Here is a 143,611-nt window from a genome sequence, read left to right on the forward strand (position 1 = left end):
GGACAGTGCCCTGATGCTCCCCGGGTGGCCGTCGCACGGCTCTGGGCAGCTGGGGGACAGGGAGGATGCGCGTGTGGTGCAGACATGGCTTCAGTCTCCTGGTGGCAAAACTGCACAATCAGGAAGGAGCCACAGGAGCCCGTTACACTGACGGGTGTGAGTGCACATGGGGGACTGTGAGGGCTGCTCTTTCACGCACAAATCCGTACAACTCTGACCCTTTAAAGTAGGTAACTATGTATGTATTTTTGACAAAGATTAAAAAAGCTTTAAAAACAAAGACTTGAATCTGAAAGGCAAAACATTAATGTTAATGAAAACATTAGAAGTAAATGTAGGAGAGTATCTTCAAGAACTTAATGTCTTAAGGCACATAAAAAGTTCAAACCATAAAGAAAAGATTGATAAAATGTAAAATTTTTATCAAAGGATTTGTAGCCAAAATATATAAAGAACTCCAGTGAGTCCATTTTTAAAAATAAAGGCACAATCTACAGGAAGATGGGCTAAAAAACAAAACAAAACCTGAGCAGGCATAGCCTGGCTGGTGTGGCTCAGTGGTTAGAGTGACAGCTTGCTCACCAAAGGGTCGCAGGTTTGATTCTCAGTCAAAGGCATGTACCTGGGTTGCAGGCTCGATCCCCTGCCCAGTTGGGGTGCCTGCGGGAGGCAACCCATCCATTCTCTCTCTCACATCGATGTTTCTCTCCCTCTCTCTCTCCCCCCCCACCCCTTCCACTCTCTAAAAATCAACAGAAAAAATATCATCCGGTGAGGGGGGAAAAAATGAGCAGGCAATTTCACAGAACAAACAACAACTGGCCTGTGAATATATGGTAAATTGCTCAACTTTATTAATTAGGGGAATGCACATTATTAGCAGAATAAAAATACTTTCTTACACTCACTGGATTGGCACAAAAATTTAAGTCTGACATGAAGCATTGCCAAGGGTGTGGATCAAGTGAATGTCATTCCCTCCACCGCCGGCGATGCTGAGCGCGCTCTGGGGAAAGGGGACACATGTTGCCAGCCCGGGAAGGCTCAAGCCCCACCTTCACGACAGCGAAGAACTGGACATGTCCTTTGACAAGAGGATGCATAACTGAAAAGTGGCACATTTGCACCCTGGAATTCCAGGCAGGAAAGAAAAGAAACAGCCATGCACACCAACCTCCGCGAATCTTAGAAACAATGTTGAGTAGAAAATGCAAATCATAGAATAAAACTATGACACCATTATAAAGTTCAAAAGCGAAGGTCAGCATATTTCTTAGGGACATGTAAGGACATGCGGTTTAAGATGATAGGCTGATAGAAAGATAGGTGGTTTTTAAAAAACTCAGAACAGTGGTTACCTCTTGAGGATGATGGAGTTGAGGAAGAGACGCAGATATCAAAAACGGCGCCTTTCTAGCCTTCAGTTTGGTTCATGGGCATTTTATTATGCATTACAATTTATGTAAGGTTGTTTCATATGTATCAATATTTCTAATCTTATGGTGAAGATTAAAAAATAGTAATAATAAAAGTGAGCGATCGGAAAGAAAATAAAGGTCATGAGGTCATGCTGCATAGAAGAGCAGTTGGAGAAAAGGGTTGGTTTGTGTGACCTGCGCACCCTTCTGTCTGTCCTGCGCACCCTTCTGTCTGTCTCTCACCAGGCAGTTAAACTTACCAACATTATCAAGGCACCAACTGTCTCTTGGTGCTTCCAAGGAGAAACCACCCCCATGTCTTCAATGGTTGGAGGAAAGGGAACCCCCATGTTGCACCCAACAGACAACAGACCTCCTCCTCTTTCCCACCCGCCTTTCTCTCAGAACAGCCCATGGCGAGGGCCCCGCTGGCGTTGGCCTTCCTACCAAGCACAGGTCCCTTGAACCCCAGGCTTCTGGGAGTGTCAGGGGTCCATCCCAGCACCCCCACTGGCTGCTCTGGCTTCGTGTTTCCTAGACCCACAAGCCATGGGGGTTTCACTTTTCCCCACGGATGCTTCTCTACGTCATTGGGCTGTTGCTTCAAGCAACCGATGTCTCTGTCCCTGGTTCACACTCCACTGAGTTCAGGTTCCCCCAAGGGGGAGATGTGGGCTGGAGAGAGTAACCCTCAGGTCCTGCTCTTCCTGATGGTCCTGTAAGCCTAGCTTTAGGTGGTTTGGCCCACGTGGCAGCTGCCCTGTTCAGTTTCCTCTAATGCTCAAAGTAGATGTCTTACCATTTTGTCCAGTTAGCTACTCATTTAAAAACCTGTCTGCCACCTGGTCACAAGTCTGTACTTCCTTCAGTTGTTCCTAAAATAAACGTCTTATAACACGACTCATATTTAGAAAAATCTAAATTCAGTTATCCCCAGTGTACAAATCTGAACATTTTCACATTGATTTTTTTCCAGAAGGTAACTGTGAGGTTTACAAAAAAACCTGTAATACATGCCAAAAAGCTATTCATGATCACTGCCCCCCAACTATGGCATGATGACTCCTAATTACAAATTAACTATGTCCCTATTTCAACTTAAATTTTTTTGCCTGGATGGTTTAAAAAACAAATTAACTCCTATCAAAAGGTGGATACAACTCCCCCGGCACAGCTCAGTGGTTGAGCATCGACCTATGATCCAGGAGATCATGGATCAGGGCACATGTCCGAGTTGTGGGCTCCATCCCCAGCAGGGGGCAGTGCAGGACGCAGCCAACCAATGACTCTCATTGATGTTTCTCTCTCTCCCTCTCCCTTTCTCTCTCTGAAATCAATAAAGACATATTTTTTTAAAAAAATTAAGGTGGAAACAACTCGAATGTCCATCAGCAGATGAATGAAGAAACAAAATGTGGTATATACATACAACAGAATACCACTGACCCCTCAAAGGTTAATGAAATTCTGACACATGCCACAACATGATGAACCTCCAGAACATTATGCTAAATGAAATAAGCCAGACACAAGAGGACAAACAGTGAAAGGCTGAGGTTCCTGGAGTAGGCAAATTGTTAGAGACAGAAAGTGGGATGGTGGTTTCCAGGGACTGGGAAGGCTGAGGAATGGAGAGCTATTGCTTAATGGGTACAGAGTTTTTGTTGCAGGTGTTGAAAAGTTCTGGATATAGATAGTGGTGAAAAACAACACAGTGAATGTAGTTAATGCTACTAAACTATACATTTAAAAATTGTTAAAATGGTAAATTTCATGTATATTGTATCACAATAAAAAGATACAAGGAGAAAGAAAAGATGAGGCATTAGGGCAGGCGGGTAGGCTGAGTGGCACAGGCTGGCAGCCCTGCCTGGATGAACCCACTGCTCACGTGGGCACCCATCTGTGTGCCAGGCAGAGGCGAAAAAAAAGTCTAGTTTAACCTTAATGTCCATGATTTTTACCAAGTTCAGAATAAAACATTGGCCTTCAAATTGAACAAATTATTTATTAGCTAAAGAGAGGGGAAGGGAATTTTGGAATCTGCATTCTAGGTTTTCTTCCAGCTGGGTTCAGCCACTGACCTCTAAAATGCTCACGGCCCATGCCCTCTCTCTTTACTGTCTAGAAAACTCAGTCTCCCACACCTGCCCTAAAGGGGCCCTGCGCAAACCACAGGTCTGTACTTTGCCTTCCCTGGATCCCCCACCTCACAGCCCCAGCTCAGAAGAAACTCTATACCCAGCACACACACACACACACACACACACAGAGAGAGAGAGAGAGAGAGAGCAACACCCTCCCTCTGCCAAAGGTCCTGGCCCACAGGTGCCGACTATGACTCTCAGCTTCCTCGGGCTCGGGGCTCTTGCTCCACAGCAGAGAGACGCTGGCGCCCTCAGGGCGGCTCCTGGGGGGGGGGGGCTTGGGGCTAAACAGGGCACCTCGCTCCCCACTTTGCTGGGAAAGGGCAGGCTTGGCCCAGCAGCACCTCTCCCAATAAAGACCTCTCAACACCTTTGCTCTCTTTAGCTTTTTGTCTGCTCTTTGGGGTTTTAGAACCATCTAAACTCTTCCATTTTTTGAAGTTGAATTTTGCATAAATTATTTGAAAATGTACAATTTGGTGGCATTTAGTGCATTCACCATGTAAAACTGTCTGCTCTGAAATGATCATTCCAACACAATAATCCTTGTAACTCAGCTGAAGCGTGGAGCAGCTGAAGAAAGGATGGGCAGAGGAGAGGTTGAAGGAGAATGTTCCCGACGGGGAACAGCATGTGCGAAAGCCTCAAGCAGAAAGAGGGCATTCGTCTACTTAAAGAACTAGAGCAACTCAGTGTGGCTGGGCAGTGTGTGCAGGGGACTGGAGCAGGTGATGGGCACTCTCATTCCTGATTTTGTTTTTCAGGAGCAGAGCCCTGGCCCCTCTGGGGAGCCTGCACCAATAGGGGGGTAGGTGCCCTTTTGATGTCCTGCCATGTTGCCAGTAATTCCCTCAGCCCCCCACTTATGCCCATGTATCTCCCCTTGCCCCTCAGTCTCTCAGTTGGCTCCTGCCTGGAAGCCCCTGGAGGACAGGGACCATGTCTCTGGGTTCAGTAAAGACATTTAATTGTTACTTTAAAAACCTTTCAAAGCATCGGATTCACCGTGGACCGACTCCCTGGTCTCCAGCACCAGTGGTGCCCATGTGGGACCTCCTCCTGTGGGGCCACCTGACTGGGCCCAGGAAAGCTGATGGGGGCAGGTCCTGCCTCTTCCTGCCCCTCAGGGAGGAAGGGCCCCAGACCCCACCTCTACATATCAAAGCTGGAGCACCACCAGGGGGCACAGAAGTTTGATTTAAAAGCTAGAGTGTGGGCACCGATTCACAGGTGGTTGGGAAGGTCGAGTTTTCCATGAAGCGTGAGGGGAATGTTCAAGGCGCAGGCCTGAAGGGGGAAGATGGGCTGGCAGAGGGGACTGTGGGAGACCTCAGAGGCCAGGCAGGAAAATACTGAAATGGAGGGACAAAGCTGAGGACCATGGTCCTGGGCAACAAAATGTGTGGGCAGCTGAGCTGGTGATGAGCCGGCTGGGAAGGGTGCACGTGGCCCCACCTCACTAGATGAAGGTGTGAGGCCTGAGGGAGGTACCCATGAAAACCTGGAGTCTCTGAGCATTTGGGGACAGAGGCAGGCTCCCAGGTGTGGCAGATCTGGGAGACGTGCCAATCCCATTGTCTCTTCCAGGACACGAATTTCCCAACCTCCCTTCAGGCATGTTGGGCCACGTGACTGGGTCCCAGCCAGTGGCATGTGGGTGGCAGGACTTCTAGGTCTGGCCTGCAAGTCAGCATCCCACTGTCTGACGCTGGTGCCTTCTTCCCCTTCAGCTGAGCGACTGGGGCCAGAGCAGACTGAGGGCCTCCCTGGGCCCAACCCTTCTCACCTGCATTCACCCCACACTTCTCTCCAAGTCCCTTTCTCCTGAAACTCTGCAGCACTGAAGAGGCAGGTCCCTTTCTTCCCGCTGAGCCTGGGATGTTAGCAGATGTGAGACCTGCAGACACTTGAAAATGCATTTCCTTGTTTCTGCTTTACTTTGCTTCATGTGCAATTACCTTGAACCATGCCTGAGCAAGCCTGCTGGAACCTAAGAGAGCCCAGTCACCCTGTCACTTCAGCCAACCCCGGGACCTGTGAACAAGGCCGAGACCAAACGAGCTGTCTGGCCGAGCCCAACCTACATTGCTGACCCACAGGCTTGAGCTAAATAATATGCATTATTCTTTGTGATTGATTTTATGCAACAGTTTTTTGTCACTAGATGAATGCAATAGTGGCAACTGAAACAGACTAAGTGGAGCAGAACCACCACCATCCCCATGGGGTTTGGATGTTGACAAACAGAAGCTTTTACTGGGTTGTCACAGTGAGACTCGGGGTTAGCTTGTTACTGCTGCAGAGCCTGCCCTGACCTGATGAATCCACAAGGAAACAGATCACAGGTCCCCTCTCTGCCCTGGTGCCTGGGAGACTTGAGCAGAGGGGAACTGGTAGGTTAATTCAAATGCAGGAACAGCGATGAGCATCCAGCTTTTGGAATAGAAGTGCTCGCCCGTCTTCTGGAAGCCCATATTCTGGTACAGGGCCAGGGCGGAGTGCTGCAGGCTGCTGGTGCTGAGGACAACTTCACTGTAGCCCTGGTCTCGCGCAAACTGGAGGACGGTCCTGACCAGGGCTTTTGCTATCCCCTGGCCCCGGTGCTCCGAGGACACACTTAAGTGAAGCAGCTCCAGCTGCAGCTTCCTCAGGGTGGGCTCCTTGACGGGCAGAGCTCCCACTGTGCCCACCACCCACCCCTCACACTCAGCCACCCAGAAGCAGGAGCCACTGTCACTGAAGTAGGATTTGGTGATGTCACGCATGTCTGTGCGCAAAGAGTTGGCCACATACTCGGTCCAGGGGTATTTGGCAAGGAACCTCAGGGCAGCCAGGAGGGCGAGGCCGGCCATGAGGGCCAGAAGCCAGGATCCAGAGACCAGAAACAGGGCAAGGGGCCCCCCAAGCAAGAGCACAAGTGTTCGTGGCAGCTTCAGGATGTGGCGGAAGGTGGTGGAGACATGCTCGACTGCGCCCTTGTAGAACAAGCCCAGGACCCATTGCCGGTGGATCTCCTGGTACTTGCAGATGTGATAAGGAGCCATTTAAGGCTTGTGAGTCTGAGTGTCGATGTCCACCAGAGAGAGCCAGGTGTCCCTGCACCCCTTCCTGGCAGTCCTGGGGAAGAGAGAGGAAGCCATGTGAGAACCCCCATGTCTCCCACCTCCCAGGAGCCAGAGAGCCCTCCCCAAGGGCTTGTCTTTCTGCTGCTGCCTGAGGAAGTGGGCCACGGCCACTGCGACAAGGTGCAGGGTCAGAATGACCTGCAATTGATCCTGGCTCCATTCCTTTCTAGCCGTATGACCTTGGGCATGTCAGTTCACCTGTCTGAGCTTATTTCTTCATCTGTACAACAGGGTAAAATCAAAACATGCCTTCTGAGATTGTTCTGAGAATCTGATAAAACAACACACACAAAGCTCTGGTATATACAGTAACCCCCCTCCACCCTCTTCCCCCTTTTCCAGGCTCTTCTCTCAGCTCCTCGGTACATTGACGACACCGTGCAGCAGCCAGAGCATGTGTCCCCTACGCTTGGTCCCTCTGCAGGGTCGGCACTTTGCAGGAAGCCTGTGTTCCCAAGCACAGGTTTCAGCGAAGGCTCCTTCCCCCTTGGTTGCAAATGTTTAGGCTGCTGAGGTGGCATGAGAGCCAAACACCAAAGCTGGCCCTGCCCTGAGAGCCAGAGGAGGGTCCGGGCTCCAGGCCTCCCTCAGAGCGCTGTCCTTCCACCCGCGTGCTCTCACCTGCGACCACAAAAGCCTCGAATGTCCAGGGTGGCCTCAGCCTGTCCTCCTCCCTCAGCATCTGACTGGCGTCCAGGAAGACTGTGCAGGGCCTGCTCTACCTCTGGGGACCAGGCCCCGGAGGCCACCTCATTGGCTGGTTCCTGGATTTTTGTTAATCATCAACCTCAGTATCAAGGAGCTGGGTCATGTCAGGGCAGGGAGCCTGTTCTCCACTCACTTTTGTCATCACAGGTAATTAGCCCAGAGCTGGGGGAAGCAGGGTCTAGAAAATCTTAGGGGTCCTCCCACTTGGGGTCTGTCTACACCCCCTCCTCCCATGAGGGCTCAGGCCCAGAGCATCTGCCTCCTGGCACCTGCTTGCTCTCTAAATTTCACCCTCGGCCCTTCCACACAGAGCCTGGCCACACAGCCCTTACCCTCTGCCCTGTCATCGAGGCCAGAGTCCCAGTCCCCTGCTGGGCACACAGGGGCCTTCACAACTGGTCTTCTCCCTGCCTCGACTTTACCTGGTCTGAGAAGAATTGATCATTTGCAGTTCTCTGCACTTACTTACCTTGTTCCACCTACGTTCTTTCCTCCCTCCCTCCCTCCCTCCCTCCCTCCCTCCCTCCCTCCCTCCCTCCCTCCCTCCCTCCCTCCCTCCCTCCTTTCCTTCCTTCCTTCCTTCCTTCCTTCCTTCCTTCCTTCCTTCCTTCCTTCCTTCCTTCCTTCCTTCCTTCCTTCCTTCCTCTCATTCACAATACTATTATGTAAGATGCACCTACTGTACCCAGGCATCCTTGTCAGCCTGAGCTATGCTGACACACAGCTGACGGGCACCATCTCCAGAGAGCAGCCTGTATGTGCTCTGGTCATTGATCAGATCCTGCACGTGGCGGCTGTTAAATATTTTGCACTGAGATATACCAGTAACTAAAACAGGCAAAACCAAAACAGGTAAATTCCCTCTCTGTGGAATCATATGCTGTCTGCTGGGGGGCGAGATGGAATACTTCCCTTCCAAAAACTTAGCTGGGGCCTCCCCCCACAGAGCCTCACCTATAGACCAGGGCAGTTTCTGGCTTGATGTTTCCGTGTTTCCTGAGGCCAGCATCAACCTTTGCTCGGGATGTTACCTGATGAGTATGTGGGCCGTGCCCCGTGTGGGCACCTGGGATGAAGCAGAGAGCCCGGCCATGGAGTCTTTCACTGCAGAAGCTCCTCAGGAGCTCTCGGCTTTGGGGAGCCACCCGCCTCCTCTCCGGCCACGAGGAGGGCTGGACGGGAGACCTGCCAGCTGCTCTGAGGGAGTTTATCGGGGCCTCCCGGGGGGACCCTGGGGCAAAGCCCTGAAGGAGAGGTAGGCCTGAGCAAGGCGAGTAAAGGGGAGCTTTTCAGGCGGAGGTGCCAGAGGCGGAAGACCCTGAGCGGGACAAAGGCAAGGCTTTCAGGGAAGGTGGCCAATGCGGCTCCCGCGGGAAGGAGCACGAGGGCGGCAGGAGCCTGGCCCTGCAGAGCCTGTCCTCCAGGTTCAGGGCTTGGACGCCATTCGAAGAGCCCCCGGAGGCCATTTACATGCTTTCAGCTCAGGGGTAACACAGCCAGGGCTGTGCGGGTGTGTGTGTGTGTGTGTGTGTGTGTGTGTGTGTGTGTGTGTGTGTGTGTGTGTGACTCTGGCTATGAGTGGAGAATGGATTGGAAGAGGCAGGTATAAAAAAGTGATATAAACGGAGCCACTTTCAAATGGAGCTGGAGCTGCCGTCCCAAAGGACGTGCCTTGCACGTCTTATGCCTCAGGCCTTTGGAAGGTTAAAACAGGGCAAAATAACCTTTGCACTGAGTCTAAAGCAACTTTGTGTCCCAAAGAACTGTTTGCAAAGATAACAATAAAACAGATGTTATGATTACTGGACTGATGTCGACCAAACTGAAAATTTTAAATGTACAGAATTAGTGTCATCATGTTAGTTTATCTGCACCCATAGAAACGCCTTCCTTCTATTGATGTAATTGTTCCCCTTGCCTTTCTCATAAATACCTCTTGCCTTTGCCTCGTAATTGGAACACTGTTAGGGTTTCTGTTTGAATCAGTGGTTCCCAAATAACTATTCCTTTTGTTTTCAGTCCTCACCAGCGGATATGACTATTGATTTTAGAGGGAAAGGAAGGGAGTGAGAGAGAGAAGGCGAAACACTGATGTGAGAGAGGAACATGGATTGGTTGCCTCTCATCAGTAGCATGACTGGGAATCAAACCTGCAACCTTGTTGGTGTACTGAACAATGCTCCAACCTACTGAGCCACCCTGCTGGGGCCATTCTTCTTTTTTAATCTCAAATAAATGCTTGTTGCCACTCACTTTGGATTTTTATTTTTAGGTTAACACATTTGGTTTCAGAATTAGGGTCACCCTCATGGACTCTCACCTGCTGGAACCACTTCCATGGACTGCTGCCTCCCTGACTATGAAGCCCTCTTAGGTTTAGGCCTCCCTCCTTTATTGGTTGAGGTCCAGTGCCTTGATTTGAGATCAGGAGGAGTTTCCCCGAAGGGAGAGTTTCTTCTCTCAAGGGGGAGGAGGGTGTCGATTGCCCCAGGGACAATTGTCCTGGTGCCAGCACGTGTTGGGATCCCACAAGAGCTTGCTACTGTATGTGAAAGAATCTCCATCCCCCCTCAGGAGGGGCATTTCACACTTGTGAGAATTACCATGGGGGTGAGCAGCTTACAGGGGTTTCCCTGATGGGCATGCTCTTTTGTTTCCTTTTCATCTTTGTCTATTATGTTGTTTGTCCTAAACAATTTCATAAAGAGAGAAATTCAAACCTTTCTGTGACAATGGAAAGCATTCTTTGATCGATAAGCAGAAGCTTCTAAGAGACAAAATATTTTCTTATTTAATCACCTACCTTTTTGACTGCAGCATTTAAAGCATTTATATTTAAAGTGATTATTGACAGATATGTATTTATTGCCATTTTATTCTTTTAACTATGTTCCTCTGTGTTTTCCTTCCTCCCCCTCCTCCTCCTTACAGAAGACCCTTTAACATTTCTTGTAAGACTGGTTTGGTAGGAACAGACTCCTTTAGCTTTTTCCTGTCTGTGAAGCTCTTTATTTCTCCTTCAGTTTTAAATGACAGCCTTGCTGGGTTGTAGGTCCTTGCTTTTCATCACTTTTAATATTTTGTGCCAGTCCCTTCTGGCCTGAAATGTTTCTGTTGAGAAATCAGCTGACACTTTTATGGGAGCTCCCTTGTAGGTAACTAACTGTCTTTCTCTTGCACCTTTTAAGATTCTCTCTTTGTCTTCAACCTTTTGTATTTTAATTATGATGTGTCTTGGTGTGGGCCTCTTGGGGTTCATCTTTTTTGGACTCTCAGCACTTTTTGGACTTGTATGTCGTTTTCCTTCACTAGGTTAGGGAAGTTTTCACTCATTATTTCTTCAAATAGGTTCTCAATCCCTTCCCCTCTCTCTCTCCTCCTTCTTTTAATTCCCTTACATAAATTATATTAGACAATAAAGTTGCTCTTGATTGTATCCTAGCTAAGTAAGGTGGGGTTTACTCTGTTGATAATACCTCTTGTCGTACTTGGATAAAACACCTCTGATAAAAATTAAGATGAAACTAGATAAAATCTGGACACAAACCAAATGCAGTGTCCCCTAATATCTCCTAGTTCTTTAATACGTTCACCTGGCTATTGTCAGGCATTGTCTCTTGGTGGGTCAGATCTATTCTTCAAGTTTAACTGAACAGTTTGTTTGCTATTATAGACAATTTTGTTATTATAAAACTTTATTAGTTTTGCATATCTCCATGTTATAAAAACACCACTCTGATAATGGTTGCTCTATGTTCTGAGATAATCACAAAGGCCTCTGAGACTTCATATGAAAAACCTCGGGAAACTGCAATGTTTGCCCTTAAAGAAACATGGCAGGAACGCCTTCCTCTGTTCTGGCTTTCTTGTTGCTCAAATGTGGCCTAAAGCTTAAGAAAAAATACAACCTCTTTTCCTCTTACGTGGGGCATGACATACCAGGAATGAGCCTTCCTGGTGGCGAGGGACCGACCAGAGCATGACAGACCCAAAATGAGCCATCCTGACAATGGAAGACCAATGACACTTTTAATAACTGATCAGTGTTGCTTTTGTATGGTTGATCGGCAATGCTTTCAAGGGAAGATCTTGATCAAAAGGGGGAAAATGTAAAAAAATAATATAAATGGAGCCACTTTATTTTTTATTGATTTTAGAGAGAAGGAGGAGTGGGGGGAGAGAGAGAGAGAGAGATCAACATGTTGTTCACTTACTTATGCATTCATTGGTTGATTCTTGTGTGTGCCCTGACCGTGGATCGAACTTACAACCCTGGTCTATCAGGATGATGCTCTAACCAGCTGAGCTACCAGGCCAGGGCCTAAATGGAGCCGCTTTAAAACAGAGTTGCAGCTGCCACCCCAGAGGAACTGCCTTGCATGTCTCATGCCTCAGCTCTTTGGAATGTTAAAACAGGAGAAACTAGCTTTTCACTGGATCTAAGGCAACATTGGGTCCTGAAGAATTGTTTGCAAAGATAACAAGAAAGCAGGTATTATGGCTGCTGGACTGACGCTACCTCACTGAAAACTAAAAACATTGTTCAGATTTAGCATCGCTGTTAGTTTATCTGCACCCACAGAAACGTCTTCCTTCTATGATGTAATTGCTCCCCTTCCCTTTCTCATAAACAGCCCTTGCCTTTGTCTCCTAACTGGAACACTATTTGGGCTTCTGCTGAATGGGCTCTTCCAGAATAACCATTCTCTTCTGATATCAAATAAATGTTTGTTGCCTTTCACTTTGGACTTTTCTTTTTAGGTTAACACAAGAATGGAGGGAGATATCCCCCAACATCACGCCCACCCTGTACCCAACCCCCGAGCCTAGTGCCGTGGTTCAGGCGAAAAGGGGCCCCCAGGTACAGATAGGCAGGTTGTTCGCTGTGCAAGAGCACCTGGGCAAGGAGGGCAGGTGGAACCTAAGTGGAGCCTTACTCCACTTACCACGCCATGAGCTCTGGCACGGAGCTGAGTCTGGTCAAAGAAAACGCACCCTTTTCTTATTTGCTCAAAGGCATCGCTGCCCAACTAACTGTTCATCCAGTGGGCTGTGTTTGCATGAAGGGGATGCCTAGTTCACATATTTTATATTCACAAAGGAGCTGTCTGGGCTAGCAGACACCTTGCGAGAGAAAGTGGTGTGTTGGACAGGAGTGGGGTGACGGAGATGGTGAGGCCTGGCTTCCTGGGGGTGCGCTTTGGGCGAAGAAATGGCAGGAGTTAGTAACAATCCGAATGGGAATGAGGGCGAGGGCGGGATCCGGGATGACAGCCAGGGCTTTAGCAAGAGCTTCTAGGAGGACACTGGAAAAAGTCCAGACTGGAGAGAAAGGTCGTGGCTGCCCCTAAAGGTGCCATCACAGCCTTCCTATTCGGAAACCACAGCTGGCAGCTGGAAGCCAGCCCGCGGATGGAGACTGCCAAGGCTGCGGGGCTTGGCACCAGAAAAGGCACAGGGTAGAGTTTCATTAACGTGAAGTCTGGGTCTTGAGTCCATGGGCATTTGTCACATTGTTTTCTGTACACTTTTAATATTTTATTTAAACATTTCAGTGTTGAGCAAAATTTGAACTGGAAATCAAAAGAGAACAAAGTACGGTGGAGTATTCCTCGTGAGTCTAATATTAACCCCAGTGGTCAGCTGAAGGGACAAAGGTCTGTGCTGTCCCTGCCCCCCACCTTTGAAGCCTGCGCCCTCACCAGGCTTCTGCGGCCTCCTGCAAACCCTGCGGCCTCGGTTGACATTCAGGCTTTTTCCACCGTTCCTCCCAGCCACCAACATTCACGATCAGGATGTATCGACACGAAAATATCGTCCAAGTACAGTGCCAACAATAAAAGGTTATATAACAGCATGTCTTCATTCATTTTTTGGACTAATTTAACTGAAAAAGAATATATACACACGCGCGAGCAGAGAGAAGGCCTGAGTGGTGACCGCAAATGCTGGCAGCAGTTACCGCCAGAGAGGACTTGGGGTGACTGATTCTCTGCGAGGGGGTGAGGTCTGGAAGCCTCAGCGCGCTCCAGGCTCCCGGCTCCGCGGTCAGACATTGAAACTGAGGCTTGGGTGTCTGCCTGGCTCGGCCTCAGCTGCCTCTAGAGCCTGGAGGGACCCAGTTAATACGTGGACTCCTAAGGGCAAGACAGGTGTGTTATTTTATTCTATTATTGTATTTCTTTAATTAACCATCTTAATTATGTACAATTCACTGGCATTTAGTACATTCACGATGTGCAACCGCCACCTCTATCTAGTTCCAAAGCATTTTCACCGCCCCGGAGGGAAACCTCTTGCCCAATGAACAGTTACTCCCAGTCTCCCTCCTCCCCAGCACCGGGCAGCCGCCCATCTGCTTTGTGTCTAAGGACTGACCTGTTCTGGATGTTTCACACGAATGGAATCGTGCACTGTGTGAATTTTACGTTCAGCTTCTTTCTCTTTGCGTTTTCAAGGTTCGCCCATGTTGTACCACGTGTCAGTGCTTCACTGCCTTTTATGGAAGATAGTATTCGGTTGTACGGAGAGACAGCTTTTGTTTATCCCCTCACCCCCTGATGGACATTTGGGGTGCTTTCACCTTTTGGCTCTTGTGGATACTGCTGCGATGAACATTTCCATGTGCAAGCAGCTGTGTGAACACCTGCTTTCAATTCTTTTGGTAATACCTAGGAGTGGAATTGGAGGGTCATAGGGTAACTATGTTTGACATTTTGAGGAACTGCCAAACTGTTGTCCAAAATAGCTGCACTGCTTTAATTTTCCACCAAGGACTCTTGTTTTAGTTTATTGTCTGCCTCAGTACCACTGCCTGGGACGCACAGGGCAGAGAGAGCTGGCATTCCCTGGGAGGTTAGATGCCCGGCACTGTGAGAAAGAGATGTTTCTATTTTATTTTATTTTTTTATTTTGAGAGGAGAGAAACAGAGAAAGACATCAATGCCTCCTGCACATGACTTGACCAGGGATTGACCCTGCAACCTAGGTATGTGCCCTAACTGGGGATCAAACCCGCAACCTTTTGGTGCATGGGACAATCTCCAACCAACTGAGCCACCGCCCAGGGCCTATGCTATGCTATTTGATATTCACAACAGCTTAAGAGCTCAGGTTGGTATTAATGTCCCCATTTTACAAATGGGAAACTGAGGCCCGGAAAGCTGAGACAACCTACCCAAGGGCCCACCCCATCTGGCAGGGTGGGAACTCAGGCCTGGGCAGCTCTGCCTCCAAGGCCCGCTTGTGTCTTTCTCAGCACCACACGCTCACCCCACAGGCAGGTGTGTCCGACAAGCGTTTGATGAGTTAGTGGAAAACACTGTGAGGAAAACCAGCTCTGCCTGGTGTAAGATTCATCCCTGGAGCCCCATCAAGCCCATCCTAACACCAGTAAGTAGTCAGGCCACACTTGGCCTAATTCTGATACGTGACTAAGGCTCTGGCCTTTCCTCGGGATCCAGTGTGGGGCCGTCTTCTCCACAAAGGCTTCTGACCACTCCCAACCAGATGGATCTGGTATCCACTCCCTTCTCGAAGCCTTTGCACTTCTCATCAAGGACTTCTTCGCTATCAAATTGTTGCTTCTTCTTTTTTTCTCAAATTGTTATTTCTTAATAAATAACTGTTAACTTACTACAATTAATTCTACTCACCATTAACAGGGACAAGTACCTTGATAAACTGTTTTATTTATCTACTGTCCATAGGCACTTGATTAAAGTAGGTAATTATATATATGTATTTTTTATTATTTTGAGATTTATTCATCTCACACATATCAATAGTGTGTTCACTCCTTTTTGTCGCCTGGTAGAATTCCAGTCTCCTGCTCCCCTGCCCTTCCAGACCCGAGCAGAAGTCAAGGGGAAGGGAGACTCTTGCCATTACATAAAACCTCACCCATCAAATTAAACAAAATATCAGCTAAAGAAAGGTGAAGGGAAGTTTGGAATCTGCATTCTAGGTTTTCTTCCAGCTGGGTTCAGCCACTGACCTCTAAAATGCTCACGGCCCATGCCCTCTCTCTTTACTGTCTAGAAAACTCAGTCTCCCACACCTGCCCTAAAGGGGCCCTGCGCAAACCACAGGTCTGTACGTTGCCTTCCCTGGATCCCCCACCTCACAGCCCCAGCTCAGAAGAAACTCTACACCCAGCACACACACACACACACACACACACACACACACACACGCACGCACGCACGCACACACACAGAGCTACACCCTCCCTCTGCCAAAGGTCACGGCCCATAGGCGCCGACTATGACTCTCAGCTTCCTCGGGCTCGGGGCTCTTGCTCCACAGCAGAGAGAGACGAGGGCACCCTCAGGGAGGCTCCTATCGGGGGGGCTTGGGGCTAAACCTCGCTCCCCACTTTGCTGGGTAAGGGCAGGCTCGACGCAGCAGCCCCTCCCCCGATAAAGACCTCTCAACACCTCTGCTCTCTCCAAACTTTTCTGCCCTCCTCATGAATTAAGGAGCCACCTAATATTCTTTTTTTCCTGGTTTTTAAAAACTAGCATAAAATTATTTTAAAATGTCCAGTGGAGTTTAGTACATTCACTATGTTGTACGGCGACCTATATTACGTCTTAAAACATGCTAATCACCCCGAAAGGAAGCCTGCACTCACTAAGTCATCGTTCCCTATTCCCCTCCGCCCTTGGCAACACTTGCCAACCCCCTACACGGTCTTGATAATCTCCTTGGAAATTTCCACGCTTTGGTCTCCGATCCCACAGTAAAATGTCTTACCTGTCACATCTGGTACCTCCATCGGAAGCTACAGTTGAATCCCTGTTACCCTGAGGCCACTATCTTGACCCAACCATCCTCCAGTTCACAAACACGGGTGCCTTCACCTCACAGCTTTGGACCCCTTACATGGATCCTTCAGGAAAAAACTGCTTACAAAGCTGTGGCGCAGCCTGGCCGGCCTGGCTCAGCGGTTGAGCATTGACCTGGGATCCAGGAGATTGAGGTTCGGTTCCCGGTCAGGGCACATGCCCGGGTTGCAGGTTCGATCCCCAGCAGGGGGCGCGCAGGAGGCAGCTGATCAATGACTCTCATCATTGATGTTTCTCTCTCTCTCTCTCCCTCTCCCTTCCTCTCTCTGTAATCAATAAAGATATATTAAAAAAAAAAAGCTGTGGCACAGCCCTAGCCAGTTTTGCTCAGTGGTTAGAGTGTCAGCCCGCAGATTGAAGGGTCCCAGGTTCAATCCCAGCCAAGGGCATGTACCTCTATTTGGGACTCCATTCCCAGCCCCAGTCAGAGCCCGTGCAGGTGACAACCAATCGATGTGTCTCTCTCACACTGATGTCTCTCTCTTAAATTGATGTTTCTCCCTCTCTCTCTCTCTCTCTCTCTCCCTTTCTCTCTCTCTTCCACACTCTCTGTAATGCAAAGGAAAAAATATCCTCAGGTAAGGATTAAAAAAAAAAAAGCCGTGGCACATATATACAATGGAATATTACTTGGCCATAAAAAAGAATGAAACCTTACTATTTGTGACAGCATGGACGGACCTAGAGGGTATTATGTTAAGTGAAATAAGTCAGACAGAGAAAGACAAATACCATATGATTTCACATATATGTGGAATCTAAAGAACAATATAAACAAACAAAATAGAAACAGACTCATAGATACAGAAAACAGGCTGATGGTTGTCACAGGGGGTGGGGGTTAGGGGATGGGTGAAAAAGGTGAAGGGATTAAGAAGTACAAATGGTAGTCACAAAATAGTCACAGGATGTAAGGTACAGCATACAGAACATAGTCAATAATATTGTAATAACTATGTATGGTGTCACATGGGTACTGGCAATATCAGGGGGATCACTTTGTAAAGTATGTGATTGTCTAACCACTATCTGGATACCTGAAACTAACACAAAACATTTTTTTTTTTTTTAAATATATCTTTATTGATTTCAGAGAGAGGAAAGGAGAGGGAGAGAGAGAGATAGAAACATCGGTGATGAGAGAGTCATTGATCGAGCCTGCAACCCGGGAATGTGCCCTGACCAGGAATCGAACCCCGATCGCCTGGATCCCAGGTCGATGCTCAACCGCTGAGCCACGTCCGGCCAGGCCAACACAAAACATTTTGAATGTAAACTGTAATAGGTCCGGCCAGGCGTGGCTCAGGGGTTGAGCATCGACTTAGGATCCAGGAGATCAAGGTTTGATTCCCGGTCAGGGCACATGCCCGGGTTGTGGGCTCGATCCCCAGTAGGGGGCTTGCAGGAGGCAGCCGGTCAATGACTCTCATCATTGATGTCTCTCTCTCCTCTCTCTCTCCCTTCCTCTCTCTGAAATCAATAAAGATATATTTAAAAAAAACTGTAATAGAAAAATAAAATTTTAAAAAAGACTCCAGTGGCAGTGTGGATTTGGTCTGGGGAAGATGGGCCAAGGAGTAACCAGCCTGGGTGGGCTGGCCTCTGTTCCTGCTGTTAGACCACATCAGCCCCATCACTGGGCCAACTAGGCAGTAGGAAGGTTGGACCAAAAGGAGACCCTGCCTTCCTCTGCCTAAGGTGGAGCGGAGGCCCATGGGAGGCTGGTGCCATGCTGCATTTAGAAGAAAACTGTCAGGGATTAATGGAAAGGTGCTAACATTACCTTGTGAGCACAATAACCTCCATATTTACACTGATTTTGAACAAGCTTCCAGGCAATATCCTGCTGCTGGTCTGGGGACTACCCTTTGATTAGCAGGCACTAAATAGCTGTATCTGCCAGAATAGAGGTAGATGAACTGCTTCCTCTCCGCTCGAAGGTTGCCTCCCCAACCCAATTACCCCTGTCACTCAGCTGAAAAGTGTAGGAATCGAACAGACATAGAGGATGGGCGGAGGAGAGGTTGAAGGAGAAGGTTCCGGACAGAGGGAACAGCATGTGCGAAGGCCTCAAGCACAAAGAGAGCTTTATTAATTTATTTATTAATTTATTAATTAATTAATTTATTTATTTTCCTCACCTGAGGATATATTTATTGATTTGAGAGAGGGAGAGAGAAACATCAGTATGAGAAATATTGATTATGGTTGCCTCATGTAAGTGCACTGACCAGGGATCAAATCCTCAACCGAAGCAGACAAACGCTCCAACCAACTGAGCCACCCAGTCAGGGCAAGAACTTCCATTTACTGAAAGAACTAGAGCAACTCAGTGTGGCTGGGCAGTGTGTGCAGGGGACTGGAGCAGGTGATGGGCACTCTCATTCCTGATTTTGTTTTTCAGGAGCAGAGCCCTGGCCCTCTGGGGAGCCTGCACCAATAGAGGGGTAGGTGCCCTTTGGATGTCCTGCCAGTAATTCCCTCAGCCTCCCACTTATGCCCATGTATCTCCCCTTGCCCCTCAGTCTCTCAGTTGGCTCCTGCCTGGAAGCCCCTGGAGGACAGGGACCATGTCTCTGGGTTCAGTAAAGACATTTAATTGTTACTTTAAAAACCTTTCAAAGCATCGGATTCACCGTGGACCGACTCCCTGGTCTCCAGCACCAGTGGTGCCCATGTGGGACCTCCTCCTGTGGGGCCACCTGACTGGGCCCAGAAAAGCTGATGGGGGCAGGTCCTGCCTCTTCCTGCCCCTCAGGGAGGAAGGGCCCCAGACCCCACCTCTACATATCAAAGCTGGAGCACCACCAGGGGGCACAGAAGTTTGATTTAAAAGCTAGAGTGTGGGCACCGATTCACAGGTGGTTGGGAAGGTCGAGTTTTCCATGAAGCGTGAGGGGAATGTTCAAGGCGCAGGCCTGAAGGGGGAAGATGGGCTGGCAGAGGGGACTGTGGGAGACCTCAGAGGCCAGGCAGGAAAATACTGAAATGGAGGGACAAAGCTGAGGGCCATGGTCCTGGGCAACAAAACGTGTGGGCAGCTGAGCTGGTGATGAGCCGGCTGGGAAGGGTGCACGTGGCCCCACCTCACTAGATGAAGGTGTGAGGCCTGAGGGAGGTACCCATGAAAACCTGGAGTCTCTGAGCATTTGGGGACAGAGGCAGGCTCCCAGGTGTGGCAGATCTGGGAGACGTGCCAATCCCATTGTCTCTTCCAGGACACGAATTTCCCAACCTCCCTTCAGGCATGTTGGGCCACGTGACTGGGTCCCAGCCAGTGGCATGTGGGTGGCAGGACTTCTAGGTCTGGCCTGCAAGTCAGCATCCCACTGTCTGACGCTGGTGCCTTCTTCCCCTTCAGCTGAGCGACTGGGGCCAGAGCAGACTGATGGCCTCCCTGGGCCCAACCCTTCTCACCTGCATTCACCCCACACTTCTCTCCAAGTCCCTTTCTCCTGAAACTCTGCAGCACTGAAGAGGCAGGTCCCTTTCTTCCCGCTGAGCCTGGGATGTTAGCAGATGTGAGACCTGCAGACACTTGAAAATGCATTTCCTTGTTTCTGCTTTACTTTGCTTCATGTGCAATTATCTTGAACCATGCCTGAGCAAGCCTGCTGGAACCTAAGAGAGCCCAGTCACCCTGTCACTTCAGCCAACCCCGGGACCTGTGAACAAGGCCGAGACCAAACGAGCTGTCTGGCCGAGCCCAACCTACATTGCTGACCCACAAGCTTGAGCTAAATAATATGCATTATTCTTTGTGATTGATTTTATGCAACAGTTTTTTGTCACTAGATGAATGCAATAGTGGCAACTGAAACAGACTAAGTGGAGCAGAACCACCACCATCCCCATGGGGTTTGGATGTTGACAAACAGAAGCTTTTACTGGGTTGTCACAGTGAGACTCGGGGTTAGCTTGTTACTGCTGCAGAGCCTGCCCTGACCTGATGAATCCACAAGGAAACAGATCACAGGTCCCCTCTCTGCCCTGGTGCCTGGGAGACTTGAGCAGAGGGCAACCTGTAGGTTAACTGAACTATATGAACAGCGATTAGCCTGTTAATCATGGAATTGAAGTATTGGCCGGTCTTCTGGAAGCCCATATTCTGGTACAGGGCCAGGGCGGAGTGCTGCAGGCTGCTGGTGCTGAGGACAACTTCACTGTAGCCCTGGTCTCGCGCAAACTGGAGGACGGTCCTGACCAGGGCTTTTGCTATCCCCTGGCCCCGGTGCTCCGAGGACACACTTAAGTGAAGCAGCTCCAGCTGCGGCTTCCTCAGGGTGGGCTCCTTGACGGGCAGAGCTCCCACTGTGCCCACCACCCACCCCTCACACTCAGCCACCCAGAAGCAGGAGCCACTGTCACTGAAGTAGGATTTGGTGATGTCACGCATGTCTGTGCGCAAACAGTTGGCCACATACTCGGTCCAGGGGTATTTGGCAAGGAACCTCAGGGCAGCCAGGAGGGCGAGGCCGGCCATGAGGGCCAGAAGCCAGGATCCAGAGACCAGAAACAGGGCAAGGGGCCCCCCAAGCAAGAGCACAAGTGTTTGTGGCAGCTTCAGGATGTGGCGGAAGGCGGTGGGGGCGTGCTCAATCATGCCCTGGGAGAACAAGCCCAGGACCCATTGCCGGTGGATCTCCTGGTATTTGCGGATGTGATAAGGAGCCATTTAAGGCTTGTGAGTCTTAGTCTCAAAGTCCACCAGAGAGAGCCAGCTGTCCCTGCACCCCTTCCTGGCAGTCCTGGGGAAGAGAGAGGAAGCCATGTGAGAACCCCCATGTCTCCCACCTCCCAGGAGCCAGAGAGCCCTCCCCAAGGGCTTGTCTTTCTGCTGCTGCCTGAGGAAGTGGGCCACGGCCACTGCGACAAGGTGCAGGGTCAGAATGACCTGCAATTGATCCTGGCTCCATTCCTTTCTAGCCGTATGACCTTGGGCATGTCAGTTCACCCGTCTGAGCTTATTTCTTCATCTGTACAACAGGGTAAAATCAAAACATGCCTTCTGAGATTGTTCTGAGAATCTGATAAAACAACACACACAAAGCTCTGGTATATACAGTAACCCCCCTCCACCCTCTTCCCCTTTTCCAGGCTCTTCTCTCAGCTCCTCGGTACATTGACGACACCGTGCAGCAGCCAGAGCATGTGTCCCCTACGCTTGGTCCCTCTGCAGGGTCGGCACTTTGCAGGAAGCCTGTGTTCCCAAGCACAGGTTTCAGCGAAGGCTCCTTCCCCCTTGGTTGCAAATGTTTAGGCTGCTGAGGTGGCATAAGAGCCAAACACCAAAGCTGGCCCTGCCCTGAGAGCCAGAGGAGGGTCCGGGCTCCAGGCCTCCCTCAGAGCGCTGTCCTTCCACCCGCGTGCTCTCACCTGCGACCACAAAAGCCTCGAATGTCCAGGGTGGCCTCAGCCTGTCCTCCTCCCTCAGCATCTGACTGGCGTCCAGGAAGACTGTGCAGGGCCTGCTCTACCTCTGGGGACCAGGCCCCGGAGGCCACCTCATTGGCTGGTTCCTGGGCTTTTGTTAATCATCAATCTCAGTATCAAGGAGCTGAGTCATGTCAGGGCAGGGAGCCTGATCTCAGTCACCTCTTGCCAGGGTCCAGCCCCAGGGGTCATGGGGTCCCCAAAGGTGTGGACAGCATCGGCGAAGAATGAACGACACAGAGACAGCGTTCAGAGCATGAGGACAATCAGCTTCTCTCTTTATTGCCTTGCTACAACTCTCTTTATACTACTTGATTTTATTGCTGGTTAAACAACGTAACATCATGGGTTGCTCTGGTTTCTGTCTTAACCCTTCACAGTTAATGTTTATACCTTCTATCTGGCCTTTGCTAAAGAATTTATCTCTGTTCAGCTATGTTGATTTTAGTCTCATCTATTATTTATATTTCTATACGCTAGTCTACAGGTTAATCTCTAGTTTGTTATTTCTATTCTAAAGTTACTAATTTATTGCTCTACCATATAGCTAAAAGGGAAATAACTACCGCCTGGCGCCTACTCGGAGTCCCTCCCTGACACTCCCCGAAGCAGCCCGTCAGATGCGGGAACTGCCTGCCTGATTTACACCCGCATTTTCGAAGTTGTCCATGCAAAGCCTTTTTCACCTTCTCATCTAACAGGCACCAAGCATCTAAAGGCTTCTTGGCCTTTCTAAGAAGCTCGGGATGTTTTGTCTGTTTGCCTTTGTAATTAACTATGCAGTGTCCGTCCTCGTTGTAATATCCCGTGTATGACAAGGGTTCAGGTGTAGGTGGAAATAATCTCCTTGTGGGGATTCCCAGAGTTTTCCATTACTATAAACATCCCCAGTAATACATTCCTTGTGGGAACTCACTGGTGGCCTCCCTGTAGATGGCCCTGCCCCTCCGAGTCAGCAGGGGCCCCAACGCAGGCCTCTTCCCTGGTGGGAAGGCCCCCGGGGCAGTGGGCCTAACAAGTCCTAACTCTTCTGCTGACAGTCTGAGTCTGAATTCCTTAAGCGACACATGATATTTTTGCAATGCTTGGGGCTTTTACTGAATCATTGTCTTTTCCAGTCCCATACGAGTCCCCTGCTAGGGAAAAGTTTCCAGCTAGGGCAATGCCCTTTTCTGGTGCAGTGACTCGGGTAAGGACACAGAGCGTTAGAAAGGGGAACAAGCATAGGAAGAGGGATATGCCATATACACCAAGTCCCATGGAGCACTGGCTGTGCAGATGTCTCCTCCTTGAAGGACTGTGTCAAGCAGCAAGGATGGAACGGCTTCCGGCCACCTCTGTGATGCCAGGAATTAGGGCATGAAGAGGGGGTTGGCAGGCTCTGGAACAACCTAAAAAGAAGGCACAGGGCTTATGAGAGTCCTTGTAGTTTTGAGTGTGTGTTGGGGGTAGTGGATGGGGGATTAAAGACCCTTCCCCTGAGGTGATTCAGCTCAAAATTGGGGAGATATGGAACAACAGTGATCACCTGGGCAACAGAACCCATTTCCCACCTCATTCCAGAGCCTGGGGGAGAAAGCCAGCTTTTTGCTTTAATATGCAATCCTTGACTTAGGACCCAAACTGATAGCGGCACTTATAATTTCCAAAGATTGAGCACCTGAATAAATCTGAAATATAATTATATTACTTATAAAATTATAGAACACATATACTTATGTGAGCAGGGGTTTAAGTTTCTTTTTTCCTTAAGTTTCTTTCTCCTAGGCCTTTGGGCCTATACACTCCCCTTGATCCCGGACAAAGCAGTTAAGGAGGTAATGCAGCTCTGAACAATGAGTTAAGATATCACCTTATCGAGACATCGCCAGATGACCAAGAACAAAAGTGACCCCTGCGAACTTCCAGGACGGCACGTAGCTGCATCCCATCCCCAGCCTCAGTTTGCCCCATTTCCCTATGTAACCCGATCTCTCAGGCCACTCCTTAAGACAGGTTCTGGATGCTCATATGCGCCCTGTCTTCTTGGTTGGCCGCCTTCTCAATAAACACCTTATATGATTCAACCCTGCCTCCCCTGAATTGGACACAGCCACAGGCAGCCCGAACCCCACTGGGGTTTCCTGGTAACAAAACCATGTGGTCTACCAAACTGCATCCCTTCCCTGTAGGCTCGAACTACAGGTGCTTTTGCTGGTGGAGCACTGGGCTCTGGAGCCACCAGTTTAGTGTAAAGGACACTGTTCCTGACTTGGCTGAAAAGGACTTTCTCTGAAAGTCTCGGGGAGCTTATGTTCACTTCTTTCCCAGGAAATAGTGTTGCTTTGTTTGTTTGTTTCTTCCTGTTAGAATGAGCTGAAAACACTGCAGTTACAGAAACCTGTAAAACCGCTCTTCATGACATGCAAACTAATGAGCATGAGATTTCTGCTTCACTAGTAGGCCAGCATCTCAAAATGTCAAAAATGCTTAAAAGTTAAGAGGCATTGCAGAGATCGCCACGCTTGTACTCAGCTACTGGGAGTGCAAAATGGCACCTTTCTGGTGTTAAAAGCCATTAAGGAACACATGTCTCTTCCCCAGTAATTCCACTTCAGGGAAGCTGTCCTAAAGAAAGAGAAACGTGCACCAACACTCGCAAAAGGGAGGCGAAAATTTGAAAGCAACACAAATGTGTAATAATGGAATCACGTGTGTATGTTACACATGGATAAAACGAACGTGTTTGTGAGGGCCTGGGAGAGGCGGTGCGATGAAGTCATTGGGAGCACAGCATCTGGGGTCTCGCAGATCTGCAATTTAACCCTGACCACAGGGTTAAATTGAGCTTTGGGGGAAGGGTCAACTCTCTTAGCTTCAGGGGACACATGAGTTTATAATGGAGGGGTCTGGGGTACCTCCTGAACCAAGGGATCAAACTTCGTATCACCGATGTGGGGGCTGACTGACATGTACCCTTTGATGACATGCAGCAGGAAGGTCACAAAATCAATCTATTATCCCCAAAAATATTTGAACTGACTCAATCATGAACAACAACTGACTGTGGAATTTTGAAAGACATCTAGAGTACTCTTAAAAAAACCTCACCCCCTTTATTTTTTTAACGAATTGTTCTAGATTAAAGGAGACTAAGAGCCAGGACAAACACAAAATAGGGTGAGTGCAACAAGGTCTGCAAGTACTTTCAAATAATATTTGCAATTGTTTTGTACACTTGACATTTTTTGAAGTAGACTTGAGAGACCAAGTCTGGTTCCTCGCTGGTAAAATCTCTCGGGATTGTAATGAGGACTTAACGAGGTAGCGCTTATGAAGTGCTTAGCACAGTGCAGGCAGGAAATGTGCTTCTGTCCCTTCCTTTTTATGATCGTGGGGAAAATCACTAGTTCGTTCCCTAAGTATTCCTACCTCTCCACTTTCTAACACATGGCACGATCACATTTCTCCACCCCTTTTGAAGTTGGCATGGCCACGACTGGCTTTGGACAGTGGAACATGAGATAAGTGGTATGTGGAAGCTTTGAGAGCCGCCTTGTAAGTCAGTGTTCCTTTTAGCGGCGGTGATCCACGGAGCACAAACGATGAAGCCTTCAGCAGGCTGGATTCCTAAGTCACTGCAAGTCTTCCTACTGACTCACACTGGCTGTGTTGAGTGAGCAAGAAACCTTTGCCAATGAGCTTCAGGGACCGGAATTGCAGCCTAATCTAATCCAGAACACCACAAACGACAGCCCTCAGTCACCCTGCCCATCTCTTATTTCTGTACATAAAGTTTTACTGGAAAACAGCCATGCTCATTGCTTATGTACTGTCTGTGGATGCTCCTGCACAACAGCAAGAGGTGAATAGATGCAACAGAGACCACAGGCCGTAAATATTTACTGTCTGGCCCTTCACAGAAAGGTCTGCTGACCCCTGACCTAGTCTACCTTGACTGACACAATCAAAATATAAAGTGAGAAAAAAAATCCCAAACCATTTATAAACCATGATTTTACACAAGCGGTAGGACCTTGGGCAAGTTACCATGATCTTTTAGTGGCCATGTGTAAAATGGGGGTAATAACAGCATCTATCCCATAAAGTGCTACGAGAATGAACTAAATTCTCATGTGTAAAACAGAACCAGGAGGTTTTGGAAGGGTGGTGCTGGAGTATCCAGGGTAAGGGCAGGGATAAGAGCTAGTGCATAATATATGCATAACCCATAGACACAGTCAATAAACGGGGTGAAGGCCTGGGGAGGGGGTGGGAGCGAAGTGGAGGGGGTCAACTAGGGGGGAAAATGGGACACCTGTAATACTCTCAACAATAAAGATTTTTTAAAAAAGCTAGTGCATGTAAAATCACTAAGGCAAAAACCTAGTACTCTGTAGACATCCAGGAAATGTTTGTAATTACTATTCCAATTATATAAAAAAATATATATTTGAATGGAAATAGGAGATTGGAAGAAAATAACAAATAATACTAACAGTGATTATCTTTTAAAATATTAACAGGCAGGATTAGAAGGTTCCCTCCCTTTGTTATACCATTGTGTTTTTCTATAATGAACATATATAAATTTTATAATCAAAAAAGGAAAACCAATTTTTTTTATAAATGTTGAAAATGTTTACTATTTCTATCATTTCACAAAACATCTTTTTTAAATGTATATATATATTTTAAATATACATTTTATTGATTTCAGAGAAAGGAAGGGAGAGGGAGAGAGAGAGAGAAATGTCAATGATGAGACAGAGTCATGGATCGGCTGCCTCCTGCACGCCCCCTTGCTGGAGACTGAGCCTGTAACCCGGGCATGTGCCCTGACTGGGAACTGAACCTCCATCTCCTGGATCGTAGGTCAATGCTCAACTGCTGAGCCATGCTGGCTGGGCTCACAAAACATCTTTTGTTGACATTCTACAAATGACAGCATCCAATAATGTCCCAATACTTTCTTCTTGTGAAGATAGTTTATATATCTATAAAAATAAAAGACAAATTATAACATACTAATATAACTCCGCACTACTAACTTTTATAATATAAATATGAGTAAGTAAAATCATTTATCATTCAATTATTGGGATAATGGTATGAAATTACAAAAACACGATTAAAATATGCAAAGTAGACAGCAATTCATCACTTATGTCAAAAGTGCCTTTTAAATTGCACTAAACATAGAAACCAAATTTGTACCAGTTTTAAAAGAATACATCTAGGTACTAGCTTCACACTAAATTTATTTATTTTATATTACAAATATACTATGTAAGCTTACCATTTAAAGTTATCTATTTTTTCTTAATTAGAGAATGCTTTTATCAACTAAGTTTCTAATTATATTTTACATAAACCTGCATCTTCCAATTCTTTGCATCTAGAATTATTTTTCAAGTAATTTTTAATTATATTAACCTTTCTTAAAAGTTCAAAACAATGCCCCGGCCAAGTGGCTCAGTTGGTTGGAGCGTTGTCCCATGCACCAAAAAGGTTGCGGGTACGATCCCTGGTTAGGGGTGCATTCAGGGGGCAACTGATCAATGTTTCTCACATTGATGTTTCTCTCTCTCTCCCCCCTTACTAAAAAAAAGAAAAAAATTAAAAAATAAATAAATCAATAAATATATCCTCGGGTGAGGACTAGAAAGAAAACAGGTTCAGAGACACAGCAGCACAGGTGAGCAACGGCAAACAGCCCTGGTACCACTCCTCACCTCTCGCATTCTACAAATGTGTACTTACGAACCTTTTTGACTTCTGTAATATGTGTTATTTCAGGAAGGTTTTTCAGAGAAACTTGATGACCTTCTACCTGAGATATTAGGTCTTTTTGATCTATTTGTTTTTCTCCATCTTCAATGTAAACAATTAGAATTGAAGTGTCATTTGCTGAAATACCGAATTTTTTCAAAGCCTCTGAAATCTGAGGGGGGGAAAAAGGAAAATAAAACTGGTTTCTAGATCTGAAGCATCTCCCCACCTGCTTTCTTCCCTGTTCAGGTCACTTTCATATTCTGAGGGTTCTCTCTGACTAGTTTTTATCTTCAGTAACCCCTTCCCTACCAGTTCTGCCTCTACCGTACTCTCTGCTCAAAGGTGCGCCTCATCCAGTGGAATCAAGCTCAGGCTTCTTGGCGAGGCACACAAACCACCCTTCTTCCGGCCGCAGTGACGCTCAGCCATGCATCCTGCCTCCAGCTAGGCTGGACCGTTTGGAAATCCTATCATTTCATACTTCTTTGCCTGTGTTCACACTTTGTTCTCTGCCTGGAGTGCCCACATCCTTCAAAGTGCTATCAAATGTCACTCCCCACTGCACCTCCTCCATACAGAATAAACTGTTCTTTGCTGTTCCCCCAGATGTGAATCATTATTCCCATTGTGTCATTTATCTTAGGGCATTTGAACTTCTGTCTTGTTCATCTGCCTTCCTCAGGAACATATTTGTTTCTTTTGTTCCTAGAACTGTCATTGGAATAGAGACAAACTCAACAGATGTTTATTGAATAGTTTCTTGATTTCAAATGATCTCAAAGAAACAATAATTATCTGGTAATTTTTCCCTCCAGGCACTGGGGAATTCTATTACCATACATTTTATAAATATCTCAAACATCTGCATTTTAAACCATACCACAGGTTTCCTAAATTTTCTTTTGATGGTATTAGTACTGGTTGTGTTATTAATAGTAGTAGTAATACTAAAACCTCATCAGCAAAATTTCAGTATTTTTTGTTATGTGCCACATGTGGCATGTCTTTAGCTCAATAACTTTGGCTAATATCAGTTTCTCAAACCACAAACTCTTCCTATGCACTGAGTGTGGGAATAAGCTTGTGTTAAGGGCTGTTCTAGGTACCTGCAGGCTTCTGGTATATGGAAAAGACATGGGTTCTATCCTCAAGGGGTTTACAGGGAGAATAAAAGATGTGTACAATGACACACAAACATCCACGCCTACTGTTTTATCACTTAGATTTAGATATCGCTTAGAGGGATCTTCCTGACCCTATATAGATAAAACTACTGTCACTTAATTTAGCAAAACTTTCATTTCCTTAGAAGTGAAGTGAGTTCAAAGCTTATTTTTCTAGTAAGAGGCAGTGCTAAACCTCAACTCTCTGTCCATACCTCTCTTCACTATTATTTTGGTTTGTTACTAACAACAGACTTACAGAAATCTAGCCTCTAACTCAACAGTGGGGAACACACACATGTTATCATGACAAGGTCAACAGAAGTAAAATAAGTAAAAGCTATATTAATTACATTGTTATTTGGGGACAGGTTGAAAATAATTTCAGTAGACAGAGTTCTTGTCTTCATTTTTCCCAGTCTGTAGAGGTGAACTGCTTTATTTGCTGCCACAAGTATCTGAAATGGATCGACGATCTACCAAAGAGAACAAAAAGAATTACACACAGAGTCTGGAGTACTCTGAAGATGCAGGTCCTATCCCATGGTAAGTCCAAGGTCAGGTTGTTTTACTTCATTACAGTTCTTACGGACTATATTTTCAAAATTGCTATCTCAAGGACCTGGGTGTTCAGAATATCATAGAATCTTAAAGCTGCAAAAAACTTAAATAGTAAAAAATTTAAAAACAACATTTGTCAAGGGCTAATATCATGGGAAAGGTCATATTCTAAACATTTTATACTTGTATTATTTTGTCTAATTCTTAAAACTGCCCTAAGAATCAGTATTCTTATTCACGGGCCAGAAAGGAGGAAATGAAGGCAGCAAATCTCTGGGTTTGAATGCCAGCTCTGTCACTTACCAAGGAGGGAACTCAGGCAAATTCCTTAGTGTTTTATCTGTTAGATGTAGGTAATCATAGTACTTACTTCATAGAGTAGCTGTGAAGTTAGTACATGGAAAGCACTTAGAACAATGCCAGGAACAGAGTAAACACTATATAAAGGTTGGCTACCATTTGTGCAAAGTCCTAATAACTGGCAGAGTTGGGATTAAGTCCTGGCAACAGGATTCCACAGTATGTGCTCGTCAGCACTATGCAATGCCTCCTTTGCAGAGATTTTTCTAGTTCAGATGAGAAATGGAGATCCAGAAATCTGCCATTAGGAAGCCAGAGCACACCTTTCCTATCTCATAGTACAGGGCCTGAAACTTCAGCTTTTACTCACTGTTAAATTCAAGGTTGTCCAAATCTGACTCCATTCCACACCTTGGACAAGAACTTTGAAGACAATTTTAGGCTAACCTATAACATCATGAAAAGTTAATGTATTCTTAAATGCCCCGTATATCTCACGCATTCTCATTTGTACTCACCACTGTAGGGTTTATTAATGAACCATCAATGGTACCTTCCATGGCCTTTTTTCTCAAGTCTCCAGCATTTTTTACATCTTTAAATAATAGAAGGGTCACCGTGCATTCGGGAAATAGGTCCAGCTGATGTGTTGACTGCATTTCATAGATAAGCAGGATTCTATTGCATAAAACCAAAAAGACCAAAAAACTTCTGTTTAAAGGTTAACATTATAATTCATAACAAACATCTTCGCTAACAAATAAATTAAAATAGCTTTAATAAGATAAAACTGTTAAACTAGAAAAATCCATCCCAAAAGCACATTTGGCATCCTCGTAAGATGTTATCTCCCTAACTCTGCTGAGCTTTTTGTAGCTTCCTTTACTTGAGAAAAGATCAAGGTTCCTGCCCAATCCCCTGGTTGTGGAAATGAGGCAAGCTCAGATGCATGGCTGAGGGGCAGCTTCCCCAACAGACAACTAGGAACAGAATATACGGAATTCTTTAGACCACAGGTTACTTATAGTATTAACAAAACTTCACTTCTGCTCAGTTTTTTAACTTTCTGATCTCACCATTTTATCTGTATTTCAGCAGAACCTAGACACACATAATAAGGAAGAAATAATTTTAGAAAAAAAGTATGACACAATTCAAAGAGAGTCATTTCACACATGGAATTTAATCATTTATTAAATAAATGTGCCCTCTGATTAAACAAAGGCATATGTTTCTTAGGCATAGTTTAACAAGGATAAAGGACAAAGTATATATAAAGACATAAAAAACACATAAGAGACAACTTGAATAACTAGAGAGACATAACTATAACCTTAGACGGAAAAACAAAGCATTGCAAAAATTTGATCTTTAAAACAATTTCAATCAAAGTGTTAATGAAATATTTGGGTGAGGCAATTTGATAGGTTCACTTCATCTTTCTATCTGGTAGGTTCCATTTCTAGAACTCTTTCTCAAGGAATAAATTAGAAATCTGAGAATTTATGTAATAAGGTGTCCCTCTCATTCGAACAGTAAAAAGTTGAAAACCTATTAGCTAGTAAGAGAGGACTGGTTGTGACTAAAAAATCATTAAAAACTGTAGCCTTGAAGAGTAGTTAAAGATGTGTGAAAATAACAATAAATAACATTAAATAAAAATATCTGATTGGAAAACAAAACATAAAATTTAGTATAAATCGAGGGGATTTTTAAAAGGTACACAGACACACAGGAACAAACAAAAAAATTTAAAGGAAAATACACCAAAAAGTTATCTCTGACTTGATGGAATTATATCTGACTTTTTCTGTTACAATCAGAAAAAAAAAATCTGTAAATAATGTTCTCACACATACCAGTTCAATGTTTATTGTCATGATAATGTTCAATGGAGAAAAAGTAGATACAGAAAGATATAACAAATATATTCCCAGTTATAAAAAAAGGTGCGGGCAGCAAACAAAAACATGAAGGAGGCACACTAAAATATGGCCATCTTGGTAGTCAGATCATAGGTAATTTTTTACTGTCCTGTATAAAAAATTTTTGTGTATGTCCTCAGTTTTCTACAGAGTACACAAAACATACTGAGTACTTATAATCATGGAGGAAAAAACCTTTTTTGTGGTTTTAGTTTTTAAACTAGGGAAAAGGAACCCCTAGCACACATCAAAATATTTTTGTTTTATATAATTCACTCACTTAGGCCAGAAACTTAGAATCATATCACTTAAATCTCATGTCTAATGCATAAAGTCTTGGCAATTTTACCTCTTTTTTAAAAATCCTCACCCAAGGATGTTTATTGAGTTTTAGACAAGAGGGGAAGGGAGAGAGGGAGAGGGAGAGGAGGGAGAGGGGGAGAGGGGGAGAGGGGGAGAGGGGGAGAGGGGGAGAGGGGGAGAGGGGGAGAGGGGGAGAGGGGGAGAGGGGGAGAGGGGGAGGGAGAGAGAGAGAGAGAGAGAGAGAGAGAGAGAGAGAGAGAGAGAGAGAGAGAGAGAGAAAGAGAAGCATGTGAGAGAAACATCCATAGGTTCTAGCCTCCTGCACGGGCCCAGACGGGGAGAACGAACCCCCAACCTGGGTATGTGCCCTGACAGGAGACGAACCCACCACCTTTTGGTGCACGGCAGTACCCTCCACTCAACTGAGTCACCCGACCAGGGCCAACTTTACCTCTTAAATATCACTTTGGCCAGTCCACTTCTCTCCCATACCCGCTGCCACCAACCTAGACCAACATTTCTCTTCTACAGCTATGGCCTCCTAGGGATGGTCGCCTCACAAATCCAACCTCTACCCGCAAAGTGATCCTTTCAAAATGTAAACCAAATCTTGTCCTTCCGCTGCTCTTGTGACAGGCCCCAACTTCAGGTCAAGGCGGTCCAGATTCTAAGACCTGGGCCCTTCCTCCCCCTCTGCTTCCCAGCGCTCCCCTCCCAGACCACGCAGCAGCCCCAACGGCCTTCGCAGCGTCAAGTCTCCCAGCTTTCTCCCCCCTCTGCCCTCTGGGCAGGGCGTGCCCCTGACTCAATTCCTCCCTCTCTTCACTCCCAGTTGCCAGTGCAGTTACCAGAGCGCCCAGGGCCCCGGGGCTGGGTCCCTACTGCGCGAGCTCCTCTCAGCCTCGTCACAGCTTCAGAGAAGCGGCAGCGTCAGCATCCTAGGGGGAACACTCCTTGGAGGCCGAGCCTATCACTTCCGTGCTGCACCCCCAGGGCCTGGCCTCGGGAGGAGTTTGATAAACCCGGGTGGAGGGAGCCCCAGGCGTCATCTCAAAAAGATCGGGTGTCAGAAGCCCGGCACGGACCCTCCCGCTCACCCGCCGCCAGCCCGCCCGCTTCCAGCTGCCCGGCCCGCTCCAACGCTCGGAGGATTCACGCCACCGCCGCCGTCCGTCCCAGAAGACCTTCCCCTCGAAACAAAGCCCTCAACTTCCGGAAGCGCGGCCTCAGCGGAACCCAGTTCCGCCCTCCTCGAGTCCGCAGCTTCTTTCCGATCCCCGCGGGAGAAAGGTTCCGGGCTTCACCTCTTCCTCCCGCAGATCCTTTTCCCTCAGCTTAAGGCTTGTCGCGGACGCGAAGGAGAGCCGAGGCTCCGTCGGTCGCTTCCGGTGAAGGGGCTGAAACGATCCGTGGGTCGGAAGCTGAGGTGTGGGTGCAAGTTTCAGCCTTGTCCCCTAACCCTTGTTGAGCCTTGGATGAGACGTCCTCACTTTCCTCCTGTTCAAAGGCATTGGCCAAGATGAGCTCTACATTTGTCTCCGCTGGTCGGAGATTCAGCAGTGCTTTTTGGGAGCAAGGGGGACTCAGTTTCCTTGCGGGACTCAGTTTCCTTCCTGGTCTCAATACGATCATTTAGGGAGGATCTCCTAAAGGGGACCACGCTGGGAGGTTTGCTTTGGGTAAGAAGAGATTGTGACTACATTAATGAAATCAACTTCATCTACCAGGCTCAGAAATTTGGTTTGTCATCCCTGAATGTATCAGCCTCCAAGAGAGGAGGTAAAAAACACACAACAAAAACAGGCTGTATTTTCCATGTTCTTTATGGTTGGGGCTCATCTTGTTCAATACTATCCTTTACACTGGAAGACAGGTAAACAACAAATATAGCTGTCCTATGGATATGTGCTATGGAGAGAAAATAGAGAAAAGGGGGGAATGCCTCTTTTAAATCAGATGTTTAAGAAGTATCTCACCAAAAGGGCCATTTGAACAGTGACTGGAGAGCAGCATTCCAGGCAACAAAGAGAATTCAAAGGCTCTAAGACATATAAGGCCTTAGCCTAGTTAAGGAATAGCAAAGATAACTGTGTGGCTTGAACACAATGGGAATATATTTAATTGGAAAAAGTATTGACAAAAGTCTAGTATGCAGATTATATAAAGAACTACAACTCAAAAATAAGAGACAACCTAATTAAGAATGGGTGACATTTGGACAGACACGTCACAAAAGATATATGAAAGGTCAATAAACACATGAAAAGATGCTCAAAATCATTAGCCATAAGGGAAATGCAAATTAAAAACAGAAGATACTACTATACCTATATGATGACTAAGACTTAAAAGACTGATAATATTAAGTGTACAACATGTGGAACTGGAACCCTCATATATTGCTGGTCTGAATATAACCACTTTAGAAAAGAGTTTGGCAGTTTCTTTAAAATTATATTTAATAAAAATTATAAAATACACTTACTGTACCCAGGAATTACATCCTGTTATTTTATCCAGAAGTGAAAATATGTATCCACACAAAGGTATACACATAAATGTTTATAACAAATTTACTCATGATAGCCAAAAATGAAAACCCAATGCCCAACAACACATGAATGGATAAACAAATTATGGTAAATTCATACAATGAAATGCTACTCAGTAATAGAAAAGAATGAACTATTGGTACTTGCAACAATACTTGCAACATAGGTCAATCTAAAACCATGCTCAGCAAAAAAAGAATCACAAGAATCTAAAATTATGTTACTGTATGTCCCATTTCTACAAAACTCTAGAAATTACAAATTTATTTTTAAAAAGTTGTCTCAGTTCATAGCAGCTTGTTTATAAGCACCAAAAGCTGAACACAACCCAAACATTCATGTGAATGGATAAACAAATTGTATATCCATACAATGGACTAACTTGGCAGTCAAAAGGATCAACTGTTGCTACATACAATAACATGGATGAATCTCAAAATAATTATGCTGAATGAAAAAAGCAGACATAAAAATAGAACATGCTGTATGGTTCTACTTATATAAAATGAATCTATAGTGACAGAAAGCAGATCAGTGGTTGCCTGGGTAAGGGGCCTGGAGTAGAAAAGAGGAATTACAAAGGGGCACAAGGGAACTTTGGGGTAATAGATATGTTCTATCTTAACTGTGGTAATGATCTCATGGATGTATACATGTCAAATATATCAAACTGTACACTTTTAAAATGTACAGTGTACTGTATGCCAATTATATTTCTAAAGCTGTTTTAAAAATCACAATGAGGCAACACAACATCTGTATTAGATTAGCTAAAATAAAAGAAAAAGACAGTGCTGTACTGGTGAGGATGTAACTGGAACTCTTACCTTATTGATGGTACCGCCATTTGGAAAAGTTTGGCAGTTTCTTATAGAATTAAACACACACTTATCCCATAGCAGCAATCCCATCCCAAGGAAAATAAACATATATGTTCGTAAAAAATCTGTACACAAATGTTTATAGCATCTTTGTTAAAAGTAAACTGGAAACAATCCAATCCTTCAACTGGTAGATGGATAAACAAACTGTGGTACATCCATACAATAGAATACTAACTCAGCATTAAAGGGTATGATCTAGTGATCCACTTGGCAACATGCATGAATCTCAAAAGCATTATAGTAAATGAAAGAAGTCACATTCAAAAGGCTACATATACTGCCTGATTCCACTTACATGACATCCTAGAAATGGCAAAACTACAGGGACAGAAAACAGATTGGTTGTTGCCAGGGTCTGGGCTTGGTGGGAGCAGTTGGTTACAAAGTGACTTGAGGGAATTTTTGGTGAAGGGGTGGGAGGGTGGTGATAAAACTGTTCTTGTCATTACAAAACTGAATGCATTTGTCAAAACTCATAGAACTGTACACTAAAAAAAGATGAAATTTACTGTTTTTCAAAAAGTCATCTCAGAGGTAAAGATGATCCTTTTACCTACAGCTGCAGAATAGAGATTATGCATCATAAAATTCAAAAACTGATCTGAAGAGTTAACTGAGAACTTTCCTAAGAATATCAACCTTGTTCTCTGCAATACGACGACTTGCACACATAAGCATAACTGTCCCAATCTGTTGAAGTGAATCTAACCATAGAAGTGTTATCTGAACAAAGAGGTCATGGAAGACACCCAGACTCCAAAAACTATTCCCATGTCATGTGAAAATAACCTGTACTTCTTGAAAAACTGTTACTGTGGATGTAACTGACATTTCTGAATTCCTAAAAGGTAAAAATATGTGTAGCATCTCAATGTCAAATCAGGAAAGAGCTATGGCTCAGAACTTTGACTCTGCCAGATTTATTAACAAAACCTCTGGAAAGCAGAGCCTGAAGCAAGTATTAAAGTGTTGGTGGTTTACTCAGGAGATGCAGGTGAGGAAAGCAGGAAAGGGAAGCAAGGAAAGATGCAAAGCATTTAGACACAATGGATCACCTCACTGGCAGACTTCACATGGAGCTGGAGCCGAGACACAGGGCTGGTTTGGCCTGTGTGTTCACTCAGCTGGCTGGACTTTCTCTGGAAGGCTGGAAAGGAAAACCCGTGCCTGAGAGTAGCCCACAGAAGGGGAAAAGGAGGGGGAATTAGCCTGGCAGGCTCCTCCTGAATTGTGTTCCATTAATCAAGGCTCCCCACCATGGGAACTGACTACTACACACTTCTGATCATCTCACCCTTCAGTAGCAGCTCAGAAATCTGCTGTGTGGTGGGTGGGGACTATTCTTTTTCATGGTAATCTTGGTAGAACTATTTGAATATTAAACTACTCATGAGTTTTTAAATAAAAATAAATTTTAAAAGCTTAAATAGAACACTTTTATTTTTATATTTATATATCTATTTAAATATAACTTTATTGACCTCAAAGGGAGGAAGGGAGAGGGAGAGAGAGAGAGAAACATTAATGATGAGAGTCATTGATTGGCTGCCTTCTGCACTCCCCACACTGGGGATCGAGCTGGCAACCCGGGCATGTCCCCTGACCAGGAATCAAACAGTGATCTCCTGGATCATAGATGAATGCTCAACCGCTGAGCGACACCAGCCGGACTACACTAAGACCTTTTAAAAAGGGAGTTGCTGGTCCCTTTAGCCAGAAGACTTTCAATGGTGTGATCTGAGCAGAAGCCAGAACTATAGTGTGTTGAAGAAAAGATGAGACACAAGATAGCAAATGAAGCCTAGTTTTTAACAAGCCACGCTGATAACTGAAATAGAGGGGGAAGGGGACAGAGGGAATAGTCCGGTAAAGAAAAGTATTTGAAGGTGGCAGTGTTTATATGATGGCACTTCTGCTGGCAATGTCCTCCTCAGAAACTGCTTCCAAAGAACTCCTTAGAAACCCTAGACTAGCTGGATCCCCATACCTGCCACTGCTTGTTCTTTTTTGCCTCACCAGCTGTCTTGCTCCAATTTCCTTCCAAGTGAGCCTTACTGATGTATCATGGGGAACAGTTCCCCAGGACCAGCCTTTTAGCAACAACTCTTGTATCTGTGTTAAATGTAGCAGGCAAAGAAAAACTGCATGAGCCATCACTTAGATGAAGGGTAGCAACTTGGCTGAGCTAATTAGACACAGACAGAGAGTAGCTGAGTTAGAGCATTTCATTAAGGTCAGGTTCAACATGTTCACATATAAAACTGAACAGATAAAATAACTACCACATGCAGTATAAGACATTCTGATACAAATTTTCAAAGAAAGAGGCTTTCAAAATGAAGCCAAGTTGCCCAAGAATTCATCAAATATCTACCGAGGCTTTTGGTGTTATGATGCTGAAATACTTTATTAAGCAAACAAAGGTGTTTGGCTTCCTCTGCAACTAAAACTAACACCTCTCACATGATCCATCTGTGTGTTCTAGAGGTATAGCAGCAAAAGAGACAACTTAGAAAATTTGAAGGTCAAGGCACTACTGCACTGTGAGAGGCAAGTGGAGAAAGATTCCAGCAAGTTATATTCCATTTATATTCAACAAAGAAGCAAAAATGTAAGGAGCCATGAAAGTCTTCTCAGATTTCCCAGACTTTAAATGTCATATCCTATTCTGTTCATTAAGCAAACTTTATAGTCTACAAAAGTTTTCTGAGTAGTTCTACGCAGTTGGTAACAATTACCCTGTCAGGTAAATTACCCAGCATTCTGGTTCATCATTCTCTTGCCCAATTGACAATCAATCCTTAAATGTTTATCCAGTCCTGTGTTAGATGGCATACCTGACAATTCAGTGCAAGGAAGGTGGTCAAATCCCACAATAGAATGCCAAAGAAAGAAATGTCTAACCACAAAGATACCACCACTAATTACAAATAGTGAGTAGGTTCCAAAGAGATTGTCTCCTAGGTAGATTTTAATAGAAATCTTGAACAGTTAGAGGTAAAGAAAAAAATATATATATATATATATTGTTAATAATTGGGTCAATAATAGAACATGACACAATAGAACATAGCTAGAAATTTTTGTACATATACATTCATAACACAAATCTAGTCAAAAGGAAATGCATAGAAAACATAGAATCTTTAAAAATTATGTACAAAGGATGTTCTTTATTACTTTATCAGTTCTAAAATAACATCTTCCTTTTAAAAATTTTAAGACTGGAACAACAGATTATTTCCTTCACTATTGCAAATACTGCAAATTTAACAGGAAAGAGCTAAGTATTAATATAATTTTTCCTTATGTTTGAACTTAAGGGAGAAAAAAAATAGATTATAAATCTCATTTGACCTGATCTTATAAAAAGTCACTCCAACAGTCTTCAGTCCTGCTGTCTCCAAGTAGATTTCCAGGGTAGGTTTGCGTCATTGAGTCCACCCATAATAGGCTGGATAGGATAGTCCATAGTAAGTGCCAGGACACCACCTTTGATTCTGCACTACTTGACTGGCATTTGGCTGTACATTCCAAGAGTACCTTCTTTGTGAATAGTCCTCTCCGGGGGGGCCAGGAGGAGGGTTATGGCCTCTCTGGTAAACGTTCTGATTCTGTGAAAATTTTCTTAAACAAAACAAAAAGTAATAAACTATTATTAGTTTTAATAAAATATATAAGCTTTGTAAAATAATACATGGATCTGTTTTCTACCTGTGTGACCTTAGCAGTCAAATTGCTTAACTTTGGGTTTCTTATCTCTTTATACAGTTAAATTACCTACCATAATGTCTCAGCACTCAATAGTTTCCCAGGAGCCTTTCCACCTTTTTCTATAGAGATAAAAGCCCGTACTATTCTAATCAAATACTTTCTTTCCAAGTCTGGCAGGCTGACATAAAATAAAACAAGCTATTTATTTCTGAAAACATAAAACTGCTTTCACTTTATAAATAAATACATATATAAATTAACTATAAAGTATAGAAACTCTAACCATGGTACATGCAACAAATCTAGAAAATTAAGATTTAAATTTGTCTCAAAAACAAGATCAGTAAATCTAATATAATCACACAAAAGAAAATTTGAAATTTGAGAAAAAAAAAAATACCCCGTCCCCCTGACTCTCCATCCTACCTAATCTAATCTGACTGGTTAATATTTCCTTTTTGATCTTTTTCCCCTACCATTTTTTTTTTTTTTTTTTTACTGTTTTATTTACACTTATCATAAGTGAGCTATCACTTTCCATGGCTTTATAAGATGTCGTAATATGGACATGATTTACCTAGATATTCTTCACTGTCAGAAATGTAAGCTATCTATTTTTTCACTACAATAAATAACGCTGGGATTAACATCTCAGAACATATTCTACTGTGTTCTGAGTACCTAGTCAAGTGTCTGATATGTAGCAGGGAGGTTTGAGAAATGTGCTGAATGATGAAGTGAAAATAACTTTTTCCATATTTTGAAGTATCTCCTTAGTCTCAGCGTGGAATTATCAGGTAGAGCATTTTTTATGGCTATTAAAATTATTTTTCAAAAGGGCTATACCAATTTTCAGTGCCACTGGCAAAACAAGCAACATTTAAAATTTTTGTTTTAATTGAATTTGAGAGAGAAAAGGAGGGAGACAGACAGAAAACATAGATGTGAGAGAGAAACACTGGTTGGTTGCATCCCATATGCACCCTGACCAGGGATCAAACCTACAACCTGGGCATGTGCTCCTGACTGGGAATTGAACCAGCGACTTTTCTGTGCACAGGACAATGCTCAACCAACTGAGTCACACCAGCCAGGATGCAAGCAACATTTTAAAAAAAGGTTTACATCTTCTAAAGATGTTAACATCCCCCAGCCGGGCGTGGCTCAGCAGTTGAGCATTGATCTAGGATCCAGGAGATCTTGGTTCAATTTCCGGTCAGGGCACATGCCTGGGGTGCAGGTTCGATCTCCAGTTGGGGGCGTGCAGAAGGCAGCCTATCAATGACTCTCTCATCATTGATGTTTCTCTCTCTCTCCCTTCCTCTCTGAAATCAAGGACGATATATTAAAAAATTAAAAAATAAAAATGCTAACATCATCTTGAAAGTGTTTATAATGTGCTAAAGCACATTTTTACTTCATGTAGTAGTCTACAACAATCCCTCTGAGGTAGGTATTATTAAAATTCCCATCTAGTTAATGAAAAAATAGAAATTTAAAAATCTTACCCAAGATCACACAGCTAGTGAAGGGCAGACCAAGAATGAAAATCCAGGTTCAGCCTAACAACCACTGGACTTCTTTATCAAAAAACATTAATAGGCAAGAACAGAACCTTGCTATTTTAACTGTCCTGAGGTTTTTTCCTATTTCCCAAGTGAAAATACTTTTGTGATTTATCTGTTCAAATCCTTTGCAAATTTCTCTACTGGAATTTTTACTATTTTCCCTATAATTTGTGCTTATCTCTTTAAATAACAACCTTCCTTATTCTGAAAATGATACCACCATTAACATAGCCAAGGAATGCAAGATCCTTTTTCATAGTCACATCAAATTGTTGGCTTAAACTAAGTTTAGAAACAATGAAAATTTCTAAGTCCCTTTCCCAAATGCCTCTGAAGACTCACCAATTCTCCATCCTATACTTGATTTTTCAGCCCTAAATGCAAAATATGAAGAAACAATACCTCCTAGTTAACACTGATCAGCAAGAAAACGTCAATTCCTCACCATTATTATAATGTGTTTGCATTAATTTATAATACTCTTCACTTCTATTTCAAGTCTAGAAAAAGGGAAAGCAGAGATACCTTACTGACTGCTGTAAATCTTGGGTCTGGGTGTGGAAATGCCGAGAAGGTCTTGGGTAACGGGTCCAATGCACGTTATTCCTAGGTCCTTGGTGAACAGCATTATTAGAGGTATGGACTGGTTCCATCATATATGGTGAGTATTCAAAACCACTTGATCTGGATACACTGGAATTCCGATCCCTCAAAGAGAATGTTTTTTACATACATTACTGGTCTCCAAATTTAGTAGCCAATTTAGTGTCTATATTTTGGCCCATGAAAATCACAATCCTATCCTCCCCTCCATTGCTATTGGTTTAGGTTTCCCTGAGCAAGTAAACAAGCTACAAGAAGAATGCGTTATGTGTAACTTAATGACATAAAAAGAGATCTCCCTAACTACAAATTTCACATGTAAAATGCAACTTACCTTCTGATGGGACCATTCTGAAGGTCTTCAATGTAGTTTTGTCTTTCTATGCAATGTCCTCGGCATCTATTGAATACTGAGGAGTGGAATAACTGTTAGAAATAACTGTACAAAAAGCAAATCTTTTCCAGAGAAAGCAAATCAGAGCTGAAATCCACTGACTAATTATTCAGGCTGTTATATCTCAATATTTCCAGATACATCCCTGAATACACTTTTGGCAAAAAACTATCTTATGTCAGAACAAATGAATTACAAACTTATTTTTTTCCAAAATTTGAGAAATTCATCTACATTTCCACCTCCAACTTTTATAAAAAGGGAAAAACAGTGATAACCTCATACTTACATTCAATGGCATCATCTGGCCTCATGCCTTCCACATCAATCAAATATCTAACAAAACAACATACTTTGAGTCATTTATATATAAAAATAAAAATAAAGATTTTTCAGAAAAGGTGCAATTTCACTTACAAATATAGATATAAAAATCCTAAGAAATATCAGCACATCTAATCCAGTAATTATTAAAGGACGATATACCATGACCACAAAAAGGCTTTATTCCAAGGATGCAAGCATGAGCCAACTTTAGAAAACCTATTAATAAAATTACTTACATTAATACAACAACTTAATTACTTAATAAAAGAACAGAAAATACAGAACCAAACTGGCAGATGTTAAAAAGGTATCCGATAAAATACAAGTATGACAGAGTATTTACCAGGAATCAACAAAAAGCGAAAGACAAATTGGGGGGGAAATATTAATATTATATCTAAAAAATATTATTTAATCAATTGTATGGGCCAGAAACTTAGGAGTCACCATCACTGCCAGCAAATTCTTTCTTACCCTCATTTTCAACCTACCACCAATCCTAACAATATTACTACATATCTCTAGAATATATCCACATCTTTTCACCAAAATGACCACCATACCTTGGACCAAGCCACCTTTATGCCTCAATTTCTACAAAAGCCTCCTAACCTGTCTACTTGCTTCCACGCAGTGCCCCTGAAGTGTATCCTCCACTCAGTACCAAAATGTTAGGTTGAAATGCAAATTAATTATGTTCTACACTAACCCTCAAAGAAAGAGTTCAATGATTTTCTATTACTCTTAAGATAAAGTCTAAAACCTTAAACATAGGCTTGCATGATCTAGCTCCTACCCAGTCTTCCAGTTCTATTTTAATGCCCTATTTCCCCCACGGCCTAGCTTCCCTGGCCAGTTCCTCCAACACAGCATATGCTTTCCTGTTACAGGGACTTTACTGTTCCTTTACTGTTCCAAACTCATTGCCCAGAATTCTCTCCCCGATGCCCCTATCTTGTTAAGACCCGCTATTCCTTCAGATATCAGAACAAACCTCTCCATGAAAAACTTCTCTAATCTCCATGATGAGGTTAAATTCTCCCTATTAATATGCTCTCTTAATCCCATGTCCCTCTCCTTCTTGGCACTTGTCAAAGTTGTAATTCTATATGCATTTGTGTGATACTTGAATAGCTACTCCCTCTCTAGACTGTTAGGATCCACAAAGCACAGGCCAAGTCTCTTTGCTCACAAAGCCTCACAAGTCTTTTTGCCAGCAGAGTGCTTACATGTAACAGGTGCTCAATAAATATTCTTTGAATAAACAACACAAATCAATACACTGTAGCAACATTCACAAAAGAGCATAAGGGCATAAACTTTTTGATTCAGAAATTCCATTCTGAGTGAAATTATCTCTGAGACAATAGCATATACTTTCAAAGATGTTCATAGAGGAATGTTCATTATTTCAATGTTGTATAATACCAAAATCTTCTGATTCTTATGTCTATGAGTAAGCAAAGGCAGCCTTTTAAAAAAAAATGAGGTCTCCAAATACTTTCATAGGAAGATGTCCACCATTATTAAATTATAAAACAGAATGTCTAAATATGATACCATTAAATTACACGTATATGCTTATATCTGCAGTTTTAAAGTCTGCAAAAACATGTACTAAATTATTACTGGTGGTAATCTCTGGGTGGGGGCAAGATTGCTTTCTACTTCATACATTTCTATACTGATTGCATTTTTACAAATAGTTTATATTACTATTTAAATAAAATAACTTAGACATGGTCTGCCTCTTGGGGTTGGCAACTCACCTGCAGATGAGGTAGCCAGTCCTGTTTAAACCATGGGTACAGTGGACACCAATAAGTCTGTCTATAAAGCAGGGAATATAGAGTTAAATAAATAAATACCCTAAAAACAAAGTGATACAATTTTCTGAAGAGTAACATTTTTTAGTTACCACACTATCACTACCTGAAAATAAATAACTCTGAAGAGAAATGGGTGTTTTTTCAGCAACATACTATAAAGGATGATCTAATACAAAGTCAAAATTCATTGACCTGGGAAATTCCGCATAGCCCCAATTAGACGCAATAGTGTAAACTGGGGAAGGCCTGGTCAGGTACTTACAGTAAAACTCCACTGAGACAAACTCATTTGTCTTAATATAGAATGTTCATCAGCAAATAATTTAACTATTGAAAAAGGGAGTTAAAGAAAAACAAAAACTACTATTCACCTCTAAATCCCCATACCCTAGCACTAACTAGTTTGGCTCAGTGGTTAAGAGTACTGGCCCGCAGACTGAAGGGTTTCAGGTTCGATTCCAGCCAAGGGCATGTACCTCGGTTCCAGGCTCGATCCTGGCCCTGGTTGGGCACGTGCAGGAGGCAACCAAACAATGTGTCTCTCTCCCATCAATGTTTCTGTTTCTTTCTCTTTCTCTCTCCCCTCCCCCTTCCACTTTCTCTGAAAAGCAATGGAAAAAATATCCTCAAGTAAGGGTTAAAAAAGAAATACTAAATAAATAAATCCCCGTACCCTAACAATAAACCCAAAAGGCTCTCAAGTGTTTACTGAATCAATTTATTTTGAGTCCACCAGGTCTAGGGACTGGGTTGTGTAGGATCTCCCCCTCATTAGTGAGCCTGGTATTTGTGGGAGGGGCTTACAGCACAGGTAGACAAATGGACTGTAAGCCAGGTATGGAGACCACTATGGCAGGGAGCACTGCGGGACACAGTGATGTCAGCACCACGCAAGCAGACCACCAACATGGGTGAGCCTAAGCAGCACACTACACTTGGTGTAACGTGTGCATGATCAAGGTTTACAAACATGTTCTCATGCACTCATATGGATCTTCTGGCTCTCACAGGAACAGATAGAACACTGTGTAACAGTTCCACACAAAGGAGCCTGGACACAGTGAGTAGGCCAGCAGCTTCACCCTAACACCTTAAGAGGTAATGTTTCTTTGAGTACAGTTTATACAAATAAGATAATTTTACCTCCTCTGTAGATGCTGTGGTTATCACAGGAAAAGTCCAGTCTCTCAAGATTTAAAGTATAGGGGAGATCTGTGACCAGGGCTTAAGATATTTAAGAACTAATGCCTACATTAAGCAATCAGGTAATAGTTTGAAAATGTATCTTAAAACCCACTGATCCCATCTCTCTCTTTCTTCCCATCCTCTATTTTCCCATACCCATCTCTATTCTTTCTTCTCTACTCCGTTTATATATATAAATACATATAAACATATATATTTGCTACATGTCAGATTTACGTGGACAAAATGAACACTTTGTCCTGTGGGTGTGTGGCTTTCCAAGGAAAAAAGAAACCTCAGTCTTAAAATGTGGCAAACACCATGTTCCTTCTGATAGTTAGATACCAGAAAAAGGCAACTGATTCTTTAAAACTGAGACACTATTGAGATCTGCTTCCAAACAGAGTAAAGTAGATCTTAAAGCAGGAAAAAACAACAACACAGGCCTTTTTAAGTTCTTCCTGTTTAAAACTAAGAATAAGAGGTGGTCATGACCTTTTTTACTTGTGCCCAAAGTGGAAAAACAACAGAAATATTTTAAGTACAAATGAGAAGGATGCAATCCCACTAGTCCACTCCGTTTTATTTGCTTGTAGGGGGTCTGTCTCGCTCTAAACCTTTGCCTTCTGTTTTCTCTTTTACCCACTCTAAGATGTAGAGATTCTAATGTTTTCTTCCACCCACCACTCACCTCTTAACCAATAAATAACACAAAAGAACATATTAATTTTATTATATATTTCCCATTCAAACACCTAAAAAAAAAAAGAGAGATAAGCTAGTTCAGTTCATATTTCTCACTACACTTTCCAAATGAAATTATTTATTTGTAACCTTAAAAGAACATACATCTTACGCTATTACCACCATCTGATATGTCCACATTATCATATACAATAGGCCTAATGTAGGAACTGTTAAAAATATTAAAAATCCCCAACCTAATTCAAAATGAACACCGAAGTTCAGGTAAGAAAAAAAAGAACTCACCATTATCTTTATTTTCTTTCAAAAACCCATTAACAGCACGTTTGAATTTTAAAATAGTGTCGTCATCAGGCACCTGATGCCCAACTGTATAAATTTTTAAGTAAGGAATAGTTTCTGGTAAGTCCTATAAGGAAAAACCATTAAAATGTATATTATTTCATTTGCAGGGGAAGAATTAAAAATTAATTAGAAGAGCCAAAATATAAACCAAGAGGTAATAAACTTAGCATATTAGTAATTCTGATAAAAGAGCCATTTTTTCCAAAGCTGCTTCAACCAAGAAGCATCACTTGATTTTCATTAGTCAACAGGTATGCAAAACTGAAAGCAAAACTCATGTGAATGAATGCATGTATAACTAAAAATTGCATAAATAATTCTACCTAATATTTTACATTTCAAGGGCCATAAAGCAGCTGTGATTTAAGTTTTTTGTGTTTTTTTTTGAGTTTACAAAGTCAGAATTTATTTCTATTTAAAAATGCTCAAGAGACTTAAGTTTAATAGAGTCAGAAGAACTTGGAATTCAATTGTGAAATAGAGCAAATTTCAGGTACTGTTGAGAACTTGGTGGGAGAAAGTAGATATTGATAAAAGCCAGAAAAAGTTAAATGAAAATTCTGTACTTCTGAATGTAACAGAAAAGTATCAGTATGAACCTGTGATATATTTTATATAAAGGTCATCAGTTCAATTCCTGGTCAGAGCACATGCCTGGATTACGGGCTCGATCCCCAGTAGTGGGCATGCAGGAGGCAGCCAATCAATGTTTTTCTTTCTCTGTCTCCCTTCCTCTCTCTCTCTAAAATCAATAAAAACATATTTAAAAAAACAAAAACAAAACACTAATCAGAAAGAATGTATGTACCCCAATGTTCATAGCAGCACAGTTTACAATAGCTAAGATCTGGAAACAGCCCAAGTGCCCATCAGTAGATGAGTGGATAAAAAAGCTGTGGGACATTCACACCATGGAATACTACGCAGCTGTAAAGAAGAATCTCGTACCCTTTGGGACAGTATGGAAGGACCTGGAGAATATTATGCTAAGTGAAATAAGCCAGGCAGAGAAAGACAAACATCACATGATCTCGCTTATACGTGGAATCTAAAGAACTTAATAAACTAATGAACAGAATAGATTCAATGACATGGAAGCATAGATGAGACTGACGAATGTCAGAGGGATGCAGGAGGGCAGGTCGGTGGAGGGGGAGAGTAACCAAAGAATTTATGTGTGTATATGCACAACCCAAGATCACGGACAATGGTGGGGAGAGGGACTGGGGAGGGAGATGGGACGGGGTGGAACGGGTCATTGGGGAGAAAAAGGGACATCTGTAATATTTTAAACAAAAATCAAATTTAAAAATAAAATAAAAAATAAAAAATTGATCCAAAGTTATAATCCAAAAAAACAACTATACAAACACATTTCCTAAATGTGACCAACTGAAAAAGTAAATGAACTGATGTCCTATCATCATGACATGTCAGGGGCCACATTGAGAAGCTCCTACTAGCCAAAGATAGGACCTCAGTTTGTGCTGCAATAAGAATAACTATAATGGAGTCCCTAATGAAACAAACAAACAAACAAATAAAATCTAACTAGTCATCACTGGAGGATATTGGTGAATCGATTCATTATTTTGAAAACTGTTAAAAAAAAAGGAAAGAATCATGCCTCTACAACTGGGCAACCAAATAGCTGATGAGGGGAAAGCTTTTGTTAAAAATATACCCAACTAATAAATGAAAAAAGAACAAGACAATTCAGCATTTTTGAAGTCCCAAGTGAATTAATGGATTTAGGTATCAATCATCAGTGACTGCTACTATTACAGGAAGAGGCAATCACTTATATGTCTCCATGGAAGAACACATCACCACCTATGAAACTGTCTTGCAAAGAATTAAAACAAAAATAAAAAACCAAGCCTGGATCTGATCAAACCTCTAGGTCCAACTACAATTTTTTAAAAAAAGGACTGAAGATTATGTTAACAACACGTGGGGACACAATCATCAAAATCATGTGAGACAAACTACCTAGTTTCTCCAAAAAATAAAATTCAAGGAGGGAAATTAAAGAAAAGTAAGAGAGATATGGAGGGAGAACCTATAGATTAAATAAGACTTCAGAGACCTACAATCAAATGCAAAGTGTGGACCTTATTTGGCTCTAACTCAAACCTTAAAAACAATTTTTTAATGAGATTGAGAAGACAACTGCAAATCTGCATGCTGAATAGATATTTAATATTAAAAAATGATATTAAGGAATAAAGTCCTATATTTTAAATATACATATACATACCAAAAATGTACAAGGTAAAATGATATATCTGGGATCTACTTCAAAATAATATGGAATGGAGAGAAACAGGTAGAAGTATAGATGAAACATGGTATCCGTTGATAAATACAAAAGCTGAGTGAATTTATGGGTGGACAACAAACACCCACAGTATTATGTTTACTACTATATATGTTTAAAATTTATGATAATTGTTTCAAAACAAGACGACACTGTGGAAAATAGTCGGCAGATTCTCAAAGGATAAACATAGAACTACCATGTGATCTAACAACTCCACTCCTACCTATATATATCTAAAAGAATTGAAAGCAGGATTTGAACAAATATTTGTGCACCCATGTTCATAGCAGCATAGTCCACAATAACCAAAGGTGGAAACAGTCCAAGTGTCTGCCAATAGATGAATAAATAAAATACAGTATATACACTCATGATTATTCAGCCATAAAAAAGGAATGCCATTTTGTAACATGCTATACCATGGATGAACCTTGGAAACATTATGTTTAGTGAAATAATAGAGAAAGAAAGACAAATGTATGAACATTTATATGAGGTACCTAGAACAGGCAAATTCATAGAGACAGAAAATAGAAGAGGGAGCTAGGGCTGAGGGGAGAGGAAATTAGGTTGTTACTGTTTAATCGTTAGTGCTTTCATTGAGGATGATGAAAAAGTTCTGGTTATTGACAGTGGTGATGGTTACACACATTGTGAATGTATTTAATGTTTGTGAATGGTTAAAATGATAAATATTATGTATATTTTTTCACAAAAAAAGAGGAAAAACTAAATTCAAGTTTTAATTCTTTCTTTTCTGAGCCTGTTTCATATCTGTAAAGTTAGTAATTGTATCATTTATTCTCTGAGCTTAGTGAAGAGTAAGCACTCAGTAGGAGATATCAGTACTACTACCACATTAGCTGAGGACTGTTGGGCAGATTAACTAAGTTAAGGTATGTGGCTAATTGCTACACAAGGATTAACAAAAATCAGGTTTTAATATTTCCCAAGGCGATGGAATTGATCAGAAGGAAGATAATTCTTTCCCACTGATATGCCACATGGGCCAACAGAACATACGGGTTTCTGTATTACATTGAAAGATTGTAGGAAAAGCATACAACTTTGAGAACAACTTGTCTTTTACTGTAATGCTTACATTTGCTCAGGCAACTGCTGAAAATAAAGGCAAAGACATAATGAATATTTCTTTCTTTTCTTTTAGGCTACTACTATTCTTCCTAAGAGTCTACTACATTTTCAAAATATAGAACATGGAAACTTATAGAATTTCTTAAGCACATACACAGCCTACTGACAAATAATAGAGTTTAATTCACGTCTTTCATTTTGAGACAGCAATTAGAAATGTTAAATTAAGGAAACCACTTGGTTCCCCTTTTCAATTGTTACCCATAAAACAAGTCATGGATTCACATTAGCATGTGATAACTACTAACTACTATGAATATTATAGTATCCGAAAGAAGGTTCTTTTCAATTAAGATTTCCATTTACCTCTGGTTTATAATAGCGGTGAGTATATGTTAAATCAATAATTAGTCCAAGTTCTTCCTTCTGTTCTTGGATTTTGTTAAAAAGATCCAAGGGGGAAAAGCGTTCTTCTGGAGCAAGTCTCCCTTCAAAACTCTGTCAGAGAGAATGAAATAATAAACAAAAAAGGTGTGTTTAAAATCCTTTCTTATATTAGCCATTTATTCAAGCCCCGTGCTGCAGACATACAATAAGATTCAAAGGAAAGTTTTCACTTTTCTGCAGTTTACAAGTAATATTACAATCCTTTCTTGCAGACAGACTGGAGGTAAGAAAATAAGTTCATGTCTATATATCTACTTGTGTTTGTTTCACATTGGTCTCCTAACCAGACTGTAAACTCCCAAAAGGCAAGCCATGTCAACTTTGCCCCATGGTATCTCCAGCTCCAAGTGAAGTGCCTATAAAAGGGCACTTATAATACTTCTTAAATGTGTATATATGTGGAGAATGCCTGTAATTGCTAAGTAGTCTTTATGTATTTGGCTTATTTGTGTACTCTGTTCCACAGGCCTTATTGGTTATTCAAGTGCCAATAACACAGGTATATTTTTGTTTTGTTTTGCTTTTAAATAAATACATTAGGTTTTCTGGGGGGGTTTTAGTTTTAGTTTATTTTTTAATTATTTGTTAATCCATACCCGAAGATATTTTTCCATTGATTTTTAGAGAGTGGGAGGGACAGAGGGAGAAGGGTGGGGGGGAAGAGAGGGGGAGAAAGAGAAACATTGAGGTGAGAAAGACACATGGATGGGTTGTCTCTTGCCCCTCCTGACTGGGGCCGGGAATTTAACCCAAGATCCTTTGGTGCTTGGGCCAACGCTCTAACCACTGAACCATACCAGTCAGGGTAATACACTAGTTTTTAGAGCACTCTTAGGTTCACACTAAAACTGAGCAAAAAGTAGAGATTTCTCACTTATACCCTCTCTGCTTCACCACACACAGCCTTTCCAAACATCAACATTCCATACCAGTGTGGTACATTTGTTAGAATCAGTGAACCAACACTGGCACATCATTATCAAGTAAAAGTCCACAGTTTACGTTATGAGTCACTCTTTGCATTGTAATTCTATGGGTTTTGACCGATTTTTTTAAATACCGGAAGATATGTTTAGAGAGAGGGAGGGAGGGAAGAAGGGACAGGAAGAGGGAGAGAGGAGAGAGAGAGGGAGGGAGGGAGGGAGGGAGGGAGGGAGGGAGGGAGGGAGGGAGGGAGGGAGGGAGGGAGGGAGGGAGGAATAGCAACGTGAGAGAAGCATCAATCAGATGCCTCCCCTATGTGCCCCTGACCAGGGATTGAATCCAAAACCTAGGTATGTTGTACACGGACAATACTTCAACCAACTGAGCCACCTGACCAGAGCTGGGTTTTGACCAATTTATAGTGACATGTATTTACCCTTATAGCATCACAAAGAGTAATTTCACAATTCTAAAAAAGTCCCATACTCCAGCAACACTTTTAATGTGGCTTAATTACTAGTAGGGCTAGAAGATTCCATTTCAACATTGTTCTTTTTCAGAATGTTCCTGGCTATTTAAGTTTATTTTTCTGAGTTTTAGATTCAGCCCATTTGAGATAATGTTAAGTTTATGAATGAACTTAGGAAGATTAAACATATTTATGATGTAGAGTCTTCCACATAATATTATAAAAGTTTTAAAGACTAAATTAATTACAACAAGGCAACAATTTCTCCAGTCTCTTGAACACTTGAAGCTGATGGATAAATGATCATCTCCAGCAATCTGAACAGTAACTAATTTTCGATAAATAAGTAAGTCACAATCCTTTAGGAGGCCTTCCTTGATTAACCCTGTTATCATTTCTCCCAGTTTTGAAATCCTAGGTATTTCCTGCATGGCATTTGACACTTAACATATTCTATTTTATATTCCAGTGTGCTTAACAAATGACTGTCAAGTATGGAGGTGACTTTTCCTTGGGTGACTTCCATAAACACACAGGAAACCAATGTCACATCTGACTTCCACACAGGGATAATCCATCTTCCTAATTCTACTGAATGAATAGGTACTACACTGGGAGTGGTTATACAGCTTTGTGGTGTCTTATCAATCCCAACACTGAATGAAATCGCAAGTATACAAAGCTAGAAGAAGCTTTTTATAATGACATCATAAAGGAAAGATTTGTGGATGTGTGGAGAAAAGCAAACTAAAGAGTCCTCCTGTTTTTTTTCTCTTGCTGATGTACTTTTAGGCAAGGGGCTAAGCAGAGAACCTTGTAAAACCTCAGGAGTCTACTTTTAGAGGCCATGGAGTAGGAACTAGAGGAGTTAGAAAAACTGCAGAGAGGAAGAAGAATACAGGGAGAAAATTCACAGTAGCTGCAAATATGAAAGGGGAGTCCATCCATTCATTCAACAAAGATTTGCTAAGTATTTATTATATATCACACTATGCTTCGTGTTGGTGGATGTGAATAAGAACCGTATGTTTATCTTTATGAAATAACTAATTTTTAAGTACACAGATGAAGAGATGACAAAATAGGTGAAAAAGGAACCCTGACCTATGAGTCACAAATTAAATAAACTCCCAACATGTTTAAAGTGGACTTTTTCTAAAAATAAATAAATTATAAATAAATAAATAAATAATAAAGTGAACACTTTCTGATGCCAATCCATGCTATGGTGGGCAGTTTAATGAGACATGGAATCTCTTCACACCTTTCTTATATAGGTCAAATGCTTTCCCCACAAAAATTGTTTTTTGCAGTTTTAATGTATATTCAATTTTCCAGGATAGTAACCAAGAATGAACTTGGTTTTTATTTGGAAATCTGATAAGAACTGATCACTGTCATGAAAAGTCCTACCTCTGAGGCAATATGACCCATCTAAATCAGTCTGCATTTGCAGTTTTTGCATTCATGGTGCAAGTAACTAAAACTATTTCTTAATTTCTAGTATAGTCATGCCTAAACATTTACATATTGAAATGTAAATACACATTACTTAATTATAAATTCTTTTATTTATTCCTTGTATTACAGTTAGACCATTACACTGATTTTTTTTCTTTAAAATTAAATATGGAAGTAGGTTGTACTTATCTATGAATTTTATTTCAGGATAGTAAAAGGTGAAAGACAAAGTATGTGCAATAAAAAGAGAAAATGGAGTGTAACAGGAGTGAGAATCAGTGTTCTACACGGCGAATTCAGATTTTGGAAAGAATAATGAATTAATTTTTGCTTACCTTTTTCAAAGGAACTTTGAAAGCAATAAAACGAGTTCCAGGCATCCTCTGTCCAACTGGGAGATAGTCTTGCCACCTGTTAATACATTTTTGTTAGCCAAATTCTCTTAGCCTTTCTCCCTGCTGCTCCACTTATTCAACCCTGCCTAGTTCCCTGTCCTTTCCTTCTTCCTGTTTCCCCATCTTGAAAACAGATACAAGGCAACAGAACAATGCAAAGGTCTCAACAAATGAGGCATATCTAACACCAGAGATGGCCAGAACTTCTGTATCCTTGATAAAATTTAGCCCCACCCTAAATATTAAGGTGCCATTAATAGATACATGTTGACTGAAATAGTTTAAACTCAATTCTTTCACTTCACAGTTCATTTTTAGTCCTCATACAACTGATGCCATCAAATTCGATGAGTAGGGAACTTAGAGTTCACATTGTAAAAAGAAATCTTGATAGAAAGGGGACTGTGAACTTTACTTAGTAGTGCTAGGCGTCACCGTGAAAAGTAATATTTGAGCTGACCTGTCAGATGAGTTAGAATTAACTAAGGTTGATTCAGTGTATCTGAAGCATAGAAAGTGAGGGAAACGTGGCACAAGTTGGGGCTAGAGAAGCAGACTGGAATCTAGAAAGGACAGTCTTAAAGGCCAAGGTAAAAAGTTTGTTTTTATTTTTGATAAGTTTTTGAGTGATGTTTATGAGCAATGTTCCAATTTGCCTACTAAAAAGATTTATGTGAAGAATGGATTGGAAGGAAACAAGAGTAGATGGATATACGTACACTAGTGAGGACCTAACTGCAATGCATCAGGCAAGTTCTGTATTAGGCTGCTGACAGAGAGAAACTGATTCAAAATATTTTCGGGAGATAAAATGAAGGGGACTTGATGAGATAGCAGGTGGAAGAAAGGAAGGTCTGGAGGAATAAAAGTGTTCACTGCACATATAAGCAAAGTCTCAACATTAATCATTCGAACCTACAGAAAAATATCTCTCGAATGAGACTTGTGAGGAAGCAACAGTATGTCCTTTGTCTTTCCTGGAAACAATAAAAAACCAACTTTTTCAGTTAAAAGTTCAGCGGTACTGGTGGTGTTTTCCACTCAAACTTGGTACTTATTATTAACATTTTCTGTGTCAAAATACCACAACTTCTGTGATTAAGGGGGACTCTATTTTGGTAATGGGCCCCCAAAACTGACAGACCCATCACGTCCCTCCGCATTTGACCCGAGCGACGACGGCCAGAGCCCCGCTTTTAAAAGGATGGAAGAAATCAGAAAAGCACAGACCGTCCCTCCCTGCTCCCGGGGGCGGAGCACCGAGAGGGTCGGGCCTCCCCGCGAGGCGCGGGCCGGCCCAGAGCTCCGCGACCCCGCTCAGCAGCGCGACCCGAGAGGAAGCCCGAGCCGAGGGGAAGAGACGAGCAAGGGCCACGCCCAGGCGCCCAGGCAGGTTACCTTTCCGGGATTTGGTTCCCACCCCTCTTCTTGGCCGACGAACGTCCAGAAAAGCCGTGTCCCCGGCCCCAGCCGCCGCGGGCACGGTGCCATTGGCTCATGTGGGTCCGAAGATACCGCTCACCCAACGCCAAAAGCGCCAAAGTAGCCAGTGCAACTCCGTCGGAGCCAAAACAAGATGCTGCACCGGAAGCTCCTACACAGCAACCTACGCAGCTCCACCTCCCACCCGGCTCCTTGCTAATGCGCACGCGCCGCCGCCCGTCGTGATGACGTCACCGGCGGGCTGACTGAAAAGCGCGATCAGGGAACAGGACTCTAGTGCTGTGGCGCCCCCCTCAGCTGGCGGCCGGTAGCACAGGGCCATGAGTTCACGCACATGCCCTGCAGAGTTCAACACCACAGCACGAGGAATGAAGAGTTAAGTCCCACTCCCCCAGTCCCTAGTGAGGCCCGCCCAGATATTTTCCAAGTGCTTCCATTCACACTTGTTGTACAGTGTATATAAATATTTGTTCAAATGTGGATATTCTCCATTTTATACAAAATCAACATATTATATAGTCTACAATATACCTACAAAAATATAATTTTTCCAATTTATGTGAACATCCGTTCTATTGTTTTTAATGGCTGCATAGTATTTCTCTGTTAGCATGCACCATTATTTATATAACCAAGCCAATACTGATGGACTGATGGTTGGTTGCAGCTTTTTCTCCTCTGTTACAGGCAGGCTGCAATGTGAACATCATAAAGATGTATACAACCATATCAAATTCCTATAAGTAGAATTTCTGGTATGAAGGATATGCAAACTTAAAATTTTGAAAGGTACTTTTTAATTACCCTCCAAAAATAGTGTGAACCTATGCTCCCACTCACAATGAAACCTTTATTGGGTTCTTATCATGTACCAGGAAGTATGTACTGACATTTTTTTAAATGACAAAAAATAACTGAGAGACAAGAGTAGAGCTCAAGTCTTAACATTTCCATACACTATCATGCGTAGAGATCCATATGTTAGAAAAATCTCAGTTCTGCTATAAGTGAAACAGAAAATAACAGCAATGTCCTAGAGTAGGTCTGAAGGCAGATTAGAATACCAAATTTCAGATTAAACTGTAGGTAATTATAACAACAAGTTTTTTTGGTTTTTTACCTTTTAGTTTCTAATTTCCAAAAGTACCTTATATACACTGTTACTAATCTTCATAACCATTTGAGATTTAGGTCAACTGAGGATCAGAAAGGTCAGTTATTGAATGAATGAATGAATGAATGAATGAATGAATGAATGAAGATCACTAGTAAGAAGATCACTAGTTTTTTTAAAAATGTTTTTATTGATTTCAGAGAGCAAGGAAGGGAGAGGGAGAGAGAGAGAGAGAAACATCAATGATGAGAGAGAGTCATTGATCAGCTGCCTCCTGCACACCCCGTACTGGGGATCCAGCCCAAAACCTGGGCATGTGCCCTAACCAGGAATCAAACCATGACCTCCTGGTCATGGATCGACAAATCAGCCACTGAGCCACACCAGCCGGGCTAAAAGATCATTAGTTTTAACATTTCTGGGACAATCATATTCTAACCAAGTTTATATCCACAAGCACTTAAGATTCTGAAAATTTCCACATAATTAAAAATAGGTTAATATTAGTAAATTGCTATTTGAAAAAGATATGTAAGTTAGCACAGTACAGTTTGCAAACATACAGTTAGCCACATTCAAACTTGGTGCTAAAACGGTTTCCAGAAAGTATGGGACTTAGCAAAGAGTAGGCCTTTGGATGGGAGTGAATCCAACATGAGGTGAAATAGTGCATTAACAGGTATGCAGTACACTGGAATGGGAAACATAGGAGCAAAGGATATTTGGAGCACCAAACAGCTAAGTAGTTGACAGTATAAAATCTAGCAGTATCTGGTAGGGACCCAAGTACCAGGTAGGGATTTGAGGACTTCAGTCTTTAATTAAATTTAAAAATCAGGAGTAACAAAGAGTCCAGGGGTAGATGGACTGGGTATGTTTCATCAAGAAAAGTCCTACTTATCCCAATGGGTACAAAATGCAGGAAGTGGATCTATGGGACAAGACAATACCCTGACTACAAAAAGAGGACTTTAGGTCAGGATAGAGCTTGATGATAAGTTTCAGACTGTCAGACTAAACTTTATGTTCCTCCCCCTGCATTTAGGATTCTTTTAGCGGTTAAGATGATGCTGAGCCCAAAAGCTACAGTTAAATGGCTGGAACTATGGAGAGAAAATAGTTATAGAGGCTGAGAACCAGGAAAGGCCTAATTAAGGGTTTGTCTAGATAGAATTAAATGTTGGAATTGAATATTTTAACAAGTAAATATTTTACTGCTACCAGAATTTATCTGTTATAGCATAGCAAGAAGCCAAGAAGAAGGAGGAAGAAAATTCCAGGACAAGTGGATAGGGGAAACTAAGACAGATAATTAAACAGCAGTTTGCAGCCACCTAGTAAATTCTATCTTCCCTAAACCAAGGATACTTAAGAGTATATGGTTTTCACTTCTCCCCAACCAGATAGTAAATAGCTTAAATCACCCTACTCAGGGAGACAGATAACAGAAACCCAATTATGTGCCATTTGCCAACCACACCCAAGGACTGACAAAATAAGAGAATAATTTGGTATTATTTGGTAAAATAAATCTCATTTTGGTACATCAACATAGAGCTGATGATTATTCTATTGACTCTCCGCTAGGACCTTCCCTAAACGCCCAGCCTTTAAAACCCCTGAAAATGAAGGTCCCAGCCCTCTGTCCCTACACAGAGCACACCCATGTCATTCCCTTTCCCCTCTACTTCCCCCACAGGCTTGTATCCCCTAACCTCTAAGGGATTCCATGAGAATTGCAACGGGAGCAATGGTCCTTGTTTCACTGTCCTGAGTATGTTTTTGCTGCGGTCAATAAATTCTTGCTTGCTTTCTACACTTCGTCTCTTGATTGAAATCTTTCCCTCAAAAAGACAAGAACCTAGGTCTCCTCGTCGCCCCAGTAACATCTCCACACTTCCCCCAATCTTACACCAACCATCCTAACCTGCAGTAGCTATGGATTCTTTTGATTTCCATGGGAAAACAGAAAAATTAAAAAAAAGACTGGTCCGGCTTGTAGATATTTAGTATATACTGTTAGCCTCAGGTTACATACTAGTATCACGGAAGTTGGTGATCTGAGGTATGAAGCTTAGGGAAAAAACCTTGAAAAAAATTTAAAAGTTTAAGCCATATCTCTAACTGCAACACCACTCAGTATGTTTCTTCTCAGATAAGCATCATCCTCCATCTTTGGAAAAACTCATATCTCATAAAAGGAAAAGTAGGCCTATAAATAAAATATCTCTTTGGAGATCCCATCTATGGGTTACCCTCTTGTGGGCTCTTGGCATCTTATGTCATACACTTCCTACTCACTGGCATTAAAAAGCCCCCAGAAAGATTGATCTAGGCACCCCTAAAAGCTTAACATCAAGAAAAATGATTAGGTGCATAGATTTCCTCCCCAAGACCAGCTTAATCCATATACCGGTGGGGCAAATGTGGGTTTACAGTTGTGAGTACATGAAATACAGATTTTTGTATTAATATTTATTAGTTGTGTAGTATTTTCCATACGAACTGTACACTTACTTTTGACCCACCCTGTATAAGTCATTAGCAACTCAGCCATAACTCACAGTCACAAGAGTGATTAGTGGAAAAAAGCACCAACCAGGGGGCAAAAAAAGGCAACACAGGCCAGTCGGGCTGAGTGCACACATCTATCTGTTCCTTATGCTTGCCTGCACAGTATAACTCATCACAATGCCTTTTTCACACACTACTTTTAAGTTTCTCCACAAAATCCATCAAGCCAAGTTAATGATGCTTTATGTAAATAAAGTCAGCAAAAGAAAAACATGCAATATGACTTGCAATGGTAGAATCTTTAATGATACAACTAGGAAAAAACGTGGACAGAACCAGAGCATTGATACAGAGCATAAAAACAATCAATATTCTAAAAAAAACACACCAATGAATAATATAAATAAGGTAATACATAAAGTGAAAACTATATTTAAGATTATTCCCTTTAGGGAACAGAATTCATAGCAGTTGCTGCACAACCTAATGTAAATATATATATATACACACACACACATATATATATATATATATATATATACACACACATGTGTGTATACGTGTGTGTGTGTATATATATATCTGTTGTTAATGCACAATGCAACCAAAATGTGTCAACTTCTTTCTCACAGAAACTAAAAAGTCCCCATGAATCTCCTTTATCCTGTACACATTCACCTTGTCTGTCCCTACACTCCATGAATGCCCTGTCTTTCTCTAACTATTCGCCTTTTCATTTTTCCCTGGCCTTTCACCCAAGTACGGCAGGCAGAGAACTCTACAGGCCGAAAATTCTAGTGGCTGTTTGCAACGGGGGAGGAGGCTGCAGTAACTGCCACACTGGATACACGTTATGTGAGAAGGAAAAAGGATAATATGGTGACTGCCCCTCATATATAAAAGAGCAGGATGGCAGCATGCCTATGTGGCCCTGGAAGCAGAGGTAGCAAGTTATGGGCAGACCAACTGCAACCAAACACTGGAACAGGAAAGGTTTGCAGTCAGCTGGCTCCCAGCTCCTTGGTATTTGCTTCTAATGGGAAGAGTCTGTTTTGGGAAACACCAGACACTGGAAAAAAAGACCCCTGCTGCTGGAAGTGGACAGCAAGTAACACCCATGAGTGTAAGAATGCAAGATTAAAGCTTGTCTAGAGACCATGCCTGCTACGAAGAAGAAAAAAACCAGAGAAGAGAGCTCAAGTCCAGCCTGGCCCAGGCCAGCCCAGCCCAAGGCAGGCAGGGTCCAAGGAGAGCTAAAAGAGAAGAGCCTTGGGCCGCCTCATTCTCCACATTGGGCACTCACCGGGCTTCACCTTACCCTCTAGCCAAATCCCCAAAAGAGCTTTGTAATCCCTTCCCTTGCTCCCCAGAGGCTGCAGTAAATTCCCTAATCAGGTGGGCGGATATGATTCACAACTGTAATTGTGCAACCTAGATGTCCCTTTCCCTTCTCTCTTAGGATATTAACAGTACATATAATGATAAATATACATGTTCTACGATATAATCTAGAGAATATAAGTAACCACTAGCTAATTATATTAACTAATGACCATAATAAACACTGAGATTATTTCCCTAACACAAGGGCCTGGGGAAAGTGAGACTATCATATCTGTGTTGTCAATTAGCACATCTGTCTCCAGAACTCAACCATTTAGGTGATGGTTTAGCTCCCCAACTGCTCCCTCCATCCTATCCTGCCTTCTTCTTGGGAACCTGACCTCCCTATTGGCTCTCTCATCCCTTTAAACTGCCTGCTTTGTGACATCAATCTCCTACCAAACCTGCCACCACCAGTTAGAATCTGGGGTTTCCATGGAGTGTCTGTAAATAAATTTGGATCATCACAACTGACCAGTGACCAGTGTGACCAGTATCCTTCCTACTGGACACATGCACTTTCTGGCTCCAGCCACTCAGACACCCTCATCACTTGCATCTACAGTTGATACTTCCTCTTCTCTGACCATGTCAGGTAAGGAAAGAGACCTTTAAGGGTTTTCATTACATATTGTTTGCCCCTAAATTTATCAGTAGAGTCAAAATAGCATAGAACAGCGGGGAAAAGCATTGATCTAGAAATCTGGATGACTCATTTCAGTTTTGATTTTGACATTTACTACCTGTGTGACTTTGGACAAGTCACTGACTCTCTCACAAAATCTGTTTTTTCCTGTTACATTAGGATGTCAGATTGGTTGTTCTCTCTAATCCCTTTCTTTTCTAATATTGAGTCTTAAAGGACACCCATATAGAAAATGAAATCAAGACTTCTGGAGAGTGTTTCAACAGAAACAGAGAAAACCTAGGTGACGTAGAAAACTAGCTATACATATAGACAGTCTCCCGCCACTAATGTTTCAACATTAGGATTTTAAGTTTAGTGCTGTTCAAAAAGTAATATTCACGTGTTTTTGGAGTTTTCTATCCACACTAGGTGAACTGAGAAAATAGGGAGAGAGGAAGGAGAGTACTGGACTATAGGGGGACAAGTATTTCAATGTAAGAAAGTTTAGTATTGTTTTCATCAGCACAGGCCAACAGGAACCAAGAGGGAGGGAGAAACCTAAGCATGAAGGAGGGGAAACTCTAAGAATGAAGAGGAGAGCACGGAAGAGCTCTCAAGAGCAAAACAGGTAGTTTGCAATGGAATGTTGAAGGGAACCAAAGATTTTAAATTGAAACAGAAAGTGCAGGGTGAAATGTGCTCAGAGTAGGGCATAATAACATTGGTTTTAGCAAATGCTTACATTAATAGCCTAGAAAGGAAAGTAAGGCCAGAACAGGGTATCACTAGGCCAAGCAGCATATCAAAAAAGTCATATTCAGTTGTCTGTTTTTCTATTGCTTCTCTGAACATGGGCGGCACTTGACACTTTTGAGTATAAACATTTAAAAATGTATTTTAGAAATGTTTTCTATAAACAAGAAACTAATAAAGGTGGTTATCTAGGGGACAGGAGGAAAACAGAATATTCAGTGTTTCACTTGATTTGGACTTTTGAACTATGTAGATGCTTTCTCTATTAAAAATAAAATTTTAAAAAGTGGCATATCCTAACTTGAATCAGAAAGACTAATTCCTTTGGGTGACAAGTATGTTCCAAGTCAAAGCTGCTTGTCATCTTTAGTTATTTTCTCCTGAACACAGAGAGCACTGAGAAGCAGCCATCATCTCGTTTTAGAGCTTCGCTACCAAAGGATAAAAAAGAAAAGTGAAGCCCCAGATCTCTAACTTCAAGTTGACCTAAAAACAATTTTGTGGGGTCTCTACAGTAAACATTTTTAAATTAAATACCAGCAATGATGCTTTTTAGGGCTTTGGGTACAACACTTCCCTGGATGTTGAAGATTATAATCTAGGCTTTAAGATAAATATACAAACTTTCAGGGTACTTTTTTAGTGTTCTTCACTGTTTGTTATGTGGTTATATTAACCGAAATCTGTATTTCTACTAGACTTAATATGTTACTTGCTGGATAATATTCAGAAGAACATGAATGAGCAGAATAATGGAATTCCTTTACATATATTTTGCTCTCTGCTTTATATTTTTACTGAAATATTTGTCTATATATTTTGGGGCTGCGTATACATCCACGTTTATGGCTTTTTATGCAGTTTTTACTGATATAGTTTCTCTGTTCACATGTATTGCTAGGAATTCATTCAAAATCACTGTGTATTGTGGGTTGTTTTTGGTTAATAGTATTCACGAAAATAGAATAGGCAAAATTCACTCTTATAATACTGCATGTGTGAAACAGAACTTCACTCATTAGTCCATTATGTTTTGATGCTTGCTACATGCCTCAATTTTCATTAATGTCTATATATTTCCTTGCAGTTCTGAGATACGTCGTTCATGACTTTTCTCTTTATCTTTCCAGAACTTCAATCTTGTCCCATATTAAGTATATGTAATATATCATTTATTCATGTAAAAATTATAACTGTTATTGTAACAACTTTATAGATCAGTAACCAAAAGCTCAAAGAGTTTAAATAATGTGTTTCTTTCAAAAAGCACTTCTTGAGAAACTCTCTCTCAGATAGTCATTTAGAGGTAGGATCAGAAAACAGGCTTCAAGAGAGTAAGAATGACCCTTTAAATTTAGCACCTGCACTGAACCATGTGCGAGTTCTAGGGAACAGCATGTGAACTGTGCAGGCAACATGGGGTCTTGAAGATTACAAAGGCAAGAGCTGTACTGTTTTCTCATGGACAATAGAACCCCTATATTAGAAGCTCTACTGCTCCCAGTTTGGGGCAGAATAATGCTCAGAGCAGAGCCCTGGCAAGAAAGTCAGGATGCTTAGGTTTTGTAACCTGGAAATAATACTGACAGAATGGGAGAACTTGAACAGGTCTATCTGACCTCTCTGAGTCTGTTTCCTCACTCATAAAGTAAGAATGTTAGAACAGAGGTTTCCCTAAAGAATCCTGGTTCTAAAATGCTTCAATTCTAAGGAAGAGCATAGAAATCAATACTAGTGCAGGCTCAAGGGAAACATAAGGCAGGGAGCGATAGCTTCTAGCCTAGAGAGCAATGTATGCACCACACCACTTGGGCCTTAAGCACAGTTTCGCCCAAGTTGGGAGCACAGGCAGTTCATACACAAAAGTAAAAAACTGTTCCAGCACTTACAACCAGCATACACTGATTTCTGATACTTCAGTGAGTATCGGTATTAGAGGCTTTCTGATAGGACCGATCTTAAGTTAATGCAATTCTATAAACATAGTGAGTGGTTTTCAACCTCTGAGTTCTTCATCACCCTCTTTGTCCCCTACAGAGAATTTCCAAAATCCACCTTTACTTGGAGCTTCAGAGTCTCTGCAGCTCTCTCTGCCTGCAGTGAGCAATGCAGCCTCCCTAGCAGGAAGTGTCTGCAATTCCTCCAGTGTCTTTCCAACCACTAATGGGCAGTGCCTACCTTTACCAACATTCTAGCACAACTATGTTGTCTGGAGTGACTGGCCAGAGCCAGATCTCCACTTTGGCTACTTCCAATCCTGGTCTTTTGGAGTGGGCTCTCACAGGAGGCACTGAAAAGAAGTCATCATCACTCAGAGACTTCACTGTCATTGACCAGGACACAGCTGTTTCTTCCATGTCTATGACATCCCAGTACAGTAAAACCACAGATGCCGGTAACATGGTCCCTCTGTATCCATCCTTTTCTGCCAGCCTTGTTCAGGGGGCACCATCTCAGATTCCAAATCAGGGACATAGCCTGTCACTTCCCTACCAGGAAGGAAGTCAGGTGTATTACTATAATCAAGGCACACTGAGGCCTCTGCTCTCTGGAGAGCGGGGTCCCTACCTGCAATCCTATGGCTCTATGTCTCACACAGAGAGCAGGGCCTCTGCCCCTCAACCAGAAATGGTCATGGTGCTAAAGGAGGTCCAGCCCACAAATGTGATGCCACCAGCCTCGACCTCTGCAATTTACTACTCTGTGCCTGCTCAGCCCATCACAGACACCAGTTTTCAAGGTGAGTACCAACAGCAAGAGGGAAGAGAAATAGGGTCAGCATTCAAATATGGGGTCAACCTACACCTGGAAGTGGCAAGTCCACACACACATAAGATTTAAGTCCTGTGATCCTATAACTACTGCCCACAGTCAGTGCTCTCCATTTTCAGACTTTGTGAGAACTTAATAGAGGTGGAAAGGCAGACACTATAACAGCCATGTATGCTGCATGTGTGAGAACCCCAAGAGCATACTGAGGGTTCCCACACTTTTCAGTGCTCTGTCTGATTAGTCCCCCTATACTACCACACTGTAATGAACTCCCTTCCCTGATTTACTGCCTTATTCTCCTTGGAAGGAATTTCAAACTCTTATTGTGACAGTGACAGTTTAACTTTCCCTCACGTCCTTAGTTTACACCAGGGTTTAAGACCTTGTGTTCCAAGATCTTGGCCAAAGCAAGCAGGCTAAGAATCTGTCCTTGCTTATTGATTCCAGCAGGAAGAGCTCCATTCCTTCTCCTAGTCCCTGGTGTGTGTGAAGTGCTCTTCTTCCCTCAGGAAAGTGGGGAGAATTAGGAGGATTCCGTATGAACGATGCTAGCCTTGTGAAGCATTTAAAAAATCACTTTTACTTTTTATTTGACTTACCACAACCTTGTGAAATACAAAGAATACCATGAAAATGACATCAGATGATCACCAGTGAGAACTAGAACAGTTGCCTCCTATCTCCTAGCACAGGGCACTGCCCATGATCCTTCAGATGAGCTAGTAGGAATGCCTTTCCCATTGTTGGAAGGTGCATGATCGTTGCATTGCTAGCGACACAGGAGCACCTTACTAACCAGGGACTGACTGACTTCCCCTTGATTCCTTTGTAGTGATGGAGACTTCCCTGGGGATGGAGACTTCCCTGGGACTGCAACCTTCAAGCCAAACATTCTGTCTCCCACAGACTCCAGAATTCCCCAAGTCCTGCAGCAGCAGCAATATTCAGATCCTTGAGAGTATCCCACCACCTGAGCTTGGGGACATTGCAACGGCAGCTCCAGTCCAGAGTCCTAGTATTTTCCTGGCACTGCCTCCAGCTCCAAGTCAGGAAATGAAAGAAAATAAGAATTTGGATGATATTAAAACTGTGCTTTCAGAGCCTCTGGATGCCTACCAGATCCCAACAGAAAACCAAGATCCTCCACTACTCCCTTTAGAAATCCCTGATATTCACCAGCTCCTGGCCTGCATTGATCCCCTTGGCCAAGAGGAGCAGCCTGGTTGTGAAAATGCTGGTCTGGGAAAGAATAGGTTGAGTCTTAAGGGCCAAGGCACACTTGGGAATGGGACTGAATCTAATGATGGTTTTGCAGACATCGCTACACTGGTGGAGGATATTCAACTCCCACAGGTCTTAAATTCCTTGGATGACCTCGATCAATCCAAAGGTCCCAAGGTGATCAAAACCAAAGACACCAGATCCATCCAGTTGAACGAGGTGCAGAAAAAGTCAAGTGGCATAAAGGCTCCCTCTGATCAAACTGGGAAGAACAAACATAAAGCCTCTGAGCCAATCAGTGGTGCTCCTAAGGCCAAAATCAAGCCTGAGAGCCCAGACTGCATGTTCCTGGGAGAAGTGGCTGTTTGCAATGCTGCAGCCAGTGACAGGGCTCCTGAGAACATGGCCAAGCTTTCTAACAGCAAACCTCAGAAAGCTGCCCCCAGCAAGATCAGCAAAACTAAGAGCCATGGGCAGGAAAAGACCAGAAGAACCAAAGAAAACAACTCCAAGAAAGCTGGAGAGAGTAAGCAGTCAGGGAACAAAGCAAAAGCAGAGGAGAAGCCAACCATTCCCAAGATGAAGAGGAAGAAAAATCAACCTGAGCTGACCCAAGAGACCTTCAAAAAGCCTCGGAGCTCCCTAGGTATGCACATGCTGGAGTCTGTGCAGGTTTTTCATGCACTGGGGAAGAAGAGTGATAAGAAAACTGAACTCTCTTCCTCTCGGACCTTGGGGAACTCAAGAAACCCCAAAGGCCCCCAGCCACCCCTAGCTATGGAACGATGGCTGGATACCCCTCGTGAGGGCAAAGGTCCTGAGAAAACTCAAGTCAAACGCCAGAAAGTGGAGAGCAGTGCTGAAAAAGAGTGTTCATCTCCATCTGAGTATGAGCTGCCACCTCCTGGGAAGGTCAAGTTGATACCTTTGGTTTTCCCAACCTTGGACAAGCCTCAAGCTCGACCTCTTCCTCACAGGCCACAGTATGGCATCATGTTGGCCTGCTGTGGATAACCCTGCCCAGTCTGGTTCTAACTCAGCCCAACCTACAGCAGTAAATTCATCACAGCCAACTCCTGCATCTATGACAGGGTCCTGTCAGACCAGCTCGGCCAATTTCAACCAACCCTGCCTGACCTGGTTCTAACTCAGCTCAACCTACTGCAGTCAATTCATCCCAGCCAACTCCTGCATCTTTGACAGGTCCTGCCAGACCAGCTCGGCCAATTTCAACCAACCCCGCCTAGCCCAGTTCTAAGTCAGCTCAACATACTACAGTAAATTTATCCCAGCCAACTCTTGCATCTTTGACAGGTCCTGCCAGACCAGCTCAGCAAATTTCAACCAACCCAACCTGACTAGGTTGGACCAACCCTAACGGGTCTAGTGACCCTCAGTCCGCTGCTTCTAGGCCTCCACCCTACAAAACATCTACTTGCACTTCTTTCCAGTGGGAACCTTTTCGCATGGCTGTGACAAAGCCCTGGACCTCACCCAAGCCTCAAAACCAGTATCTACTCCAAGATTCTGCCCACAAACCCCTTCCATGGAGGAAACCCGATGTTCCTGGGCCAGTCATGTCAACACTCATCACAAACGAGCAGAGGTCAGAGCAGGAGACCATAAAGAGAAAGGCTCAACTACAGCATGAGAATTCTGCCAAATGCTCTTTGGAGAAAGCGCAGTCTTTCACTGAGAGGGAAAAAGAAATGGAAATTTCTTGATATTGCGACTATGCAATATAAGAGATGCTGGGATTGTTGTTGCCACTCTGGATACCTGCTGTTTTCCCATAGATACAAATTTCTCTATTCTGATATGTTTTAAAGCTTAATAAAAATGAATAAATAAATGTAATAGAATTAATAGATGAATAATAAAGAAGCCTTTTGAGGTTTGAGATGCTGTTAACTGTGGTTTTTCTTTGGTGGGGTGGGGATCAGAAGCTGCATGAAAACAAGAAATTGGAAGTTGGGTGAATGAGGGACAAGGTGTAAGACTGAGGAAAAAGGAAGGAATTTTGTCTATGGCAAGAAAGGCCCAAAGGGAAAATGGAAAATGTCTCTCGTGGAGGCTGGTCTTATGTCTCATGACCACCAGGTAACTATTTTAGAAAACAGATTCCAAAAGGTTTGGGTTGCCTTCACCAGGTAGGATTGTAGTTGCGGAAGGTGAGTACAAATCAGGGGAATCTACCAGACGACTGACAAGGGTTTAAAGTTATCCTGAGGGCAGCTGATAACAGGGGCCTAGTCAAGTGAACTGCTGCAGTAGGGGGCCTACCCAGACAAGGGCGTGGGATTTAAATCACCATTTACTCAACACCTATGAACCAGGTCCACTAATGCATTACTTCATTTAACCTCACAACATTACAACATCACACAAGGCGAGTATCACTGAGCCACTTCAGTCCTGAGGTTCAGCAATGTGCTGAGGTCACACTGCATGTGGTGGAGGAAAGTCTCAATTGGAGGTCTGTCTCCGAAGTCCTCAGTATTTGCAAGTGTCTCTAGGTGGCCAGCCTGGCTTTCAGAGCACAGCACCTGGAGGTTAGTTGTAGATGAGGTCAAACTTGAGGAGAAGCCGTTATAAGTATTAACTTAAGGGGCCTCCTCCATGACCAGGGCCATGTGTGCTACCTTGTCTAAACACCGCCATCAAGCCAAACCCATGAGAAAAATCCATTGGAAGAGTCCATTCCCACGAGCAAGAACAACAGGATCATGTGTGCACTGGGTCATCACTGGAACAGCTGTAGGATGCAGGAGTCAGTTCAAAGGGGCTCCTTGGAAGGCCTGGCGGGGGGGGGGGAGAAGCTGGAGGAAGTGAGGGTGGGGGGGAGTGGGGGGGCATGAAAGGGAATGGAATAGGGGAAGGAGAGAGATGGGAATCACCATCATGGGTAAATTAGTGATTTGCATTATAAAAAGTTTTTTGAGATATACTTTACATACTATAAAATTCACTTTTTTAAACTGTAAATTCAGTGACATTTAGTACATTCACAAACTCATGCAACCATCACCATTGTCTAGCCCGCCAGACAAGGCTTTGTGGGTCTCCTGTCCAACATAGCACCTCACGTCTCTATTGGCTCAGACCATTTTGAATAAGGAGACAAAGCACAGCGACCTAACCAGCTCGGGGGCAGAGCGCCATCTGGCCACCCTGAGAGGCGGACCAAGCTTGGGGGCAGGTGGAGGGTCTGTACACAGCCGCTGGTCAGATATGTGTGTACCTTTTCCTTTCTTCATTCCTCTCTCTTTGTCTTCTTTTCTAAACATGCACAAAACAGCATCTCCCATCTGCCTCCTCCCCAGACACACACACACACACACACACACACACACACACACACACTACAAAAAACTGGTCCATGCACAGTTTCCTTCATCTCCATTCATGGTAATATAATTTTTCTAGTTGCTCAGTCCAGGAACCTTTGAAATCCTTGGACTCCTCTCTCCCCCAACCACACATCCAGAACATCAGCAAATTCCATCTGCCTTACCTTCAAACTGTATCAAAAACTTGTCCACCTTTGACCGCTTTCCTCCATTTCTAATCCAGACCAAGTCTCCATCATTTCCTGCCTGGATTACTGGGATGGCCTCCTAGCTCAGAGTTTCCCAAACTTTGTAGATTTACACAACACTTGGTATCTTACCTCTAGGCAAAAATAAAATAAAATAAAAAACAATAGTCCCATTTATTAAGTAGTTTGGTGCCAACAATTTAATAAATACTGATGCCTGTAGTAGGCTGGATAATGGCCAGCCAAAGAGATCAGGTGCTAATCCCTGAAATCTGTAAATATTACTATTTTTTTCAGAAAAGGGTCTCTGCATAAGTGATTAAATGAAGGGTCTTCAGGTGGGAAGGTTAGCCCGGATTATCAGGGTGAGCTGAGCCATAAATGCAACCCATGTGTCCCTATCAAATGGAGGCACAAGGAGATCTGATGCAGACAGAAGAGGAGAAGGTGATGTGACCATGGAGGCAAAGCCACCAGCCAAGCACTTCCCGCAGCCAGCAGAGGCTGGAAGAGGCAAGGAACCAAACCTCCCTCAAGAGCCTCCAGAAGGTGTAGTCCTGCTGACACCTTAATTTGTCCCAGTGACACTGATTTCAAACTTCCCATCTCCAGAACTATAAAAAAAATGTATTTCTGCATTTTCTAAGCCACCCAGTTGTGGTCTTTTGTTAGAGCAGCCTCAGGAAAATGCTCCAATGAAGCAATACATTGTACAATAATACAATGACACAACAACTAAGTAGACATTTGAAAAATAATACACATGAATTAAAAGAAAAATATTCTTATTGTACTTTGAAACAACCACAGTTACTTGCTGATGTGTGACTGTCGGGCACTGTGCAACATCTCAAATCTTGGAATTAAATCAGATACTGCAAGCATCATTTCCTGAACCACGCTGATTTCCAAATTGTGCTTGCTCTTTATTAGAGCTACTGTCAAAAACCCAGCTTCACAAAGATATGACAACATTGAAAGGAATATAGCATGACCTAATGTTGACACTTGGACTCCCCACCAGGTAGAAGCTGACTCAGTACCTAACAGATGTCAAGTACTGCTGTAAATCCTTCAAAAATTTAAAATACCCTGCTACACCTGGTGAGTTTGCTGTGGTGTCCAGGGGGCACTCCAGTGTACCTTGTGAACCACAGTCCTAACTGGCTTACCTGCTCCCACCCTGGCCTCTCTAAAATTTGCCAACACAGCCACCATAACGATCCTTTCAAAACGTAAGTCAGATCCTGTTTGCCCTTCTGCTCAATCCCTCCCAGGGCTCCTCATTTTTCTCAGAGCCAAAGCCAACATTCCTATAATAGCTTATAAGACCCCACATACACTAGGGGTCAGAAAAGTTTTCTATAAAGAGCCAGACAGTAAATACTTTAGTCTTTGTGGGCCAGGTTGCTTCTTTCTCAACTACTTAACTCTCAACTATAGCAGCTTACTCCATATACACGTGGTGGGGCAAATAACCTGTACTTCTTAAAAAACTGCTACCGTGGATGTAACTGACATTTCTGAATTCCTAAATGGTGTAAATATGTGTAGCATCTCAATGTCAAATCAGGAAAGAGCTATGACTCAGAACTATGACTCTGACAGATTAACAAAACCTCTGGAAATCAGAGCCTGAAGCAAGGATTAAAGTGCTGGTGGTTTACTGGGGAGATGCAGGTGAGGAAAGCAGGAAAGGGAAGCAAGGAAAGATGCAAAGCATTTAGACACAATGGATCACCTCACTGGCGGACTTCACATGGAGCTGGAACCGAGGCACAGGGCTGGTTTGGCATGTGTGTTCACTCAGCTGGCTGGACTTTCTCTGGAAGGCTGGAAAGGAAAACCCGTGCCTGAGAGTAGCCCACAGAAGGGGAAAAGGAGGGGGAATTAGCCTGGCAGGCTCCTCCTGAATTTTGTGTCCCATTAATCAAGGCTCCCCACCATGGGAACTGACTACTACACACTTCTGATCATCTCACCCTTCAGTAGCAGCTCAGAAAACTACTGTGTGGTGGGTGAGGACTATTCTTTTTCATGGTAATCTTGGTAGAACTATTTGAATATTAAACTACTCATATGAGTTTTTAAATAAAAATAAATTTTAAAAGCTTAAATAGAACACTAAGACCTTTTATTTTTATACTTTTTTTTTTTTTCAAATATAACTTTATTGTTTTCAAAAGGAGGGAGGGCCCGGCCGGGCATGGCTCAGCCGTTGAGCGTCGACCTAGAATCCAGGTGATCGGGGTTCGATTCCCAGTCAGGGCACATGCCCAGGTTGTGGGCTCGATCAATGACTCTCTCATCAGTGATGTTTCTATGTCTCTCTCTCTCTCCCTCTCTCTGAAATCAATAAAGATATATTTTTTTAAAAAAAGGAGGAAGGGAGGGAGGGAGAAGGAGAAAGAAATAGAAACATTAATGATGAGAGTCATTGATCGGCTGCCTTCTGCACTCCCCACACTGGGGATCAAGCTGGCAACCCGGGCATGTGCCCTGACCAGGAATCAAACAGTGATCTCCTGGATCACAGGTCAGTGCTCAACCGCTGAGCCACACCAGCCGGACTACACTAAGACCTTTTAAAAAGGGAGTTGCTGGTCCCTTCAGCCAGAAGACTTTCAATGGTGTGATTTGAACAGAAGCCAGAACCATAGTGTGTTGAAGAAAAGATGAGACACAAGATAGCAAATGAAGCCTAGTTTTTAACAAGCCACACTGATAACTGAAATAGAAGGGGAAGGGGACAGAGGGAATAGTCGGGTAAAGAAAAGTATTTGAAGGTGGCAGTGTTTATATGATGGCACTTCTGCTGGCAATGTCCTCCTCAGAAACTGCTTCCAAAGAACTCCTTAGAAACCCTAGACTAGCTGGATCCCCATACCTGCCACTGCTTGTTCTTTTTTGCCTCACCAGCTGTCTTGCTCCAATTTCCTTCCAAGTGAGCCTTACTGATGTATCGTGGGGAACAGTTCCCCAGGACCAGCCTTTTAGCAACAACTCTTGTATCTGTGTTAAATGTGGCAGGCAGAGAAAAACTGTATGAGCCATCACTTAGATGAAGGGTAGCAACTTGGCTGAGCTAAATAGACATAGATGGGGAGTAGCTGAGTTAGAGCATTTCATTAAGGTCAGGTTCAACATGTTCACATATAAAACTGAACAGATAAAATAACTACCACATGCAGTATAAGACATTCTGATACAAATTTTCAAAGAAAGAGGCTTTCAAAATGAAGCCAAGTTGCCCAAGAATTCATCAAATATCTACCGAGGCTTTTGGTGTTATGATGCTGAAATACTTTATTAAGCAAACAAAGGTGTTTGGCTTCCTCTACAACTAAAAATAATTAACACCTCCCACATGATCCATCTGTGTGTTCCAGAGGTATAGCAGCAAAAGAGACAACTTAGAAAACTTGAGAGGCAAGTGGAGGAAAGGAAACTAACGAGTCTTCTTGTTTTCTCTCCTGCTGATATACTTTTAGGCAAGGAATCCACTTGTAGAGGCCACAGAGTAGGGACTTGAGGAGTAAGAAAAACTGCAGAGAGGATGAGGAATATAGGAGAAAATCCATGGTAACTGCAAATATGGGTGGGGACTCCGTTCACTCAACAAAGATTTGTTAAGTATTTATCATATGTCTAACACTATCCTTCGTGTTGGTGGATGTGAATAAGAACCCTATGTTTATCTTTATGAAATAACTAATATTTAAGTCCAGAGATGCAGAGAAATGACATAGAAGTCAAAAAAGAAACCCCTACCTATCAGTCACAAATTAAATAAATTCCCAATGCATTCAAAGTGAGCTTTTACTGATACTAATCCGTGCTATGCTAAGCAGTTAATGGGACATGGAATCTCTTCTCAACTTTTTTATATAGGTCAAATGCTTTCCCCACCTATTCCTTTCTTAGGTCAAACAAAAACAATTTTCAGAATTTCCATGCTGAAATCCTAAACTTGCTGACCCAGGGCATTTTTTGGTTGTGATGATGGGAACAAATGTTTCTACTGGCATTTAGTGGGTCGAGTCACGGACGCTAGACATCTTGTCCAATTCAGAGAACAGTCCTACAAGTGGGTCTCATACCTGAATAGCTCTTGAACGTCCTACTCAACAGTCATATAGGTGAAAAAACTTTTCACAATTACCTAAGCCTTAGAAACTAACTCCACTTCACAAACACACACACAGGGTTTTTTGCAGTTTTAATGTACAGTGAATTTTCCAGGACAGTAATCACCTTATTAACCAAATAAAGAATGAACTGGGTTTTATTTGAAAATCTGCTAAGAGCTGTTTACTGTCATGGAAACTCCTACCACTGAGGCAATATGACCCACCTAACTGAGTCAGCATTTGCAGTTTTTTGTATGCAAGGTGCAAGTAAATGACTATTTCTTTATTTCTAGTATAGTCATGCCTAAATATTTAAATATTGAAATACAAATACACATTACTTTATTACAAATTTGATTTGTAATATAAATAATATTTTATTTGTAATATAAATAATAATTTGTAATATAGAGCATTACCCTCATTTTTTCCTTTAAAATCAAGTATGGAGGTAGGTTGCTTTATCTATGAATTTGATTTCAGGATAGCAAAGGGTGAAATACAAAGTATGTGCTATAAAAAAAAGAAAATGGAGTGTGACAGGATTGAGAATCAGTATTCTACACGTTGAATTCAGATTTCTGAAAGAATACTGAATTAATTTTTGCTTACCTTTCTCAAATGATCATTGCAAGCAATGAAATGAGTCCCAGGCATCCTCTGTCCAACTGGGAGATTTTTCGCCTGTTAATACATTTTTTGTTAGCCAAATTTTCGGAGCCTTTTCCCTTGCACAGACTGAAGATTCCTCCATCCCCTTTACTCTCTGCTTAGCATTTTGCTGCTCCACTTATTCAACCCTGCCTAGTTCCCTGTCCTTCCCTTCTTCCTGTTTCCCTATCTTGAAAACAGATACAAGGCAACAAAACAATGCAAAGGTCTCAACAAATGAGGTATATCTAACACCAGAGATGGCCAGAACTTCTGTATCCCTGATGAAACCTAGCCCCACCCTAAATACTATGATGGCATATACATACTTGTCAACTGACACAGTTTAAACTCAATTCTTTCACTTCACAATTATTTATAGTCCCCATACAACTGATGCCATCAAATTCGATCAGTTGGGAACTTAGAGTTCATATTGTAAAAAGAAAACCTGATAGAAAAGGGACTGTGAACTTCACTGAATAATGCTAAGTGTCACAGTGAAAAGTAGTATTTGGCTGACTTCTGTCAGATGAGTTAGAATTAACTAAGGTTGATTCAGTGTATCTGAAGCATAGAAAGTGAGGGAAAAAGTGGCATAAGTTGGGGCTGGAGAAGAAGACCAGATGCTAGACAGGATAGGGTCTTAAAGGCCATGGTAAAGAGTTTTTTACTCTTGAAACAATGTTTCTGAGTGATGTTTATGAGCAATGTTCTAATTTGCCTACTAAAAAGATTTATGTGAAGAATGGATTGAAACAAGAGTGGATGGATATAGGTACACTAGTGAGGACCTAACTGTAATCGATCAGGCAAGTTCTGTATTAGGCTGCTGACAGAGAGAAACTGATTCAAAATATTTTCGGGAGATACAATGAAGGGGACTTAATGAGGTAGCAGGTGGAGGAAAGGAAGGTCTGGAGGAATAAAAGTGTTCACTGCACATATAAGCAAAGTCTCAACATTAATCATTTGGACTTACAGAAAAAGATCTCTCAAATGAGGTCTGTTAGGAAGCAACAGTATGTCCTTTGTCATTCCTGGAAACAAGTCAAAGCAACTTTTTCAGTCAAAAGTTCAAAGGTACTGGTAGTTTTTTCTACTCCTGTGCCAAAATAACACTAGTTCAGGAAGGGAGACTATTTTGGTAATTAATGGGTCCCCAAAACTGAAGTCCCATGTTAAAAAGCAGGCCCTCTGCATTTTACTCCAGGGGCCATGGTCAGAGCCTCCCTTTTAAAAGGATGGGAGAAGCCCTGACCGGTGTGGCTCAGTTGGTTGGAGAGCGTGGTGTCCTGCAGCAGAAGGGGGGTGGCAGGTTCAAGTTGGGCCCGGGCGCAGGCCTGGGTCTAAGGTTCGATCTCCGGTAAGGGTTCGTGCGTAGGCAACCAATAAATGGTTCTCTCTCCCTCTTTCTCTATCCCCCTTTCTAATGTCTAAAAATCAATAAGATAAACAAATATTTAAAAAATAAAAATAGCCTAGCTGGGCGTGGCTCAGCGGTTGAGCGTAGACCTAGGATCCAGGCGAAGGTGGTTCGATTCCCGGTCAGGGCACATGCGCGGGTTGCGGGCTCGATCCCCAGTAGGGGGCGTGCAGGAGGCAGCCGGTCAATGACAAACTCTCATCATTGATGTTTCTCTCTCTCCCCCTCTCCTTTCCTCTCTGAAATCAATAAAGATATATTAAAATAAATAAATAAATAAAAATTAAAAATAAAAATAAAAGGATGGGAGAAAGCATAAGAGCACGGACAGTCCCCCTCTGCTCCTGTGGGCGGAGCACCGAGAGGGTCGGTGCCTCACAGCAAGGGGCGGAGGGGCCCAGGGCGCGGCTCCGCGGACCCGCAGAGACTAGGAGAGAGCAAGCCCAGGCCTTGGAGCTAAGACTAGCAAGGGCCACGCCCGGGGGCCAAGGCAGGTTACCTTTACCAGGAAGTGGATCCCGCCCTTCCTCCCGGCCGACGAACGCCCAGAAAAGATGCGTCCCCGGCCCCAGCCGCCGCGGGCACAGTGCCATTGGCTCATGTGCGCCCCGAAACACCGCCCACCCAACGCTAAGAGCGCCAAAGCAGCCATTCCAACTCTGTGGGAGCCAAAACAAGCTCCTCCACCCGAGGATCCTACACAGCAACCTACGCAGCTCTACCTCCCACCCGGCTCCTTGCTAATGCGCACGCGCCGCCGCCCGTCGTGATGACGTCACCGGCGGGCTGACTGAAAAGCGCGATCAGGGAACAGGACTCTAGTGCTGTGGCGCCCCCCTCAGCTGGCGGCCGGTAGCACAGGGCCATGAGTTCACGCACATGCCCTGCAGAGTTCAACACCACAGCACGAGGAATGAAAAGTTAAGTCCCACTCCCCCAGTCCCTAGTGAGGCCCGCCCAGATATTTTCCAAGTGCTTCCATTCACACTTATTGTACAGTGTATATAAAAATTTTTTGTACATATATGGATGTCCTTTATTTTATAGAAAAAAAGCATACTATATATATTCTACAATATAGCTACAAAATTTTATAATTTTCCCACTAATTTTATGTGTACATCAGTTCTATTGTTTTTAATGGCTGCATAGTATTTCTCTGATAGCATGCACCATTATTTATATAACCAGACCAATACTGATGGACTTCCGGTTGGTTGCAGCTTTTTCTCCTCTGTTACAGGCAGGCTGCAATGTGAACATCATAAACATGTATACAACCATATCAAATTCCTATAAGTAGAATTTCTGGTATGAAGGATATGCAAACTTAAAATTTTGAAGGACACTTTTTAATTACTCTCGAAAAGTATTGTGTTAACCTACACTCTCACGGTGAAATTTTTATTGGGTTCCTATAAGGGGCCTGGAAGTATGTATTTACATTTTTTTTAGTGCCAAAAAAATAACTGAGAGAGACGAGAGTGGAGCTCAAATCTAAGATTTCCACACACTATCAGGCATAGAGATCTGATCGGTTAGAAAACTCTTCAATTCAGCTACGAGTAAAACAGCAAAGGACTGCATGTCCTAGAGTAGGTCTGAAGGCAGATTAAAATACCAAATTCCAGGTTAAATTGTAGATAATTAAAAGAGCAAACGTATTTTGCTTTTTTAGTTTTTAGTTTCTAGTTTCTGAAAGTACCTTATATAGACTGTTACTAATGTTCACAACCATTGGAGGTCTCGGTAAACTGAGAATCAGAAGGGTGAGTTATTGAATGAATGAATGAATGAATGAATGAATGAATGAATGAATGAATGGGTAAAAAGATCACTAGTTTTAACATTTCTGGGAAAATCATATTCTAACCAAGTTTATATCCACCAGCATTTACAATTCTGAAAATTTCCACATAATTAAAAATAGGTTAATATTAGTAAATTGCTATTTGAAAAAGATATGTAAATTAGCACAGCACAGTTTGCAAATGTACAATTAGCCACGTTCAAATTTGGTACCAAAGCATAACATATTCATTTGCAATTTATTAAAAATATATACAATAAGAATGTAGTGGCCAAAAAGTATTATTGGTACAAATATCCATAGATTGACAATATACAAAATGTGACATATATCTATCAGAAACTAGAAAAACAACATTGGTCTTGTAATTCCAATTCACTAAAAGACACAAGCTTGAGGTGGGAACAAACTCAGTTAATAGCTGATACAAGAAAATCCAGACCTAGGCTCAATAGGGTTTCCAGAAAGTATGGGAACTAGCAAAGAGTAAAGCCTTTGGATGGGAGTGAATCCCACATGAGGTGAAATAATGCATCAATAGGTATGCAGTACACTGGAATGGAGAACATAGGAGCAAAGGATATTTGGAGCACCCAGACAGCTAAGTAGTTGACACCGTAATATCTAGCAGTATTTGGGAAAGTCCCAAGTACCAGGCAGGGGTTGGAGGGATTCCAGCCTTTAAATTAAAGTGACAGTAACAAAGCATCCAGGGATACATGGACTGGGTATGTTTCATCAAGAAAAGTCCTACTTATCCCAATGGGTACAAAATGCAGGAAGTGGATCTATGGGACAAGACAATACCCTGACTGCAAAAAGAGGACTTCAGGTCAGGATAGAGCTTGATGATAAGTTTCAGACTGTCAGACTAAACTTCTTTATGTTCCTCCCCCTGCATTTGATATTCTTTTAGCGGTTAAGATGATGCTGAGCCCAAAAGCTACAGTTAAATGGCTGGAACTATGGAGAGAAAATAGTTATAGAGGCTGAGAACCAGGAAAGGCCTAATAAAGAGTTTGTCTAGATAGAACTGAACGTTGGAACTGAATATTTTAACATGTAATCATTTTACTACTACCAGAATTCATCTTACCACACTTTCCCCAGTCTTGCACCACCCATCTTATCCTGCAGTAGCTATGGATTCTTTTGATTTCCATGGGAACACAGAAAGAAAAGAGACTGGTCTGGCTTGCAGGTATTTAACATATACTGTTAGCCTCAGGTTACATACTAGTATCATGGAAGTTGGCGATCTGAGATATGAAGCTTAGGGGGGAACCTTGAAAAAAATTTAAAAGTTTAAGCCATATCTCTAACTGCAACACCACTCACTGTGTTTCTTCTCAGATAAGCATCATCCCCCATCTTTGGAAAAACTCATATCTCATAAAAAGAAAAGTGGGCCTATAAATGAAATATGTCTCTTTGGAGATTCCATCTATGAGCTGCCCTCTTATGGGCTCTTGGCATCTTGTGTCATACACTCCTACTCACTGGCAGTAAAAAGGCTCCAGGAAGACTGATCTGGGCACCCCTAAAAGCTTACCATCAAGAAAAATGATTAGATGCACAGATTTCCTCCCCAAAACCAGCTTAATCCATATACCAGTGGGGCAAATGTAGGCTTACAGTTGTGAGTACATGAAACAGAGATTATCCTTGTATTCTTGTATTATTTATTAATTCTTATCTATTCCTGGCTCTCCATGAATGTCCTGTCTTTCTCTAACTATTCGCCTTTTCATTTTTCCCTGGCCTTTCACCCAAGTACGGCAGGCAGAGAACTCTGAGGCCAAAAATTCTACAGTGGCTGTTTGCAACGGGGGAGGAGGCTGCAGTAACTGCCACACTGGATACATGTTATGTGAGAAGGAAAAAAGATAATATGGTGACTGCCCCTCATATATAAAAGAGCAGGATGGCAGCATGCTTATGTGGCCCTGGAACCAGAGGTTGCAAGTTATGGGCAGACCAACTGCAACCAAACACTGGAACAGGAAAGGTTTGCAGTCAGCTGGCTCCCAGCTCCTTGGTATTTGCTTCTAATGGGAAGAGTCTGTTTTGGGAAACACCAGACACTGAAAAGACCACTGCTGCTGGAAGTGGACAGCAAGTAACACCCATGAGTGTAAGAATGCAAGATCAAAGCTTGTCTAGAGACCATGCCTGCTACGAAGAAGAAAAAAACCAGAGAAGAGGGCTCAAGTCCAGCCTGGCCCAGGCCAGCCCAGCCCAAGGCAGGCAGGGTCCAAGGAGAGCTAAAAGAGAAGAGCCTTGGGCCGCCTCATTCTCCACATTGGGCACTCACCGGGCTTCACCTTACCATCTAGCCAAATCCCCAAAAGAGCTTTGTAATCCCTTCCCTTGCTCCCCAGAGGCTGCAGTAAATTCCCTAATCAGGTGGGTGGATATGATTCACAACTGTAATTGTGCAACCTAGATGTCCCTTTCCCTTCTCTCTTAGGATATTAACAGTACATATAATGATAAATATACATGTTCTACGATATAATCTAGAGAATATAAGTAACCACTAGCTAATTATATTAACTAATGACCATAATAAACACTGAGATTATTTCCCTAACACAAGGGCCTGGGGAAAGTGAGACTATCATATCTGTGTTGTCAATTAGCACATCTGTCTCCAGAACTCAACCATTTAGGTGATGGTTTAGCTCCCCAACTGCTCCCTCCATCCTATCCTGCCTTCTTCTTGGGAACCTGACCTCCTTATTGGCTCTCTCATCCCTTTAAACTGCCTGCTTTGTGACATCAATCTCCCACCAAACCTGCCACCACCAGTTAGAATCTGGGGTTTCCATGGAGCTGTCTGTAAATAAATTTGGATCATCACAACTGACCAGTGACCAGTGACCAGTGTGACCAGTATCCTTCCTACTGGACACATGCGCTTTCTGGCTCCAGCCACTCAGACACCCTCATCACTTGCATCTACAGTTGATAATTCCTCTTCTCTGACCATGTCAGGTAAGGAAAGAGACCCTTAAGGGTTTTCATTACATATTGTTTGCCCCTAAATTTATCAGTAGAGTCAAAACAGCATAGAACAGCGGGGAAAAGCGTTGATCTAGAAATCTGGATGCCTCATTTCAGTTTTGATTTTGACATTTACTACCTGTGTGACTTTGGACAAGTCACTGACTCTCTCACAAAACCTGTTTTTTCCTGTTACATTAGGATGTCAGATTGGTTGTTCTCTCTAATCCCTTTCTTTTCTAATATTGAGTCTTAAAGGACACCCATATAGAAAATGAAATCAAGACTTCTGGAGAGTGTTTCAACAGAAACAGAGAAAACCTAGGTGACGTAGAAAACTAGCTATACATATAGACAGTCTCCCGCCACTAATGTTTCAACATTAGGATTTTAAGTTTAGTGCTGTTCAAAAAGTAATATTCACGTGTTTTTGGAGTTTTCTATCCACACTAGGTGAACTGAGAAAATAGGGAGAGAGGAAGGAGAGTACTGGACTATAGGGGGACAAGTATTTCAATGTAAGAAAGTTTAGTATTGTTTTCATCAGCACAGGCCAACAGGAACCAAGAGGGAGGGAGAAACCTAAGCATGAAGGAGGGGAAACTCTAAGAATGAAGAGGAGAGCACGGAAGAGCTCTCAAGAGCAAAACAGGTAGTTTGCAATGGAATGTTGAAGGGAACCAAAGATTTTAAATTGAAACAGAAAGTGCAGGGTGAAATGTGCTCAGAGTAGGGCATAATAACATTGGTTTTAGCAAATGCTTACATTAATAGCCTAGAAAGGAAAGTAAGGCCAGAACAGGGTATCACTAGGCCAAGCAGCATATCAAAAAAGTCATATTCAGTTGTCTGTTTTTCTATTGCTTCTCTGAACATGGGCGGCACTTGACACTTTTGAGTATAAACATTTAAAAATGTATTTTAGAAATGTTTTCTATAAACAAGAAACTAATAAAGGTGGTTATCTAGGGGACAGGAGGAAAACAGAATATTCAGTGTTTCACTTGATTTGGACTTTTGAACTATGTAGATGCTTTCTCTATTAAAAATAAAATTTTAAAAAGTGGCATATCCTAACTTGAATCAGAAAGACTAATTCCTTTGGGTGACAAGTATGTTCCAAGTCAAAGCTGCTTGTCATCTTTAGTTATTTTCTCCTGAACACAGAGAGCACTGAGAAGCAGCCATCATCTCATTTTAGAGCTTCGCTACCAAAGGATAAAAAAGAAAAGTGAAGCCCCAGATCTCTAACTTCCAATTGACTTAAAAACAATTTTGTGGGGTCTCTACAGTAAACATTTTTTAATTGGATTCCAGCAATGATGCTTTTTAAGCCTTTGGGTACAACATTTCCCTGGATGTTGAAGAATGTAATTTAGGCTTTAAGATAAATATATAAACTTTCAGGGTACTTTTTTAGTGTTCTTCACTGTTTGTTATGTGGTTATATTAACTGAAATCTGTATTTCTACTAGACTTAATATGTTACTTGCTGGGTAATATTCAGAAGAACATGAATGAGCAGAATAATGGAATTTCTTTGCATGTATTTTGCTCTCTGCTTTATATTTTTACTGAAATATTTGTGTATATATATTGGGGCTGTGTATACATCCACGTTTATGGCTTTTTATGCAGTTTTTACTGATATAGCTTCTCTGTTCACATGTATTGCTAGGAATTCATTCAAAATCACCATGTATTGGGGTTGTTTTTGGTTATAGTATTCACGAAAATAGAATAGGCAAAATTCACTCTTATAACACTGCATGTGTGAAATAGAACTTCATTCATTGGTCAATTTATTATGTTTTGATGCTTGCTACAATGCCTCAATTTTCATTAATGTCTATGTATTTCCTTGCAGTTCTGAGATATGTTGTTCATGATTTTTCTCTTCATCTTTCCAGAACTTTCATCTTCTTCCATATAAAGTATATGTAATATATCGTTTATTCATGTATGAATTATTATTGTTATTATTATAACAACTTTATAGATGACTAACCCAAAGCTCAAAGAGTTTAAATAATGTTTTTCTTTCAAAAAGAACTTCTTGAGAAACTCTCTCTCAGATAGTCATTTAGAGGTAGGATCAGAAAACAGGCTTCAAGAGAGTAAGAATGACCCTTTAAATTTAGCACCTGCACTGAACCATGTGCGAGTTCTAGGGAACAGCATGTGAACTGTGCAGGCAACATGGGGTCTTGAAGATTACAAAGGCAAGAGCTGTACTGTTTTCTCATGGACAAAAGGACCCCTATATTAGAAGCTCTACTGCTCCCAGTTTGGGGCAGAATAATGCTCAGAGCAGAGCCCTGGCAAGAAAGTCAGGACGCTTAGGTTATGGAGCCTGGAAATAATACTGACAGAATGGGAGAACTTGAACAGGTCTATCTGACCTCTCTGAGTCTGTTTCCTCACTCATAAAGTAAGAATGTTAGAACAGAGGTTTCCCTAAAGAATCCTGGTTCTAAAATGCTTCAATTCTAAGGAAGAGCATAGAAATCAATACTAGTGCAGGCTCAAGGGAAACATAAGGCAGGGAGCGATAGCTTCTAGCCTAGAGAGCAATGTATGCACCACACCACTTGAGTCTTCTGCACAGTTTTGCCCAAGTTGGGAGCCCGGGCAGTTCATACACAAAAGTAAAAAACTGTTCCAGCACTTACAACCAGCATACACTGATTTCTGATACTTCAGTGAGTGTTGGTATTAGAGACTTTCTGATAGGACCAATCTTAAGTTAATGCAATTCTATAAACATAGTGAGTGGTTTTCAACCTCTGAGTTCTTCATCACCCTCTTTGTCCCTTACAGAGAATTTCCAAAATCCACCTTTACTTGGAGCTTCAAAGTCTCTGCAGCTCTCTCTGCCTGCAGTGAGCAATGCAGCCTCCCTAGCAGGAAGCGTCTGCAATTTCTCCAGAGTCTCTGCTCCAGCCGTCAGTTCAGCATGGCTACTACCACCAGCTTCTGGCACCTCTTTCCAACCACTAATGGGCAGTGCCTACCTTTACCAACATTCTAGCACAACTATGTTGTCTGGAGTGACTGGCCAGAGCCAGATTTCCACTTCGGCTGCTTCCAATCCTGGTCTTTTGGAGTGGGCTCTCACAGGAGGCACTGAAAAGAAGTCGTCGTCACTCAGAGACTTCGCTGTGACTGTCATTGACCAGGACACAGCTGTTTCTTCCATGTCTATGGCATCCCAGTACAGTAAAACCACAGATGCTGGTAACATGGTCCCTCTGTATCCATCCCTTTCTGCCAGCCTTGTTCAGGGGGCACCATCTCAGATTCCAAATCAGGGACATAGCCTGTCACTTCCCTACCAGGAAGGAAGTCAGGTGTATTACTATAATCAAGGCACACTGAGGCCTCTGCTCTCTGGAGAGCGGGGTCCCTACCTGCAATCCTATGGCTCTATGTCTTACACAGAGAGCAGGGCCTCTGCCCCTCAACCAGAAATGGTCATGGTGCTAAAGGAGGTCCAGCCCACAAATGTGATGCCACCAGCCTCGACCTCTGCAATTTACTACTCTGTGCCTGCTCAGCCCATCACAGACACCAGTTTTCAAGGTGAGTACCAACAGCAAGAGGGAAGAGAAATAGGGTCAGCATTCAAATATGGGGTCAACCTACACCTGGAAGTGGCAAGTCCACACACACATAAGATTTAAGTCCTGTGATCCTATAACTACTGCCCACAGTCAGTGCTCTCCATTTTCAGACTTTGTGAGAACTTAATAGAGGTGGAAAGGCAGACACTATAACAGCCATGTATGCTGCATGTGTGAGAACCCCAAGAGCATGCTGAGGGATCCCACACTTTTCAGTGCTCTGTCTGATTAGTCCCCCTATACTACCACACTGTAATGAACTCCCTTCCCTTATTCTCCTTGGAAGGAATTTCAAACTCTTATTGTGACAGTGACAGTTTAACTTTCCCTCACGTCCTTAGTTTACACCAGGGTTTAAGACCTTGTGTTCCAAGATCTTGGCCAAAGCAAGCAGGCTAAGAATCTGTCCTTGCTTATTGATTCCAGCAGGAAGAGCTCCATTCCCTCTCCTAGTCCCTGGTGTGTGTGAAGTGTTCTTCTTCCCTCAGGAAAGTGGGGAGAATTAGAAGGATTCGGTAAGAACAATGCTAGACTTGTGAAGCATTTAAAAAATCACTTTTACTTTTTATTTGACTTACCACAACCTTGTGAAATACAAAGAATGCCATGAAAATGACATCAGATGATCACCAGTGAGAACTAGAACAGTTGCCTCCTATCTCCTAGCACAGGGCACTGCCCATGATCCTTCAGATGAGCTAGTAGGAATGCCTTTCCCATTGCTGGAAGGTGCATGATCGTTGCATTGCTAGCGACACAGGAGCACCTTACTAACCAGGGACTGACTGACTTCCCCTTGATTCCTTTGTAGTGATGGAGACTTCCCTGGGGATGGAGACTTCCCTGGGACTGCAACCTTCAAGCCAAACATTCTGTCTCCCACAGACTCCAGAATTCCCCAAGTCCTGCAGCAGCAGCAATATTCAGATCCTTGAGAGTATCCCACCACCTGAGCTTGGGGACATTGCAACAGCAGCTCCAGTCCAGAGTCCTAGTATTTTCCTGGCACTGCCTCCAGCTCCAAGTCAGGAAATGAAAGAAAATAAGAATTTGGATGATATTAAAACTGTGCTTTCAGAGCCTCTGGATGCCTACCAGATCCCAACAGAAAACCAAGATCCTCCACTACTCCCTTTAGAAATCCCTGATATTCACCAGCTCCTGGCCTGCATTGATCCCCTTGGCCAAGAGGAGCAGCCTGGTTGTGAAAATGCTGGTCTGGGAAAGAATAGGTTAAGTCTTAAGGGCCAAGGCACACTTGGGAATGGGACTGAATCTAATGATGGTTTTGCAGACATCGCTACACTGGTGGAGGATATTCAACTCCCACAGGTCTTAAATTCCTTGGATGACCTCGATCAATCCAAAGGTCCCAAGGTGATCAAAACCAAAGACACCAGATCCATCCAGTTGAACGAGGTGCAGAAAAAGTCAAGTGGCATAAAGGCTCCCTCTGATCAAACTGGGAAGAACAAACATAAAGCCTCTGAGCCAATCAGTGGTGCTCCTAAGGCCAAAATCAAGCCTGAGAGCCCAGACTGCATGTTCCTGGGAGAAGTGGCTGTTTGCAATGCTGCAGCCAGTGACAGGGCTCCTGAGAACACGGCCAAGCTTTCTAACAGCAAACCTCAGAAAGCTGCCCCCAGCAAGATCAGCAAAACTAAGAGCCATGGGCAGGAAAAGACCAAAAGAACCAAAGAAAACAACTCCAAGAAAGCTGGAGAGAGTAAGCAGTCAGGGAACAAAGCAAAAGCAGAGGAGAAGCCAACCATTCCCAAGATGAAGAGAAAGAAAAATCAACCTGAGCTGACCCAAGAGACCTTCAAAAAGCCTCGGAGCTCCCTAGGTATGCACATGCTGGAGTCTGTGCAGGTTTTTCATGCACTGGGGAAGAAGAGTGATAAGAAAACTGAACTCCCTTCCTCTCGGACCTTGGGGAACTCAAGCAACCCCAAAGGCTCCCAACCATCCTTAGCTATGAAACGATGGCTGGATACCCCTCGTGAGGGCAAAGGTCCTGAGAAAGCTCAAGTCAAACGCCAGAAAGTGGAGAGCAGTGCTGAAAAAGAGTGTTCATCTCCATCTGAGTATGAGCTGCCACCTCCTGGGAAGGTCAAGTTGGTACCTTTGGTTTTCCCAACCTTGGACAAGCCTCAAGCTCGACCTGTTCCTCGCAGGGCACAGCCTCTGGCACGTCGGCCTGCTGTGGCTAACTCTGCCCAGCCTGGTTCTAATTCAGCTCAACCTACTGCAGTCAATTCGTACCAGGCAACTCCTGCATCTATGACAGATCCTGCCAGACCATCTCTGCCAATTTCAACCAACCCTGGCCAGCCTGGTTCTAACTCAGCTCAACCTACTGCAGTCAATTCATCTAAGCCAACTCCTGCATCTTTGACAGGTCCTGCCAGACCAGCTCGGCCAATTTCAACCAACCCAGTCCAACCAGGTTTGACCAACCTTGCCCAGCCTGGTTCTAACTCTGCTCAACCCACTGCAGTTAATTCATCTCAGCCAACTCCTGCATCTTTAACAGGTCCTGCAAGACCAGCTCAGCCCATTTTGACGAACCCAGCCCAACCAGGTTTGACCAACATTGCCCAGCCTGGTTCTAATTCTGCTCAACCTACTGCAGCCAATTCATCCCAGCCAACTCCTGCATCTTTGACAGGTCCTGCCAGACCAGCTCAGCAAATTTCAACCAACCCAGCCAGACCAGGTTGGACCAACCCTAACCGGCCTAGTGTCCCTCAGTGTGCAGCTTCTCGGCCTGCGCCCTACAAAACGTCAACTTGCGCTTCTTTCCAGCGGGAGCCTGTTCGCCCTGCTGTGACCAAGCCCTGGACCCCACCCAAGCCTCCAAACCAATATCTACTCCAGGATTTTGCCCGCCAACCCCTTCCATGGAGGAAACCCGATGTTCTTGGGCCAGTCATGTCAATGCCCATTACAAATGAGCAGAGGCCAGAGCGAGAGGCCATGAAGAGGAAGGCTCAACTAGAGCGGGAGAATGCTGCCAAATACACCTCTTTGGGGAAAGTGCAGTATTTCATCGAGAGGGAAAAAGAAATGGAGATTTCTCTATACTACGGCTATGCAAAATAAGAGATGCTAGTAATATTGGTGGCACTCTAGATACCAGCTATTTTCCCATAGATAGATGTAAATTTCTCTATTCTGATATGTTTTAAAGCTTAAAAATGAATAAATAAATGCAATAGAATTAGTAGATGAATAATAAAGAAGCCTTTTGAGGTTTGAGATGCTGTTAACTGTAGTTTTTCTTTGGTGGGGTGGGGATCAAAAGCCTCATGAGAGCAAAAGAATTGGAAGTTGGGTGAATGAGGGACAAGGTGTAAGACTGAGGAAAAAGGAACGAATTTTGTCTATGGCTAGAAAGGCCCAAAGGGGAGAGATGTTATGGGTTTATTAAAAGAAACAGGAGGGGGGGAAATGGCAGAAGTAAGAAGCAGGGTCTGAGGTTAAGGTTAAAAGGGTAAAATTTGAATAGAGGAAGATGGCAGAAGATGAGTTTAGGTTGGCCAGGAGAAATGGAAAATGTCTCTCGTGGAGGCTGGCCTTATGTCTCATGACCACCAGGTAACTATTTTAGAAAACATATTCTGGACACATTTCCAAAAGGTTTGGGTTGCCTTCACCAGGTAGGATTGTCGTTAAGGAAGGTGAGTACAAATCAGGGGAATCTACCAGATAAATAGCAAGGGTTTAGAGTTATCCTTAGGGCAGCTGATAACAGAGGTCTAGTCAAGTGAACTGCTGCAGTAGGAGGCCCACCCTACTGGGTAAATCACCACTTTCTCAATATCTGTGCATCAGGCCCACTAATGCACTCTTGTATTATATTAGTTTAGTCTTCAAGAGTTCTGACATTTTTTTTCTATTATTATTAATTCTGTCCCGAGTTTGATCATCTCAAATAATTCTTATTTATGTTGTTCTTTTATCTTTATTATGGTAAGATGATAATACAGAATTTACCATTTTAACAGTTTTAAATTGTACAATTCAGTCACATTTAGTACATTCACGACATTATGAAACCATCACTACCATCAAATTAAAAATAATTATGTCAGCCCTAGGCTGTTTTGCTCAGTGGTTAGAGTGTTGGCTTGTGGACTGAAGTGTCCCAGGTTCAATTCCAGTCAAGGGCACACACCTCAGTTGCAGGCTCGATCCCTAGCTCCAGGCCCCAGTCGGACACATGAGGGAGGCAGCCAATCAATGTGTCCCTCTCACATCGATGTTTCTCTCCCCCTCCCTCCCTCCCTCTCTCTCTCTCTCCCTCTCTCTGAAAAGCACTGGAAAAAATATCCTCGGGTGAGGATTAATAATAATAATAATAATGTCAAAAGACTGAGCAGGACTTCAGAAAGATGGAGGGAGTAGGACAGTTTTTGAATCTCCCCAAACCCTGTCATGGAAATAGGTCAACTGAAATCAAACACCCATGAGTAGATTTTACCAGAATTTACAGAACTTTTCATCATTCCAAACAGAAATGCCATCCCCTTTAAATAACAACTTCCCATTCCCTCCTCCCCCATGTCCTTTCATCTCTTGCAATGTTTTTCCTCAGGTCTTTTAGCTCATTTTGAAATAGCAGTTTTGATCTGTTTTGTGGGCTTGTCTTTTCCCACCTGTATCATGGGTGGAGAAAATCTATTCTGCTCCTTTGTAAGGGATTTGATCTCAATCCAGTTATGTATTTTTAGGTGAAATCAGTTTTAATGCATGTAGAAAAGGAGTTGAAGTTAAGGACCCCTTTTCTAACTTCATAGAACTTTAGTGGTATTCAGGAGCATGGGGCTTGCCTTCTGAGGTTTCCTGGCTCTCTCCCTCTCCCCGACTTTATCAGGACATTTTCACTTTGTAGTCTGTAGTTCCCCCCAGCAGTGTCCCCTCTGTGTGGAAAGGAGCTCTAGTGCTCAGTGTCAAGGTATAGAGGCCCTAGACTGCTCCAGTCCTTTACACTCTCTCCATGGCCCCTTGTACTGACTCAGGTTGTGGTTGGGAAAAACCCCTTCCAGTCTCAGCTGCTATCTCAACTTGGCAACAGTGCTCTCCGGTGACTACTGCTGGTATTTTGAAGGGCTACTGCCCTCATGTCCATCAGATGCTTCCTCCTGACTGACACTTCCTCTGGTGCAGATGCTAAGAACAGGCAGGCCTACGCCGGGTGGTGGTTGTCTGCTCCACCCGCTTACTTTGGGGTTTCTAGTTTCGAGGTAAATGCTACCCATGGGCATTTGGTTTGGATTGGTTTATTTCCATGAGAGGGTTTGGGGAAATTTTAAAACTATGTCTCTGCCTCTATCTTTCTTAAATTCTGCTCCATCCTTCGATAATTATTTTTTAAATTTAGGGGCCCTGAATTATCAGTTCCCCAAAGCAGAGCCGCAGAGCCCCATTTGCCCCACCCTCATAGTGTCCCCTCTGTGTGGGAAGGAGGGGCCAGACAAGACTTCGTGGGTCTCCTGTCTAATATGGCACCTCACGTCTCTATTGGCTCAGACCATTTTTTAATAATGAGGCAAAACACAGCAACCTAAACAGCTTGTGGGCAGAGGGCCATTTGGCCACCGCGAGAGGTGGACCAAGCCTGGGGGCAGGTGGAGAGTCTGTACACAGCCACTGGTCAGGAATGTGTGTACCTTTTCCTTTCTTCATTCCTCTCTCTTTGTCTTCTTTTCTAAACATGCACAAAACAGCATCTCCCATCTGCCTCCTCCCCAGACACACACACACACACAATACAAAAAACTGGTCCATACACAGTTTCCTTCATCCTCCATTCATGGTAATACCATTTTTCCAGTTGCTCAGTCCAGGAACCTTTGAAATTCTTGGACTCCTCTCTCCGCCAACCACACATCCAGAACATCAGCAAATTCCATCTGCCTTACCTTCAAACTGTATCAAAAACTTGTCCACTTCTGACCGCTTTCCTCCATTTCCAATCCAGACCAAGTCTCCATCATTTCCTGCCTGGATTACTGGGATGGCCTCCTAGCTCAGAGTTTCCCAAACTTTGTAGATTCACACAACACTTGGTATCTTACCTCTAGGCAAAAATAAAATAAAATAAAAAACAATAGTCCCATTTATTAAGTAGTTTGGTGCCAACAATTTAATAAATATTGATGCCTGTAGTAGGCTGGATAATGGCCAGCCAAAGAGATCAGGTGCTAACCCCTGAAATCTGTAAATATTACTATTTTTTCGGAAAAGGGTCTCTGCATAAGTGATTAAATGAAGGGTCTTCAGGTGGGAAGGTTAGCCCGGATTATCAGGGTGAGCTGAGCCATAAATGCAACCCATGTGTCCCTATCAAATGGAGGCACAAGGAGATTTGATGCAGACAGAAGAGGAGAAGGTGATGTGACCATGGAGGCAAAGCCACCAGCCAAGCACTTCCCGCAGCCAGCAGAGGCTGGAAGAGGCATGGAACAAAACCTCCCTCAAGAGCCTCCAGAGGGTGTAGTCCTGCTGACACCTTAATTTGTCCCAGTGACACTGATTTCAAACTTCCCATCTCCAGAACTATAAAAAAATGTATTTCTGCATTTTCTAAGCCACCCAGTTGTGGTCTTTTGTTAGAGCAGCCTCAGGAAAATGCTCCAATGAAGCAATACATTGTACAATAATACAATGACGCAACAACTAAGTAGACATTCAAAAAATAATACACATGAATTAAAAGAAAAATATTCTTATTGTACTTTCAACCAACCACAGTTACTTGCTGATGTGTGACTGTCGGGCACTGTGCAACATCTCAAATCTTGGAATTAAATCAGATACTGCAAGCATCATTTCCTGAACCACGCTGATTTCCAAATTGTGCTTGCTCTTTATTAGAGCTACTGTCAAAAACCCAGCTTCACAAAGATGTGACAACATTGAAAGGAATATAGCATGACCTAATGTTGACACTTGGACTCCCCATCAGGTAGAAGCTGACTCAGTATCTAACAGATGTCAAGTACTGCTGTAAATCCTTCAAAAATTTAAAATACCCTGCTACACCTGGTGAGTTTGCTGTGGTGTCCAGGGGGCACTCCAGTGTACCTTGTGAACCACAGTCCTAACTGGCTTACCTGCTCCCACCCTGGCCTCTCTAAAATTTGCCAACACAGCCACCATAATGATCCTTTCAAAACGTAAGTCAGATCCTGTTTGCCCTTCTGCTCAATCCCTCCCAGGGCTCCTCATTTTTCTGAGAGCCAAAGCCAACATTCCTACAATAGCTTATAAGACCCCACATACACTAGGGGTCAGAAAACTTTTCTATAAAGAGCCAGACAGTAAATATTTTAGTCTTTCTGGGCCAGGTTGTCTCTGTCTCAACTACATGACTCTGCAATTGTAGCATGAAGCAGTCAAAGAAAATATGTAAAGGCATGGCTGTGTTCCAGTATACCTCCATTTACAAAGGCCACACTGTCGCTTGCTGACCCCTGCCCTACCTAATCGACAGTATGCTCCCTTTCACTCACTCCATTCCATTATGCTGAGCCCTTGCTGTTCTTTAAGTACATCAGCAAGCTCTTGGCTCCCGGTTTTGCACTTGCTGTTCCCTTCCTGGAATGCTCTTCTTTCCTCCATGTCTTTCCCACATCTTTTCAGTGAGAGTTTACTTGACCACACTATTTGAAATTGCAACCACTCCCTGCTCTTTTCCTTTCCTTCAATCTGATTCCCTTCATAGAGACCCACTTTGCTCATAGTATTTAGAGTCTTTTAATATACCATGTAACTTACTTGTTATCACAATAATTGTTTATAATCCATTACTCATTACGAGAATGTAAGATCCTGGAGAGCACAGGTTCCCTTTGTCTGCTTTGTTCACTGATAAATGTTCAATGTCTTGAACATGTTTGGCACATAGTAGGTTTTCAATAAATATTAGTTGATTGACTGAGTGAATGTTGTTCTAAGAGTAGAAATATAGTGGCTTGCAATTCTATCTCGCATTCAAAGTTGTAGCACCTGGCCATATGCCAATATGTTTCCAAAGTAAATACATAAACCAAATATAAAATGATAAAATCCCTCCTCCAAGAGAGTCCATTTCAAAAGCCCCAAAGCTCCTCATGTCATTTAACTCTTGTTGAAATTTTCAGTTTTGAGAATGGCACTCTCACTTAAATCAAAAGGCTTTTTTGAGTCATTAGAAAATAAATTATATAACTCATAGTTAACTAGGGGGTAACAAAGGAAGAAAATATGCCTAAAATAAAATTGGCCCCTTATGTACACATTTAAGCACTAATTGTAACAATACACACACATTGGAAAACTTTTGAAGCACGCATAAGAACTCACTTTCCCAACTAGAATTTTTTTCCTTGTAGATGGGAGATACCAGTCTTCAAGCAAACTATAGGTGGAGCTCCAAACCTCGGATTCATCATGTTACTGGTTTTACTGTAGACTGCTTCTCAAGGAGGAACTTCATCAGGTAATTCCAACTTCAACAGAAAAGGAACATAATTTGCATGCAGTCGTAAACCACAAATTTAAAAGATCCCAGTACACTTGCTGTATTCCCTGATTTTGAAAAGCTGATCCCACATCTTTTTCTTCCCAAGTATTTACTTTTCAAATTGTATTTGTCATTTTATCTGCCCAATGAGTTTACAGCAAAACTTTTAATAATACAATTTGTTTTTAGTAAACATCCCATTTCTGTTTTCAGAGCACTCCAATTCCCTAGCAATGTTCAAGGTGGGCTGTTTTAGTGTCTCAATGCATTAAGCTCACCTAGCACCCCCTTGAGAAGCTTAATCATCTTTAAATTTTTTTTTCATTCTGGCGGCTCTAAGTACTTACTCACCCATGAGGGCCTTAAAAAAACAGGTACTGAGATTTCTTTTTCATTAATGTAGACCCATCACTTAATATAAATCCATGAACATGATAGGTACTCAATAAATATTTGATTAATTAATAAGGCATCTAGCCTTGGAGGATTTCTGCTCCTAATACTAACTGCCTTGTGGAGAAGACTTGGTCCCAAGAGCATCATAACCACTCGTTTTCATTGTTCATCTCAGTTATTACCATAATTGGCTACCTATCCCTGTAATTCATTTTGGAGAAGTGAAATGACATTTAGTTCAACAACACTTGAACATCCGACAATCCTTATTGTCATCTGTGGTTGCACGCTGTTCTAGGCACTAGAAATAGAGCTGAGCAAGTCAGAAAAAGCTCCTATCTTCCTGTAGGTTATATTCTAGGGGGCAATGAAAGACAACAAACAATCCAGACCATAGCAGACAGTGGTAAGGACTATAAAATGAATTCAAATAGGACCTAATGATAGAGGTTGACTGGGTGGCTACTTAGTGTGTGTGGCCAGAAAAGTTCTCTTTGAGGAGATGACATGTAAACTGAGATATGAACGACAAGATGGAGCCAGCCGAGTGAAGATCAGGGTAAGATCACCCAGGAAGAGAAAACAGCTGTGCAAAGGTTTTGACTGGAACAGCAGACGTTTAGACAGTGTGAGCAGAGAGTAGTAAGCAAGGAGAAGAGTCGGAGATGAGGTCAGAGAGAGAAAGGGGGTAGAATCATTTGTAAGCAAGGTTAAGAACTTTGGATTTTTAATTTGCAGTGCCATGGAATTAATTGGAGGGTTTTTTGTTTGTGTATTTGTTTTGTTTTGTGGAGACTTTTCTTTTTTCTTTCTTTTTTTTTTAAAAATATGTTTTTTATTGATTTCAGAGAGAGGAAGGGAGACGGGGAGAGAAATGGAAACATCAATGATGATCGAGAACCACCAATCAGCTGACTCCTGCACTCCCCCTACTGGGGATCAAGTCCAAAACCTAGGCATGTCCCCTGACTGGGAACTGAACTGTGACTGCCTGATCCAGGGGTCGACACTCAACCACTGAGCCACACCGTCTGGGCTAATTGGAAGATTTTAAATCCAGGAGCAATAGAATCTAATTTTTGTTTTAAAAATAATATTAGCTGCTATTGTAAGAATACATTGTAGTAGGTAAGAATGGGTATTATTCCTCAACTAATGAGATTGCCCCTCTAGGTATGGCCCTTATCACAAGAGTAACACGTAGGCAGATGACATCTTCCTGGAGTCTTCCTTGTTCTTGCTCCCCGAGAGCTCATCTGAGACAGTTTTCTATATCCTAATGCTATGTATCAAAAATTTTGTCTTCTAGGAATCCCTTGATGTTTCAGAGGAATGAGCAGATAGGAATAAGCATGTAAGAGTGCAGGAGTCTGTGATATTAGAGTGTGCGAGAGGTCATATGGGGACTGTTCAGGGAAGGTGTTCATGGCTAGGCATGGGCACCATAAGGAAAGAGCACCTCACTTCCTCACCTGGCCTTGGCTCACAAAGTGAGACACTGAAGCCATTTGCTGACAGAATACCTTCCATGCCTGGCCTCCAACCTTTGGGGCAGGAATTAGTAGAATAGTCTTTTCATTTATGTCAGTAACCAACAGAATTTTTATATCCTTAATTTCCTAGTTGTATGTACAAAATTGTCCAGTTAATTAGGAAGTGAGGGATTTCAGATATGCCTCTCCACTGGGGTGTTCTTGCCCGTCATTTCTGGTCCCTGTAAAGCCAAGAGTTCTTACCACTTGCCCCAGATGCTCAAAACTCTAGTCAATATTTACAAATTCCTTCCCTAAAAGGACCAGATACTGCTTCCTATATCCTCTTACCCATTATTTAAAAACCTGCCATCACCTGGGCATATTTATTTTCAAGGACTGCATGTGTGTGGTGGTTGCTGTTTGTGATTATGCACACCCCTCTTTTATGTACGTCCTAGTCATAGTTTCTTAAAGCTTTTTCATCATATCTTAACATCTAGCACATTTGTAAACTGTGTTAACTTGTTAAGTTACGCATTACCAAAAAAGTCTATTTTTTGGAGAATGTGCTCAATGGGAGCTGATGCCCCTGCTCCCCTCCCCAGTGGCTCTGCTCCTGTCTGTACTAGGGCAATAACAGTATGCGCCTGCTGGATTTATTCACTGCCAGATTCCTCACAACCTAGAACAGAAAGTGGCACATAATAGATGCTCAAGAAATAGTCACTGAATGAGAGGCTGAATGGGTTGGTTTTTGTCCTGTGTTGTCTCCTGCCAGGCCCCCACCCGCATTGTATGCCCTCCCTATGACCAGCACCCCTAGTGCATCAATTCCTTCAGGCTCAACCCACTATGTTTACGTTCTGACGGGAAAGAGGCAGTACAGAAACAAGAGTTTTGAGGACACAGGAGAGTGCCCTTCCAAGAGTTGTCTTCTGCAGAAGACCTAGGAGGATTGACAGTGGATCCTAGCACTGACAGGCATATTTATGCTTGTAGGGGGGAAAGAATCTGCTAAGTGCTTTCAGCCACAAGTCTGAAAAGCCAATGGCCACACGGAATCACTTCAGGGAAATCTAAGAGCAATAAACACAAAAGGGAGGGAGAAAAATTAGAGATCTGGACACTGGCCTGGTGGAAGAGAACACACCTGTGTGGGAGCTTCAAGGTAGACTTTGACAGATAGGCCCTGTAACCACTAACATCACTAACAAACTTGCAGGGAGGCTCCCAAAATTGGAGGCGGGTAAATTGGAGCAGAGTAAAGTATCCCCAAGAGAATTAAACCTTTAAACCAAAACATAAAGGTTCAGAGTGGTGATACACAGTCTCTTGAGACAGACTGAGGAGCGGGCTTGCCGGAGCCTTTCGGAAAGACACTGTGCCCGCACGCCTCCAGCCCCACGCCCACACACGGGCCGTGCCGCTCTGCCCGCACTCGGTGTCAGCAGCCCTCTGTGCTGGGCGCGGGGCAACACCCGCCACGCAGATCTGTGTCCCACTGCTTTGGACAGCGACCCTTAGAAGTTAAACACTCATTTTCAATACATTTTATTGGGCTCTCACATTAAAAAATTAGTCTCATGTTCTTTTCGAGGCAATAGAAGCAACTGCCTGATACCTGCAGCCATCAATTTTGTGTAGAAAGTAACACAAACAAGCTGAAAATTTCAGGAGTTTTATTTTCCCTGATTTAGAAACCCTGGTTAGTTTAGAAAGGTTCTCTGGGTCAGCAATCCCTCGTTGAATACTGGATTTGTGTGAGTGTGATAGAGGGGCCATCTACCCCAAATCAAAATAATCGTAACAACAAAAGGTAGCGCGGTCTTTGGTTCCTTTAATTACTTGGTTTCCCTTCTTCCCTGTTGATTTTCTTTACCAAGATGGCCGCCGCCGAGCTCTCTCCTCATTGGTCGGATTTTCAGCAGGTGGCCCCGCCCATCAGCTCGCCAGGTCTCCCTGGCCCCGCCCCGCCCCGCCCCGCCCCGCCCCGCCCCCTAAATTCTTGGGAATGTAGTTTAAAGAGGCCAGCAGGAGTGGGCGGGGCGGGCGCCGGATGTGACGTTTACGGAAGCTCCGAGTGCGGTCCGCAGGGACAGGTGGGGAAGAGTCTCGGTAACGTGGTGGGGCCGGGGCTCTGAGCGCGGTCTGACTCAAGGGGAGCGGCCGCCGTGAGTGTGGGGCCTGGAGCCTTCGCCTCCCCCGGGCCCCTAGCCCGGCCCGCCGCTCGCGAGGCCCCTGCCGGCTCCCGCCCCCAGCCAGGCCCAGCGTGTCCACGCTTATCGTACTCGAAAGACCCGAAGACCTTGGATGCTTTTGTCCCGGGTTGGCAATTTGGGCTTGAGTGCCTTCAAGGAGGGGGCCTGAGGCAGTCGTCAGGAGGTCCCTGTCCACAGCGTACACCCTCCCTGCTCACTCCGGCTTTTCTCCTCCTCCTGGTCTTTCCCCCTCAGTCCTTTACGACACCCCCCCCCCTTTTTTTTGCGGATTCTGATCTCTCTGGAGCGTTGCTCGGCCTTGTACAGGGCCCCGCTTGCTGGCCTCAGGAGGAGGTTGCATTCGCGACCCAAAACATCCTCTCCCGAGAGGTCCTGAGGTGCAACAAGCATCCTCTACTTCCTTTAGCTTTAATGGGTCCTGGATGGAGTGTACTGATTAGGCAACTTGGGGAGATTTTAGATTTGCTAGCGGCTTTCTGGGCCCCTAAAAAGGCTTTTTGGGAGATGGAATGCCTTGCATCCCTGGTAGGACCCACAGCTTTGGTACTATTAGTGAGGGTGTTTTAGAAAGAAAGCCTAGTGGGGGAAATGTGACCTAGGGATAGAATTGGCCAGGAGGGAGATGTCTCTGAGGGAGGGGTTGGAGTGGGAAACAAAAAGAGTGGATAGACAAATGAAACTGAAATGTGAGGATTTCTGAGCAGATCAGAATCTTGATTGAAGCAAATAATCTTTGGGAAAGGGTAAGGTTTAAGACTGAAAAGGCAGAATGGGGCTAGGTGACATAGGGCCTTGAGTTCCGAAATGAGTTCTACTGTAGCTTGTATATTCTAGAGCATGCTGGTTAGGATGTGCTGTAATTCAGTGTGTATGAAGTACACAGATTCTTTTTGGAAATGACGTAGAGTGATATCTCATTGGAAGCTGGAATCTGATTCTCACAGCAGCAATATCTAGAAAGATTGTAGAATTACTGCAGTGTGAGACCCAGGGAGGGAAAACACCCAGATTTTTTGCTCCCAAGTTACCTTTGTGCCCTTTTGTTATTCAAAGAGTGCTTAGTCTTTGAAAATAGATTTGAGGAAGTTGTTTTCGAGATCTAAATTCTTTGCCCTGATATGATGAATGATATGTATTGACTGGAATAGTGGTTTAGTGAGCAAAGTTAGGATTCTGAGCATTCATTCCCAGACCAGTTTCCCTAACTAAACTTGTGCTCAAATATGAATAACTACACTGCAGGAAAATGTCAATTACTCTCAGACTAAATAAAAGTAATCAAACTTGAAGTCAATTAACAATCATCATGGAAGTTCATTGAGTTATACTCTGCCAGGTACTGTGGTAGATGGGAGTGGATAGCTGGGAAGAGAAAAAATGCCAAAAATACAAGATGCTGTCTCTCCTTTTATGGTGCTGAGGGAAGGTCCACCTAATGACAGAATAATTAGAATGAAGGGTAGAACTGAACCCCCTGTGGCCCATTATAGTTATATGCCTTGTACCACCTAATTATGGCACAGGGACTGGGTTTTTGAGTCTGCCAATCTTCTCAGCATTGTGATATGGGCTTCCTTGAGGGTCTCAGTCTTCTTGTGGGAGAGACCTTATTTGATATGAGCCGCGACACATGGTATTTTTCTCTGAATGTCTTTATAAGGTAGAGGTTTGTGAGATAAACACACTGTGTGCCAGATTGTGCTGGGATGATGTGGGCCATGATGTTGATACCATCTTTTTCCTCTTTTCTGTCTCAGAACTTCTTGGTCCTGATGTCTGACCATGGAGATGTGAGCCTCCCTCCCGAAGACCGGGTGAGGACTCTCTCCCTGATGGGTAGTGCAGTGGAGATAAATGAAGACATTCCACCCCGTCGGTACTTCCGCTCTGGAGTTGAGATGCTCCGAATGGCATCCATTTACTCTGAGGAAGGCAACATTGAACATGCCTTCATTCTCTATAACAAGTATATGACGTAAGACACCTTCAGTTTCTTTTTTCCGGTGACTGATTCCTTACTCATTCTGCTTTTGTGCTCATATATTTGTTCGGAATTGCTAAAGCTAGAGAACTTTACATCATCATTAGCATTAATCATTTTTGCTGGCAGTTCCTACATATTGGCTGTCCTTGACATTCAAAGACATGAGTACTGGAAGTGTTATTATCATGACTCAGTAATTTCATGAGTAAAAGACCTAACTCTTTGGCCTGTGCCCACATGGCCCAGCTGTTAGGCAAGAGAGTTGGTGGTTAAACTGTACATGTTTTGTACTGATGAGTGTTTTTCCTCTCCTCTCTCTATTAATCATAGGATTAGTGTTGAGGCTTTGCAGAGCCAAAATTTCTCACCTCTACTTATTTTGTAGCAAATTGAGTAAATCAAGAAAAAGTTTTTTCTTAACTGTTGTGATGCAGATTGTCAAATAAGTATTGACCACCTACAGTTTGTGTGGCTCCCTTTAGCTGCTTAGCATCTTAGGGTAGGCAGTATAAATAAAAGATTTCTGTACAATTAACAAGGAACAACTCCCAACTCCCCAGTGATAATGAAATGATGTGTAATTTAGGAAAAGAATAATGTTAAAAGGCCTCATGTATAATTCCTAGTCTTCTTTAATAATACCAGGACCTTTGAAAAAATAATAATTACAGTGTTTTCGTGTGGCTCTTAGTAGTTCATAGAGTATTTCGCCTGCATTATTTCATTTGATTTTCACAGCTCTGTGTGCGTTTAGGAGCTCACATCATCCTCCTTCTTACAGATGGGGAAGCAAGCTCAGGGGTTAGGGATATACTTTGCTGCACAGTTTGGAGAGACAAAACCCAGCGTAGGTTCTGTTCTTTCTGTTTTCCTTTTGGTAATGTTCTGTTCTTTGAAGTCATAATCTTGAGCCACACTGACTAATTTTTTATTACTTTTTATTCTTGTTTTTGAATAGGTAACGTATCACATGGTGCAGAATGCAAAGGTACAAAAGGGTATAAATATTTTAAAACTAAGTCTCCTACCACTCCTCTTTCTTCCCAAACCTTCAGTTTTCCAATCCAGAGAGACTCACTCTTACTCATTTCCTGTATGTCCTCCCAGAGATGCTATATGCATATCAATTATGTCACAATAGGTTTTTGATCCCATACTACTCTAAAGCAGGGTAGTTGGCATCATTTATCTGTGGCTGAATAATTCTTTGTTGCCGGGACTGTCCTATTCATTACAGGGTTTGTCATCATCCCTAGTCTCTATCCACTAGATGCCAGTAACACCTCCTCTCCTCCAACTGTGACAACCAAAAATGTCTCCAGACATTACACACTGTTCTCTGAGGGGCAGAATTGCCTCAGTTGAGAACCAGTGCTCTAAAGAAAAGTGGGAGTTAAGAGGGGACTGCCTAAGATTCCTATTGTAATTTTATAATGAAGAAAAAAAAAACCCGTTGTCTTTTTCTCTTTAAGTTTAGAAGTAGTGCCTCTTTTCTCAAAGATATTGCATTCCATCCATGCCACCATGCCTTGTCATGTGGCTTCAATGTTGATAAAGTTCCATAGAATTATAGTTACATCTTGGCCTCTCTCTGCTGTTACAAATTTTTCATTCCTGGGCACAGTGGGCACAAAATTTATTTTCCTGAGAAGTTTCTTTGGCTACTAGCCCTCTCTTCATATACTTTGCTACTGTTAGAAATAGTATTCTTATATATTTCCAGTAATCTTGTAGATAATTCTCCCAGAATGAGACGCTGGGGCATAATTCCTTTGGGAGAGTTTAATAGAATTGTGGAATTACTCTATCAGGTGTTTTCTGAAAGGCCTTCTGGGTCCTGTTGCCCCACATAGAAAGTACTTTGACAACAAGGACTATATTCATTCAACAAATACATATTGTGTATACCTCCTATATATTTGGCACTACACTAGAACCTGGATATGCAGTAGATAAAATGGCCCCTACCCTTATTGGTGTATCCTTTTAGTTATGGGAGAAGACAGTACACAGGTAATCAAATAACTATGTAGTCATAAAACAAGAAAAATGCTATGAAATCAACAGAGTGCTATGACAGAGAATAACCAATATCTAATTAAATAGAGTAGTCAGGGTAAGGTCTGTCTGAGAATATAAAATTTAAAACTGAGACTTGAAGGATACAATAGAGTTGGTCATTGTGTTTGGAGTGTAGCAAGTGAGGAAGGATGACTCCAGATGAGGTCAGAGAGGCAGGCAGGACCGAATTTTGCAGAACCATATAGGTTTGTGTTTTATCTTGAGAGCAATAGAAAGCCATTGAAAAGTTTTAAGTGAGGTTATGACCTAATCTTACTTATCTTTTAAAAATGTAAATTTTGGCTACTGTGTTGTGGATGGTGGAGGGAGTGTTAAGAGAGGGCAGGGAGATTAGTTAGGAAACAAAGCCATTCAGGAGGGTGGCTGGTGGCTTGAAGGAGCATGGTAACCAGGAAAGAAGCGGATGGATTTGGTATACTGGAGGTAGAGTCTGTGGGACTTACAGTTTGGAAAAGAAGATGGTATCAAGGTTGACCTCAGCTTTCTTCCTTCTGTGATTTAGGATGTGGTGGTCTATTTACTAAGATGGGGAGAGTGGTATTGAAAAGGGGAGATTCAAGAGTTCAGGTCTGGGTTTTCTTTGACATGTTAAGATATTAAATTTGAGATGCCTGTGAGATATGCAAGTAGAGAGGCCCAGTAGGAGGTTGGATGTACTAGTCTGAACTCAGAGAAGTCTGAGGTAGAAATACAAATGCAGGAGTCCTCAGCATGCAATGGTTCTGAAGCCATGAGTACCACTGAGACCTTCTAGCACAGAGGTTGCTTATCTGTGGTCCAGGAACCCCATAGATTCATAGATAGAACTTGGAGTCCATGAACTTGACTGGGAAAAATTTTTCTTCTCTTTAATAACCTCTAACTGAAATTTAGCATTTCCTTCATTTTGAATATAGGTCTAAACTTACAGTAGTATAAATAATATAGACATACCTTGACGATATTGTGGGTTTAGTTCCAGACCACTGCAATAAAGCAAATTGTGCACTAAAGTGAGTCACGTGAAGTTTTTGGTTTCCCAGTGCATCTAAAAGTTATGTTTACATTATACTGTGGCCTATTAAGTGTGCAATGGCATTATGTCTAAAAAAACACAATGTACATACCTTAATTTAAAAATACTTTGTTGCTAAAAATGCGAACCATCATTTGCTTGATGAAAACATAGTATGTGCGAAGCACAATAAAATGAGGTATGCGTGTATTTGTAATTTTGTCACCAGTACAAATCAAGATATTTTCATATCACATCACAATTTTTACTGATATCTCAAGGTAGCATTTACACTTATTACTACCTCATAATTATAGTATAGAGTTATTAAACCTGTGACTAGGTCCTTAATGATTAATAAATGCATTAATCAAGAGCACATTAATAAAGAAGCACATATCACAATTTTTTATATTTTGAAAAAGGTATTTCAGTAGAATTTGCTTCTTTTGTAATTCTTTGTATTTTATGTTATATCTTAAAGAAGTTATTCCGAGGAGGAATTATATGCTTCATCAGATGCCAGAAGGATCCTCGGCACATAAAAGGATTCAAGATCCTTGATAATGAGACTGTAGAATGAGAAAAGGAGTGTGGGACTAAGCCCTGAGGTTGATTAGAGGGCCAGCAAAGGAGATCTTGAAGGAAAGTTGGAGAGGCAGGAAGAAGTTCAGGAGAGAGTTGTACCATGAAAGCCAAAAGAGGTCAGTGTTTTCAGAGAGGAGCCAGCTGGATCAGATGGATCAGATGGGTGAGGATTTGGGTTTGGTAACATGGTGTCATTGGTGATTGGGTAAGCAATTTCACTAGAAGGGTTAAAGACATACTAGATTAGAGTGGGTTGAAAGGTGAATGGACAGTAAGCACATGGAAACAGTGAATATACTGCCAGTAGGCAGATAATAGATACTTTTGGCTTTGCAGGCTATTTGATCTCTGTCACAACCTCTGCTTTGTCGTGTGAAAACAGCCATAGACAATACATGAATGAGAGGGTATGACTGTGTTCCAATGAAACTTTATTTATAAAAACAGATGCTGAGCTGGATTTGACACACTGGCATAATTTGCCAAGACCTAGCCTATACAACTCTTTGTAGAAATTTGAATAGGAAGTAAAGTAGAAAAATGGGGATGTAATTGAAAGGAGACAAGGAGTGTGTAAAAACGTGGTGTGTATTTTAAGATGGGAGATTCTAGAGCATCTTTTTTGCTGATGGGAAAGACCCGGTGGAGAAGGAGAGGCTGCTGTTACAGAAAAGAGAGCGTTTAACTGTAGCAATAAACTCCTAAGTAGGCAAGAGGGTGATAGGATTGAGAGTACAGGGATTCTTAAGAAATTGATATTTTTCTGTGACTTGGTGTTACTCTGAGTGACATGAGTATTAGTGTTAACAGCAAGACTGATATGGGGTGTCTGTCCTGTATAGGGGTCCCCTTTTGGGACCATTTAATATGATAAACTAGGCTTGGAGGAGAGTTGAATGAGAGGTGGGATGTGTAGCAGCTCATTTACTTAATTTGTTAGATTTGGGGTTTAATTTGGGATTTTGTTGGATTGGCTTGACCTGGATCAATAAATGTAGCTACCTTCATTTTTCTTGTACATATCATTAAGGCCCTAATTCTGATTCTGTGAACCAACAAGCCCTAAGAGTAGGAAAAATGTTCTAGCTCAATATTCTCATTCTGTTTTTCTACTTCATGTTACTTGGTCTATTTCTGTCAGTAACAGTGGCTCACTTTGGCAGTTATTACATCTGAGAGAGGAGGGAGGAGGGCAGGCATCCACGTCACCACTCCTCTGCCTCCCCCACTATTGAGAGTCATTGTTCTTGTTCTAGAACTTTTGTGGATCCTTTAATTCAGGGGTTTAAAAGGCATGTTTGTTCTTTTCCCTGGAGCAGTTCAGGCATCTGAATGATCTCAAGCACATTCCCCGCCTCAGAGGTTTTCCCTGCTGTAGGAATGCTTTGCCTTTTGCAGACCCCGATGTAGAAGGATCTTCAGCATATTAAAGCAGTACATATTTTCATGATGAGCACAGGCAGTAATCCAGGCAGCGGATTCTTTCACAGCTTTTTATGGTCATTGACTAGGCTACATAGAAGGGAGTTACTGAAGACTTCAGCAATTCCTGTCTGCTCTGTGAGCCTCCTAAAACACAAACCCACTTTCTGAAAATGGTTTGTCACCTGCCCGGAAAATGGTTACTACTGGGATTGGGGATTATAGACTGAAGAGGTCTTCATCTGTGGTCATGCTCACTTTGCTGATTAACTTTTTAAGATTGGAAGAAATGAAATGAGAGTCCTCGATATATTCATGTTATGTAATTTCTGCTTGACATTTTGAATTAGTAATTTTTATACAAAATTAACATTTGTTCATGATTAAAACTTTTTTCCCCCAAAACATAAAGTGAAAAGTCTCACCTACCAAAGGTAACCACTTATATACAAGAAAATGTTTGTGCCCATGTAAGCCTGTAGGCTCACCTATTTAACCTTTTTTCTTAAAGCATGAGTGAAATCATACAATATATTTTGTTCTACAACTTGTTTTCTTAACAGTCCTATTTATCTTTCCATATCAGGACATACTGATTCATCTCACTGCCTTGGGGCTATTTTTCCTGCCTGGAACAGTCTTATCCTAGATTCTTCATGGCTCACTCTCTTCCTGTTCTTCTTTAATTGCCACCTTGCCAGTGATGCCCTTAGCTGCCCAATCTAAAGCCTCAATCCCTAGCCCCTTCACTGCCTATATCCCTTCTCTAGCAATGACTTTTCCTTACTTTGGTTATCTAGATGCTTTTTATTTTGTTTATTATCTCTTACCCCACTGTAATGCACACTTTTGGGGGGGAAATTTGTGACTGTATCGTTCACTGCCAGATCCTCAGCCTTTACAATCATTCCTGGCCCCATAGTAGGTGCTCAGTAACTACTTGTTGGCTGAATGGATGGATGATTATGTTGTTTATCACATTTGGGTACACCGTCATTTATTAAATAATCCCCTGTTGGTGGACATTTAGGTTTCTCATTTTCCCTGCTTTTATGAACAATGCTATATTGAATAGTCTTACACATATACCTTTGTACTGTTGTATAGGATAAATTCCTAGAAGTGGAACTGTGAGTTTCAAGGATCAACACATTTTAAATTTTTAATAGTTTTCTCCTACCCCCTCCTTTCTCTAAGAAGAAAATAGTATCAAATTATAGTCCTGCTAAGAGTGTATAAGGACACTCATTTTCCCATACCCTGGCCTACACTGGTTATAATTAACCTTTAAGCCTTTGCCAATCTAAAAGATGAAAACGATATCTCAGCTTAATTTCAGTTTCTTTTGTGATAAGTAAAGTTAAAGACCGTTTCATATGCTTATTCACTTTTTGTATTTATTTTTCTCCTTACCTTCCCCCCGCCCCATTGTTCCATTAGGTGGTTTTGCTTGCGTTTTTGCCAGCTCATCTTTCTTCATTTGGGTACATATCCTCTCTCTAGGCTGTAACCAGATCTAACCCCAGAGAACAGTATACATCTGGGCCACAGCTATTCTGTGCCTCGAACGTTTCTAGCCCTGGTATTAACATCTTTGTCTCTTCTTGCTTACATCTTTTATTTGTTTATTTATTAGTAAAAACAATCATAATAGCACATAGTAGATGTTAGCCATATGGTAGGCACTGTGCTCAGCACTTTTTCTCTCTCTTTAAGCATCACAGTAATCCTATCAGGTGGTACTATTTTGTCTCCATTTATATAATTTATATATAAAGAAACTGAGGGATGGTGAGATTAAGTAATTTACCTGAGATCACAGTAAATGGCCAAGCCAGGATTGAGCCCCGGCAGGATGGCTCCAGAGCCTGTCCTCCTCCAGAGCCTGTCCTCCTAACCACTAAGCTGTTTCCTCCAATGTGGGAAAGGAGTTATGTTGTCCAGTCTCTGTTTTCAAGAGACCCTTCTGCTCTTATATGTTGCCATTCAGAAAATAGACAACAGTTGAAACAAGGGAAAGGTATTCATGTATAAGTTGGAAAGTTTTATCCTTACTTGTAAACTAGATTCTATTACTCCCACTCTTTTTTTTTTTTTTAAATATATCTTTATTGATTTCAGAGAGAGGAAAGGAGAGGGAGAGAGAGAGATAGAAACATCAATGATGAGAGAGTCATTGATCGAGCCCACAACCCGGGCATGTGCCCTGACCAGGAATCGAACCCCGATCGCCTGGATCCTAGGTCAATGCTCAACCGCTGAGCCACACCCAGCTGGGCACTCCCACTCATGTCTCATCCACCCTGTTTCCCCTGCCCTCTACTTTTATTAGTTACTGTATATACTTCCCATGTTTCTCTAGATTTTTATAAGCAGAATAAATGGATATACATGTATATAATTTTCCCCCTTTTCTGCAAGGAAGCATACTATATACACTTTTTCATTTACACTTTGGTTTTTTTCACTCCTCTCACCCAGAGGTTTTAAGTCCATTCTATTCATCAGATATTTATTGAGTGACTCTTTATACAGGCACTGTATTGGCTTTAGAGGAATATACAAAGAAGCATACAATATACAAAGGAATCTCTGGCCTCAGGGACTTTACAGTCTCTTTCTTCAGGTTGAGAGCATAAGTGAGAATATAGTGAGGTGTTTGTATGACATGGGACTTTCTTGGCTGATTCAAGCTTCAGTACAAAGCACATTCAGCCTGCTGAGGTGGTGAACATGAACCTTGGTCTTTAGGGCCAAGGTGAGAGATCTACTGAATTGTAAGTCTCTTGAACACAAGAACTGTGTCTTATTTATTTTAATATCCTTTTAGGACTTTGTGACTGAACAAATAAATGTACTTGTTTTATACTTTAAGGAAACTGTTATATCTTTTTCTTGAACCCAAAGGGAAGATTCTTAGAATCATTTTGATTTTAGAATTTATGCCAGCCTGAGGGGTCTTAGATTGAAAGGAAAAAAAAATTTTTTTAAACATATCTTTATTGATTTCAAAGAAAGGGAAGGAAGAGGGAGAGAGAGAGAGAGAAACATCAATGATAAGAAAGTCATTGATTGGCCGCCTAGCCCGCAACCCGGGCATGTGCCCTGACCCGGAATCCAACCCCGATCTCTTGGATCCTAGGTCGATGTTCAACCGCTGAGCCACGCCCAGCTGGGCAGAAAGGAAGTTTTCATGTGCCAAATATAAAACCAAAGGAGGAGGAGTCTTCTACAGAGGATTTGTTTTGATGGGTGGGGGGGTCTTCTTTTCCCCTTACTGAGGCTTCCTTCTCTGTTTTTCTCCTGCCCATAGGCAGGAAATGGAAGAAGTTCAGTTAATCCTAACTATAGCAGAGTATTTTAGGCCGTGAGCAAGCTACCCTCAATTTATTTGTTTTGGCAGTTGACTTATATTTATTACAACTTTATTAAAAGATCCCTTCCTTCAGAACCCCTCCAACAGTTGTGGACATTCTAGGAGCCATGTGGAGGCAGTGTGGTGTAGTGGTTAAAAGAGTAGATTCTTAACTCGCCACTTTGGGCTCTGAGAAGATATTGGACTTCCCTTTTTTTTTTCCCCAGTGTCCTGAAGTAGACATCCTAAATGTTAGAGGTCTGTGAATTGAGTCCGTTTATTTTTCCCACTGAGCTTCACAGCCAAGGACAAGAACTGAAAGAGAAAATTTATCACTTATGTTTCTCTAAGCACTTTTCATCAGAGATCACAATCATGTTATACATGTAACATGAACAAATTATACACACAGGTACTGTCTAAGCTTCTTAGTGTTTAGTATGATGCAAGGAGTATTCTTTGAAGGAACATGAATCCCAAAGGAAAACAAGCCAAAGTTAAAGGTCATATGGGGCTATGAGTAGAAATAGAACATGGGTTTTCCTTTAGCTTCCTGCCTTTGGCTGCCAAACTCTTCTCTGAAGAATTATTTGTGACAGAGACCCTTTCCTTTGGAAGCCTGAACGCCGTCCAACAAGAAAAGAATGTCTTTGGCAGTATATTTTTGGGCAGAGGATAGACTTTTTTTTTTTTCTCCATTTTTTTGTTGTAGGAGTCTGGTGCTTGCTGCTGTGGGCCTGATTTGAGAGAAGAGAGATACACTCTGTTGCTCTTTACAGGCTAGAGATGGGTGAGGGGACATGGCCGACCTGTGTGCCTATTCCCTCTCACCTGCACATCTGGAACTCTGTCATGCAGCGGCTGCAGGATATGGAGTTACATCGCTTTAGAGCCTTTTGGACATGTGGACATTTCTTTGTATCATAATCATTCTGATCTGTTTCTTTAGGCTCTTTATTGAGAAACTACCAAAACATCGAGATTACAAATCGGCTGTCATTCCTGAAAAGAAAGACACAGTAAAGGTGGGCCTTCACTATTATTGTTGCCCATCTAAAGCTTCGCAGTGGCACACACTAGCTCCAAGGTAAAAGTAGTAGTCTGCCTCTGAGCATGAGATCCTGCAATAGGAGGTGAGGCCATTTGATCAGTATGAAGTAGCAGGTATGGCACTATAGGGGGTATTTTAAATTGTTTTTGGAAATATTGTTGCCATTGCCAATTTGGCTGCTTAATTAGCTGAAAATTTTCTAATTCACAGTATTTTTGTGTATGTCTCAGAAATTAAAGGAGATTGCATTTCCCAAAGCAGAAGAGCTGAAGGCAGAGCTGTTAAAACGATATACCAAAGAATATGCAGAATATAATGAAGAAAAAGTGAGTATATAATAACAACAAAAGAGGAAACTAATTTGTTTTTTTAGGTTGTGCCCTGGAATTATAATATAATATTTTAACAGGTCCTGTGATTTTAATGTGATACTTTACTTTTTTACTAAAGTCCAGAACTCAAAAAAGTAGGAAGCAAGTGTCCAGGCTGAGTATTCTAACACAGATTTAGCTTTCTTGTCCAAGAGGGTGGCTTGAGGGATAGAAAATCTCTCGCCTGTCTGCTATATCTAGAGCGAGAGCCTAAAAACTGAAAATTCTCACTAAAACATGGGTTTTTAGATCAGAGACTTTGGCAGGTTTGATTCACATTTTGTTATACCTGAAACAGGCTATACCTGAAATGATTTCTTTTCAAGCCATTTTCAAATCATTCTTGTTGGGAACCTGAGTCAGTTCAAGCACACGGAGGAGCTCCCAGGGCACCACTCATGGTCTGAGTCAGATACGAGTGCACCCGCAGGCACTTCCACATTATTCTGCAACGCTCTACTGAGCTCTGTTCTGGACTCTGTTGATAAAAGCCAGCAGAGAGGCCAACAGCTATGAGGCATATATTTCTAAGGCATAGAGTGAGTGAAAACCTTAATGAAGATTATTACTTAATATTTCTTGTTCTTTAAAAATGTCACTCTGTATTGAACTGATCACCAGAAAATTTCCGAGGCTTCATTTTGGGTTAAAAACTCAATAGAGACCCTTGACATTGCAGGTATAAGTTGAGATTTGGTTCTATTTTATAGCCTTACTTGGGATATAGAATGAATGCATGGCACAGTTAGAGAATAAAACTGTATATGATACCAGTTATGAGGTGCAGATAATAAGTTGCATAGAGATTTCAGTAAAGAAAAAAATACATTAGTTAGAGTCATTGGGAAGCATACTGAGAGGGTTGGGACTTTAACTGTCCTTGAAGAAAAGGTATATGGTGGCTACATAGATAGGAGAGGTGACTCTTCTATGTGTGTAGAGGTACTGAGTGAAGTATGAATCGCATGTTTGGAAATCAGGCCAGAGCAAAAGTACCTTTTAGGAAACTCCCTTCATAATGGCCTTGTCCTCCTGAAGTATGAAGTCACCTGAGTGTAGTATTAGCCTAACTCCTCTTCTTTCTTTGTAGAAGAAGGAAGAGGAAGAATTTGCCCGGAACCTGGCCATCCAACAGGAGATGGAAAAGGAAAGACAGAGGGTAGCACAACAGAAGCAGCAACAGTTGGAGCAGGAACAGTTCAGTGCCTTTGAGGAGATGATCCGGAACCAGGAACTAGAAAAAGAGCGGCTGAAAATTGTACAGGAGTTTGGGAAGGTGGACCCTGGCCCAGGCGGCCCACTGGTGCCTGACTTGGAGAAGCCCTGCCTAGATGTGTCCCCCACGGTACCTGTTGCATCCACACAGCCTTCAGACTGTAATACAACTGCGAGGCCTGCCAGACCACCTGTGGTGGACAGATCCTTAAAACCTGGAGCATTGAGCAACTCAGAAAGTGAGTCCTTCTGCTCATGTCCTCTTTCATCATAGCTGCAGCTAAACAGTGTGTCATTTGGGGCATTCTGCCTAAGATTACCTCCATTATCGCACTCATTAGGCTGTGGTCACAGATACCCATTAATCAGTATTGCCATACTGCATCCTGTCACACTGGCCGTAATATGAAAGTGGCCTTTGCTTCAGCCATATAATTTACCTGGGCCCTGATCAATTTTCTGAAGAACTAATAATATCCTTGCAAGTCCCACCCTCAGCTTTAAAAGGGCTATAGAGAGATTCGAAATGTTCAGTGAACTGGACACCGCTATTGGCCTTTGGTAAAGGACACTTTAAATTTATTATACTACTTTGTAATGTAACAGCGACTTTAAGGGACGGGGGGCACTGCTGAATTGTACTTGCCCTGAAAACATTTCTAATCCTTAAGGAGCTTAGTCAAGGTAAATATCATATATAGTCAGTTATAATTCAGTCTAGCCATAAAAACTATTGACAGTCTTTCCTCTTCTCACCAGTGATTGACTGAGAAAATAACAATAGCTGCAAAACGAATATACCTTAATTATTAGAATAGCTCTTTTTGGGTAGGAATATGCGTTCAAGTAGTCCTTTAGGGAACTCTGCTTTGCAGAAGATCCACTTAAAGGGGCAGTGTAAGAGTGGGCAAGGGGTGCTAGACTCGGAAGACTGACTTTAGAGTTTTCCCCCACATATTGGCAGACATGCCTCTCACTAGTGTTCCTTCATATGTATTCTATACTTTGGCCATATTGGACTCCCACATTCCCAGAACAGTCGCTAGACTATCTTATCCAAAGAGGTTTGTTAACACATGCCCTGAACCTAAAATCTCTTTTGTCTATCTCTGCCTTCCCTGATTTTCTTAGTTTTTCCAGATCTCCTTCCCTTCAATAAGATTGATTCTGTTTTTTAAACTCCCAGAGCTCTTATATCTAGAATGCAATTGATATCATTACCTGATAGTATAGTCATTTGTCAATAACTAGATTTTAACTTCTTGCAGGGTTAGGGCTTGCTTGAGTGTTGTTGCTTTCTATGTCCCTGTGGGCTGAGCACAGTGTCTGTTCGGCAAGTGAGTACTGAATTGAAAGGAAAGGACTGTGCCAAACCTCAATTCAGAATCCTCAGATATCGTCATCAGACTGCCACGTGACAGCTTGGCTCCTGGGCTGATATTGTTACCTCTCCAGCAGTCCAGGCCTTGCTGTTGAATGTGCAGAAGCAGAACATCCTTTTTTTAAAAAATGTCTTTATTGATTTCAGAGAGAGAAAGGGAGAGGGAGTGATAGAAACATCAATGATGAAAGAGTCATTGATCGGCTGCCTCCTCCACGCCCCCCCACTGGGGATCAAGCCTGAAACCCAGGCATGTGTCCTGACCGGGAATGGAAACTCAATCTCCTGGATCAGAGGTCAGTGCTCAACTGCTGAGCCATGCCAGCCAGGCCACCTTTTTTTTTTTTTTTAATGAAAATTTGACTGAAAGATTCCCCCTGATTTTAGCCTGCTGGCTCTCACTTGTCTCTCCCTGGTGTTCAGGGACTGGGTCCATTCTTCTGAGCCAGGCTTATAAGCTGCTTTGTTTGCGCATGCCTTTTTCGAGGACCAGAATGTTTTTTGTTGTTTTGTTTTATCATTTGAACTTTCTTCTAAATTAATAAATTCAGAAGTAAGTAGTTACCCATATTACTTTCTGTTATCTAGAATATATTCTGGTGTATTTCTTTGAAAGGCATATTCTTTGATATTCTTATCTTAGATAAAAGAGAGATTTAAAATAAAAGTAAAAGTTTAATTGAATGAGGTTATTTTTTAATCCTTTGTATTAGATGGTGACAGAGAACTCCTGAATAGCTCAGAAACGTCTTATATATATATATATTTTATTTTTTTTAATTGATTTCAGAGAGATGAAGGGAGAGGGAGAGATGGAAACATCAGTGACAAGAGAAAGTCACTGATCCGCTGCCTCCTGCACACCCCCTGCTGGGGCTCGAGCCTGCAACCCGGGCATGTGCCCTGACCGGGAATTGAACCGCAATCTCCTGGATCCTAGGTCAATTCTCAACTGCTGAGCTACACTGGCTGGGCTCAGAAACTTCTTTTAAATAGTAGTTTACCTTTGTCTTGAATGATTGAAGCCTCTTTTTTTCCTTGAAATAATGTACTCCCAACAGCTGTGGCCAGAGGTTGGAGAAGAGACTTTACAACCCTCTTTTGCCATTTAGGATGAGATTCCCTCTCACTGCCTGAAGTTGGGAAGGAGCGAGGTGCTTGTGGTTTAGCATTGCTCTCCCCCAGTTGCCAACTCTGAGACTGCTTGCGGAGGCTTTGTCCATGGTCTCAGACTTTTCCCCTTTCTCCATTACAGCTCCTACTATCGATGGACTGCGCCACATGGTGGTGCCCGGGAGGCTCTGCCCACAGTTTCTCCAACTAGCCAGTGCCAACACTGCTCGGGGAGTAGAGACATGTGGAATTCTCTGTGGAAAACTGGTAAAAACAGATGCTTTTCTGAGCTGAAACTGTTTCTTCCCCCTTGGCCTCCTGTGACTCTCAGAGAAGATAAACAGGGTCACTAACTCTTTGCACCGCTTCTTCTGCTGAAGGAACCATGGACAGCATAATGCAATGTCACTTTGAATTTGGTGACTCTGTATTTGATTGATTTTCAGAATCCCTGGAATTGAACTGATTATTTTAATGCTAGTAGTAAGAAATACCTACTTTTACACTTGGTAGGAATATCTAGTCATTATCTGTATATCATTTTCAAGCATCTGCTTTATGGGAGGACCTGGGGTTATGAAATATATAAAGGCATATAACTAACATGTGTCCACAGAAAGAACCCAAGCACTTTGGAAAGGTTGGAGATACACACCAAAAGATAAATAGTATGTACAATATGAGCACTAAGACCTTTGAGGAAGGAAAGGTCATTGAATGGTGGCACTTACAGAATCCATTACTAACCACTGAAAGAATAGATGAAGTGGAATAGACTTCACCTCACCCTTAAAGGAGGAGAAAGGCTTGGAGAAACAGTGAAAGGGAAACTCTTTAGACACAAACAAAGGAAGAAAAATGGTACTATGTGTGGAACTTCTCGAAAACAAGTAGACCCATTTCACCGCAGCAGGAAATTCCCATGGGGCTGTGGGCATCTGTAACTTTGCAGGGCGCCCCCAGGGGAATGCATATGAGCAGCCAAGGTTGTGAGCCACAAGGTGGAGGAGTGAGGGAACAAGATGTAGGCTGGGGTAGGAAGGGCCTTCACTTGCACAGATACTGAACTTTCCACTGCTGTGACAGAGTGGGGTTGCATAAGTGCCAGGGAATCGTGATGGGCTGTTTTCTCCTTTGACAGATGAGGAATGAATTTACCATCACCCACGTTCTCATCCCCAAGCAAAGTGCTGGCTCTGATTATTGCAACACGGAGAACGAAGAAGAGCTTTTCCTCATACAGGATCAGCAGGGCCTCATCACAATGGGCTGGATTCATGTAAGCAATTCTGAGCACTCAAGATCAGTCTCTTCTCTCCTGATGTAAACACACTGCCAGTTTTTTTCGTTGAGCAAAGTGAATTGCATTCAGATTATTTAGATGATTGTGTTTCCCTTGGATGCAGACTTGACTTCCCTAACATACTTGACTACTCGAATATTGATTTCTGGGAACTACTTAGGGCTTTTAAATATTTTTATTTAAAAAACTTTTTAAAAATAAAAATGAACTTGTTTTCCTAAAGTCCCAGTTTCCTTGTGAGTGTGAATGGTGATGGGATGCTGGCCTAGAATATAGGATGTCCCCCCAAAAAATGTACATACACACTCTGAATAATTATAAAGGTAGTATTTATTAAAGTACATTTCATTTTCAAAATTGAGCTATCAGTTGTTAAAGTGTATATACATTTTTTTGGGGTACCCTGTATAAGTGGACATGGACTATGCTCACTTCATACATAGTATATATGTTCCTAAAAGTATAAATCAAAATATTTTAAATGAGCCAAGGAAGTTAATTCAGATGTTTGCGATTGATTTTTCTTAAAGCAGCATATACCTTTATGTAAACCCGAATGGCCACCAATATAGGTGATTTTCAAGTGTCTGCATATCTTACATAGTCTTTTGTTAATATTCAGGTAAAATAGAATTCTATCCCTAAAGATTATTTCTTAATTTTTTTTTCTATTCCTTTTCAATTGCTCACTCTCACAGACCAAGCTTTTCATGTTGCGTGCCAGGGTTATATACAAACAAGCCAGCTTGCTTCCAGATTTGGGAAGATTACTCACACTTATATGTTAGAATTTGGGAAATATTGACCTGTGAGGCAGTCCCATGTGCCTCTGTTTTTTATTCAGTTTAATTACATGAATATTTGCCTTCCATTGAGTATCCCCATTGGATAGAAAACTTGTTCCATATCTGCCAGGGGATACAGATTTGAGTAAGGTATGATTTTAGTCTCATGAAGATTAGACACATAGACAAGTTATAACTCATGTGCCAAGTGCCTCAAGAGGAGCAAAGAGAGCCCTGTGGAATTCAGAGGAGGGAAGGATTACATGTGGTATGACTTACTAGAATTTTGACAAGATGGGTGAAGGGAGAGTTCTGTAGGGAGGGGAAGGCATTGGAATAGGCAGACTGTGTTCCTGGAGCATTGAGTGTCCAGTTTGCTGGAGTGTGTGGTTCATGCCCGGAAATGGTAGTAGATAAGCTTTACGTGATACATTGGATAGACAGGCAGAATAGTTCTCCTTTTTAGTAAGTGTAGAACTCTAAAGTGGTTCTTTTTTCCTGTATTTGTGATTTCTTTCTTTTCTAATTAGCATAGTTGACATACAATATTATATTAGTTTCAGGTGTACAACATAGTACTTTGACATTTTGAGTAGAACAATGGCGTGATCAAAGCCATACTTTAGAAAATTTTAAATAAGGGCAATTTTAAGAGAAGTTGAGGCAAGGAGATCATTTAAGAGATTAGGGTGGTGGTACAATCTAATAACGAGAGCTGGCGTGATGGCATTGTGATGTGTAGGAGGAGATGAGCGGAGGGTTTCAGAGGATGTGGGGGATGAGTAAGAGAGGGTGATGAATAAAAGTCAGCGATGACTTAGAGATTTGGGGCCTGACTCGGGGAGCGGTAGTGATCATCTCATAAGCAGGAACAGGGGCTCCAGAAGAACTTACTTTGGAAGTGGGGTAAATGGTGTTCAGTTCTGAGCATGTTGAATGGAAAGTACTGGTGAGACATTAAATTGGTGGAGATACTTATCAGGCAGTTGGAAATGTGGCTGGGGCTTAGGAGCAAGGCCAAGGCAGGAAAGAGATCTGGGAACCTCTGCACAGAGCTGACCTTGAAAGCCTCTGAACTGGAGGAGAGTGCAGAGCAAGAAGAGAGTCACTGGCAGCCTGGGGACAGGTACCTAGGGGGACATAGGAAATAGGCAGTAATGAAGAAAGAGATGTAAGAGAAAGGTGAGGGTAGTGCTAAGGCACAGAAGCCAAAAGAGGAGGAACGTTTTAAGAAGAAACTTCAGGATGTTAACTATGTCACAGCTGCAGAGAGCTCCAGAATGATGAAACCTAGATGAGCCTGTTGGATTTGGGAAGTCTCTGCTGGCCTCAGTTAAGGGGATTTTAGACTGGTACAAATAGATTAGTAAGGGTTTAAGAAGTAATGGGGATTAAGGTTGTACTGATAGTGAAATTCACACTAATTTTTTGAAGAGCTCAGTTCGAAAGGAAAAGAAAGGATAGGTTGGTGGCTTAAGGAGTAGCCAGGTTGAGAGATTTGCTTGATTTATGGTTTAGGATGAAGAGCTTGAATATGTTTTGCTTTGATTTTTTTTCAAACCTTTACATTTGACATATAACACATACAAGAAATTACATAAACTAAATTATGAATCATTTAGCAAACATCTATGTACACAAACTACAAGAAATAGAACATTGTTCAAGAAACAGAGCCAGAAGGACCCTCCCACCCCCATCTCCTGCCCAGTCACACTTCCTCCCTCTCCTGGATATCCTTTTTTTCTGGATATCCTTTACTTTATAGTTTTACCACCTAAATGTGTATTCATAATGCCATGTGTAGTTTTGATTGGTTTTGAACTTTTAATTATGTAATATGTATTCTTTTATGTCTGGCTTCTTTTGCTCAACATTTTTAAAGTTTGGTGCCATTCTTGTCTGTAGTTGTCAGAATGTGTTTTTAACACCAGTGAGCCAGTGGAGGAGATTTTAGAGGAAAGGAGAGACAGGTAACATGGATGTAGGAAAGTATCAAATCAAAAGTAAAATCAGACATTCACCTTCATATGGGGGAGAAAACACTCATTCCTCCCAGACAGAATTGAAGGCAGAGAGAAAGATACAGAGAGATTTTTTTTTTAATCCTCATTAGAGGATATGATTTTTATAAATTGATTTTGAGAGAGAGAGAGAAACATCGATTGGTTGGCTCCCATACGCACCCCAACCGGTGATCAAACTCACAACCTAGGTATGTGCCTAGACCAGAAATCAAGCCCACAGCCTTTTGGTGTATGAGACGATGCTCTAACCAACTGAGCCACCTGGCCAGGGCAGAGAGATTTTTGAGGTTATATTTGGAGGGGTTGATGGAACTCAGTTTAGGTGATCTTGATTTCAACAAGGTTGGAGTCTAGATCCACTGCCCAGTGGGAGGGACACAGGGGATTAGGAACTGGAGGAGATGGGGAAAAGTTTGAAATAATTGCTGTTTAGACTTCCAAAGGAACTTAACTACAAATGAATAAAAGGATTTCTAGATCAGCTTGTGTAGGCCTCATTTGTTCCCAGTTAGAATACATTGGTCTAACCGTGGGATAAAATGTGTCAGCACAGGCCATTTGTCCTTAGCAGTCTGTAGAATCATATTATTATCAGATAGAAATTGTTTTTCCCTTGTGGTCACCCAAATCCTTACCTTCCTGGGGAGGACCTGTGTGCAGGTCTCCTATCAGCATCCAGCTAACCCATTCCTGTCCTGCAGACCTCTTCTCTTCCACAGTATTCTGTGGAGTGGTGCTTCTCAGACAAGGCGGCACCAAGAATCATTTAATGAGCTTTTTTAAAAAGAAAAGTTCATTCTCAGGATGGATATTTCCAGTGGTAGAGTGCAGGAGCCTATGCTTTTTGTTGTTGTTGTTAATTTTTACCGGAGGATATTTTTCCATTGATTTTTAGAGAGTAGAGGGAAGGGAGGCGGAGAGAGAGAGAGAGAAACATTGGAGCATGGGCTGACGAGCCTGTGCTTTTGACAAGCTCCTCAGGAGCTTCATTTTTTTGCACAGCAGGTTTGAAACTCTGGTCAGATGTACTGATTTATTTTGTCAGTGAAGGTTGGTGGTCTTTTTGAGTCATACTGTCTTTCTTTTTCCATTCTTGTTACCTAAAATCATACCCCCTCTAAGATGAACATACATCATTATACAATTGTTCATTTGTATGCAAAGAGTGTGCTTAATAAAACATTAAATGAGATAAACTGAATGTACATTTGGATGGTGCTCTAACTGATTACCCTCAGATTTCAATATCTTGGTTTTTTTCCCAAAGAAGACAGGGTCCTTTGTGTGATTTAACTACCCTCTGAAATCCCAGTCACTCCCTGCCTCTTATATCCTTGGACAATATGCTTTAACCACTGGACAGCTTTTGCCACTTTTGCCCGTAGAGTCCCAGACTCATGTTTGACCTTTTAACACTAACTGTGGTTAAGTCTTGACTTCTACTATGTTGAAATATTATTGGGCAGCTGTTCCATCTATTCCAGAATGGATGGACTCTCACTGTGCAGAGAGAGCTCGTGAGAAGTTAAATAAGTTATGGTGGTCAGTTAGAAATTATGAGTCTCTTCACTCGCTCGTGTTAGGCACTTGTTTACACTACTGGAAAGGAAATTCCTTACTTGTCATGAACTTCAGGCGTGCCCCTCATGGCTGCAATGGCTTTGTGCTTGAGGAGACTGTGGCCAGCTGCTGAGAACTGTTTGACTCTGCCTCCCTGCATGGGCCAGGGTTAGCTGTGTATTCTCACTGAGGGGGTCTCTGACTTTTTTTCCTCTTCTCAGACTCATCCCACACAGACCGCATTCCTCTCCAGTGTTGACCTACACACTCACTGCTCCTATCAGTTGATGTTGCCGGAGTCAATAGCCATCGTTTGCTCCCCTAAGTTCCAGGAGTAAGTACATAGGACATGGTTCAAGGAGGGGGGCGTTACAAGGAGAGAGTGAGGGGAAAGCCTCAGGGAAAAAGGTCCGGATTCTTAAGCCCTTGTTCTCTATAAAATATATATTGTGGTATTAATTGGCTGTTCTAAAAGGCTTCCTTTTAAACTCCATATCCTGATAAACCTGGTACGCTTGTTTGAAAAGATATCCAAGCAACGACTTAGGTGCTTTGCTAAGAAAAGGACATAAGAAATTTGAAGTGTTTGACTTAAAGCAGTAGGAGTTTTAAGAGATTTATGTCAGATTAGAGAATTTAAAAATCAAACAGATAATCTCATTGTTAACTTCTTTTTCATTCTAAATCCTGTTATTTACTGTGAATTCTCCCAGCAAACTAGTGTGGTGGCAGTGATGAGTCATTCTCTGACTCTGATTCATTCACCAGAGAAGAGTCTATGAGCCAACCCTTGAAGCAGTCTCAAAATGTGCTGTGCCCTGCTGAGTGTGTCTGCGCGCGCGCACGTGTGTGCGTGTGCGTGCGTGCGTGTGTGTGTGTGTGTGTGTGTGTGTGTTAGGGATTAGGGGGCCACATTTGCTTGATTCTGGGCCTGCTTTTTCTTTTTCAGAACTGGATTCTTTAAACTAACTGACCATGGACTAAAGGAGATTTCTTCCTGTCGCCAGAAAGGATTTCATCCGCACAGCAAGGACCCACCACTCTTCTGTGTATGTATCTATGTAGAAGAAATTGGGGCTGTGTCTCAAGCAGGGAGCACAGTCAGAGCTGATGAGGTCCATTGTACTTTCTGGCCCACACAGATTAGCCTTAGCACCTGTCTTCCCAAATCTTTCTAATAAGGACATACATGGGCAGCAGTGTGGAAGGGGAATGATTGGAGTCAGCTCTGCCACTTCACGACTGTGTGTCTTTGATCAGGCTACTTAACCTTCCTGGGCCCCAGTTTTCTCACCTGTAAATGGGGATGACAATAATAATAATACCTACTTTATAGGGTTGTCGAGAGTATTAAATGAGATAATATTCAGAAAGTACCTAGTGCAGTAAGCTGGCTTTTTTTTTTTTTTAATTTTTTTTTTTTATTGATTTCAGAGAAAGGAAGGGAGAGGGAAAGAGAGATAGAAACATCAATGATGGGAGAAAGTCATTGACTGGCTGCCTCCTGCTTGCCCCCTGCTTGCCCCCTGCTTGCCCCCTGCTTGCCCGCTGCTGGGGGTTGAGCCCAAAACCTGGTTGAACCTCGATCTCCTGGATCATAGGTCAATGCTTAACCGCTGAACCAAACTGTCTGGGCAGTAAACTGGCTAATTAACTGTTAGTTTTTTTCTTCATCAACATCAGTTGCCCAGCCGGGCGTGGTTCAGTGGTTGAGCATCGACATAGGATCCAGGCGATTAGGGTTCGATTCCCGGTCGGGGCACATGCCTGGGTTGCGGGCTCGATCAGTGACTCTCTCATCATTGATGTTTCTATCTCTCTCTCTCCCTCTCCCTTCCTCTCTCTGAAATCAATAAAGATATATTTAAAAAAAAAAGAATCAGTTGCTAAGCCTGTAGTTCAATAAGAGATTTGAAATCAAAGGAAAAAAGCCACTTAAGTAAAGTATATTTGATTCTGGAATTTTACTTAGATAATAGGAATTTTTATGACCCTCTTAGAAAGTTTTTGCCCCTAAGTTGAATTCTGTGAATGCAAAATTTCAGTTGCTGATAAGATCAGTGTGCTGCAGTATGCTCCTCAAACCTAATGTGGTGGTGTTGCTCCACTCCATGCTGGCTGTATTATTTCTTTTGGGTTCACTGAAAAGTGATCAACATGGAAAAAAGACTCAGAACCTTGTCACTTAAAAGGAACTGGGAATGTTTAGAAGAGAAACACCAGGGAGAATCTGAGAACTGACTTTAATGTTGGAAGAATCGTTGTATAAAAAGATATTGGCTGTATTTCTTATGATTCCCAGAACTAAAATAAGATCTCGTGGAATGACAGTTTTCAGCTGAGAATGAGAAACAACTTTCCGACAGATCTGTTCAAAAGTAGGTTAGTCTGTGGAATTGTGCACCTGAAACCTGGATGATTTTGTTAACTAGTGACACCCCAATAAATTCAATAAAAAGGCAAAAGTTACGTTAAAAACCCTTAAAGAAAAACATTAGACTGGGAAAAAAGTAGGTTAGTGTGCCTTGGAATGTAATAATGTTTAGGTGCCAGGGTGTTGAAACAGAGACTGCACAATCCCCTCCAAATGTTCAGGTTTTCAGTTATAAAGACCCCTTTTGTGTGGCAAAAGGGAGCATCTCCTATGTGCCAGTGGGTGTGCTTTATTATCTGGTTGACATAGTGACCCCAAAACAGCAATGAATTGAGCAGCTCTTTTAGATAAACATATATTGAACGACTCTAGACTATAGATACATTTGAAAAATAAATGAGGATAGATGAGCCCAAGTTGGTTCAGGGTACAGGTAGGGATTGGTAGAAGTAATGATTCTCAGACTCTTTAACATAACTGCCAGGTAATTAGCCATCCGGACTCCAGACTGGAAACCACTAGCCAGAATGAGCATTTTAAGTAAAGAGCTTTAAAAAATAACTTCAGAATTTCCCAGGACTTCTCCTTTTTTTCTTTTTCCCTGTTACAGAGCTGCAGCCACGTGACTGTTGTGGACAGAGCAGTGACTATCACTGATCTTCGATGAGAGTTTGACCCCAACACCTGTCAAGAACCATAAAACCACATCAGTGTACTGTAGCCCCTTAATTTAAACTTTCCATAAAGCTCTGGAAGCTTTTTTAGACAAAACAGAAAGTGAATATCACCTGGGAGAGAACGGATTTTTTAATTTTTGATTTGAATGAAATAATTGAATATATTTTTTAGGCAAGTCTGGAAAATAGCATGATTATGCTAAAGCAACTTTTCAGTCTGCCTATAACTAAGAAATTAAGTTGAAAGAAGGGTATAATGAACACTCATGTACTCTTTGTTCTAGATTCACCAATTATTAACATTTTCTTTCAGCTCTCCTAATTTCTCTGCCAACGTGTTTATTGTTTACCTTTGAACTAACTAAAGGCATCTATGCAGAAATTTGGAAGCCATTCAGAAAATCTCTGGGTTTTCCTGTAATTTATGGCAATATTAATGAACTTTTTTACGAGGGCCAGGGACAGCTCACCATGTCCCACCAGATGGTGAGGCTTGACAATCCTGAAGGATGATTTTGTCAGGAATTATTGTTATTTAACAAACATGTCAGGATATTTTTTCCTCTACAATAAAATAACAGTTAACCTGTGTGTGTGTGTGTGCTTTAGAGCGATCTGTTTGATCAAGCATTGTCTGAACAGGCTAACTAAAAGGTCTAGCTGTTTGGGAATATGGAATTTGAGATCTACTGCCATAAAAGTGTGTCCCAGTTCACTTGTAATTATTCAGTGTTTTTGTCCAACTGTTGCCATCCAGGGCCGTGAAGTCATCTGTTCGTTTTGGTGCTGTCTCAAGTAGGTCATCCCATTCACTTCCTCCCTCTGCCCTAAAAGCTTTCAGATGAAGGTAACAGAGCCTTTCTTTGGAGTGCCATGTTACACTCCAAGTAATTGATTGCGTTCCCATGCCACCCCACCCTACCAATTTTTTGTGTTGACTGTTCTTTTCTGACTTGGGCAACATTTAGGAAGGTGTTTAAAGCTGCAGTTGATCCTGTGTTTTCCTTTGTATGAGCTCAGTCTTAGGTTCGAAGGTGGCCTAGAAATAATGGTGTTGTTTGTGACCCTTCAGGTGGGGGCAGAAGAGTAAATAGCTTGGATAGGAGAGGAATGGTTTCTTTTTATATCAAAATTCTGTGGGGAAAAGTCTGCAAATGTATGAAATTTTGCTTCATTTAAAAATTTTATGTCCTGGATATGTTCAGTCTTTATCATTTAGGTTAGTGGTGGTGGAACTATTCCCCTGAAAGCCAAGTCCCTATATTCTTGTTCTTCTATATTCTTGGGTTCTTAACCCCAAAGATACTGGAAATTCTTTCTCCTGCAGTTTCAGTGTAGGTAGGAATGTGGGGCCGAGTGGGGAAGTACCTCACCTGTGACAGTCCCCCTTTCCCTACTTGTGGCCCAAGGCAGCCTAGATAGTTCCACCTTACCCTAACAGTCACTTAAGTTCTTGCCCCTAGCTAACACATTAAAATACCTGAGTTTTTAAATACTTGTGTCCCACCCCACCCCAGTGAAATCGGGGGGCTCCAGGTATTGTTTCTGTTTTGTTTTTGTCTTTCTCTAAAGCGGCTAGGATTCTCAAGCACAGCCAGGGTTGCAAACCAGTGCACCAGTCATTTATACCTAAGAATTGTGTGCTCTCCTTTCAGTCTCTGCAGATCAGAGGCATTCAGCAAGTGTTTGTTGAACCAAAGTGAACTAAATGTATCATATGTTGCAACCACATTGATCACTTACTGTTTTCCAAATGGCCACATTTTCTTGCCTCTTTACCTTTGCATAAGAAAGCTCAGTGGCTGGGCGGGCTTAGGAAAGCAGTCTACAGTGACCCTCTGCACCGCTGCAGTCTGGCCATGGCAGAGGCATTCTGCACAGGACAGCTTCGGTGTCTCTCTCTTCGCCCCACCTCTGCAGGAGAGACTCATGGTATCCAGCCAGCCCACAAGGCAGCAGGGAGGAAGAAGTGGAAAAAGTATGTAAGTATCATCTCCAGATGCTTTTATGAATGAGTTCTTTCAAAGTTTCAAGGTACAGGTCATTTTTATGCCATTTTTTTATTGTAAAAAAAAAAATCACATAACCTAAAATTTGCCATATCAACCTTTTTAAGTGTACAATTCAGTAGTGTTAATTATACTCGTATTATTATGAAAGGAATTCCAAAACTTTTTCATCTTGCAAAACTGAAACTCGGTACCCATTGAACAGCATCTCCCTTTTCCTCCTCCCCCAGCCTCTGGCAACCGCCCTTCTCTTTTCTGTCTCAGTGAATTTGACTTCTTTAGATATTTCATATAAGTGGAATCAGACAGTATTTGTCTTTTTGTGACTTGCTTATTTTACTTAGATAATGTCCTCGGGGTTCATCTATATTGTAGCATGTCAGAATTTCCTTCTTAAGGCTGAATAATATTCCATTGTATGTATACAACACATTCTGTTTATCCATTCATCCCACAGTTGTCTCTTGGGTTGCCCCCGCTTCCTGGCTACTGTGGCTAGTGCTGCTGTGGACATGAGTGTATAAATATCTCTTGCTGTTTGCACGGTTGTAGATCATAGGAAAATAAGAAAACCAGTATAATTCATTTTTGTGAACATCCCTAATAAATTGTGTACACACACATACATGCACTTCACACCATTTTCAATAATATAGATGCAAAAATTCTAAATAAAGCACTAACAAATTCATCAACATACTAAAGGAATAATGTGCCGTAACTGCCAGCATATTGTGCATCCCCATTTGGAACTTGCCCATGACCCTCCAGCTAGTAAGTGGTGGACTAGGAAGGCAGCCCAGGTCTGCCTGACTCCAGAACCCAGGGTCCATTTGGTGAATTTGTTGAGAAGGTAATGATGGCCCCATAAAAGAAACCCACTGATATAATACATCACAAAAGTAGGTCATAGGAAAATAATAGACCCGAGAGTCTCTCATAGATTATAAAGTATTTGAAGATGAAAATCAACATATTATTTTTAATTTTTAAAACTGCCCTAATTAGGAAAGAAAAAAAGCTTCATTAACATGATAAAATGTATCTTCTGAAACAATGCCCAGCATAATTCTTAATAAAGAAATAATGTTGTCCCCCGGCCGGGTGGGGCTCAGCAATTGAGCGTCAACCTAGGATCCAGGAGATCGCAGTTCAATTCCTGGTCAGGGCACATGCCTGGGTTGTGGGCTCCATCCTTAACTGAGGACATGCAGGAGGCAGCCGATCCATGAGGACCTTCTCATCACTGATGTTTCTCTCTCCCTCTCCCTCTCTCTGGAACGAATAAAGATATATTTAAAAAAAAAAAAATGTTGTCAAGGGCAAGACAGACCCATCTAACCACTGTTCCTCAACAGTGTCCTGAAAGGATAATCTAGCCACTGTAATGAAGCAGGATGAAGAGCTGGCTACCGGAAAGGAGACACAGCTTTACAAGGTAAGTATCTATCTAGAAATCTGAAGATAATCATGAAAAACAGACCTAAAAAGAGAGAGCAGCAAGAATGTCCAGTAAAAGATATACATTAAACTTCTAAAGAAGCTTTCTAGTATAGATAATAGCCAGTTGCGATTGGGAGGGGAAAAAATTTATTCACCCTAGCCACCAAAACTGTAAACTACCTTGGAACAAAATTAATAGGAAACATGCAAGACTTCCATGAAGAAAAGTACTAAGCTCTATAGAGGGACATGAAGAAAATAAATGGAAAGACAGGTTCACTACATTCCATGAGGGAAGACAATGCTTTAAAGATGTTAACCTTTAATCCATAACTTTTAAAAATATATATTTTTCTTGATTTCAGAGAGAGGAAGGGAGAGGGAGAGGGAGAGAAGCAGCAATGATGAGAGAGTCATTGATGGGCTGCCTCCTGCACGCCCCTGCTGGGGATCGAGCCCGCAACCCGGGCATGTGCCCTGACCGGGAATCACAGGTCGATGTTCAACTGCTGAGCCATGCTGGCTGGGCGGACTTTAATCCATAATTTTAAATGTAAATCTACAAAAATTTTATTTTTTAACTTGAAAATAATCTAAAATTAATCTTGAAGAAGTGAAATAACCATTTTTTAAAATTGAAAGAAGAATGATGGGGGAAATTTTATTACCAGATAACTCATTATAAACCTGTAAGTTAAAATAATACCATACTGGTGGAGGGCTAGACTAAGAACTTGCAAACTTTATTGCTGAAGGAGATAAAACTTAAAGAGATTAAGTTGCGGAAGCCCACAGAACTCTAAATGAGTGGTCTCAGACTTCCAAACCACATTCTTAACCACAATGCAACACTGCCCTCCTAAAATGTACATAGATACGTGCATTACTAAAAACTATCAAAACAAGTACACCAAAATATTACTATTAGTTATCTGTAAGTGATAGAATTATGGCATGACCTTTTTTCCCCTCTATACTTTTTCTGAATTTTCCAAATATTCTACAGAGAACACATATTGCCTTTATAATTGGACAGAAAGAACAATTCTACTATTTTCAGAAACCAGAGCTCCACTGCTCCTTCAATGTGGGAATCCAGCCAAGATCTTGTTCTTGGACAGAGTCAGTGAAAGGGCCCTGGGAATGCTCCTGGGCACAGCAGCAGAGGCTTGTCATATATGGAAACCTTCCATGAGGATGACCTCACCACTGGAATCTATTCAACATAATCCTTGCCTGCAAGACTAGTAGAGATCTTTGGACAAAAACCTGGAGGTTAAAGAGCCGGGAAAGACATGGCCTAATGAGAAAACTTCTGGGCTTACGACCTCAAGAAGTTCAGTGTATCCATCTGGACTTTGCCAGTCTCTTCTGTGATCAGTTCCTAAGGAAGGATTACTTTTCCCACCTCAACCTCCTCCGCGACAACAACTCCCACAATGGCCCGGGGTTCTTTCTTTTTCCTGGGCCTGAGTGAGAATATAAGATGTTACTGCTGTTGGACAAACAAGAATGGGTTATTGGTGGTGAAAACAGTGGAGACATCACCTGGACTGAAAGAAGAGACTATTCTTAGCTATTCCCAAGTCATTCTCTGTAAATAGCTTCTGCATCCCTGGCAGTCTTGATCTTCACCTCACTTCATCTTTTAAAAAGCCAACAGCATCACATCCAAGCACAATCCCATCAAAACACGGTCCAGTCATCTACAGCGCTGGCCCCTTTGCCACAGCGGACAGCTCTGAACACCCCGGGCCACCATCCTTAAGCATCTGGGTCCAGAACTCTCACCCGGCATTGACAGCTCTAGAGGCAAAAAGTCCCCATGGGTGCTTTATTTAGCTCGAGTTTGAAAAATTGCCTGGGCGTAGAAGGGCCATACCAGGCTCTAGTCAGAGACTGGCCCCACATTTATAAAAATTGGGACTGTCGGCTTGCATCGAGAGCCGGAGGGAGTGAACTTCCTGGGTGGTTCACACAATCTCACTTTCCAGGATAACTGCTCCAGCACCTCTTTGGGAGCCTGCCCTGGTTGCTGGGTTCCATTCTCACTACATGGTGTTACCAAAGTAAAGTATTTTAAAGACAGTGAAAAATGTCTAAACTTGAACTTCTATTTTGGTTTTTCACAGCTTCGTCATTGGACTTGTTCAAGGTTTTTTGGCTACCCAACAATGCTTACCTCAAATGTAGGAAAAGCAGGACCTGCATTTGCGGTAACGTTTTGAAATTCAAACTGGTTCTAAATTATTTGCATTATGTTGTTATGGAGAACCTTACTGTCAGAACACAAGTGATGCTTCTAATAGTTCTCAGCTCACACCAAACTGCAAGTATGTTTTTCCCTTCAGCGCTAGGAGCGGGCGTGATGCTGGGGTTGTAAGAACAGGCTCTGGAGCTAGACTGACCTGGGATGGGTTCCTGGCTTCTTGTCACTTCAATAAGGGTCTCATCCTCCCTAGCTTCAAAGCCATCAACTCTAAAAAATGTGGATAATACCAGAATTAAATAAGAAAATGCATACATAGGGCTTAGTACAATGTATAGCACATAGATGCAACTCAATAAATGGCAGCTATCGATAATAACAATAATAGTAATAAGGCCAGTAGTCTGCTCCAAATCACCCTTTGGGACTCGTTCTTGCCTAGAGAGATGGGCAGAGGATCCTAACAACCCAGGCTCAGCTGAGCCCCTGTATGCTGAGGCCTTTCGCAGGGAAACACAGCCCCTATTCATAAAATACTTTCAGTTAAAAGGCCCCCTTCTGGGTGTGCAGGCCTGAGTGTCAAGTAGAGCTCGACTTTTAGAAGACCCATCCAGCAGGGAGGCTGCCAACCCTGCGTTTAAAGCCCTCCAGTCCCTGTTCCCCCATCACGCAGCCCCCCAGTAACTCCTTTGTGCAGGCATGATCGGGACCCGAGGCACCACAACCCAAGGGCTTGCCAGGAAGGAGGAGTGTGGGAGTTGGGGAGAGAATTGCCTGATGGTAAGTAAGGGAAGGAGCTGAGATCCCAGGGCACCTCCCAGGCCAGCCCAAGGCTTGCGACACTTGGAAAGCAAAGAGGAGTGGTCTGTTTCTAGCTCCTCTAGAGCTGAGTCATCCCAGAGGGCTGGTGGGGAAAGGCTGGTGTCTTTTTACTTAGCTGGTTGGGAGGTTTCAAAGTCTCCCCCTTTGGCTGTCACCCCTCCATTTAGCACTGACTGTCCAAATGCTGGCTTTCTTGTAGTGCAAACTGTGCCCCCAAACCCCAAACTGTACACTTTCTTCATATGGGAAAGCTGGTGTAGTTCCAACACTTTCAACCTCCCTTCTCCCCACCCCCCAGAGAGACACCCGTAGCCCCTCTCTTGGGTGAGGTACTGACCCACTGGACCCGTGAGGCAGCTCCAAATTGGGAGGCGGCCAGTCTGCCCCATGGCCACTGCCTGCCCAGTGTCTCATCACCTTCCCTCAGTCGACCTCAGTGGGCTCAGGGAAGATCAGTTCAGCTGCTGCAGGAGAAAACACCCAAGTGAAGAGCTATTGTGGACACCTCAGTCTTTCAAAGTGTCCCCTGGGAGTCCCCCCTTACTTGGCCGGACGTGTGGCCCTCCCCACAGAGAAAGGGAAGCATCTGCTCTCCCCATCTCACTGCTCTCCCCGCAGGCTGGCGACTAGGAAGGGAAGACTCAGTCTCTTCTCCCCAGCTTTCTTGCACAAACACCCCGGGGTGGGAGCCAGCAGTTTAGCTGCCTCTCAGGAAACCCTGGCGGGAGGCATTGGGCCCCATTTTTGGCCATCTCCTAGAGCTTGGCGTTTGCAGTTGGGGCCATAGAGACAATTTCAGGGAAACAGAGAAATGTTCATTCAACATTCTGTACACAGATAAAAATTTTTTTGTTTCTTTATCTTTATTGTTGAGAATATTACAGGTGTCCCCTTTTTATCCCCATTGACCCACTCCACCCCATTGATCCCCTCCACCCCACATCCATCCCACCCCCAGGTCTTCCCCACACAAATGTCTATGTCCATGGGTTATGCTTATAAGCATATAAGTTCTTTGATTAATCTCTCCCCACCCACACACCCCTCCCCTCCTTCCCTCTGAGATCCCTCAGTCTGTTCCATGCTCCTATGTCTCTGGATCCACTTTGCTCATCAGTTTATTTTGTTTACTATATTCCACATATAAGTGAGATCATGTGGTACTTGTCTTTCTCTGTCTGGCTTATTTCACTTAGCATAATACTTTCTAGTTCCCTCTGTGCTGTCCCAAAGGATAAAAGATCCTTCCTCTTTATAGCTGCATAGTATTCTATGATGTAAATGTCCCACAGCTTTTTTATCCACTCATCTACTGATGGGCACTTGGGCTGTTTCCAGATCTTAGCTATTGTAAACTATGCTGCTATGAACATAGGGGTGCATAAGTTCTTTGTGATTAGTGTTTCAGGATTCTTAGGATATATTCCTAGAAGTGGGATCACTGGGTCAAACGGCAGGTCAATTTTTAATCTTTTGAGGAACCTCCATGCTGCCTTCCATAGTGGCTGCCCCAGTCTGCATTCCCACCAGCAGTGCACCAGGGTCCCCCTTTCTCCACACCCTCGCCAGCACATGTCACTTGTTGATTTGTTGATGGAGCCATTCTGACAGGTGTGAGGTGATACCTCATTGTGGTTTTAATTTTCATGCCTCTGATGATTAGTGACGTTGAGCATTTTTTCATGTCTCTTAGCCATTTGTATGTCTTCTTTGGAGAAGTGTCTATTCAGATCCTTTGCCCATTTGTTAATTGGATTGTTTGTCTTCCTTTTGTTAAGTTGTATGAGTTCCTTATATATTTTGGATATTAACCCTTTATCCGATGTGTCATTGGCAAATATGGTCTAAAATTTAATCCTGTTTTTCAAATCTTCTGTCTCCTTCCTCATTTGTTGTCTCCTTGTGCAATCAGTTACTGAGAAAGTTGCGTTAAAATTTCCAAATGTGATCATAAATTTCTGTTCCTCCTTTTTGTTTAGGAAATTTTTGTCCCCACCCCTTTATTTTATAAAATGTCTCTCTTAATTTTTAGGATTGTTCCTTGCCTTAAAAGTTACTTTGATGTTGATATAACTTTTTTTTTCACTGCTTTACTTTCAACCTTGCATTTTAAGTGCATCTCTTTGTTGATTTAATATCAGCAAATATCCAGTCCAACAACCTTTATCTTTAAATAGGAATATTTAGCCAATTTAAACTCAGTGCAATTACCGATGTATTTGGGTATAAGTTTACCACCTCACCATTTGCTTTCTATTGTCCCCACCTGTTTTACCTTTCTTTTTCTCTCCTTTCTTGATTTCCTTTGGATTAATCCAGTTTTTTAATTATTCTAATTGACTTCTCCTCTATTAGCTCATAGTTATACATTCTTTTTCTTTTAAAGATTACCCTAGATATTATAACATTCATCCTTGACTTATTAACATTTCCTGTAAAGTAGTAACTTTTCCCCTTCCAGGACACTGCAAGGATCTTAGAACACTTGAACTCCATCTATCTATCCCCCCTCCTGACTTTAGTGTCACCGTCACTGTGCCTTATAATTCTACAAATATTTTAAACCCCACAAGACATTACTTTTGTTTTGTATAGTTAATATTCATGCAGATTTAGGCACATATTAATCCTTTGTATTGGTCTTTATGCCTTCTTGAATATTTATGCTTCCTGCTGGGAAATTTATCTTCTTCCTGAAGAATTCTCCTTAAGGGAAGTCAGCTGGTGATGAATTATCACAGTGTTAGGTTCTCTGGAAATGTCTTTATTTCATTTTTCAGGATATTTTCACAGGGTATATAATCATAAAATGCATCTATTTTGATTCAGCATTTTAAAGATGTTATTCCATTGTGAAAAGTTGGCTATAAGTCTTATTGCTGTTCTTTTGAAGATAACACATTTTTCCCCTGATGCTTTAACATTTTTCTTTTATTTTAGTCTCCCCCCCCCCCATCCCCTTGCCACATACCATGGTTCCAGTATGATGTGCCTAGGAATGGTTTTCTTTGTATTTATCCTACTTGGGATACAGAGAGAGTACTTCTAAATCTGTAGCTTAATGTCTTTCATCAGTTTTGGAAATTTCTTGGCCATTATTTTTCAAAGATTCTTTCTGTCCCATTCTCTTCTCTTCTCCTTCTGGGATTGCAATTACACATATTTTAGACCTTTTTACCATATTCCAAAGTTATCTTTTTTTCTTTTTTTTTTTTCAAAATATAGATCATCTGTGGTCTGTTTCTATTGTTTTCTTTTTTTTCTTTCATTCCTATTTCCTAGTGTTCCTCATCATTTTAAAATTGAGTGCCAGATAGTGTGGCCAAAATTTTGTAAAGGCTCTTAATAGTATTATCTTCCTCTAGAGAGAATTTACTCTAGATTTTGGCAGGTACTGATAGATGACCTTATTAGAATCTGCAACTGAGCATATTCAAAGCTGGGTTCAGTTTTTCTGAGGCCTGTTCTATTTCTGGCTTGTGCTTACTGATTGGGTCTTATAGAGGATAATCTATGTTACTCAACATCTACTCATTTAAATGTTAATCTCATCTAAAAATACCTTCACAGAAACATTAATATTTGACCAAATATTTGGATACTGTGGCCTAGCTAAGTTGACAATAAAATTAACCATCACAGGCCCTGGTGGAAAGCCTGGAATGTTTACCAGTGCCCCTCCTCCGAAGTGGGCTCTGAACTCCAGTATTTCTCTCCCCAGCTGCATAAGTCTGCCAAAAGTGCTAATGTGCTGGTCAGCTTCTCAGTCTCTTAGTTACTGCTTCTTACATATTATACTGAATAATATTTAATGGGGACACACTAGACTAGAGTCCTCAGTGGTGTATTGGGAAAGAACACGCTTCAGTATTATCTGTGTAACTAACAGAGCAGAGTTGCCTGGGTCTCATCTCAGATGTAATGAATTAGAACCTGTGGACGTTGTAGGGGATGGGTTAAGAAAAATGAACTAGAGCCATTCTCATTCAAGACAAGGATGGCAGCTGTAAGGGCAAAGCATCAAGCATTGTTCAAAGTTCTAAATCGTGACATAAAAATAAGAAAAAAGAGGCAGAAATATTGGTTAAAATAAATATTATTTTCAGATGATATATTGTCTTCCTAAGAAAGAAAAACATCAAACTAATGAGTTTAGCAAGATGACTAGATATGTGTGTATAATAATGTAATATATGTATATTATATATACATATTTCCTATAGGCCAATAATCAGTTAGAAAATAGAACAAAAATGTTAACATGATAGCAACAAAAAATATAAAAACCTAGTTAAAAAAAACAGAACTTTGCAGGATCTATATGATGAAAGCAGATGTTATTGAGGAACATAAAGTTTTAAATAAATGGACAGACACAAAGGCAAGATCAAACAATGTCAAGATATGAACATTTTCTAAATTAGAATATAAATTCAATGTAAATCCCATTAGGATCTCAGCTTTTTCAGGGGATGTGGTAACAGAATTTCACAAAATGATTTTAAAGTTTTCCTGGGAGAATAAATGAGCAATAATAACCGAGAAATGCTTGAAAGAGAGTGATGGTGCAATATTGAGTTCCGCAGACATTAAAACCTAGAGCTACATTTACAATGAGATACTGGTGAAGAAATAAACAGACAAATAAGGAAGATAGTGGGGTATAGAAAGAGGGAACTTTTCAAATCATGGACGTGGTGTTGCCTAATTTACAAATGACATTGGCTAGTTAATAGATGGTGTCGGGAAGTAGCCTGGGAGGGAAGAGACACAACAGGAGAGTTCGATCCCTATCTCATTGTTTAGAATATGTTTAAAATACATTTCACCCAGGTCAGAGATTTCAATACAATGAATTAAATAATCAAAGTGCCAGAATAAAATGTAGGTGGATATTTACATAATTATGAGTTGAGGAATGCTTTTCTAAAGCTAGATATCATGATAAAAGTTAAAACTGGATCAGAGAGCCCGGCCGGGCGTGGCTCAGCAGTTGAGCACCAACCTAGGAATCTGCGGTTCGATTCCTGGGATGCGGGCTCCATCCCCAGTCGGGGGCGTGCAGGAGGCAGCTGATCAATGACTCTCTCATCATTGATGTTTCTATCTCTCTCTCCCCCTCTCCCTTCCTCTCTGAAATCAATAAAGATATATTTTTTAAATAAATAAATATTTTTTTTTTTAAAAAACACAACTCTATCAGAGTAGCATTTACCCTGGGAGAGGTTATGTGAAAGCTGATTTGGGTTGTGGTTATGTGGGTACAAAGATTCATTATGCTCTTAAAATTTGTGTACTTTTCTCTATGTACATTATTCCTCAACTTAAGAAAAGTAAAGTTTCTGTCTGGAGAAAGATACTATGAAAATAATTTTAAAAGAAATGACAAAGTAGGAATAAATATTTGCAAAACTCATGACATACAAAAGGTTAATATCTTAATATGTAAAGAACTATTGTAAATCAAGAAAATATTAAGCACTCTAATAAAAATACAAAAAGCACAAACAGGCAATTCACTAAAGAAGAAATATAAATGGGCAGTAACTAAGAAAAGATGCATAACTCACTAATAAGCAAATAAATGCAAATTAGAAGCCGGTGCAGCACTATTTTTTACATATTAGATTACAAATTTTAAAAGGTTTGATGCTCTCTGGCTGGGTTGTATGGAACTGAATACTCTCATACCTGAGTGGGAGAATCAATTCCAATTGCTTTCTGGACGTTTGGCTCAGCAAAATGATTTGTAATTAAAATGTGCATTCTACTTGACTAAGAAATTTCTCTTTTTGAAATGATCTAAGGCAATAATCCCAGTTACACAAACATAAGTAGAAACATACTCATTACAGTATGGTTTAGAATAGTGACAAATTGGGAACCACTTACACAGTCAAGCAGTAAAGGGCTGGTTCAATAAATACATTGAAATATATGCAGCCAATAAACTAAATTCTGTTGAAAACCTGTGTTAATGGACACAGAAAAAAGAAATTCTAAGACATTTTTAAGTGATTAAAATGGAATATATGTACTTTTTCATTTAGCAGATACTGATTACTTGCCCATATGTATCAGACCCTCCTCTAGGCACAGGGGTTACAGTAGTGACCAAAAAAGAAACGAAATTACTGCTTTCCTGGAGCTGACATTCTAGTGACAAAGGAAAGATAATGAAAATCAAAATAAATCATGATAATGTAGTATATCAATCAAGTAGTGTGTATAGTAAGATACTGTGTATATGTGTATATGTATTGAAAAATGTCTGGAAATATTTTAGTTAATGGTGGTTATCTGGATGATGGTGATATTTATTCTCTACTTCATACTTTTTTCCCCCTGAAATATTTTGAATGAACATTCTTTTTAAATCAAAAGAAAATAAATGAATTTTTATTTTGACAAAAATAAAATGACAAAAAATCATTTTTAAGAGTTTCTGAATAATTGACATTTGCTATTTCCTTCCCTCAAAGAAATTAAAAGATCAACAACTGTCAAGTGAGAGAAATTTTTTGATATTAAAAAAAGGTGCTCCAATGCAAATCAAAACCACAATGTGGAATAACAGAAATCCTTCATTCATTGCTGGGGGAACACAAATGGTGCAAGCACTTTGGAAAACAGTCTGGAGATTTCTTACAAAACGAAACATACTCTCACCATATGATCCAGGAATTGCACTCCTTGGTAGCAACTAAGATGCCCTTCAATAGGTGACTAGATGAATAAATTGTGGTGCATCTAGATAATGGAATATTATTCAGCACTAAAAAGAAATGAGCTATCAAACCATAAAAAGACATGGAAGAAGCCATTATACTTACTGTACAATTCCAACTACGTGACATTCTGGAAAAGTAAAAACTATGGAGACAGTAAAAGATCAGTGATTGCTTAAGGTTGGTGTGAGTGGAGAGGGGTGAATAGGTGGAGCATGGAGGATTTTTAAAACAGTGGAACTACCTGGTATGATACTATAATGATGGATACATGTCATTGTACACTTGTCAAAATCTACGGAATGTACACCAAGAGTGAACCCTAATGTGAACTATAGACTTTGGTGATAATGATGTGTCCATATAGGTTCATTGATTGTAAAAAATGTACCACTCTGGGTGGGGATATTGATTGTGGGGGAGGCTGTGCATCTGGGGGAAGGGAGAAGGGGGTATATGGGAAATCAGTACTTTCTGCTCAGTTTTGTTAGGAACCGAAAACTACTTTAAAAAATAAAATCTATTGCCCTGCCGGCGTGGTTCAGTAGTTGAGCTGCAATCTATGAACCAAGAGGTCGCGGTTCAATTCCTGGTCAGGGCCCATGCCCAGGTTGAGAGCTCAATCCCCAGCAGGGGGCGTGCAGGAGGCAGCCGATCAATGACTCTCTCTCATCATTGATGTTTCTATCTCTCCCCTCCTCTCTCTGAAATCAATGAAATTTAAAAATTAAATATATAAAATCTAATTTTTTAAAACCCCCTCACACCCATTAGGATGCCTACTATAAAAAAAACCCACAACAACAGAAAATAACAGGTATTGGAAAGGAGGTGGAGAAATTGGAGCCCTCGTGCACATTATTGGGAATGTAAAATGGTGTAGTTGCTATGGAAAACAGTATGAGTGTTCCCCCAAAAATTAGTAATAGAATTGCCACATGATCCAGCAATTACACTTTGGGATATATACCTAAAGGAAGTGAAAGCAGGGTCTCAAAGAGATATTTGTATACCCATGTTTATCGCAGCATTATTCACAGTAGCCAGGAGGTGTACATAACCCAAGTGTCCATAAATGGGTGAATGGATGAACAAAATGTGGGAGATATATATGAATATTATTCAGTCTTAAAAAGGAAGGAACTTTGTTGTTAATCATCACCTTAAGGTGTTTTTTTTTTTCTTTCTTGAGAGAGTAGAGGGGAGGGAGGAGGAGAGAGAGAGAGAAAGAGGGAAATATCAATGTGACAGAGAGACATCGATTGGTTGCCTCCCACATATGCCCCGACCAGGACAGGGGATCAAGCCTGCAGCTGAGGTATGTGCCCTTGATCAGGAATCGATCCCAGGACCCTTCGGTCCTCAGGCCGACGCTCTAACCACTGAGCAAAACTGGCCAGGACAAAAAGGAAAGAAATTCTGAAATGTACTATGACATGGATAAATCTTGAGGACATGTTAAATGAAATAAGCCAGTCACAGAAAGGCAAATACTGCATGATTCCACTTATATGAAGTATTAAAAGAAGTCAGATTCATAAAAATGGAAAGTAGAATAGTGGTTGCTAAGGCTTGGGAAGAGGGGAGGAAATGGCAATATTGTTCAATGGGTACAGGGTACCAATTTTTTATGCACTGGGTATTAAAATTTTATTTTTTTAATTCAATTTATTGGGGTGACATTGGTTAATAAGATTATACAGGTTTCCAGTGTACAATTCCATGATACATCATCTGCATGTTGTATTGTGTGCCCACCAGAGTAACAATTTTTTAAGATGAAAAAGTTCTGAATATTGGACAACAAAGTGAATATACTTAGCACTACTAAACTGTACACTTAAAATGGGTAAGATAGTAAATTTTATGTTGTGTGTATTTTACCACAATTAAAAAGAAAAACTCGGGGTCCTCATTTCCAAGATGACCAAGAAAAGAAGAAACAACGATTGTGCCAAAAAAGGCCATGGCCATTTGCGGCCTATTTGTTGCACCAACGGCGCCCGATGGGTGCCCAAGGACAAGACCATTAAGAGGTTGGTCATTTGAAACATAGTAGAGGCCTCAGCCATTAGGGACATTTCCAAAGCAAGTGTCTTTGCTGCCTATGTGCTTCCCAAGCTGTATGTGAAACTCGTGAGCTGTGCCACTCCCAGCAAGGTGCCCAGGAATCGTTCTCCTGAAGCTGTAAGGGCTGAGCACCCCCGCCCCGATTTAGACCTGCGGGTGCTGCCCCGTGACCTCCACCACAGCCCATGCCAGGAGCTAAGTCCTTAAGGACTGAAGAAAAGTTTTCTGGAAAAAAATAAATGGAAATTGTACTTAAAAAAAAAAAAGACTCAGCCTTCTTGAGGATGTTATGAAACACAGACAACAAAAATGGAAAGACTTTTGATTAAACTTTAATAAGGCAAATGCTCCCAGACAAAATAGAACAGCAAATGTTAAGCCGGTGAAGGGATCCGCAGAGCCCAGAGGTCAGAAAATGAGGCTGCCTGAATAAACTGGAATCCAGGGAGGCAGGGAGGGCCCGCCTTGACTGCAGCGAGAAGCAGGCGGGGAGGTCGCAGGCTAAACCAGGGGCCAGAGCACTCTTTTTTTTTTTTTTCCCCAGTATGAGCAAACCCACCCTTAACATTTCTTTCTTTGCTGTTTTTTTCCTGGTTTCAAAAATCAATGCAAAAAATTCAAAGAACACAAAAATATTTATTTTAGAAAGCAAACATCCCTTGCAGCCTCAGGCAGATGGCCACCATTAACAGTATGATGTGTGGTCTTTCAGAACTTTTCTATCATTTTTATATTACTGTCTATGTAATATATGTATATTACTTTATAAAAATGGGATTATGTTATAAACATAGGTTTTTTACAGCTGTTCTGAAACTTTCCAGATTCTCTTAATAATACTCTTGGATGTTTTTCCAAGTCAGTTTATATAATTTTTAAAACCCTACCATAGTTTTCCATAACAGGGATATATCATGAATTATTTAATCAATATCCTATTGATGGGCTCTTGGGTCATTTCTAATTTTTTCTTGTTTATCAGCTGATTGTACCGATCAAGGTGTGAATGTCCTGGCCACAGAGCTGAATGATTAGAAGGGAGTGGAGCCAACCCTCACACAATGAAGGGAAACCTACCCCTCTAGATCACTGATCAGGGCAAGGGAGAAGGGCACCCTGTCCCTGCCCACGGAGGGAGCCTGTGGGGAAGGGGAGCTCATGATCTGGGCCACTCACTCTCAGCTGCCTTTGCCAGTCAGGACTGACAGCACTCTGTCCCTGCTGGACAGCTCCTAAGTCAGTGTCAGTGGCTGCTGGGATGCCCCCACCAACCATGTGAGGACTTTCCCAAAGACCTGCAAGGCTCAGGGAAGCTTCCCAGGAGGCCTGGAGTTTAGACTTAACTCTAAGCACTCAGGGCTGTGGTCAAAAGATGAGAAACAGCATGTCATGATAGCTAATGTCCTTTCTCTAAGGGGACAAGCACAAGCCCTCTTGTAAAGCCTTCCCTAATCTTTCCTCTGGGTTCTCTCAGCAGCAGACACTCTTTATCCACACCTCCACCCCCGTTACCCCTCTGTTAGTGGGGAATCAGACCTGCACCAAGCCATTGCTCCGGGACACCTGAAACCCCATAGTGGGTGCAATTGTCCCGGGTCAGCTAAAAGCCATCCATACCTGGAGAAGAAATCCCAAGTCCTGCTCACCTGCTGTCCCTCACACAGGCTTCTAAGCTGTGCCTGAGTCCCCTGGGGCCCCCAGGACACCTTTAGCAGGTGCTCAATACATGCTTCATCTAGTGAAGGGTAGATATCCCGGGGCCCTAGGTGGGGGGAGGTTTATATAACACAGATAGCTGAGCCCTACCCCCAGGATTTCTGATTCAATCCATCTGGGTGGGGCCTGAGAACCTGTATCCCTAACTCTGTCCCAGGTCATGCTGATGCTGCCTCCCAGTGGGCCTGGGGACCACACTTTGGGAACTGCTGGGTTTGAAGATGGGGCAGAGTCAGGAAGGCCAGTCAGGGGGCTATGGCGGCTCCAGGCCAGACAGGACCAGAGCTTGAAGCAGGACAAGGCCAGCAGCGATGGGCCAGAAGGGCCAGAAAGGAGAATGAGAGGGGAGAGGCATTTCCGAAGGGAGGGCCACCAGGAAAGTGCCCAGGTGGTTGTGGAGCATGACAGGGAGGGAGAGCTCAGATTGACTCGGGGGTTTTTAGCTTAAGGGGCCGAGGGGAAGGACTAGGAGGTAGGGAACCCAAGAAGGGTTCTGGGTAGGGAGCCCAGCAGGCACACCATCACTGATGGTGGGGCACGTTCAGTTTTGGAGTTCCTCTGCCGGGGGGTGTCCAGTGGGCAATTGGTAATTTTAGTCTGGGTGGGGCCTGAGGTATGGGGACTGTGGAAATGTGGAGGCACAGGTAATTGCCACAGAGCTGGTAGCTGGTGGAGTGGGAAATGCAACAGCCACCCGGTGAGAGTACTTGAATTACCAAAAAAAAAAAGCAAGAACCCCAGGACTGGGGGAAATTCTGCAAGCTCATGAGTCTTGTTAGGTGTGCCTCAACCTTAAGGCAGCTTCCTTGCTGTAATTCCCAATATTTAGGGACTGGTAGAAGGAATCCAGCAAGGAAAGGTGGAAGGTAGGAGACAGTAAAATTCCAGGGGCAGCTTAAGGTGTCCCGGGCCCCCAGCCGTCTTAGCCCAGGGCTTAGAGCTTGAGTAAGGGGCAGCGGGAGAGTAGGACCCAGGGGCTCTCTTCTCCAGGTGTGGGTGGCATTTCCCTTCAGCTGTTAGCTGCCCTGGCCTTGCACCAGACCAAGCACAATTGCATCCACTTCGGGGACACTGCGTGGGTGTCCCAGGCCAACCCAGGATGGCAGGCACCAGGGCCTGAGGAGGGAGGAATGGAGGGAGGAAACCCACTGCCATTCTTGGTATGGTTCTCTCTGCAGGAGCTGAGCTGCATTGGCCTCCCTCTGGGCAGCTTATAAGGCCTGGTGTGAGTTTTGTTTATGTGAGTACAGCATAAAAGGAACAAATCCACCAGCACCAAGGATGTTGCCACTCAAGTCCTTTTGCATACATTTTTCAAATGATAATTCACTCTACCCAACCCCCCTTCCCCACCCCCCAAGGCCGATTTATTGAAAAAACCACCTTATATGGTAATATTGCTAACACACCGTCAGCTGGCCTTTTTAGGGACTCTGTTTAAAGAAGATCCGCCTCTGGGGTTTTATATTGCTCTGGTGTTTATGCCAAAGACACACCAGCCCTCAGTATCTGGGAGAAGGACCTCTCATACATCTGGTGAGTACTGAACAGCTTGGAGAGCTCTGCCTTCCTGGGGCTGCCTGGCCCCCTGGGTGCAGGAGGCGCCTCCAGATTGGCCTGGTTTCCGTGACGCTGGCCTGGGTCACACGCGTCAAGGCCCTCAGTGGGCAGCGGTGCCTGTGAGCACACTGCTGCCTGCTTCTGGCCACGGGGCATCCCGGGGAAGGGCTTTTCCAGTCTGGATGGGTGCTCCCTGCCCTCATAACTGGGTGATGGGTGGGATGTGACACCCACGGTCTCTACTCATCCTGCTGACCAGGAGCAGCGCAGATTTACGCTCTCCTGTCCTTTGTCACAGCTCCGAATGTCTGGGAGGCTGTCTTAGGGGGGCAGATGCTTTTCAGAAAACCTGCTTCTTCTCAGGGTGTTGGAGTCAAAGCTGATGATGGTCCCAGTGTCTGAGACGTCTGGGCTGGGAGTAAGGGTGTATTTACTTTAGTCCCCTGTTGGTCTTGCTGTCCTCTGACTCGTGCTTGGCTGAGGTGGACAGAACATTGCCTCATCCTTGAAGGCTCTAGGGTCACTGTTGATGTGGGAAGTCAGAGGTGGGACAGGACGAGTGTTGTGTGGCATCAAGCAGTTTTAGGGCTGGGAGGAATATAGGAGCCATCGAATTCATTCTCTGTCTAATTCATTCTCTGATGCGGACACTGAGCCTTAGAGAAGTTAAGCGATTTGTCCAAAAGATACACCCGCTGTGAAATCATCTGCCAATGTCATTACTACCACCATCACACCCCCCCCCCCCCACAAATACATGCGCACAAATAACTGAGAAGAAAACAAGACCGAGGGGCCGAGGAGAAGGTCTCTGGGGTAGGGAACCCAGGAGGCACACCAGCACTGACGGGGGGCAGGGTCCGGTTTTGGAGCGCCCTCTGTGTGGGGAGGTCCAATGGGCAATCAGTCATTTTAGTCTGGTAATTTCTACTTTGTGATCGAAGTCCGCTAACATCTCTTTATGGCTGAGGCAGATAGTGTAGTGGTGTAGGCCTTGGATGCCGACCGCTGGCTACCAAAGTTACTAAGTGACCTTAATTTGCTCTCCTGTAAAATGGGAGCAATAGTAATACTACCTACTTGGCAGTGCTGTTGTGAGGATTAAATGAGATGATGCATGTGTAAAGTGCTCAGCTCAGTGTTTTCAGGGCCTGACCCTGATTGCTCAAACTTTAAACATCACCTGGAAGGTTTATTAAAACACAAACTGCCCTACACTGCACCCCAGTTTCTGATTCTGGAGGCTGGGGCAGGGCCCACTAATTTGCATTCCTAATAAGCTCCCAGGTGATGCTGAGGTACTTTGCATAGGGAGACTCTAAGTGCTTGCTTTTATTATTTGAATGGATTTAGACTTGGAGGTAATCCCTTGGGCTCAAAAGAGAGCTTCCCACCTTATGACAGAGATAAATGGGTGCTGGAGAAACTGTAGTGAGCTGAGAGATTCTACTTGCCAGGCCTGGGAAACCAAGATGGGCAGCATGACATCCTGACCGCGGGGCACGATTTCTTTACTTCTTCGCTTTGTTCATCCCACCAACATTTATTGAACAGTTATTATGTGCCACACACTGTCGCGGCTCCTTAGGGACAGTGTAGGGACTTCTGCAATCATTGAGAGAGGCAGAAAAACAGATGAGAACGTTGGAGTCAATAAATGTATAAAAAGGCTGTAGGGACTGACGAATCTCAGAGGGAAGGCAGGGGTGGGTGGGTGGGGAAGAGATTAACCTAAGAACTTATACGCATATATGCATAACCCATGGACACAGACAACAGTGTGGTGAAGGCCTGGGGGGTGGTGCAGAGTGGAGGGGACCAATGGGGGTAAGGGGGGCCTTTGGAACACTTTCAACAATGAAGATAAATTATTTTTTTAAAAAGACTGTAGGAGGAGCCCCTCACTCAGCCCAGGAGTTATCAAGGAAGCCTTCCTGGAGGAAGGGGTACCTGAGCTGAGTCCTGGAGTTGTGGTAGTCCCGGTAGAGAGGAAGCATGGTCTTTGGGATTCTTTAAGTGGCTCAGCTCTACTGAATTTAGACTTCAAGGCAGGAAGCAGGGAAAGCTAAGGTCAGAGGGGCAGGCAGGGCTGCATTATCAGGGCTTTGTGTACTACACTAAAGGATTGGGCAATGGGGGACTACAGGAGTGTGAAAGCAAGAGATCTGCCCTTTGGAGGGGCTGCTCTGGCAGCTGTGAGGAGAGTGGACTGGAACAGGGCAAGAGTGCTACCACGGTCTGAGGTGGTCGGGAGTTGGTCATACAGGGTGGCGTGGGGATAGAATTAAGACATCCTGGGGACTGGCTGGGAGGGAGGAGAGAGGAGTCTGGGTGTAGGGCTAGATTCCAGGGTGGGTGGTGCGATTCCCTGAGGGACAATTCCAATTTAGAGGGCGGTGATGAGGAGAGCAGTCCTGGAGGTGGAATTGAGGTGCTGGGGGGGCATTGGGGTATAGATGCCCAGCAGGCAGCTGGCTCTGTGCATCTGGAGCCCAGGAGAGGGATCTGGACTGAGCTGGGAGAGTGAATGAGAGGCCCAGGTAAAGGCCTGCAGAGCAGGTCCAAACAGCAAAATCCTGGGGATCAGAAATATCACTAACCAGGAATCATTTTAAATTTAATTAACATATATCAACCAAGTCCAGATGCCCTGAAGTTATTTAGAGGTGCCGCTAGAATTTTCCACTGAAGGAATGTTTTTCGGGAAATGATTTCTCTCTGCCAGGCTCTTCGATCCTACAAATATGTGTGTGTGTGCAAATTATAACAGGCAGCTGCATACGTGTCATTTAAAGCCCTCACCCCAAAATAGTTCCCCGACTATTGTTTGAAATCTCATCATCTGAAAAGCCTTCCTTTAAGGGTTTAAACTTTCTGCCAATTTCCAAAATGTCTTTGGGAACTGGCGTAAATTCAACTGTTGATAATCACTGATTTGTGAAGTGGCTCATTCAGCTCCTTCCAATAGCAGCAGACTTCATTCTGGGAGCAAGCGGAGAAGCGTCGGAGAGGTAGGAAGAATGATTTTTGCAGCCCTTTGCACAGGGATGGGCAAACTTTTCCTGCAGAGGGTCAGATAGGAAATATTTTAGGCTTTGTAGGCCTAAAGGTCTTCGTAGCAACTATTCAATTCTGCCCCTGTAGCAGTAGCAGCCCTAGACAGTATGTGAGCAAATCATGGGTGTGGCTCCATTCCAATAAAACTTTATTTATAGACACTGAAATTTGAATTCCCTGTAACATTTTTTTGACATTTTAAAATGTCAAAACCATTCTTAGCCCATGGGCCACATACAAACAGGCCTTAGTTTGCTGATCCTGATTTACAATTTAGAAATCGCTTTCATTTCCATTATTTTATTTATCCATCGCCTTGTAAGATAGATGTTAAGGCTTCCACTTCATGCTTGAGGAAACTGAAGGCCAGAGAAGGAGACAGGGACTAGGCCATGGGAAAGGGTGCCCGGCGGAGCAGAAGGGCAAAGAAAGGAGGGGTGGAGGGAACTCTGAGGCCACCCCTTCAGAGTGACAGGGAGGGGGGCTAACACCTCTGTCTTCATATTTGCTTGGGGGGGGGCGTGGCCAGGGAAATGAGTGAGTGTGACATTTTTTACACGCATGCACTTGGTTTGGGGGAAGGAGAGGGGAGCTGTGTTTCTAATTTCGTGAAATCCTCAATGAAGCCCAGATGTCGTGCGTGCTGACTGAGCCAGGACACTGCGCTCAGCTTTGCCAGCGCAGAGCGGTTTGACCCCAGGAAACCACAGTGCCTCTGGCTCTGGCTGGGCTGACATGCTCCAGTCCAGCCACAAGTTACCAGCGAGCAGCTGGTGGAGACATTCCAGGAGAGCCTGGCTCTGGGGCAAAACCCTTCTTCCCAGGGCAGCTCCCCTCCAGGCCCGCAGCCCTGACCCCGCCTCCGCCTCCCTGGCTTTTCATTTGGGTCCGCCTTGGAGAAGGCAGATTTAAATCCGCTCACAGTGCTGCAGAAGGCGTTGTTGACAGCTGTAAGATGCTCCGTGGCTTGTCTCAGCTGCTGGGAAACAAAGTCCAACGCTCTCTTTTTGTGTGTGGGGAACTCAGGGGAGACAAAAGGATTCACTGAAAAGCCAGACAGGCTTGAACTATAAATCACACAGGAGAGAGAGAGAGAGAAAGCTGAGGGGACCCTAGAGCAAGGCAGTCACGGACGTGTGGCTTTGCCCCTTGGCCACCTGCTAGCTTCCAGGGTTGGGCCCCTGCTAGAGCACATAACTGCTTGCTGAACAGCTTGTGGAGAGAAAGCTCGCACCCTGTGGTTCTAAACCAGGCCCATGTGATCAAGGTGTCATGATCCGGGACTGTGGGGACCAGAGGACACCGGGGGCAGCGCAGACCAGGTCTGCCTCTCAGGTGGTGGGTTGTCATCCAACATTAACTGAGCACCTACTCTGTGCTAAACACCGAGGCAAGTGCAGGGGCTTATAAACATAAAGGTAGACATAATCCTGGCATAGGAGGGGCCCAGAGACTCAGAGAGAGACAAGAACACAGACCCTTTTGTTTTAGGGCTTTTGCTGCCAACAGCACTAGAGAGGCAGAGAGGCAGAAGGGAAAACACCAAACATGGAGAAGTTATGAGAGTTTCGCTAAGGTGGTGAGGAAGGGGCCAGTCCAGGCTTTGGAACCTGCCTGGGCCGACGCCAGCCCTGCCGCTTCCCGGCTAGGAGACATTAGGCTACGTCTTTCCCTTCTTGGAGACTTAGTTTCCAAATCTGTAAAACTGAAATAAAAATATCTTCTCTCAGGGCTTTTGTGAGGATTCAATAGGTAATAGATGTGAAGGGCTACCATTTTTTTCAAATTAAAAATACATTTACTTACCAAAAATGGAAACAGGGGCTATACTGCTGTGTTTCACCTGACAAAACAGCGGGACCTTTTCCATTGCATTAAAAACATTCTGCTCTTTCCATTGTATGGACGTTTCTGGCTATTAGTTTACGAACCAATTTATTTATTATTCAATAACTTTTTCAACATTAAAGTTGTTTCTCATTTTGGTTATTTAATTTATTCATTTTAAGTATGTTTTTATTATTGATTGGAGAGAGAGAGGAAGGGAGAGGGAGAGAGAAGGAGAAGGAGAGGGAGAGAGAGAAACATCAATGTGAGGAGGTAACACCTACGGCTGCCTCCTACACACCCCCTCCTGGGGATTGAGCCCGCAACCAGGCATGTGCCCTGACTGGGAATGGAACCAGCGACCTCTT

General features: G+C 42.7%; 7 protein-coding genes and 1 pseudogene across 17 annotated transcripts in view; 4 read left to right on the forward strand and 4 right to left on the reverse strand.

Moving 5' to 3' along the window:
- Positions 1–5,480: 5,480 nt before the first annotated feature.
- On the reverse strand, positions 5,481–7,387 carry LOC308566580 (putative N-acetyltransferase 8B pseudogene; annotated as a pseudogene). Its single transcript, XR_014000654.1, has 2 exons — positions 7,312–7,387; positions 5,481–6,682 (listed from the first exon to the last, which is right to left on the reverse strand). The product of XR_014000654.1 is annotated as a putative N-acetyltransferase 8B pseudogene (transcript).
- A 10,995-nt stretch (positions 7,388–18,382) lies between these two features.
- On the reverse strand, positions 18,383–21,708 carry LOC308566386 (putative N-acetyltransferase 8B). The gene is made up of 2 exons (XM_081156615.1): positions 21,624–21,708; positions 18,383–20,995 (listed from the first exon to the last, which is right to left on the reverse strand). The coding sequence occupies exon 2, from the start codon at positions 20,920–20,922 to the stop codon at positions 20,218–20,220; it is 705 nt and encodes a 234-aa protein (XP_081012741.1). The 5' UTR covers positions 20,923–20,995; positions 21,624–21,708; the 3' UTR covers positions 18,383–20,217.
- Positions 21,709–26,284: 4,576 nt separating this feature from the next.
- TPRKB (TP53RK binding protein) lies at positions 26,285–32,869 on the reverse strand. 3 transcript variants are annotated; one of them, XM_081156595.1, is made up of 5 exons: positions 32,535–32,861; positions 29,977–30,136; positions 28,951–29,073; positions 27,427–27,603; positions 26,285–26,656 (listed from the first exon to the last, which is right to left on the reverse strand). In XM_081156595.1, exons 2-5 carry the CDS (start codon positions 30,115–30,117, stop codon positions 26,570–26,572), a joined length of 528 nt encoding a protein of 175 aa, XP_081012721.1. In that variant the 5' UTR covers positions 30,118–30,136; positions 32,535–32,861; the 3' UTR covers positions 26,285–26,569. The 3 variants fall into 3 exon arrangements, with proteins under 3 accessions (XP_081012721.1, XP_081012723.1, XP_081012722.1); XM_081156597.1 differs by having other exon boundaries at positions 26,286–26,656; positions 32,784–32,869; XM_081156596.1 differs by lacking the exon at positions 32,535–32,861 and adding an exon at positions 32,138–32,219 and having other exon boundaries at positions 26,286–26,656.
- A 5,317-nt stretch (positions 32,870–38,186) lies between these two features.
- On the reverse strand, positions 38,187–54,566 carry DUSP11 (dual specificity phosphatase 11). Its single transcript, XM_081156160.1, has 9 exons — positions 54,305–54,566; positions 52,847–52,922; positions 49,577–49,708; positions 45,733–45,856; positions 43,498–43,558; positions 41,691–41,737; positions 41,342–41,417; positions 40,930–41,112; positions 38,187–38,749 (listed from the first exon to the last, which is right to left on the reverse strand). The coding sequence occupies exons 1-9, from the start codon at positions 54,403–54,405 to the stop codon at positions 38,554–38,556; spliced, it is 996 nt and encodes a 331-aa protein (XP_081012286.1). The 5' UTR covers positions 54,406–54,566; the 3' UTR covers positions 38,187–38,553.
- A 5,307-nt stretch (positions 54,567–59,873) lies between these two features.
- Positions 59,874–68,400, forward strand: LOC308566251 (uncharacterized protein C2orf78; the record flags this gene model as incomplete). Its single annotated transcript, XM_081156422.1, is given in 7 exon segments — positions 59,874–59,955; positions 62,779–62,887; positions 62,889–63,481; positions 64,346–65,717; positions 65,719–65,831; positions 66,049–66,089; positions 66,093–68,400. Coding segments are annotated over 7 exon segments (2,676 nt in total). The 3' UTR covers positions 66,459–68,400.
- A 10,804-nt stretch (positions 68,401–79,204) lies between these two features.
- LOC308566252 (uncharacterized protein C2orf78-like) lies at positions 79,205–86,023 on the forward strand (the record flags this gene model as incomplete). Its single annotated transcript, XM_081156423.1, has 5 exons — positions 79,205–79,286; positions 82,116–82,877; positions 83,730–85,145; positions 85,368–85,502; positions 85,638–86,023. The coding sequence occupies 5 exons, from the start codon at positions 79,205–79,207 to the stop codon at positions 86,021–86,023; spliced, it is 2,781 nt and encodes a 926-aa protein (XP_081012549.1).
- Positions 86,024–95,339: 9,316 nt separating this feature from the next.
- On the forward strand, positions 95,340–119,949 carry STAMBP (STAM binding protein). Of its 7 annotated transcripts, none has more exons than XM_081156034.1 (10): positions 95,340–95,400; positions 97,278–97,495; positions 106,895–106,970; positions 107,227–107,322; positions 108,458–108,821; positions 111,219–111,343; positions 112,218–112,355; positions 116,973–117,085; positions 117,701–117,800; positions 119,736–119,949. In XM_081156034.1, the coding sequence occupies exons 2-10, from the start codon at positions 97,293–97,295 to the stop codon at positions 119,790–119,792; spliced, it is 1,272 nt and encodes a 423-aa protein (XP_081012160.1). In that variant the 5' UTR covers positions 95,340–95,400; positions 97,278–97,292; the 3' UTR covers positions 119,793–119,949. The 7 variants fall into 7 exon arrangements, with proteins under 7 accessions (XP_081012160.1, XP_081012161.1, XP_081012158.1 ...); XM_081156035.1 differs by having other exon boundaries at positions 95,362–95,416; XM_081156032.1 differs by having other exon boundaries at positions 95,393–96,856.
- Positions 119,950–137,919: 17,970 nt separating this feature from the next.
- Positions 137,920–143,611, forward strand: part of ACTG2 (actin gamma 2, smooth muscle) — a 21,087-nt gene continuing 15,395 nt past the window's right edge. The window contains exon 1 of one of the 2 annotated variants that reach the window (XM_081155762.1): positions 137,920–138,335. The gene's annotated coding sequence lies outside the window, so the exon portion shown is untranslated. The remainder of the gene's footprint in view (positions 138,336–143,611) is intronic. The other variant, XM_081155763.1, reaches the window with a different exon arrangement.

The sequence above is a fragment of the Miniopterus schreibersii genome, assembly GCF_964146895.1.
Source record: "Miniopterus schreibersii genome assembly, chromosome: 13".
Classification (NCBI taxonomy): domain Eukaryota; kingdom Metazoa; phylum Chordata; class Mammalia; order Chiroptera; family Miniopteridae; genus Miniopterus; species Miniopterus schreibersii.

Bases quoted from the DNA above. Each gene is read 5' to 3' on its own strand.
- LOC308566386 (XM_081156615.1), bottom strand. From the start codon at position 20,922: ATGGCTCCTTATCACATCCGCAAATACCAGGAGATCCACCGGCAATGG.
- TPRKB (XM_081156595.1), bottom strand. From the start codon at position 30,117: ATGCAGTCAACACATCAGCTGGACCTATTTCCCGAATGCACGGTGACC. The intron at 29,074-29,976 runs GTGAGTACAAAT...TCTCTTTGGTAG, and splicing joins CATTAATAAACCCTACAGTG to ATCGTCGATCCATTTCAGAT. The intron at 26,657-27,426 runs GTTCGTAAGTAC...TTATTTTTATAG, and splicing joins ATATTACAGAAGTCAAAAAG to ATATATAAACTATCTTCACA.
- DUSP11 (XM_081156160.1), bottom strand. From the start codon at position 54,405: ATGAGCCAATGGCACCGTGCCCGCGGCGGCTGGGGCCGGGGACACGGC. The intron at 45,857-49,576 runs GTAAATGGAAAT...TTTTCCTTATAG, and splicing joins ACCGCTATTATAAACCAGAG to GACTTACCAGAAACTATTCC. The intron at 43,559-45,732 runs GTGAGTTCTTTT...CCTGCTTTATAG, and splicing joins GAAAGAAAATAAAGATAATG to ACAGACTTATTGGTGTCCAC.
- STAMBP (XM_081156031.1), top strand. The intron at 108,822-111,218 runs GTGAGTCCTTCT...TCTCCATTACAG, and splicing joins AGCATTGAGCAACTCAGAAA to CTCCTACTATCGATGGACTG. The intron at 117,801-119,735 runs GTATGTATCTAT...TCCCTGTTACAG, and splicing joins AGGACCCACCACTCTTCTGT to AGCTGCAGCCACGTGACTGT.